At 34.3% G+C, this 144179-nt stretch overlaps 6 protein-coding genes and 11 pseudogenes across 6 annotated transcripts; 7 read left to right on the plus strand and 10 right to left on the minus strand.

Moving 5' to 3' along the window:
* Window positions 1-13806: 13806 nt before the first annotated feature.
* Window positions 13807-16077, minus strand: LOC121391500 (annotated as a pseudogene).
* A 128-nt stretch (window positions 16078-16205) lies between these two features.
* On the plus strand, window positions 16206-19228 carry LOC121391501 (annotated as a pseudogene).
* A 6202-nt stretch (window positions 19229-25430) lies between these two features.
* On the minus strand, window positions 25431-32453 carry LOC121391502 (annotated as a pseudogene).
* Window positions 32454-32844: 391 nt separating this feature from the next.
* Window positions 32845-36784, plus strand: LOC121391503 (chromodomain-helicase-DNA-binding protein 1-like). Its single transcript, XM_041523112.1, is given in 21 exon segments — window positions 32845-32874; window positions 33456-33515; window positions 33648-33690; window positions 33693-33734; window positions 33791-33834; window positions 33836-33862; window positions 33916-34019; window positions 34072-34155; window positions 34202-34257; window positions 34304-34367; window positions 34406-34445; window positions 34447-34480; window positions 34703-34813; window positions 34861-34975; window positions 35027-35233; window positions 35918-36150; window positions 36236-36334; window positions 36383-36453; window positions 36501-36615; window positions 36664-36741; window positions 36744-36784. Coding segments are annotated over 21 exon segments (1698 nt in total).
* A 1856-nt stretch (window positions 36785-38640) lies between these two features.
* On the plus strand, window positions 38641-40049 carry LOC121391504 (eukaryotic translation initiation factor 4H-like). Its single transcript, XM_041523113.1, is given in 7 exon segments — window positions 38641-38714; window positions 39069-39219; window positions 39268-39316; window positions 39372-39436; window positions 39507-39542; window positions 39545-39752; window positions 39931-40049. Coding segments are annotated over 7 exon segments (702 nt in total).
* Window positions 40050-43714: 3665 nt separating this feature from the next.
* Window positions 43715-47053, plus strand: LOC121391505 (annotated as a pseudogene).
* A 9460-nt stretch (window positions 47054-56513) lies between these two features.
* LOC121391506 lies at window positions 56514-60627 on the plus strand (annotated as a pseudogene).
* A 57-nt stretch (window positions 60628-60684) lies between these two features.
* Window positions 60685-61958, minus strand: LOC121391507 (annotated as a pseudogene).
* Window positions 61959-62765: 807 nt separating this feature from the next.
* LOC121391509 (septin-1-like) lies at window positions 62766-65023 on the minus strand. The gene is given in 12 exon segments (XM_041523114.1): window positions 62766-62882; window positions 63072-63080; window positions 63083-63219; window positions 63358-63445; window positions 63498-63587; window positions 63636-63753; window positions 63807-63941; window positions 63998-64055; window positions 64058-64121; window positions 64209-64255; window positions 64258-64293; window positions 64933-65023. Coding segments are annotated over 12 exon segments (990 nt in total).
* An 18792-nt stretch (window positions 65024-83815) lies between these two features.
* On the minus strand, window positions 83816-92597 carry LOC121391510 (annotated as a pseudogene).
* Window positions 92598-96369: 3772 nt separating this feature from the next.
* On the minus strand, window positions 96370-96959 carry LOC121391511 (annotated as a pseudogene).
* A 341-nt stretch (window positions 96960-97300) lies between these two features.
* LOC121391512 (TBC1 domain family member 10A-like) lies at window positions 97301-99275 on the plus strand. Its single transcript, XM_041523115.1, is given in 8 exon segments — window positions 97301-97324; window positions 98019-98093; window positions 98135-98213; window positions 98463-98524; window positions 98577-98586; window positions 98589-98623; window positions 98777-98842; window positions 99045-99275. Coding segments are annotated over 8 exon segments (582 nt in total).
* A 610-nt stretch (window positions 99276-99885) lies between these two features.
* Window positions 99886-100704, plus strand: LOC121391513 (annotated as a pseudogene).
* A 423-nt stretch (window positions 100705-101127) lies between these two features.
* Window positions 101128-102801, minus strand: LOC121391514 (gelsolin-like protein 1). Its single transcript, XM_041523116.1, has 13 exons — window positions 102721-102801; window positions 102580-102669; window positions 102446-102535; window positions 102298-102393; window positions 102157-102251; window positions 102035-102110; window positions 101893-101985; window positions 101774-101839; window positions 101679-101715; window positions 101515-101594; window positions 101428-101462; window positions 101292-101374; window positions 101128-101240 (listed from the first exon to the last, which is right to left on the minus strand). Exons 1-13 carry the CDS (start codon window positions 102799-102801, stop codon window positions 101128-101130), a joined length of 1035 nt encoding a protein of 344 aa, XP_041379050.1.
* A 395-nt stretch (window positions 102802-103196) lies between these two features.
* Window positions 103197-106359, minus strand: LOC121391515 (annotated as a pseudogene).
* Window positions 106360-106640: 281 nt separating this feature from the next.
* Window positions 106641-109276, minus strand: LOC121391517 (gelsolin-like protein 1). The gene is given in 12 exon segments (XM_041523117.1): window positions 106641-106676; window positions 106871-106962; window positions 107258-107420; window positions 107473-107538; window positions 107642-107734; window positions 107784-107856; window positions 108066-108160; window positions 108205-108300; window positions 108879-108968; window positions 109020-109109; window positions 109194-109253; window positions 109256-109276. Coding segments are annotated over 12 exon segments (975 nt in total).
* A 349-nt stretch (window positions 109277-109625) lies between these two features.
* LOC121391518 lies at window positions 109626-111924 on the minus strand (annotated as a pseudogene).
* Between the last annotated feature and the right edge of the window lie 32255 nt (window positions 111925-144179).

The following is a 144179-nucleotide window of genomic DNA, read 5'->3' on the forward strand; positions in this document are numbered from 1 at the left end:
TCCATGTCAACATAGAACCCCTCCTTGAAAAAAATCAAGAGATTGTTCACCCCAAGAGCTGCCATATCCAAGGCTTATGTGTGATAGCAAAATGACTATAAGGTATGAACAATTTAATATAATTATAAACATTATAATCACTGGAAAATTTACACCTAGAAAAGTTCTATTTAAAGCCTCATTAAATCTAATCACTAAATAGGAGAATTGCAAATAGGACCAATGTTACCAAGGACACAGACATATATGAAGAAGAGATCAGGGTGCTGTACCTGCAGTCATGTGCAGCACTAATCATGAACAAAGTTGCAAAGAACCCCCCAACAGACAGCAAGAGAATTCCTAAAATCCAGGATGCATTGAAATCAAAATCTAGAAGTGAAGAGAAAAAATTTCATAACAATTGATATATAACTTACCACACCACACTGACTAAGGACAAATAATGCAAAGAAGTAAAATATCTTAAAAACATCCAATAATCTATTTTAGGGTTCCTGTAAAAATATCAGAACCAGTATCTGTTATTAATATATCTTGAATTTACAATGTTGTTTTTCTTGAAATAGTCATCCACTCTTTGTTTAAGTTGTTTATAAATTCACGTAAAGAGTTCAACATATTCAGCTAAACTATTAAATTCAACTTACCTTCTAGTGGTACAAAGACAGGCAGTTTTCATTATCAACAAGTTCTCCAACCTAGTACTTCTCTAATATCCTACAAACATATTCATTCATTATATATATATATATGTTTTATATACAACACATACTTGACTGTCATATACTTTATGATGGACCTCAAATAATTGGTTATATCTAACCAGCTACCAAAACATTATTTGATCCATACTCCAGGATGTTGCGAGACAAAACTACTCACATCATATACCTGAAAAAAGAGAATATATAATTCAACAAATTCCTTCTCTCCTTGCAATAAAACTGACTGTCTTCTCTATAAGCTACATGGAGCAGTCTCTCTGCAATTAGCGCTACTCAACTCCTCCTTCCAAGTGAATTTTCTGGCCATCGATATCTTAGACAAAAGAAAAAAACTTCAACTGCAAAAGCTTTGCCCTTACAAGTTCAGTTTGAGAAACAATTAACGGAGGCAACGGAATGACGGAAAAATTGCTATAGCTATCCACAGTTAATCTATACTTGTTACAGATACAGAACAACGTAGTTTAATATTAAGTCTGTCTTAGTAATTGTTTTTTTAACCAAAACCGATAAATGGCCCTCTTTTAATGCCCAAAAAAGTGTCTCTTTTCTTTGTTTCCATACCTGTTCTTCTTTATTCCCTATCTCTCGAACTACTTTTCTTGGAACTTCCCACTACATCAAAAACTACTACCTGCCGTGACCTAGGCATCATCTTTTTGAGAGTTTGTCTTGGTCGGAGCACTATAAGCAAATGTTGCAAAGAGCATAACTGTCACCTTAGTCTATTACGGAGGACGTTTTCTGATTCTTCGTAAAAGTCAAAAGATTACTTTACCTATCCCTTGTTAGGTCTCATCTTACCATACGGTTCTCAGATAGGGAGACATGCATATTAAAGACATTGTTATCCTAGAGAGGATTCAGAAGCGTGCTACCAAGTATAGCCTTAATGACAGACTGTCTTCTTGATCCGTTCTGGTTGTTAGCTCTCAACCTTCTACTACTCTCATGTACTACTTAGCAGCTCATGGATATTCTATTTTTTAGTCCAAGTGTCTACAGATTCCAGATCAAGTTTTTGACATTAAAAGCTTTTGTGTCTTTTTCCAACCTCTCAACTCGTTCCGGTTCTAACATGTAAATTAGTTGTACAGACGCTTCGCCACAACAAAATCCCGTCACTTCTATTTTAATAGAGTTGTTAGGTTGTTATGGAACAGTCTTCCCACCGTTGACATCTCTCGTTCTCTCTCCTGTATCAAATCGACCTTACTAGATGTCCTTGGGAGCATTTGTGTTGTCATTTCGATCCAGACGAATCCTTGTTCATTTCACTATTTTGTGCCATTGTTCCACTTGTCACCTTAATTACCCCCAGCCCCCAGTGACTTTAGTCATTCCATTTAATTTTTCTTACTCTCTTTTCAGTTAATTTACAAAAAGATCAATTACAATTCTTTAGTTACGTTTTCATTTTGCTGATCACTTCTATTTACGCATTATACTTTAAATTTCTCGTATTCGTTCCTTCTCTTTCCTGGGTATCATAGATCTTATTGATAAGCCCTATCAAGTATTTGCTTTGTTAATTGTTGCATTGTTTTCATTTACTTCATTTGTATCTCCTTGTAAAACATAAATAATAATAAAATAATAATAATAATAATAAATATTTAACGTATAGTCACAACAAGTTGATGGTCACTTACTAAAAGGTTCCTCAATTATTAAGGAATTTCTGAAATGGAAAAAAGATTATGATAATTTGTTCTTTATCTTCATTCATGTGCACAATCTTCTCCAAAGCAAATGAAGATGGTCTTACTACTATTCTGTAATAGGACTGATAAATACATTTTTCCCGGGAAAAGGAAAAAACAAATTTAAGGTACTTCTAAGTTTAGTTTGGATTATACTGTGTAATGAGAGCAAAGAGGTACATTCAAGAGTTAAGATGTGATTACAACATACACAATGTCTAGTTTACATAACCATTTGTGTCGTTCCAATTCTACAAGACAAATGGTATTTGCCAAAGCTCAATGATGGTGTTAAATATCATCTATACTTGATTCAGTAGAGATAAATGTGAGACGAACAGATTGGTTGTAAGGATCACATGAATGCTGCTTGACAGTTGCAAAGGCTATTAAATGGTAAAGAAAGCACTATAGAGGTTTCCCTAACTCAAAAAAAGACGAGCTCAGTTAAAGACAAATTCAATTAAATTTCAGATATTTTTAACCTTAAATATCATGTATACTTGATTCAGGAAGAGAGAGATAATGTGGATGCACGATGGTTTGTAAGGATCACATGAATGCTGCCTTGACAGTGGATAAAGAAACCAATAGAGTTTCACTACTCAAAAAAGGCGAGCTCAGTTTGTTAAAGACAAATTCAATTTAAGTTTTAATGTCAAACAAAAAAAACGTATATAGAAAAGAAGTTAGTGATTGAAAATGGGTGAAGCTGATACTGAAGAGGTGTGTGGGTGATGATGATGATAAAGGTGATGAAAGGACTTGTAAAGTGATTTGAATGTCTCAATTAGTGGGGTATGTGATGCAGGATCATTTGTTCAAAGTGATATGATAATATTGATTCTTTTATGTAAGTTTTGTAATTTGGGGGGGGGGGTGGGTAGTGCATTTATTGACCACTTCTTAAAATGTCTACTTGTATCATTATTATTGTGTGAAATAACAAAATATTATAACTATTGAGTTTTCTAAGATTTACTCATTTATACTTTACTCATTTATATTTACTCAAGAAGTCTGGAAGATTAAATTTGTACAATTTTATCCTGGTTTCCCCTTGCCATACTTTATCATTTCATAATGTAATGTAGAAATGTGTTATTAAAGAAATCCAAAACAAACAAAAGGTAATGTGATTAAAGTTGTAATATTTTGTGGTATTCTTGGTTAATAATCAAGTATATAATATTGACAAATGCATTTTTATAACCATTGTAATACAGATTAATGGAATGTAGATAATTTTATTATATTCAAAAGGTTTGATTTTTAAATAATTATTAATTTTAAATCTCTTTCTTTTTTTCTGGTTCCTGTTCAAAAGTTTATGTAAATGATTGATGTGACAGGCAAAAGCTCTCCAGCTGTTTCCAACCTAATGGTATTGTATACCAAATTCTTTGCATGTTTTTGTTTGATAATGTGTGTGTGATACATATGATTGAACAAGAATGGGAAAAAAGATGGTGAGCAATTGATGATTGGTGCACCGATAAACATAGTCCAAAACCAACTACCTGAGTAGTATATCTAAAGTAGGGATTTTACTTGTAGCTCAGCCCCTATAGTGCAACAGATCTAATATACTGACTAACCTTGGTATAATAATAGTAACGTGGTGGGTTTAACATTACTAAACTCACCAGTCTCTGGTGATTACTTTATTTTCATCTGGTTTGCGGCCATCTACCTAATTTAGTTATAAACACAGCAGTCGATATTAATATGTTATATAAATTTTACCTTCACTGACAACATGTGATAATTGATCATGTAATAGCAGCCAATAACTCTTGTATTAAATTCAGTATTGTTATTATAAAATATCCAAAAGGAAAGGTCATGCTACTAATAATAGGACTAGGCCATGTTAATATTAATAGACTATTACAAATGTCATGTTATTAAACAATAGATTATTTCTATAACTTACCACTGATGTAAAGACATGAATGATAACGTGTAATATAAAAATGAGTTATACAATAAATGAACATAACCCATAATAACAGATATCAGGTTACTAATAAATAGACTATTCAAATAATCATCATGTTACTAATAATAGACTATTACATAATGTCATATTAAAGATTATTTCTAAAATAATGTTGTTAAAAAAAATTTGTTTCTAATAAATAAGATATGTTAATAAAACTAACTTACCACTGATGTTTAAAGGCATGAATTGATAAGGATAATATAAAAATGAGTGATACAATAAATGAACATAACCCATAACAGATAATGCATGTTACTAATAAATAGACTATTACAAATATCATGTTATAATAATAGACTAGTACAAATGTCATATTAAGAGATTATTTCTAAAATAAGGTTGTAAAAAAATTGTTTCTTAATAATAGATATTGTTTAATGAAAACTAACGTTACCACTGATGTTAAAGGCTTAATGAATGAAAAGGTAGTAGAAAATGAATTATACATAAAAAAGCTTCACTCCAGATGAACATAACCCACAGTCTAAATGTTAGAGGATTGAGGACGAAATGTTGTCTAGAAAATATCAAAATATTACAAATAAAAATTGTAATACTGGTATAATGACCAGTTTTCATCCATAAAATAATATAACAGATTTTGTATTCTGGTGTTTTAACTCCATACTATTAACAGATGTCCAGTAATAAAAAGGATAGGATTAAATAAACCTTACTAAACCAGACAATATAGGGTGTGCAAAAAGTGTGTTGATAATGATATCGAGACATCCACTTTGAGCATATTTTATTCTCCGAAATCAGGCTCTTCCTAAGAAAGAATGATTATTCAAATAAACAAAAATAAAATTAAAAATAAAATATTAACAGGGGGGAGTTACTATTCAGGATCTAATCCCAGCAACATTAGTATAAAGATGAGACCCAATAAATGCTGTATAATACTACTAATAATAGTCATTTAATACATGTCAATTCACGTGATGTTTCCATGTCAACATAGAACCTCCCTTGAAAAAAATCAAGAGGTATGTTTCCCAAGAAGGATGCCCATATCCAAGGTTTGTGGGATAGCAAAATGCTTAAAGGTATGAACAATTTAATATAATATAAAACATTATAATCACTGGAAAATTTACACCTAAAAAAGTTCTATTAAAACCTAAATGTAATCACAAATAGAGAATGGTTGTGGAATAGGAGTCCAGTGTTGCTTAGTGAACCAGAAAAATTTAAGAATTGACACAAGAAGGGAAAGAATGTGGGGAGGACACCATGGATATCGGAGTCAGAACACTTTAGGTCTATATGTGTGTAGTTTATTTAAAGCATCGATCAGTGTCAAAGCCCAAATCCCATTTTGCAAAGCCTGTATATCAGACAGCATGTGAGTCACTTTGTATAACACAGTACATACAGTAACAGTTGTGAGTGTTATATAAATAAAGTAATTCTTTGAAACAAACTTTCTTAATAAGCCATGTAAATATTCTCTCTGGTCACGCTGACTTAATTCCTTTATGTCAATTATGGATAAATGTATAAAGCCAAAATTAAAGAAGAGATGACAGGATCATAAATGTAAACAAATGTTTATGTGCATAATCGATCATGCTAATGGAGTCATCATTCATCAGTGAGGGATTTCAAAGTTATCATCATCTTATTTCTTTAGCTACTGAACTACCAATAACTAATAGCACTCATACTTAAAGACTCAGGGAATACCTATGGTAACAATAATCACTATATTAATAATAATTATAAAAGCATACTTTTTATGGGACGACGACCATGTTTTCTTTTGCCCCTTCTTAGATTGTTTTCCACTCAACAATATACTACTGTTGAGATGGTCAAGCAATGAAGGTAATGGTCCATCTACTGATGACCGCCCCCAGACTGCTGTCTAGGATGGAACTATGAGAAGACCCTTTCCTTCTAGAAACTGTTGATTCAGGATCATCAGTACCTTCACTGGTCTCGCTCATGGGCAGTATCTTTGAGTTTCATAATTTCGGTTCTCTTCACTCATGCTGGGTAAGTATCTGACATCATATCTTCTTTTTTAAGCTTTGAAATTCTTTCTTAAAATGCCTCTATTTTCTAAATTGATAATACTGGGAGCTTTTATTGTATCTGATTTGTCTCCTCATCACTGCTACTTAGATCTGCCTCTTCTAATAAATTGGAACTGATTTAGAAGTATTTGGAAGGTGAGCTACCATTGTTGGTAGATCAATATTTTTCTCTTGAACCTCGTCGACCTCGTGATGTCTTAGCATTAACGTTTCTTTTTATGGTTGAATGATGATCATGTAATTCTAATCTTTAATTGCTGTACGACTAATACGAATACTTTAAACGTGAGACATTTTGTTGTGCTTCTTTCTGCGTTGGAGTTTCTCAAGATATCATCTAACTCCTCTAAATCTTCAAGTACATCATCACGATCATCTTCATGACCGTGGGTAATATCCTTTATGAAAGAGAGATCTCTTTTCTCTCTTTGCTTTTTAATTGCTCCTCTTCCTTTTCTACTTGAAAAAGAACCAGCTGAGGTACCATTAATGTCATCATACTATCATGCCATCTCTGCCTCCAGAAGCAAGCAGTGATCCATCAGAGATACTGTTACTGCCTCGATCTCTTTGCCTGTTTTCATGAGGTGATAGAGAAAGGATGTTAGCTTTATGTCCAGGTCTTGGATCGGAAAGATGGATAGAGTATTTTTTTTTTTTTTTTAGTCACCGCTGAAGCCAATACTGGTAATGAAACATTGACTGTTTAGGATTGAAAAACAAACACTTTTAACAATACTTGTATGCCCATGAATTGTGTTAATTAAGGCTCCTGACCCAGGCTCCATATGCAGACCTATAATAATGTAAACAATATACAATTTACACCTAAAAAAATCTACTTTTATATGTAGCTACATACTTTGTGTCCTCAGAGCCTGAGGCTATCATAGCTCCATCAGTGACCAACGGACACAGTAACAAGCTTCTGAGTGTCCCCCATCGAATGTCCCTCACTGCTTTGTTAGATCTAGAGTCCCATAACTTCAGTATCCATCTTCGCTGCCTGTACAGAGTATTGTAGAAACCTTTGACAGGCTTATAATCTACACTCCACACACCTAGGATTAACAACAATTGAGAATCCATCCATTTATCCTGTCCTACTATTATCCATCCATTTGTCCATATATTTCTGTCCATTTCTACCTTGTTATGTCCAGCTAGTGTATTTAACAAGTGATTGAGTATTTGAGTCCCAGACTCGTACAACCTTGTCCCAAGAAGCAGTTTGCTAACATAGATGTTGTAGTTGCAAATGAAAACTCAAGGACCCAACCATCATGCTCCTTCAAAGTAGCTAAATGGCTACCATTGTGGCTGTCCCCACAAGTCAGCAGTACAATCTGCTGACGATACATATTAACTTTCCTCCTGGTTTGTGCATGATAAGGAAGTCACTGGTATTGTGTGAGTTCCTTTAAAAATTAGTTGAGTCTCAAGATTACTCAAGTCCACATATACGTACTTCTTTGTCCCATGAACCTGATGCTAGAAGAGATCCATCAGGACTAAATTCCAAGCAAGAAATACTGCCATCTGTGACCTGTTTTACCACGTGGATCACTTCTTAAGTGAGCTAAAATTCTTCTGTTAACAGGCATTGTCTTTGTGCAGAAATAAACAAGGCGCGGGGCTCATTATGTTAGAAGGGGTGGAGTGTTATTAATAATACAATCGTCAATAAGCTGATGAATTAGTTATATTAACTAGAATTTATTACTTCAAATTAACTTAATGCTGATGTTATGAGAAGTAGGGCTCAAGTTATTCAATCTTAGTTATTATAGGCAAGTCTACTTAAGCCCTTATACCGGGCTACTTGGTGAGAAAGTTTGTATAGACAAGACTAGCGAAGCACATATTATTTCATTAGTAAAGAAAGTAGGCTTAACTATTAAATCAACTCATATTTATATACACAAGACTAGCCGAACCCATACTTGGTTCAATGATTTCACTAGTCTAGTAGGAAGTAGGGCTCCACTATTGAAAATCAACTCATATTTTATACACAAAGACTAGCGGAACCCTATTTGGTCATATGAAGTTGCACTAGTCTAGTATGAAAGTAGGGCTCAACTATTAAATCAACTCATATTTTATACACAAAAAGACTAGCGGAACCCATATTGGTCATATGATTTCACTAGTCTAGTAGGAAAGTAGGGCTCAACTATTAAATCAACTCATATTTTATACCACAAAGACTAGCGGAAACCCATATTGGTCATATGATTTCACTAGTCTAGTAGAAAGTTAGGGCTCAACTATTAAATCAACTCATATTTTTATACACAAAGACTATCGGACACCCATATTGGTCATATGATTTCACTAGTCTAGTAGGGCTCAACTATTAAATCAACTCAGTATTTATACACAAAGACTTAAAGGAACCCATATGGTTCATATGATTTCACTAGTCTAGTAGGGCTCAACTATTAAACTCAACTCGTATTTTATACACAAAGACTAAAGGAACCCATATTGGGCATATGATTTCACTAGTCTAGTAGGGCTCAACTATTTAAATCAACTCGTATTTTTTATACACAAAGACTAAAGGAACCCATATTGGTCATATGATTCACTAGTCTAGTAGGGCTCAACTATTCAAATCAACTCGTATTTATACACAAAGACTCAAAGGAACCCATATTGGTCATATGATTTCACTAGTCTAGCAGGGAAGTAAGGCTCAACTATTCTTATAGACAACACCACCTGAGCCTTAAGATGGCCATGCCATGTGACTGGATAAATACCAAGTATTATAATATGACTACTTTCCAGCACATACACAATATGATCATTGATATTCTTCGTAAAAATGAGAGAACAATGAGAACAATATTTGCGTTATCACAATTACAATACAGCTAGGGACAATCATGACAATCGGTGTCTCTGATCATTCTATGCTATACTGAAGTAATATTACTGTACAGCTAAACAAGTAGGAGCTATGTAAAGAATTCAAAAACTCAATTTTAAATAGAGAAGATCACCTATAGCAATTGTTACTTAGTTACCATTACAAAGTATCACTGCACAATAATTTTTAAAAGTCATTTAAATGTTTCAAAAATTATAGCAGTTATGACTTTTTAGTGAAAAAAGAAAACTATGTCCTTGTCTTGTTACATTTGTAAACAATATTTTAAAACAACAAATCGCGAGTTCATAAAATTAGTACATCAAGTAAAGTTCAAATACAAAAGAGGAAAAAGGATTGCAAAATATTCTATAAAATAGTATTTTCGACTATGGTTTATAAGGTTCCTGTCCAATCTACCAAATGATTAATATGACAAGCTAAAGCTTCCCATACTGTCTCCTCAATATAATGATATTGTACCCAAATTCACTACATGGTTTGTCTTATAATAGGTTAATATGTGGGATAATGGGACTGTGTATGATACCAGGAAAAGAAGGATATGTGGGTTTTGATGGTTAAGTGCACCAGTGAAAACAGTCCAAAACCAACTGTCTGTAGCGTAATCTTGAGTAGTAGTTACTTGTAGTTCAGCCCTGAAATTGAAGAGAGAGGGGGAGGGAGAGAGAAGAGAGTAAGTACCATATATATAATTGTACCCTACCAGTCCTTATGGGACAAATGTTGTCTTTCTCTGCTTTAGGCCAATCCACTTCACTTACAACATGTGGGACAGCTGAATATTAGCGTCAACCAATAACCAAACATTATGTCTTGTACAGATTATCAAAAAACTATCAGAACAATGACGAATACTATTAAATTGCATAACATAATAAATTAACTTAGTGTAAACTCCTTAATAACATTGTCTAGACTTACCAACAGTTGTCAGGGGCATGCATGAAACGGGTATTGGTATATAAAGTGCGTTATAATATACAAAGTTTCCCTCCAAAAAAGATTCAACCATGGGTGAAGTGGTCATACTTGTTCAGACGATTTTCCGAAGAAAGAAAAAAAAAACACAATAACTTCGTATAAAACTCACTTAACACATAACCATTTTTTTCTTTCAAATACACTCAAAATGTCTTGTAATCTGTTTTAATTCCAAAGCTACCAATAGAAACTATTAATCGCTGATATTTAACATACTAACTCACCGTACAATATAACAAAGTATACTAAACATTGTTGATAAAAGTATTTTGGTAGCCACTTTTGTTTCCATAGTTAATTCGTCGAATATCATCGTCCTAAGGGAAATGGACCCATGCAGCAAAACTATGGATTGATACCCTTATGACGTTAACTATCTCAGGATCTGTCTTCTGCACATGGTATCAGCAGTGATAACCTTGTATGCTCATGCTTAATAAGAACCTTAGCCTAGCACCTGTCATCAATTGAATCTTTCCTGATGCAACCCAACATACCATGACCAGGGACCATGATAGAAAATCATGACTACTTCCTAACACCCTTGCCATACACAGGTTTATGAGTGATACAAAAATACTAGAGATCATAATTGGAGGCGTTGGTAAAGAAGAAAGGAGTAAGGAAATAAAAATAACCACGCTGCATTCATGTGAATACGACATTGTTGACAATAGCAGAGAAGATCCCCATGGAAAGAGCAAAGAAAACATTCCCATAGTCCAATAATGCATGAACTAAAATCTAAAAGAGGGTAAATTTGGCCGATTTATTTACTGACAACAATCTTACCACGCCATAAATACAACATAAAACACCATGGAAATACATATATACAATTATCGTAAAATAACATCCAATAAAGCTATTTTTAGGATCCGTGTAAAATATCAGAACCAGTTATATCTGTTATTATATATCTGACCTTACAATGTTGTTTTTTCTTGAAATAGTCATCCACTCTTGTTTTAATGTTGTTAAAATTCACTTTACTCCAATTAATAAGCTTAATTAGTATTCATGTTGAAAAAAAAACCCTCACCCTCTCTTTGGAAACAGCGCATTTCATATCAACAATCTTTCTCCAACAATAGGTACTTCTCGCATTCGGCACACCCGTACATTCATTTCGTCTTACCTTCTCTATCATAACAACAACACGCTGTACTTGACGGCTATCGGTACTTTATGATAGGACTCAAATAATGTGTGTTTATCTTCTACCAGCTTCCTACCTATATTGTCCATACCTGCTCAGGATGTTGAGAGACAAAAACTACTAACATCATATACCTGAACATAAAAAAAAAAAGCATGATTTCACAGATTCTCATGAGAAGAGAGCAGACTAACGCTTTCCTCTGTAACAACATGCGCATTTCTCTATTTATTGAGCTGACTTAATTCTTTCCAATAATTTACGTGGTGGTTCTGCTCGCTTTTCGATAGAACCGTTCATTGTTCAACGAAACTGCAGATTAAAATGTGCTAGGGCACGACAGGAGGGCAGCAAAACTTATAAATGCATTTCGCATTAATTACTGCCGGAGGCCGAAAATTATTCATTCGATTCACGCAAGCAGCGCTTGAAAAAACTTAGGTGTGGCCCTTAGGTAACCAAGGCGACAAAGGGTCGTACTGAATTAAGCGTCTTCCATTAATGGGCTTCTAACGACATGGATGAATACTTTAGAGCAACCTTTGAAGACAAATTACTTGTGTAAGGCACACCAAGACACCTACCAATGCACGTGTCCTCTACGGTTTTATCCTCAGTAAAATGCCAGATCGGAGACTCGGGAACATCTCACCCCAGCACACGATTATTGAGAAAGAAGAGAAATGGCAGAAGCAGTTGAGCAAGCATTAGTTACCTATAAAGAAGTAAAGAGATAAAGATTCAAGTTTTTACATTTAATAATTTAAATTTCAGGAATTTCAAATGACACTGGAGACACTGCAGCAAAGACGAGATGAGTTAGAAAAAAAAAGAAAATAAATTAAAGAATCTTTGTTTTAAAGTTTGATAAATTTTGTCAAATCAGTCATGGCAACATCTTTTCTATAGCAACTCTAAAAGATAATGTTACTACGTCTGTTGTACAGAGAGTGACTTAAGCGTGCTAGACCATTGTAAGAAAACAAAATGAACATGGTCTTTGTAGACCAAAAAGACAAAGAGATTGAAAAGTAAGTACGTACATCAGTCATTTATATGTCTTCCTTGGGCCTCCTAATAATAATACATAATATAATAATAATAATAATAATTTTATAGGTTATCTCAAGAGATTGACGAGTCTATCTGAAGTGTCGATGTCAACTGTAAAAATACAAGAATATGTTTTCTACTCGAAATTTATGGAACGTGTTCTGGAAGTATCTCCAGAGGTATCAGAACACATAACTATTAACTCTGGTTTAGTGTGTTCTTAAATCTAGTTTGATGGAAGCTCGTGAGATCCTTACACGATATGATGCTCTTAAAAAACAAAAACTAGGGAGGGACGACCTCCTCAAACTAGATTGCCAATCAAGATGCTATTGAGCGCTGAGAGAGCAGATCTTATGACGATTCATAGAAGCAAGTTTACATTTAATACTACTTTAGTATAATACTCGTCTTTTTTATTTAATAGGAAAAGAATAATGAAATATATAAGTTGTAATAACGAGGTAAAATAAAGGAGTGCTCAATTCAATAAGTGTTGTAATTATAGATATGCAAGATGCAAACACGATTGAGAAAAAGGACAGAATGAAGCTATGAAATGGTAGGACTTGTAAAGATGCCTTTGGCATCTCTATCTCTCTCCCTCCCCCTCCTCTCTCTCTCTGTAGGGAATCAGAATGGACTCTTATACAAAATACATCACTAAAAAGACATTGATTTGGGCGGGGGTCCAAATTAAAATGGCAACACATAATTATATGCTCTAGTCTATAAAACATTTGAAGAAGAAAATACCACCAGAAGAAGCAGATCAGACATTATTACAACTAGATAAAGTAAGAAAAAAATGACTACCATTACATGCACGAGTGTGTCATATGTCTCTCCTTAGATTCAAAGTTTTATTAAAGATCTAACAGAAATTACTCATGAAAATAAACGAAACGACACGAGAGTGCAGCTGTTTCCAACATGCCAATTGTTAGCAGTACATTATGACTAACACATAACATTGTATGTTTCTCTGATTATATATAATATATATATTATATGAACAAGAAAAGTACAAAGTACAACTCCACCCACCAATAAAAATGAGATATGTCGTACAATATAAAGTACACATGATGATAGATTTATTAACGTGGTATGGTGGTAGTTGATGTTTATAATTTAAAGTAAATAAGTAAGAATTTGAGGTATCAAATAATTAAAATTGTGTTGTGAAGTAATAATAAATTAAGGTAATGGACTCCTGTGATTACTGGGAGATTATGAACTCGTCATAAGAAAATATTCTGGGATGGGTTTTTTAGTCTGTTCACCTCTTACCTCCTATATAATGTACGATGTCATAAGCATATCTCCATGGCAACTGATATGACTCCACATTAGGTGCAGCTTCAAAGATTTTAAAATCTCTCTTCAGATTTTCATCTAATTCTAAAAATGGCAGCTACGTTACCACATCTATTAGGAGGAGGAGAATGAGTGAATTCAGAGAGGTGTCCATATAAACTACGCAAACAATTTTTGGGGGGATTTAAAACAACCTACATACCACAATGTATACATACACACACAGGAGAGAATCCTTCGTATAATTATTGGGGCTCCACTATAACAATATTTCCTATTGTTTTGTCAGTTTTTTTTTGCAAACAAAAAGTTTAATCAAAAACTTTCTATCTTATTATTTTAGCATCTATAAATGTAATGAAGCTAATCATATTCTGTAAACGAAGAGGGAGAGATTCTGCAAGGTTTTTTTCAACCGAAACCTTTTAGCAGTGATCATAAAGTATTCACTATACTGGATATTGGGGCTGTGTGTATGGTTAACTCTTTACTTACCTATAACAGTAGTTAGGTGCAGACCACACAGTAAGTACTGTCCATTAAAATGCCATTTATAATCCCTTTTGTTCCATTACAAGCTGATGGCACGCCATATTAAATCTATTGTTGTTTGAGCTGTTAAACTAAATATAATTCCACATGAGTATGACTACAACATCATCATTTTATTTACCTCAGATACAACATCATGTCCAAACCAAGTAACCAGCACCACGGGACTTATCCCCCACCCCTCCATATCTAAAAATAAAACAAGATCAATGGAAGTAGGTGGAGTTTTCATTCAAGAACATACCTTCTGGATCAGACCACAAAAGATCACACATTGGACCGTCGTGAGGAACTTCTGCTTACGATCTATTTGGCTCGTATCTACAGCAATGTGATAATGATGTCCACAATGATGACATAGTCTTACCTGATCTATTGAAGTAATAGCATGTGAAAGTCCACCGTGTACTGCAAATATCTAATGAATGGAAAAATTAAAATCATCACAACACAAATATGTCATAAATGATGTAATCAACATAAGTTCAAGTCACATGTTTCTATAATACTAAGACCTCAATAAGACAACACTGAAACCACAACCTTATAATGTATTATGTTATATAATATGATATCTAAAAGGTGGAGTAGTACTGTTACTATTAGTGACTACTATTATACATTATTAAAATATTAATTTCAAATGGTTATAATAATAATCTGTTAATAGTAAACAGTAATGACTCATTCTATTAATAGTACAAGTATAACATGCATTCCACTTACTCTATCATCAATGATGGCAGCTAGACTCAAATAATCAAGATCTCTGTACAATATCTCCACACATTCACAGAACCATACTTACGTTTACATTCATCATAAAACCCATATACCTATAGCAATGATGATGATGTAATGATGATGCAATGATGATTATGGTATTGTACTAAGTCATTATAATACACAAGAGGGGATTAAAAACAAGGTGTCAACAAGATGACGAGGAGAGAGGAAGACTAACCTGTGTTTATTTGACGACTTTCATGATTACCACGTATCAATGTGATTCTATCTGGATATCTGACCTTTTAATAGATAATGGACATATAGTATTAAACACAAAGTAAAAATGGATACATTCTTTACGGGAGGGGGTGTCCCCTATAGGAGCCTATCGCTTCGGATAAGGGGCTCCTGTCTTCATATAGAGATAACAGATTAAAATAGCTTACTTTTAATGCTAATAGAAGTAAAAATGTTTCAACACTGTAAAATCCTCTGTCTACAAAATCACCCAGGAAGAGATAATTGGTTTCTGGAATGTCTCCACCCACCTGTGACAAAGTTATTATCAAATTCTCTATCTATTGTTTATCCTACTTTAAATAGTTCCTTTAAATCGTAATATTGTCCATGAATATCACCACATACAGTAACAGGTGGATCTACTCGCTGTACATTGCTCTCCTCAATAGGATTTCTCTGAATTGGAGGGAAGAATAATATTTAGACCTTACTACCATTATTATACCTGGCTTTTGAGCAGAGATTTTTGACTTCATTTTCCTTTATAATCTCACATCGACGCAGCTGTTCGATTTGTCTGAGGAGTAGAAAAAGAGAGAGGATGCCTTCTTCATGAAAGTAACTACATTATACTTACCTATCTAAATCGGAATGATCAGTCATATCGAGTTGAATTATATTTTGGTAAACTACAACTAGTATTCTAACTATCTCCTGAAATCGAGTACTTTATGTTAAAATTCACCTACCACTGGACTACTACTACTGGATCATGTTCCGTATCCCGCAAAATGCATCCGTTTATTTCTGCATACTTTAACCACGTGGGGAATCTTTACAAGACCCCTATGCAAAGTGAATGTGTTCTCGAAAATTTCGTCGAATTTGCTGACTGTGGAGGAGTCAAGGCACCAATTAGAGTTGTCTGTTACTAAAGTTCCAGTTTTTTTTTTTGGGCTTCCTGTGATCTCCAACCTCACCCATGGAATTAGGTGAATTACACAATACGAGTTGTATCTTGTCGTGCTAGCTCGTATTTCACTAGTCAGTCGGTTGATCAGTTTACAGTCTAGATCGTTGGTTGTTGCTATGCGTTTTCAAGTGTGATTGTTGCCTTGTTTGGTCGTAGTTATGTGTAGAATTGGTTATTATTTATAACAGGAAAATAGATCATCAAGTTGAGCTTTGTACTGACAAAGATACTCTCTCTCTTTTTCTATCACTAAGTGTTATCTCATCACTCTCATTATGATTTATCCTCCAGATGAATGATTAGCTGATCTTCAATCTGTCATCCCTGAAGCCCAAGATGGTCGACAATCAGGGCAATCTGGAGTAAAAGTCCTTACGATTACCTTCCAGAACTTCCTGGTAGTGACGAGAGAAAGTCTGATGAGAGAGAGGTGTTTGAAGTACCCCCAGGATACGATGCCCCTGCCATGACACCTCCAGGAAGTGATGGCGAACAAGTAAGTATATAGTACTGTTGTGTGTACTTTCTATAACTAACAAGGCCATCTGTTCCACAGTGTATTTATTAATACAATTTAAAAATCTAAGAATTATAATCAAACATGCCCAGTCTGTCTGTCTTTTGTTCTATCTCTCTCAGTTTGATGATGATGCTTATAGCACTGTACACCACGGACCTCGGTATGTTCCCAAATATGAGAGAGGGGATTCACCTCCTCCAGCTAAACCTCGACGAACTGACTACGATACTACAGCTGCTTTAGAAAACATGACACAATTATGAAAGTTCTGGCGAAAAACAGGCTCAGAGGTGGACTACAAGAATTAGAAAAAAAAAGCACGGCGGTGTAAAAAAGCAATGCTTAGCAAACATACAAAACAACATCACACTGTTAGCAATGCTTAGCGAACAACAAGGTAACTAATTTTGTAACCCATTATGAAATATGAATGAAATTTAATGAGTAATAAACAAATAAAAACAAACCTATATTTATAATGTTGTATGAAAAAGACACATGCTTGTCCTTGTTGTCATTGTATCATAGTTATAGCATTAGTTGGATTGTCCTTTTAAAGATGAAAATTGTCTAAAGAGACGAAATGGTCTGTAAACATTGAGTTATTAGAAGCCATTGAATGTATGCGCCTTTTTTCTAGTAATTCAGATATGTTTTACCATATAAGGTCAATTAGTGATACATGTGTGTTTGATACATGATAAATGTGTAATATGATAACATTTGTTTACATGTATTTACTGTTTAATGATAATATTGTTATAATTATGTATTTGTTCAAAATATTAATTTCAATTATTTATATATATATAGATATTTTTGTAAATTTATCCATATCAGTTGTTATCATTAACCAGCTCAATTTAATACACATATGTTAGAATCTCCTTGTTTTAATATCATTAAAACAAAGTTATGTACATTACATACTTTAACAAACCCAAGTATGTTAACACACTCACTCCTCTCTCTCTCTCTCTCTCTCTCTCTAGATGATTCTGAGGTGGATTCCATCATGAATCGTCCAACAGTTGCTCAATTTATGAATGAACTCACTGAGGTTGAGCACAAGTCAGTGTCCCCCATCATCTCAGCATTCTAGGAAAGGCCAGCTGATAAACCCATACCTCGTATGACAGGCTTCCACAGCAACGGCAGAATTAGATGAACTAATGGCTAACTTGTCTGACTTTAAAATGCCTCCTCAAAAGGTACCATTATCATTGGGTGGATAAACCATTGTAATTATCTTTATTATAGGAGCAACCTTACGCCAAACCTCAAAAAGAACCTCGAATTAAAAGTCAAACAGTGAGCGATCTAGACTCGATGTTGGGATCCTTACAATCTAACATGAATCGTCAAGGAGTGGGACACCTCTTCAAAGGTAAGGAACACAGATCCCTTCTACCATTTCTTCTTCTTTAGGGTACATATGGTTCTGCTTGTGAGACTAAACCCATATTTGGTAAAGTAATAAATGCAATGAGACGTGCATGGCATCCTGAGCATTTTACGTGTGCTCAACTGTGACCTGGAGTTTAGGAAGTGTTACTTTCTTTGAACACAACAACACACCATATTGTGAAAAAGATTACCACGAACTCTTTGCACCACGTTGTGCCTATTGTAATGGTCCTATATTGGATGTAAGTTTCTCTCTCTAGCATTGTTACTCACTTTTATCTTTTAGCGTTGTATGAAAGCTCTGGACAAGACTTGGCATCCGAGATTTCTTCTGTACTCTCTGTGGCAAACACTTTGGGGTCCTGAAGGATTTCATGAGAAAAGATGGAAGGCATATTGTGTAGAGAATGTTACTATGAGAAATTTGCCCCACGTTGCAAGCGTTGTGATAAAGCCATCATGGAGGGTTTTATTACTGCCTTGGGATCACAATGGCATTCTGACTGTTTCTGTTGCAAGGTATGAATGAGATAAGGTTGCCATGGTAACCTTTATAACCTGTACATGGTAGATTGTGGTGTCACCTTTCCACGAGGTGACTATTATGATTTTGAGGGTGAGCCACATTGCGAGATACATTATCATGCTCAACGTGGTACACTTTGTGCTCAATGTCAAAAAACCCATTACAGGTAAATTAAATAGGTGTGGTTAACAGAACCACACCTACCAAACTAATTTATTATTACTAATTGTTCAATTAAACAGGGCAATGTGTTAGTGCCATGGGAAAGAAATTTCATCCTGATCATTTTACTTGTGCTTTCTGTTTGAAATTGCTTTACCAAGGCACTTTCAAGGAACATCGCAACAATGCTTATTGCCAACCTTGTTTCATCAAACTGTTTGGATAAAAATGACAGCACAAGATATCACCACCTTCTTCAGTCTCTGGTATACTGTAGATGTGTTGTATATATCTATATAGTATAATTTAGTGTAGAATGATTTTTATGGTAATTTTTTGCTATTTCTCTCAATTTTTTCCCTTTTCTTGTATCAAATACTATATTTTGGTTAGTGAGTATTAATATTAGTTATTACTACATGTATAATAACTTTTTATAACCATCATGATTTTTGAGGGTATATCTCTTTCAGATAGGCACTTTCCCTTTATAAAAGACACATTCAAATTTCTATACAGTTAAAATTTATGACTCTGAATGTATGAAGTGGGGTGTGGTTAATTGAGAGTTCCTCGGCATTGTGGAGCACCACAGAGACATTGGTATTTCTCATCTTCTATTGGAAATTTATAGTCATAAGTGATTTCCTCTCCAGACTGGATGTCCCGTTTTTGAATAAATGACATTTTCTTTTGAGTCCCTACACTTATAATTTTAGCATAACAGTTGGGCTATGGGGGAATAATAATAATACAAATGGATGAATGAGATAAATAATGGATGAATGAAGATAACAAATGGATATGATGAAGATAACTAATGATGAATGAATATAAAAATGGATGAATAGACAGATTGTATATGAAGTTGAATAGATTAATAAAAGAGTGACAATTAATGAATACAATATAAACTTACATCACAACAATGGTTAATAAAACGAGCATGGTTTACCACTCTTTGTAGCATCAATAACATAATCATAGTCAACTCGAAATAAATAACTACTTCCAATTCCTTGAGCTTCATAACGTCTCTCTCTCTCATCAGCCACAAATGACGTACAACTTGTCCAATATACTCCACTACCATTCATCAACTGGTATTGCCTCCAAAGCAAACAATCCCAATTATGAATAGTAGATTTAGCAAAACGAAGTTGCTTTTTTACAGCCTATAGAATAAGATTATTCAATTATCAGAAAAATATATCATAGCAACAGTTGTTGCCATAGCAAGTATATAACTTATACCAAGAAACAGCAACAACTTAATCTGTTATAGCCACTACATACATTTTTAGGACCCTACCACAAGAACAACATAAAAAAAGCAAACAATAAAACTAATAATCGAAAAAAAAATTTCAAAAAAAAAAAAAAAAAACCGTTCATGCTATTATTAACATATGATTGCCATATAACATTTACCATAGCAACTATATATATAACAAACATAGCACTATGTTATCAATTATTCATCATTATTATAATAATCATGTCTCTTTCTTACTTTAATTGATTATATTGTTGTAATTCTCGTGATACATCTCCTGATGTGTGAATAAGGGAGGCCACACGACGATGATTTAATCTGTTGCCACGCCCACTACTACCTGGATTAACCTATACCAAAATAAACCAATACTCATTAATTCATTTATTTTTTAAAAATTATTTATTCATTATGGTACCTGTGTCTGTGCCACACTGGTCAGGTTATTAGATTTGTTTCGTCTGAGATGATGTAAATATTTGCTCTATCTGATGCATCAATTTTATAATATCCTTCACTTCGAGCACATCCTGAAGGATGGAAATCCTCTCTTGAAATTTTCTACGTTTTTGAGGAGGAGGAGCTAAGATAGGTGAACATTTAGTCAAGAACAATAATATATTATATTATTATGTATAATATTATATTGTAGGATATCAGAAGGTAATGTGACCACGGGACATCTTGTACAAATTCCACTCCTTCAATTTTTAACCTTGTCAATGCTAGTTTCATCATGATGACATCTTCTTTGTCTTGGACCAAACTTTAAAAGGCTGAACAATATCCTCCTCTTGTTTAGGAATTCTTTTACGATATTCAACTACTTTCACAATGTCTTCCTCCTTCACTGCGGTTCTGGTTCCTCTAAAACAAGGTGTGTGGCTTCTTTGGATACTTGTGTTGTACGTGGTTTTGTTGTACTGGGTTTTCTAGTTCTAGATGTTCGAATACGAACAATTTCATCCTCTCAAAATTGCTACTTGACGATGACGAACCAAAAATTTCATTTAATTGACTCTGTTCACTTTCATCTTCACTTGTTTTCTGATGGAGTATGAGGACCAGATACAATCTCCTTGTACATACAAACAAATAATAGTTTTAAAAAAGAAATCCTCTAGATTCTGGGTCCTCTCCAGATAAGAGTTGGACCCCCTCCAGATAGGAGTTAGACCCACAATTTTAGAACAATTTGTATCTAAAGATGACCTATCAGAGCCTTACTAATAGAACATATTAGGCCACATCCTGTACTCTTAGTGCAACAGAAATGCTATTACAAATGTGTCTCCCTTAATACTAAAACTACATGACTCAACTGATATATATATAATTATACATGTATTATAACTCCTGATATAACATGTATATTAGACACACCCACACACCCTGTATATTAGACACACCTACACACCCTGTATATTAGCAACACTGACATCACACCCACACACCCTGTAATATATATACAACAGACAAAGAATGAAGTGCTAATTACCTTCTTGTTTGATCATCATCGTCGTCATCATCATCTGTCTCTCTTTTCTCATCACTAGAGATGTTCATCACTACTCAAATATCAGATAATACACTAAGATGTGTAACATGATGACGTCTCTTTTCTTTGGTCTAGGTGACTGCGTATGACCTAAAATAAAAATACATACCATTGACACCAAACACACATCACATCACACCACACACACACACACACACACACACACATACATACAATGTACCTGCCCGTCTTTTTCTTTGCCGTCTTTTACGATCATCATGTCTTTATCAGTATCATGTAACACCTTCGACGAGCTATCATTACTGCATTACGTCTATGAGTACCTCGGTTTGTAAGTGGTATTTTAAAGTTCATGAGTCTTTTTCCTCGGAGTAGTGAGTTGGGTGCGTCAACATCTGCATCACCCTCTCTGTGTTGGTGGTCTGAGGTCTGGGAAGTAAACCTGTAGCATACGTCGATATGGTTCTAGTGGCTTTTTGGAGTCTTCTCCTTCTGGTTCTACTTCGTTTGATGATTTAGGGGGGGGTCTTTTGTTTCTGAAATTGACAATATTATTATAATATTCATTCTTCATCCGTCCTCCACCTGTCATTCATCCATCTGTCCGTCCATCCACCTGTCCATTCATCCCATCAATCCATTCATCTTTCTGTACCTCTTTATCTTCTTCTCCCAGAATTCATCTAAAACAGAAATGCAGCACTTTCCCACTAACTTCTTCTCAACATCACGTACTGAATATTAATAATTGCTCAAGAGCATAAAAAAGAACATTCTGACTTCTCCTCTCCTCTTGAGTAAAAGCCGCTGGGACCTTCCATTGTTTAGCAGGAGAGAACTTGGCTTTATTAACACCTGATGAACTAACTAACTAGAGTCTTGTGGGTAGCCATTGTAATAAGCAGTAGGTAGAGATGGAGAGGGGTTTGACAGCAGATGATTTGTGATCCCCTGTGAATGAAACCTTCTGAGAGTTGATACGAGGGTTCAGGGAAAAAATTAGGGGGTGGAGGAGGGGAGGAGGAAAAGAAGGCGGGATAGGTGGTAAAGGAGGCGGAGGAATGGGTGGAGTTGGATAGAATGTTTTTATTAGAAGCTGCAACATTGAACTCAATAAGGTTATCAGGATTGGTGTCTTCATCTGATATTTCCATGTCACTGCCATGACCTTCATCACTGGAAATCTCCTCTACTTCTAACACTGTATTGTAAACCATGACGGGAGATTCGTCACCTGATATTTCCTCATATTCCAACTCAAAATTTGCATTCGAAACTGCATTAAAAGGTGGTGATATCAATGTCACAGCTGGTGATAATGGAACATCTTTTGAAATTAATTTTTTAGATATTGTGTTGATGAATTTGAGTTATGGATATGATTTTTTGTTCTTCATCTGAACTGATATTCTCTATTGCTTCTCTTCTTTTGTGGGAGGGGGAGGTGGTATCTGCTCTTCAGGTGGGGGAGGGAGGTGAACTGAGGAGGGAGAGGGGGTGGGGCATTTTGTCGTTTAGAAGCCAAAGATTGACCGAGTGATGATCGCAATGCTAAGAGAGGATCAAAGTTTAGTTGGTTTTAAAGAGATTCCAGAAATCGATACTGGAAGGAGTAGATAATCCTGAGAGAAACAACTACTCAATGGTGATTCTCCAACAGATGATGTGGAATTATTCTTGAGTGTTAGACTGGAAAAAGGGTAGAATTTTTGATTGTTAAAGATGACATTTTCTCCTCTTCTTTGTCTCTGAATCATGACTATTAAAATTGAGAGTACCTCCATCTTGTTTGATAGTGGGTGTGGTTATCTCTTGAGCTTTGGCACTGTCCTACACTCTCTCTTCGTGGATCTTTTTGTGACAGGTTCCAAGTATTTCTTGAGATGCTCTTCTATTAAAAGTAATCAGATACACATATTATATTTCAATGGTATTATTGCATGTATTACATAATACATGTACATTCATGTAAGACATGTATATTACATGTACCTTTATCATCTAATACAACCTGAAGTATGACTCCGCCCACTATAGATTCATTTAATTTATCAGCTGCAATTAACCCATCGCCACTTTACAATATAGTAGTGATGCTGCTCCTAAAAAGGCTCGTGATTTAGGATGTTTGTGATAACGTATAGTGTGAACGGGACCTATAGTTTCACACGATTCCTTCAACAAAGAACCGTGTTGTGAGATTCAGGCAATCCAGTAACAAGAACCTCCCTCTGGGGAGCATCACCTACCCAGAAACCTATCATACTAGACAATGAAACAATCAAACGGTTATGAAATAATTGTCATTCCACATGTAATTGGTCTTAGATTGTGCATAGAGGTACATACAACAAGGTATATGTATCTCCATGCTATTAGGTAATGCCAATGTGATGTCATTGTGTACATAAGATTATTACATTCAATAGTATAAGTATTTACTTATTTTACTGAAAGTATAAGATGTGTGAAAGTGAGAAAGGGTGCATGTAGGGAGGAGGTAGCCACCTTGAACGTCTGTATCGGTAGCTCCAAGTCACTGCGACCAATCCTAAGACTGTCTTGAGGACTCTAGGATCTTTTGGATCAGGTATTGGTGGTTTCTAACCAATTAAAAGAAAGATTGCATGAAGATGACTGCTAAAACTCCTCCCCAGTGGTTAGGGATCACATGACCAAAATCACATGACCATAATAAAAGTTAATAACCTATTATTCTAAATAATGCGCACCCTTACCCCAGGTATGGCTCCATTCAAACGTAAAGTTTCTTTTTGCCTTTCTGGCAGCTCTGGGTCGACTAGTAACTTATAGTTATTTCTTCTTTGTGTTGGTTGTCCTCAACAGACATGACTAGCATAGCAAAACAATCTATTAGCTCAAACTGTGGTTAATTAATTTTTGAAACAGCTCATATTCAAACTAATAGCTATTATTATCACTATGACACTAATAGTATATAGATACTGACTTGTAGAGTAGCGGTAGGAACAAAGCCAGCTGCAACCAGGCATACACTTTTAAGAAAGAAAGGCGTTTACTATATATATTATTCTAATTAGCGCCCATATTTTGTTGCGCGGTTTGGTTTCCGCGAAAAAAAGCGTTAAAATTTTTAAAATCAATTTTCTTTTAACAGAAGACAATCTAATTATTATAATATAACATAGCAATAATACTAAAGTTGATGGAGCTTTCAAAAGAGCAACAAAAATGGAAGAATTTCGATAAATTTTTTTTATGCCTAAAATCCTCAAAATGTAAGAAAGTGTTTCAATAAAGAGAGCCTAACACACTAACATATACATTTTAACAATACTATTATGAGTAATGGAATATGGTATCAGCAGCTGCATCCCTATTATAAGTATCTAGTTCATAATATTAGCTAGAACGGAGCAAAATAGCCCGTTGCTGAGTAGGCTGGAAAGGTCCACCTTACACCCATTGGAGGCTGACCCGTAGGTGGCATCATCCCTGGAGGAATTCCTGACCCATTCCCACACCAGCAGTGATCATCAGAGTGCTTCTATGAATGGAGAGAAATAAACCATATTGAAAACATCACCTATTTATACATGCAATAGCTGTTACCAAGCAACTTGGTTGCCATGGTAACTGTCTTACCCATCATCATAGGAGGCGTTGCTGCTGTTCTTCAGCTTCTGCTTTCCGGTCAGCATCACTTTGCTGCAGCCTATCAATCTAGAACATATAAGAATAAGTCTCTCTCTCTACCTGTCTCTCTTTCTCTCACTCACTTTAGTAATATACTCTCGTAACACTTGTGCAAAGTATGGCATAGCAAAGTCCATTATGGTTGTGTCTCCAAGCCAACTCAAGATAAACGTCTGCATTTAAGAGGTCATAGCAGTGTAAAGACATGCTGAGAAACATTCTGGTTTTCCAATCTCCAAGAACCAAGCGATGACATTTTCAGCAATTTTAGAACTACGAGACTCACAAGCAAAACTGCATAGCATCCTAAAGAATAAATGTTTAAACATAATAAGAGTATGCCCCTAGTAATTATTGCATAATTACCTTATACAGATGATCTTTCTTGCAGAGGTCAACAGACTGTGCCCAGCGATTGTTTGCTCTTGTACAAGTAGGCGGAGATACGTACGGAACTCAATCAACTCATGTTCTCCAGCTGTTGAGGGCCGAGAGCATTGTATCAAAATTATCAAACAGTCGATAGATTTGCGGAGACTCTCGTAATCCTCTTCCTCGATAAGGACCTATTTAACGCTTTCATTGATCGCTTTGTTATTGTTCTGTTGGACCAGATCGCAAGGTAAGTTTAACAAGATGCATGTGACCAGCTTTCTTAAAGAAAGCCGCAGGCAGCACGAGTGTGATCTAGACGAGGCCGTTAGAATAAACGACAGACCCGATCATAAATAGGAGTGGTTGTGTGTTCGAGATAGAACTGCAAAGCTTTGTAATACAACTCAACATTAGCCACTTTATAATGATGTCTTTAAACAAACTCTCCTTCCAAGCTTCAGTTGGTGGGCCATCATAGTGAGGACAGCATTGTCATATTCCTCATATTTGTCGTACAAAAAGACCAACTCTGCCACAAAGGTGCCTGATCAGCAGCACGAAGACCTGGAAAGACAGGGCATTATATATTTGTATGAAGTTCTTATTATCTATTCAAATTACAGGGTCCATACATCACCAATAATGTCTGTACATGTAAGTACAGGTGTCCTTAGAATATCACACGGACCAGAACAATTCCAAATGTTCTCTCCCATCTTTGATGGCTTGTACTTGGAGTAGAGGATAGCCAACTCTGTGAACATACCCATGTAGCTCTCTCCAAACCTAGAGCTGCTTCCAAGAGTGTGATAAGCTCATTGAAGTGACCTCTGTTCTGGTAGTAATTGATAAGTTCGTCTAACTCATCAGCAGGACAACAATATGAAGACCACACACTTGAGCAAGACGAACTCGCTTGCATCAACACAAGAGAAACAAACCTACAAAAATAACATCAATCTATACGTCTGTCACATCATATTCGTTCTTTTATCTGTTCTCCTATCCATCCATTTGTCCATCTATTCATCCATTTACCTCTTTCCAGGTACGAGTAGAGTTAGCTTTGCGAGCTGAGTCGACAGCATTCTGGAACTCTCCCAAGTGAACAAGAGTAGAGGCCAAACGAGCAAAGTTGCTGATATTATTGAAGAGAAGTTTGGCAGCTTCATACATACCTTGATCATAACAACGCTCACCAACCTGAAAAAAAGATACGAAAAAACGAGAACTAAAAAATGGGAATATTACATTTCTTACCTGTGATATCTGGGTCGTGGTTAGGTCCAGAAATAAACTCCTCCAGATCAGCCAAACGATTAGTCATAGCAAAAGCAAAGACCAGTTCAGTTTCAATAAGGTTTCACACGAGTCTTCTTACGAGCCATTTGAAGATAACGGACCAGAATCCTCAAAGCTGCCTAGTCTATGAATATATAAAGACAAAGTTTTAAGTAAAAACAGTTGTAAGTTCTAACCAGATTGATTGGCTGCCTGGATTACTTCAGTATAACCTGAAGGATCATCGGCTTTGTGTACGAATCAATAGCTTCTTTGACCATCATGGGCTTAAAGTTGAGCTTGGCCAAGAAGACTCCAAACAGGACTTGGTTTACACCCTCTCAGCCAAACTCTAGGCTCTATCCAATTGCCAATATGGGTGATGAAACCTAATTAAAAGGGGTGGAGTCATATTCCACATAATTAATAGCATTAACATACTTCAATGCAGATGTTTTGACATCGAATTCTTAAAATGGCAAAAGCTTCTTCCAACACATTCACTCTTATAGCAATATTAGCAATGTCGGAGCATCATAATTATCAAGGCGTGTTATATACTCCATCACAACGTGACTGGTCGGCTTTAATGGCTGTCAAAATCAACAGATTTTGTAAGTTACGATGTTCAGAGAAGACAGAATTTTCCAGAACAATTTTCTCAAAAGTTCAATAAGTTCATTAGGAAGATCAGCACTCATAAAGGCCTTCACAGTCACGGAGACATCTTCAGGATCTTGGGTTTCATTTAGTGCTGTCTGGACACCCTGATCAATAAGGGAACGACGATATTGATTATCCACGTCTAATACTACAGCCCACAGTTTCGGATTTCGACGACGAACAAGATAACGAGCCTCTGTTTTAAACAACGAATTCCCATTACAAACCCTAAAATAAAACATTTAATAACCACTTATTCATCTATTTAATAACCACTTATTTATTCATTTAATAACCCACTTATTTCATCCACTTAATAACCACTTTTCATCCATTTAATAACCACTCTCTTGCCAATACTAACCTTAATAAGATCTTCATCACATTGTCCTCTCTCATCAAGCCACACATGCTAAATGTGGATCTCTCTTCTCACAATATCGACCGACAACTTGGCTATCATAAAATGGTTCTCTCTAAGGAATCTCTCAGGATTGTTGTTACTATCGATGTATATCTTTGCCAAAGCATTGTGAGTAGCTGGTTCTTCAACACCCTCATGAACACGAGACTCCAAGAGTGGAAGGAGGAGTTTCAAGCGGTTCCTTTTTCAACTTCTTCAACGAGTTCGTCAGTCGAGTAGGATCCACGAACTGATAGTACAAGATTTTTAATGATGTCATCAGTACAGTCCCATCTAGGAGTCCAACCCACGACAATTGGTAGACGAGTGGGGTTGACCTAATGGGGTGTGAGGGTTAATAATAGGCTGGTACTTTGCTCACTTTTTGTACATAAATTTCAATGTACTTTTGAAGATTGTTACGATACAAATAGGAGAACAAGATCGTGAACAAAGTCAAACGATCGCAGACAATGATCAAAGGAGTTGGTCTGTTAGCTTAGCTTCCTACAGTATATAGTGTAGAAATGGTGTGACAAAAGGGTTAAAATACTTTTAAGAATTCTTGACTCTTTCTGCTCATAGCCAAGTTGCTTTCTCTACAAATACGTTCCACTTCTTTCATTTGACCTGGTTTTACAAGCAGCCTAGAGAGAAAGAGAGATAATTCCAGTTGAATATCTAATCTTCAAAAACAACCTGTATGTATTTCAAATGAACATCAGGATCTTGGTTGAAGTTAATGATGGAGCCCAGAAATAAAAGAGACCTGATAAAAGACATCACATGACAACTATCTACAACACGTTCAAACCTTCAAAACTCTTGAATGACTCAAATAATTCATAAGATTAAGTTGTTGACAGCTCTGCTCGTAATATTTTGAAGCAATTTTCACAACAACTTGGAAGATTTCTGTCGGATGTTGGCTTGCAGCAGCATAGCACGGAGACACTCCAGAGAATCTTCGACACTCAAAGAACCAAAATAGTTCACTAACCATTCAGGATTGAGCATGTGAGTATGCACCACAGCACGCTTAATATCATAAATGTCGGTGTAGTGTTCTAAGCACGTTGAAGGACGGCCAGCACTCTCACAAAGTTGTGCAACACTGGCACGGTCATAATGCTGTGAACATCTGGTTGCCCATGATAGCATCAGCTACTTGAGGAGCAGTACGGATGTTCATCTCAAGGAGACGAGTCTGCAGATGACCTTCTGAGGGGACGGTTATTTCTTGAGAGCATCGAGCAAGAATGAGGTGCATTTGTTTGAATCATGTTGGTCTCCAAGAAAATGTCGACTAATCGAGTTGACATCAGCAAGAGGTTCTCCTTCATCTGGACTAGCATTTGGCAAAACTCAACTCCCTTATCTGGTTGACTCTCATGACACTCGTACCAACTAAGATGTAGTCAGTGGTGTAATTGACCTTTTTAGCATAGAGAATAATCTTATTGAATGCCAGCTCTCAGCAAAACTTGGATAAACCTAAGATAGACAAGATGATGTGACATACAATACAAATCACATGACCACCATGACAAAGTCACATGAACATACAAATGTACTACAAGCTCATACGAGTATCATATAACCATATATATCAACTTATGCACTATAACTATAATCACATGACATATAATAAAGATCATTGACACTCCTTTGGCTGGTAAACCTGCTCGGAGGAAAACAGACAAGGCAAGAGTTGGATCAACCTGTTTGACAAGTTCTCCAAGTTCTTCAGAACATTCCACCTACACAACAAATAATTACTAATAACTGACATCATTATATGTTAAAATAAATACCTTATCCTCTTTCAACCATTTCTCAATGAGCTGCTTCTTGCCTGTAACCTGGGCAGCCAAAGGCCTGCACAATTCTAAAGCTTCATATTGTGTCAGCTGACATGTGCTCTCGAGTAAAAATACCAAAGTACTGTAACAGAGGTGACTGTTGTCCAGGAGGTGTGGGAACAGCTTGAAATTTTTGAATGTCTCTGATGTACGTAGAATACCCTAAGATTAAAAGAAGTTGTGATGACAATAACAAAATTGAGCCTGTACTTGGGCTGGTTTTCTGCTACTTTGGCAGCTGCAGAAAACTGTTGTTGAGCAAAAAGCATGTTGAACTTTCGAACAAACAGTCGTTCAGCACCAGCCAAGGTTGTTCCGAGTGGCAAATCTAAGAGCAAGGTCGGGATTTTGCAGCTGGTTTGTAATAGGAAGGAACAATGTTAACTTCATCAACGCTAACAGACAAGACCTAAAAAGGGAGTACTTACTAGCTGAGTATGTCCTTTATCTCTTACCTGTCCTTTCCGGTTGACTCCAATAATACCGTTACTCTCTTCGTGGACTGCTGTGGCAAAGATAGTCTCTCCACTGATACGATTCATATAAATACATGTTCCTGACTCTAAGTCATACAAGATGAATGTAGCCAAACTTAGTGATGACATAGGAAACACCATATTTTTCACTGACCTACATGTAAAAATGAAAGTGAAAAGAGTTGGTTATTAAAGATATTGTTTATTTTCAATTATTCAAATTATATTCATGATCTATAACTATGAAATATTGTTAAAATTTTAGTACACCCACAAAACAGCAAACATTAATGCCACACCCCTCAATAAAACTAACCTTGCAGGCCACTGGAAAGTCTGCTTGGGCCTCAGGAGGGAAAAACATCAATGCCTTCTTCTGAAATGGCTGGTTACCTGTAGCGGTGTCCCCCCACTTCAATTATATGAAGCTACAATTCAAAATAAGATAAGGTACATATAAAGACACTTCTATATAGGACTTACCTTAGCACCAGCTGCTCCTCGTACAGCAAAAGCAAAGTGTTGATTCCTCAGCATTTCCTGCTAGTTTGTGTTGAGCAAAACTAGCAGCATGTCCCTCAATTGGTTGACTGACTTTTACGCTCCACAGAAATAGAGTTGCATATTACCTTTGACACGCATGTTGTTCAGCGGAGATACCTACTAATAATACCATTTGAGAAACTTGTCAAAGGTCCTGTAGTTGATGATCTACAACCAGCTAAACGTGAGGAATGGGACGATCGAACATCTTTTGAGGCTGAGAATCACCTGAAAGAGAGAGAGACATCGAAACTAAAATACTATCGAAAAAGTAACAAGAACTACAAGCAGAAATTCTATTTATTGCCCATACAAGTGTCCTGGCACATCAGGTGATAGCTGTATAGATAACTATATATAGTTAATAGCAGTGTCTTACTATTCAGTCATGATGTAATAGATATTAATACATATTAATATAATAGTACTAAGCCTGCACCCTAGCTACCAATTAGTCCTTAGCAATGTACACGTATATATTTTACTGGAAAGAAACTACTTGTGATAACACAATTTATATATGAGTACATATATTTTTACATTTAATGCTTTAGTCCATCCAGTTTATTCCAGTCCATCCCACCCCCACAACACCACATAGATGATATCCATATAAACTTTCATTATCTAATCTTAGCCAATATTTCATATGTGTGTTTTTAGTAACAGTTTTACTACATTTATGAATTAATCATCCTGGGAGTTGTCAAAACACGATTCAACTATACATATTATATATTGTATTACCAATACTTCTATCTATAATTATATATGTGATAGGTACCTTCCATTGACCAATGATAGACGGAGGTCTCTGTGACCAAAACGAGAGTGTTCAGGTTAATCCACTTCCATAAGATGGACATCATCGGTCATATTGTGCGACTTCATTCGCTCTCATCTCAATATTGAAAATCTGCAAATTCTTGCCTGAAGCTAAAAGCATCACATTTTAACCCTATACAACTCATTTATGTAATATACCTCTCAGAGCTATTACTTTGGAGGCGGGGTTCATGATGGCGGACTCAGCGGTAATTGGTCTTCGTATGGGATTACCGGGGTCACCCAAGTCAATAATGACTACTTGTGAAGTTTCTGCTACTTTTTCCCTCACACAAATATATTTGTCAACTCCATTGTTATAATCTAGAAAAGCCAATTTGTTGAACATTAATGCCTACATTTTGGAGCTGAAAGAGAGAGAAAAATGAAATAAATAATAGCAAGTAATTTGATAAATGCATATAAGGGATTAACAAACACTTTAGTTATTTAAAAAAATCAAATTAGCCATTTTGTATTGTGTCACATTTGACGGGGTAACGCCTACCTGTAAATGCTCTTGGAATCGAATAGGCAAATTTTGCGCCATACTGGCCACTCTTTCAGAAGATCTGCAACCCTCTTAGGTGCTGTTTTTAGCTCAGAAAGAACTATCAAAGACGATTTAAGGCACAAAGAGGAACGGGGACAGCCTTCAAACCACTAGTTTCCGTTGGCTAAGGGTCAACGTCTCCTCCTCTCTAAAAATTGGCTCTACTGCGCATGCTCTAAAATATTAACGTACCAGCCCACCCACATTGTGCAGAAATGGATTTTCTAAATGCAATAAAAATACTTCCAATAGTATCGCCAAAAAAAAATAAGTCAAGAAGATTTCCAAAATGGGGCATGAAAAACATTTACACTCCGTGATCACCAGCTCAAAGGAGCAGGATGGCTAGTTGAGCGATACGAGAGAGGGCACGGATGTATCCTTGGCGATGAAATGGGACTGGGGGAAGACCCTGCAGGTACTTTATCTAATTAGACATATATGATAATCTTTACATTTTTATAAGTCCCATAGCATTGTTGTTATATCTCCATGGAACAAAACAGTTTACTGGTCCCATTTTGATTCTTTGTCCCTTATCAGTAGTAAATGGCTGGGAAATTGAACTAAAGAGGTGTGGCTCCTATCTTCTATATTTATGCCTTCTAATTCACAGAGCCTCACCTCATTTCAATGTCTTAATTATTGTGGTGGAAAGGAGTTTGAGGGCAGAAATTCAACAAAAGATTCCTACCAATGGCCCCCTTCCCTTTTCATGTTTTATTAGCTCATTATGAGGTAATTAAATTAATAATATAATTATTATTCATATATCCAATTTTTCATTAGATTGTTCTGAAAGATATTACATTTCTACAAAGGTAAGTTCTCGTTATCATAGTGGGCGGAGTTTATTGGTGCTAGGTTTTCTTGGCAATGTATTATTGTGGATGAAGGACATCGTCTTAAAACCCATTATCACAACTTCACCAAGCCTTAAAACAGGTTTGTCCAGTTAGTGCTAACTAGTCAAAGGTATAGCTATTTATATTGTTACAGTTTCCAGCTGATTTTCACCTCCTGCTAACTGGTACCCCTATACAAAATAACCTTAATGAGGTAATTAAGTTATTACTAGTTATTATTAATTAATTAAGTTATACTAGTTATTATTAATTAAGTTATACTAGTTATTACTAATTATTATTTATTAATTAATTTATTACTAATTATTATTAATTTATTTCTCAGCTTTACTCTCTTCTCTCATTGTTTGCTCCTAAAACATTTCCTATTGCAAAATTGAGAAATTTGTAGACCATTTCTCATCCATACAAGGTCCACCATGGTGACATATTAGATACACATATATTAATAACTTTACATTATTATAGATGATGATCATAATATCTCAATGATGCATACAATCTTGGAACCATTTTCTCTTACGAAGAACAAAGTCTGAGGTACCAATAGGAACTGTTATGTATACTAGTTAAAGTTACTTTGTTGTCATCAGGTAATTCTTGATCTTCCCTCAAAGAGTGAAATTATTATATATACTGGATTATCCACAATACAGAGACAACTTTATAAAGCTATTTTAACTAAAGATCTTTGTAAGTAATTTAACATCTATTATATCAATTATATCAACTATTTATATCTTTGGAAGCTGCATTGGTGAAGCCGGTAACAAGACACGTCTTTTGAACATTCTCTCTCAGTTACGTAAATGTATTAATCATCCTTACCTGTTTTGATGGTGAGTTCCTTAATAAATAATTAATTTACATGTTAATATATTTAGGGGTGGAGCCTGAACCTTTTGTCCTTGGAGAACATCTTGTTGAAGCTAGTGGTAAATATAATTATTTTAATTAAATTAATTAATTGTTTTTTAACAGGGAAATTATTCATCATCGACCAAATTGTTGCAATTTATAAAACCAAAGTACATATTTATAAGGGGTAATTCCCTCATAATAAGTGGTTATCTCTCCTGATAGTAGTCATAGAGTTCTTATCTTCTCACAAATGACAAGAATGTTTAGATATCATACAAGATTACTTGGAATATAGAGGTGTTTAATGTGTGTGTGTGTGTGTAATCATCTCTGTCTCTCTCTGTCTCTCTGTCTCTCTCTCTCTCTCTGTCTCTCTGTCTCTGTCTCTGTCTCTGTCTCTCTCTGTCTCTCTCTCTCTCTCTTTCTCTGTCTGTCTGTCTGTCTCTCTCTCTCTCTCTCTTTCTCTGTCTGTCTGTCTGTCTGTCTCTCTCTCTCTCTCTCTCTTTTTCTCTCATACAGGGTACTCCTATGAAAGATTAGATGGTTCTGTTAGAGGTGAAGAAAGATTTCTAGCTATTAAAAACTTCACTGATGATAACACATTCATTTTTCTATTAAGTACTAGAGCAGGTATTAATATGACCTTTGACCTTGTACCTATACTACCTTGTACACAGGTGGGCAAGGCCTCAATTTAGTAGGGGCTGACACTGTCTTATTTGTTGATTCTGATTTTAACCCTCAAAATGATTTGCAAGCAGCTGCAAGAGCACATCGAATTGGACAGACAAAGTGAACCACACCCCCATTAAATCATTAATTAACCTTCACTAATCCCATTAGACCAGTTAAGGTGATTCGTCTTGTCACTCGTGACACAGCTGAGGAAATTATTCTTCGTCGAGCTGAAGCAAAACTTGTATTAACTCAAACAGTCATCGAAGGAGGGCAATTCTCTCATGGGATAGTAGATATAATTGCTGACAGTACCCCTCAATTATCAGACATTTTGAAATTTGGTCTTGATAAGATCTTGGAATCTAACGAAAGGTATTATAAAGTTTTTGTTACTTTTTTATATTGTTCAAAATATGTTAGTATTCTTGAATGTCAAGATTTAAAAAGGTAGTGTTGTTAAGTTGATTGTTATATAGTTAACTTTCTCTTAGTATAGTTGGTGAGACAAATGACAATGGACACTGGATTATTGAAACAGCAGTTGAGACTGTTGAAGATGACATTGAAATGAAAGGTGTGTGTGTGTGTGTGTGTGTGTGTGTGTGTGTGTGTGTGTGTGTGTGTGTGTGTGTGTGTGTGTGTGTGTGTGTGTGTGTGTGTGTGGTGACATAGTGTTTGTATATTTACATGTTGTAGGACCTGAAAACATGTACATTTATGAGGGAAGGGACTACTCACGAGCTAACGACAATGATAGAAAGACATTTGATGAATTATTAGCAGGTACACATACATATTGAGGGGGTGTGGTTTATTGATTAATCATAACAATTAGCTCAATTAACTTTAATTGATGAAGACACTAATGAGAGAATATTAAGAAGTGAACATAAAATTCCCCTTTCTGCTGTGGACCTACCGACAAGAAAACGCAAGCCATTAACAGATGAACAGCTAGCAGAACGAAGAAGAAAGGTAACTAATAATCAAGGGTCTTACCCTTGTTACAACTAGGTCTCCTCCCTTGTTAATAGCGGGGAAGAAGCTCGTTTGAAGAAACAAAAAATTGCTTGAGGAAAACGAGAAAAAAAAACATGAAGAGAAAGAAAGGAAGCGACTTGAATGGTGGCAAAAAAATAACTACTCAACATTCAATGTTCAACTAGACAGTGACTCAGAGGAGTCCAGTGATGATGAAGAAAGAGGACTTGATATACAGTATCTTGTAGGAGATGTTACACAACCTCAATGTACAGGAACTAAAGATGCCATTATTGTCCACTGTGTTGGTATGTTCCCATAGTATATTGTAGACTCATACTCAATAATTCGTATCTGTGATCATGAGTTGGAATGAGACTGTTCTCATTTTAGATGATTCTGGAAGATGGGGGCGTGGTGGTCTATTTTCTGCTATATCTTCTCGTTCATTAGAACCTGAAAGTCATTATAGAAAGGCCAGCAAAATGAAGGGTTAATCTGTCTGTTCATTTACCGTCTATCCATCCATCCATTGTATAGATTTATCACTAGGTGATGCACATGTGATATCTGTGGATGATCGTATGAGTCGTGACGAAGGGAGGGACTTGGTACATGTGAGACAGCTGCTAGACAATATTATTATATTGTATTTTAGTTGGCGTTGATAATAGCTCAGTCTCGTGATGATAGTGGGCGTTTAACTGGTATCAAGTTATCAGCTTTGAGTACTGGATTAATGAGAGTGAGTCGCTTAGCTCGACAAAGAGATGGTTTGTCCATTCCTATCCATTCATCCATTTACAATGTTAATTTCACAGCATCAGTCCATCTGCCAAGAATTGGACATGCCACGCCCAACTTTAATTGGTATGGGACAGAGCGACTTATAAGAAAGCATTGGCTAGCAGAGGTGTTCCCACTTACATGTATCCATGGTAACCTATATGTACATGTTTTAAAACCAGCTTGAAGTTTTCTTTAACTGTTAAATGTCTCAAGATATTATTTCCATCGTCATGGAAACACTGCACCATCCTTGATGAATATAGTTCCAGTTAAGTCTCAAACTCATAATCCAAATCTTCCAAGAGAAGGCATGTCTTGTCGTCACCGTTGGATACCAGAAGGGGTGGAGCCATTGCCTGATTTATTTACTGGTGTTATTATTTACTTCCATTGTATTGACGAGACCAAAAGCAAACGCCTATCTCGTTATCTCATTGCATATCCTTATTACTATAATATATTATAATACATGTACATCTTACATGTGTCTACATTACATGTATAGACCTTGACTCCACCCACTTATGACGGTGAGATAGAGGAACAACACAAAGCAAAAATCACTCACATTCTATGTCCTATGCAAGAAGACAAAAGGATGCCTTTACCACCGTTGCTATTGGCAACAGATTGTAAGAAAGAGTTGGTCACAGTGAACTGGTTAGAAGATTGTCTAACACAAGGACAACGTCTGGACATCAAAAAAATACAAATTGTCAGAAGAATAGCTAAAATTATACAATACATGTACATGTACTTGTTTACATGTATTTGTACTTGTTTACATGTATTTGTACTTGTTTACATGTACAATTTAATCCAGACATTATTTTTATCATATTAACCACATATTAGTGTTAAGTTCACTGAAGACAAGAAATGTTAGCCTTAAAATGATACCTCTCATATTATTGTTATCACTGGTTATTATAATATGATCACTTTATCTTCATCATGTTGTTTCTCTCTGAATGGATTAAATTAGTTCATCATCATCTTCAGAATCAAACTCAACATTAGGATCTTTACTCCATGTACCATCACTATTTGGTATCCAGCCTGAACTGGGGTATTATATGAGTGATGTCATCATTACATCATCATTATCTTTACCTGCGTAACTTGACAAATTTGCTATCTGATTTTTGCTGTTCACTTGTTTTCTTGTTTCCATGGCAACCTGACAAAGCATCATTTTTAACTTTTGATTTCCATGGAAACACAAGTTCAGATTTTGATACTGAGGTACTCTCCTCTTCATTAGTCTTAATTATCTTCATATGGCTGTCCAAATTGGATAGTTTTGTTTTTCTTTTTCTTGAGAAAAAAAATTGGTCATCAGTAAATGTAGTCTTCATTGATTTTGACTGAGAAGTTGATGATAAGAGAACACGGTCAACAGCTTCTGCAGTTTGTGACAACAATGGAGGGAGGGGCTTAAATTAGAACAGAACAATGACCAGCCGTTAAAATAATAGTGTACATACATTTTCCATTTCTGATTTTGTTATCTGTTCTTGTCTTTGTAATTCCTTTTTTTCTTAAGCGTCTGTGTGCAGCTAAGGGGTGTGGTATTAATAATGATATCCACCCACTCATTTAAATTAACACTATGTGTACTTACATTGTATATGTCTCCGCCCATTACGATGTATTGTCAATGTTGCTATGGTATCAAATACTGGACGATGACCACAAACTAAACAGGCATATCTGTATGAATGGATCAATGGATGAGAAATGGACAAACAGACACACCTAACGTCCATCTCTCATGTGAAGAGCTTCATTATCAGGAATTTGACCAGCAAGAAGGTGGTTGACTCTTTTCTTCTATAAAAGGATATACCTCTCATCAACCAATATGTGAATCATGGTGACCTTCTACCTTTAACTGTCTTATTTGAGAGAATTGATCTCCAACAAGCTTGAACGCCATGTTGATTGTGGGCGTGGCCACTTACTTACTTTGGCGCCACACCCATTCCACATGGTTGTTGTGTCTGAACATGGCTGACGAAGTATTCGATAGTAGTCCCTCTGAAGGGCCTCCTCGTTCATCTTATGGCTACCACGACAGAGGGTGAGATAAACTGGCTAGATCATTAATTACTAATATTTTAACTTATCATATATATATAATATACCTAATGTAGTAATAATATCCTGTAATTACTAGACAATAAACAATAGTCCTATTTGTAATGATACCATTATGCTGTATTTATTATATGAAGTGTCTAGAGGTCCTAAAAAAATCCGTGATTTGTTGTGTACAGATAAAATTAGATTTAAGCGGTGTGGTCTGTATTGTAATACACACGTCAAGTTAGGGGATTTTCTGCTGGATCCATAGATACTCGTACTATAAATGGATTAAGTCAATGTACATATATAATAGACAATAGAAAAATATAACTGAATGTATCTTATTTAGACCTCCACAAGGTCACCGATATGGTGACTATCAAAATTATGGTCCGTCCCACTTTGATCTTCCTCAGGAAACTCCCTTTACTGCATTCGTAGGTAATTTACCACCTAACACTGTTCAGGGCGATTTAGATGCCATCTTCCAGGCACTCAAAGTTGGCTAATATTGTCATGTGATGATCATATGATAAGCATGTTTTTAGGTCAAGGCAGTTCGTTTAGTTCGTGACAAAGATAATGACAAATTTAAAGGTACTAGAGAATTAATTAACTGTGTGGGCGGGGCTAATGTATTGTCTAATCTCAGGATTCTGTTATGTTGAGTTTGAAGATTTAGAGTCTTTGAAAGAAGCTTTGGAATTTGATGGAGCTGTAAGTTATTATTGATAGTCAAGTTGTTTTATTATAGACTATACAATAATGACATCATTCCTATTAATAGGAATATGATAACAGACAGTTAAAAGTTAATGTTGCGGGAGTAGAGGAGGAAGACGGGGGAGAGGTGGTGGAGGAAGAGGTGGTAGAGGAGGACGAGGTGGAAGTAGCCCTTTTTTTTCAAGTTTCTTTATTCTTTTACCCATGTTAGGAGATTATGGTCAACCTCCTGGACCTGGTGGCCCTCCTCCAGGATACTATCCTCCTGGAGGTCCTCCTTCTTACAGAGGAGGTTATTCTGATCAGGGAGGTTGGCGAGGATATCGTGGTGGACGAGGACCACGTAGAGGAGGAGGAGGAGGGAGAGATAGAGAAGAGGAAGACCACCATATGAAGAATTCAAAGAAGCTGATCCAAGTAAATCATGTGACAATTATGTGATGTCATGACTTCAATCATGTGATAATCATATGATATGTATTATGTAGCTGACTTGGAGGCGCGGCCAAAGTTAAAACTAAAACCAAGAACTATTGATAAAGAAGTTAACGACTTAGCGGACAGTACTTCTCGTTTATCCATATTGGAGAGGGGCGACAAGAGATGAGAAAGAGTACGAAGAAAAAAGAAAAAAGAGAGAATAAGAAAGGAATCACAGTCATCAGATACTGGTGATCCTTAATTAAAAGTAAACAAAGTACTAATTTCTTACTGATAATTAGAGTAGATATGGTATACACACATACGTACAATATTGTGATCTCACATTACATCATTATGACATCATGTTATATTATCAAAAGCTAAATACATGTGGTCGTTATCAATTGATCATTAATTAAATAGTAAATCAATATGTTTTATTATATACTATTATTATAACTAATAAAATAAAATTTATTACCTCAATGAGATTATCACAAATTAATTAATAAATAAATAAAAGAAAAAACTTTTGTTAAATAAAATTAAACATTTAATACAACTCTTTATGCATGTAAATCCTAAATAACCAATACAAGTAATCAATTATAATTGTAATATGACTTACTTTTAATGATCTTCCTTTAGTTTCTATTGGTAGTAATAATGATAATACTGCTAAAATCAATGATGACCCAATATATAATGATAAAGTTGCATAATCACTTTATGGGAAATAGAGCCTAAATGAGCAGGAAATGGAGAGGATTACACTCTGTCTCATTTACATCTTAACTTGCTGACCTGAGCAAAAAAATGGCGTCACTAATGCTCCTATACGAGCAGCTGGATGATGTCATAACTCCCATTGCTATTCCTCGTACTTTGGTAGGAAATACCTCTGGAGTGTATACGTAAACAGCTTGAAACACACCAGTAGCAAACCCTCTAGCACCAAACAAAAATACAGTCAGCCATATTCTAGAGAAATGAAAAAAAAATTAAGTATGACAAATTCATCCTTTGACTTACTCAGGGACACAAATTAGTAATAATCCAAAAAATAATGCCGTTCCCACAAACTCAACAGACATAGTAATCTTACGTCCAATTAACTCAATAATAATTAATGTAATTATAATACCGGGAAACTCTGCAGCTGACGTCCAGACAATATGAGTATAAAAGGAAGTCGTCAAGTTTTGACAACCTGTACTTAGATCAGATCGATTTTTACCTGAATAATAAAATAATCAGGTATTATGTAAAGACAATGCATCTTACCGCAATGAGATCATATCCTGATTCTAATATAGTAGTTGTTAATAGGACAGCACCATAGTACAACCAGGCACATCCCAACCTTATAATAAGCAAATATAACAATGGATAAGTGGATTGACAATATAATTTACCAAATAAACAAACAGAAGAACTGATGTCTTCCACATACCACCAGTAAACAGAACAGTAAGATCACGTCCAACTTTTTTAGCAGCTTGTATAGCATTTGCCTAACAAACAGTCATATGATACAGTAGTAATGGTCACAATACAGTCACATGATCATCACATGATACAGTAGTAATGGTGCACCATACAATCACATGATCATCACATGTACAGAGTAACCATACCTTCAATTTAGTCAAACGTGTACCATTAACTTCAGCTGGATAAACAGAATAAGTTGGAGAATGGTGTTCTCCTCCGTTTAGTAATGGAGCCTCTTCAGGAGACATTCTATTCTCATTATTATCTGGTAAGTTCTCACTCAAAGATGACTCTAATGAACAAAATGATCATATTTGATTACACAACATTCCTTACCTGTAGAATAGTGTACTGAGGGATTGTCTTCGACTGATGTATGTTCCTCTTCCAATCTCTCTTTTCTTCTTGAGAAAACAAGACGACCCTGTAAAGGAAACAGGTTTGACTAGATGACCACACCTACTCCAGAGTAACTTACAATAGGAGGACTTTTAAGTTTAACCGAGCAATATGCTTAATCACCTCTTCTCCTTTTTTTAACTTTACCACGAGACACATAATATCTGGCAGACTCAGGAACAACCTATACTCAAAGAACATTTAAGGACACTGTCTATATCAGGATAATAGTCTTGTACAATTACTTTAGTCTATTGTTGAGGACAAACTCTCTGCTTCCATATAATTAAAATACTTTGTGCATTAATTGTTAGGGTTTAACTCACAAGGAAGAAAAACAAAACTAAAGCTAATGGTAATGCGCTCAATCCGACATATATTCTCCAATTAATGTGGTTATATACAGTAGAGGTTTCTATGGATCTGGGACTAGAGAATGTTGATGTCATATGATAGTCATATGATAGTCATGTGATTTACCATTTGGTATTACAGCAAGGGCTAGCAAAGCAGCAAAGACACTTCCAACAGCCCACCATAACTCCAAGAGAACAATACAGACACCACGGACTTTCTTTGGAAGAAATTCAACATAATAAGTAACCCTGTGTATAAAAAATGTTTCATTAAATGATCTACTATTACTTAATCCATATGTCCATCAATTCATTTGTCCCATTTCTTACGCCTGAGCACTTCCTCCAATACCAAAACCAGCCAGACATCGAAATAATAGTAATGTTCCATAATTAGGAGCAATAGCACTGGCTAGTCCAAATAACAATATAAACAATATCAACTATTAGCAATGTCTAATATGGAATAGGATCACATGATAATCATGTGACATTATTGTACTAACTTTTTTTCTCCCAACAACATCGGCAATTGCTCCCCAAAAAAGACCACCAATAAAGAAACCCAACAAATACAACCTATACAATGGTATAATGGAGTAATGGTACATTGGTATAATGGAGTAATGGTACATTGGTATAATAGAGTAATGACACATTGGTATAATGGAGTAATGGTACATTGGTATAATGGAGTAATGACACATTGGTATAATGGAGTAATGGTACATTGGTATAATGGAGTAATGGTACATTGGTATAATAGAGTAATGACACATTGGTATAATGGAGTAATGGTACATTGGTATAATGGAGTAATGGTACATTGGTATAATGGAGTAATGACACATTGGTATAATGGAGTAATGGTACATTGGTATAATGGAGTAATGGTATATTGGTACACTAATACATTGGTATAATGATATTATTGGTATATATTATGTACTGAAGTGATCAAGGCTTCTTCCCAGTCACTTAAAAACCAGTCACATGTAACAATAGGAGATAATATTGATAACAACATCAATTCCATAGCATCTGATATCTATAAAAAGGGGGAGGAGCCAAAGATGATATCATAACAATATCACACTTACCCATATCATACCAGCAAAAATTGTCACAACTATTTGAAAAGGTCCAAACCCCATATAGTCAATAGCATCCTCTACTGTATACACATGATCTTCTGGTTCCCTGGCAAAGTCCGTACTACATTATTTTCTTCAGATATAGATACATTTTTTGTTTGAACAAGTTCCACACGTTCAGATTCCTCTCTGTCTTTGTCTTCGTTGTCTGTTAGTTTGCCAATATCTTCTGATTCCAAATATCTCAATCCTTCAATATTGTCTTCCTTTTCTAGACCAGCAACTTCCTCTGAAGACAGCAGAGGAGATTCTTCTATATCCATTGTTCTAAATAAATTTCGATATTACTTTTATTGATGCATTACAATTCTTTTAATTAGAACCACCCATATTTGCTGCAGGCAGCCTACACAGTAAAGTAAGTATTGTAGTATAATGCTAATCTATTATTTACTAACTCTCTCTCTCTCTCCCTTTCTCTAGTCATACATTACATATCAGTAAATATGTCGAGCACCAGGTCAGGAAAAGGAGCTAAACAGCGAACAGCTGTCAATACAACAGAAATGGCCGGCATGAGTACTAATGAAAAAATTCTAAAAGAATGCCATGATCTATATATTGATGAAAAAAATGGTAACTAGCTAAATGCAATGATATGGTCTCATCCCCAGCCCTGCACAGTCCCAGAGGCATGTAGGTCTGGGATGAGACTAGCATTGATAATTTCCTATGTCTGCAGGACTGGTTGCTCTGGGTCAGGAGGTAGGTTCTCTCTTTGCTTCCTCCTCGTAAGAAAATAACAGTGCTTTCTCCTTGGTAATCCACTCAGCTGGCAAGAGTTCCTTTATTAACTGGTAATGAGGTCTCATTCCCATAAATTCAATCTACATATGATCTGGGATTGGGGCTATAGAGAATCTACATGGATACTTTCATGTGACATACACATGATTATCACATGATCAAACTAATTACAGGTACGTTGAGGAGCATGTACAGAAGACAGCAGTTGCCATAGAAACTCAAGGATTTGCTCTTATTACTAGCGGAAAGAAGAGAGAATCATTAACAGTTAGTTCTAAAATCTTATACCTTTTAACATCACCATTCTGTGTCTGTTAGGGTAATGCTACTCTCCATTTATTTCCTCAATTCAGACAACTTGAAGACAAGGAAGGTGAGGAGGACATTAGAACTTTAAAGATATCTTTCCTTCTCCTCCCCACATCAGGTGTTGTAGATTATTTTGACTACAGAGGTGTCCACCTCAAAACAAAAGAGAAATTTCCTTTTGTAATTTTTATTGACACACCTGGATTAGTTGATGGAGATATGAAGTATCCATTTGATGTTGACAAACTTTAATATGGTTAGGAGGTATTGCCGACCTTATTTTAGTTTTTCTTTGATCCTCTGGGACAAGCATTATGTAAAAGGACTCTTGATATAGTAGGTGAGTATATATAAAGAAAATATATACTCTTCTACTCTCTCTCTCTCTCTCTCTCTCTCTCTCTCTCTTTCCCTCCTTTTTCCTTTCAGAACGTCTTAATGAAAGGCACCCAGATCGTATTAGATTCTATCTTAGTAAGCAGATACAGCTGGAACACACAAGTGTGACAGACAAAGAGTTCTTATGCAAACTAACTCAAGAACTATGTAAGAGGCCAGGATTAAATAGAGCTGGATTTGATATGCCAACATCTTTATACCTACAATAACAGAAAAAAGGTAGAAGATAGATCTATTCTCTTTGTCCATCTGCTCATCCTATCATCCATTTGTTCAGGCTCAATGTGAGAATCATTTGAAGAAGTTTGTTCTGAAGTGGAGAAGACAATTAACAGAAATATACAAAATAACACTCAATACTTACGAAAAAGATGCACAATCCATCGCCTCAAGATTTCACAAGAAGATGGAAGAGGACAGGTACAACTATATATATTTATATTATGCATACTACATTACCTCATACTTATATACTACACCTTATTTCATTATTACATACTACATTACTTCATTATTACATACTACATTATTTCATTATTACATACTACATTATTTCATTATTGCATACTACATTATTTCATTATTTGCATACTACATTATTTCATTATTGCATACTACATTATTTCATTATTGCATACTACATTACTTCATTATGTGCATACTACATTACTTCATTATTACATACTACATTACTTCATTATTGCATACTACATTACTTCATTATTACATACTACATTATTTCATTATTGCATACTACATTACTTCATTATTGCATACTACATTACTTCATTATTATATATTACATTGTTTCATACTACAACATTACATTCTACATTATTTCATATTTTTATATGCCTTATTACAAGCTACATTGTTTCATTATTACATACTTCATTATTTCATACCTCATTTATTTCATACTATATTATACATACATTATTACATATTTCATTATTAAATACTACACTATTTCATACTACATTATTACAATATTTCATTATTACGTTTATTTCATACTTAGGAACAAGTCTCAGGCTAACAAACAAGTCAGATGGAAAGCCATTATATTCTATTTAATAAGTATATCTCTTCCTTTAATATATTCAGTGTTTCTTGCTGGAGATTGGGTATGTATTCATCCATTTATTAATTATTAATTAATCATTTGTTTATCTATTTTTAATCTATCTTATTTATTAATATTAGACTTCTGGTCGCAAGAAGAAGAATAGTTCTAATCATTCTATTGTTTTAGCTATTGTTTATTAGTAGCTGTTGTTACATTCTTGATCGGCTACAGAATACATAGGTATTACTAACACATTATTAATACAACATTGACACAATACTAATGCAACATTGACACAATACTGATGCAACATTGACACAATACTAATGCAAACATTGACACAATACTAATACAAAACAAATGCAATTGTGATCAGATGCTGATGCAAAGTTAATACATATTAAAATGTTTTTTATTTTAGAATTAAACCCACTCTGAATCGCAAAGACAGAAATTCTATGAAAGAAAAAATAGCTTACATTGATGATCTTGTCAAAAATCGTAAGGTTAGAAATTAAATTATATAATTACTATTTTTACTAGTTTTTTTATTGTTCTCTATCTGTTTTTGTATCAAGAATATCTTAGTCAAAGTGTGGCAGCTTTAGATCTGTTCTAATGAGCAGCTGAAAGTTAGAATAATTTTCAATTTTTGAGATAGGTAATGATTTTTCAATTGAAATTCTTATATAGAAATTGACTTGAACAACAACCCACTTTAAGATTTTGTTTATTAATTGTAAAATAAAATAAAATATTGTTTTATCTTGTTGTGTGTTTGATCCATGCAGTGTGCAATCCATCTATAAAGAGACCATCTTTTTTGACTCATTTCACCTCTCTCTCTAAGGATATAGCTGGAGAATGTAGAGTGTAAAGATGGAATAAATTGATCGCTTTGAACACACACTAACTGTTCATATATACCAGAACATCACGACGAACATTACGTGGAAATTTGGATAAATTTAGAGCATCAGTAAAATTAGATGCAAAATACAATTTGAAACCTGCTTTGATAACAGGTTTAAACCATTTCAAATGAGGCTCATCAGTTGCTACATATACTGGTACAATCAATTGAAAATTTATTAGCTAGCATCTCAGCAATCCAGTCATCAGGAGTTAATTTTTTCGCTATATGTCCAATTCTTCGTACATGTATTGTATTGTAGGTATCTAGTTTAGCTCTAACAGCATTAGCTAACATGTAAATGTGTTTTTTGTATCTGACATAATTTAGGATCCATTGCTGAGCTAACGTTGCTGCATGGAGCGTAGTAAATCGTATTTGTATACCAAACAAGTCCCTTCCTCAAAATAGATGATGTCAGATGTATCATTAATTAAATCCGATACATATCTAATAATAGGGGCATTGTCGTTCTTTTCAGCTTCTTCCTTCTCTTTAATACATTTTTGTCTCCATCCTTTATTGGGTGCAAAGACTTGGTTATTCATGTAGTGTTTCTCTTGGTCGTTGCTAGGGTATCTATCTACCCAGTAACCATAACCCATACTGTGACATACGCGATGCCAAGATAAGTTCTTTGAGTAAATTTGTAGGAATTTACGATGTGTTGTGTTCACCTCTACCACTGGTATTAGTTCTGACATGCGTTCTAAATCTAAAAATGTTGAAAGTGGCAACAAATTTGAGTGGGACATTTTGTTGTATGTTAGGTAGCCATAGCGACTATGCAAAGGTAGAGTCTGCTCCATTTTCTCACCAACAAGATGTGAGGAGAGTGGATGTACAATTAATGTTCTGTTTAATAGTTTAGCGAGTATAACAGCAGCTTCAATGACAATTCTCTGATTATTCCATCCATTACCAGGAGGTTGATATGAAATATAACGATGAGAGTTGAATAATACAGTTTGTTTAGCAGCTCTACCAGATTGGAAACTTTGGTTTGAGACCACATAGTGTCCAGTCCTTCTCCATTCAACATATATTGAGCCTTTGACTAAATAGAAGATATATACAGTAATCAACAGGACACATGAGCTTGTACAATATGTAATATATTTTCTTAGTCCACCCATTTTGATGCACTGTACAATTTGGGGTGTGTCTCTTAATGTAAAATTGCATATATATGTCTCAAGGGTAGTTGTTTTTTTAAATTTTTTTATATAGAACTATACACATTTTTAAACTTTCATTCATTTATTGTGGCTCTCTACTTTTTTAAAAAACATTTTTTCTCACTGGTAGTGGATGATCCATCAACCTGTCATGAAAAATTTTGGTCCAGGTGCAAAATTTGGACCTAGGTCAAAATTTTGCAACGAAAAAAGTAATTTCGTCTTGCAATATTTGAACCCAAGGTTGTCAGACTGTAATAATTTGGCAAAGAGAAGTGGAATTTGACACATACAAATTGTTTTATCATTTCTTAGGTTGTGTGTACTTAAGTGGAGAGCTTTAGCTAGCTGGTGAAGTTTTCAATGTAACAAAAAGCAATGTCACAAACTCACAGAAGAGAGAAGTTGGGAACCTGACTGAGGAAGCAATAAACTCAGGCCCATACCCAGGGCGGGGTGCAAAGAGTGCATGTCCACCCTCTTATCAAGGTTTACTCAGATGAGTAAAAGTCATGCAAAGGTTTTTCAGTTGATTGAGTAATAGGCATGCATCTGATCAGAGAGGTGTAACTGTAATAAATTCACATCTTTCTGTATGCTGCATGTATGCATGTACATGTACACAACCTGACTCATGCCACATGTGCACCCCCCTTTTCAAAAGTCTGCATACAGGCCTGAAACTACATAGAAAATGGAACTTATGCCTCAGATTGTTCTGCTAACAGGAAGAGAAGCATTAGGAAAAAGGCTGGCAAACTAGTATTGAGAGGAGAAGTGTACTATGAGAAGAAGAGTACCAAGAGGAGGAAGACCGAGAAAAGTTACAAAATACACTTGTGTAACAAACTGCCAAAGATCAGGACATTAAGTTGTATTAAAAGTACCTGAATATCTTATACCTACTGAAGAGAGATAAGATGAAGCCCCACCTCTCTCTTCACCTCCCCCTCCAGAAGGAAATTGACCCCTGTCCCTCGTTGTGACTGATAGTATAGTTTTATTACTTCCAAAACCTATCTAACTGGTATTTTTAACTGCACAAAATCTGCAGTACATATAAAAAGAAACTAAAACAGTCATCATTGCCAGTGTGTTGTAGCAAGTTATGACCTATGGACTCTACGAATTAAATGCTGGAGTACAAAGTTGATACTTACCAGTTGACTCCTCCCACAATTACTTTAGACCCTAAATCACTTAGAAGTCACCTCGTTCTTGTCTTACAAACAAATCATATCCAGTGACACAACAATATAATTTACTGTCCTTTTTATCTATCATTCCATTCATCCATTATACCATTATATTCTAATATAGCATACACAATAGATCATGCTGACTCATTGTAAACTTATGCTTGAGTAATATCGGCTCCAAATAACTTACCACCATATTTACTCGCAGTTTATATGTTTCCATAGTTACACACCACACCCATTAAAGTAGCAGCTATAGAAGGCCTTGGTAAATGATAATAAATAAAACATGTATTATTTTACATGTAGAGTTGATGTTACATGTTATCAACATCAACTAATCTCTGATGATATGGACCTAGTACTTGATTTAATCCAATAGTCAGTGCTGGTATATTACAATGACCTACATTTATTTTTATATGATATTGAAGTGTGTCTGTTTTATGTTTAAGAGAGAGACTATTCACTTGTTCAAGATTGTCAGTTACTGGACATCATTTGAAAAGCTACATAATGATATATGTCAAAGTAATATTAGAAGGACAAATTTACATTTATTAATTAATGTAGGCGTGGTCAATTGTCAAGTACAGAAATTGACTTTTTCTAGAGAAGTGAATTATAAAAATTGTTAACTTTGTTAGAAGACAAAGAACTGGAAACTAAAGTATTTAATTAATAATTGACTTATTGGAATTTAAAATAATTTATTTTTATTAAAAAATACAATAACAATAGTACAAAAATTACTAATAATTATCACGGAGCCAATTATCATTAAACACACAAAGTCTTCAAACTATTATTATTAACAACAACATTTTGTAATTGTTGTATACCAAATTTAGTAATATTAGTGCAGTCATCGAAATATAGATATTCTAATGTATTATTATTATTAATTAAATGAGAGAAATGTGGTATATCATTATCAGTAATGGTAGTATCATTATACAAGCGTAATTCCCTGATTGTTGTATTATTAGTTAGAGCTGTTGTTAGTAATTGGTAAGTATTTGGTAAGAGAGGTGAGTAGGAAAGATATAGGTCCTTCATTGTTTTGTTATAAGTTATTACTTGTGATAGTTGACTGATACAGTTACTATCAAAATGAGTGTTCACTATATTAAGTCCCCTCACTTGACATTCATTAATATCAGTTAATAGTGTTAGTAAACTTTGAGGAGATAATGTGTTGAGTTCAATCCACCATGTTGTGTGTTGTCGTCTCTTTAATTGATGTATCACTTCTTTACATTCTACCACAGTAGATGAAGTAAGTGTAACACTATCACTAGTCCACTCAACTCTTCCAGTGTTTACTATAAATAAAACATAGTTACTATATAATATTTTACACACACAACAAATAGTTATACACACACTCTAACATGCTCAAATATGATTGTCAAGGCCATAACTGATATTAGGTTACTATAACAACAATGTACAGAGATGAACGGATTCATTATTACTTTGTCTGATTACTGATTATGTTGTTTCTGGAAAGTTGATTACAATTACGATTACAGGAAAATGTAATTGATTGTAATTGATTATGATTAGAATTGTAATTGGCCCCAACCATAATACATATATAGAGAGTTGAGGTACTGGGATCTCCTCCATTTATATTTTACAAATTGACTTTAAAAAATTATATTAACCCAATCATACAATGTAGTATTGAATTTAATGTCCTAGTTTATTTCCACATCATACTCAAGCTCTGAAGGTATCTTAAAGTAAACAATAACTCTATGTTAATTGGTACATGTGTAGGTATTATTATGACAGAGATCATCATAGAGATTCACTATAGATTACTGAGAAATATTTGATAGTTGTATATATTATTACTGAGCTATCAGTGATGAATACTATTAGTCTATCTTACTTAATGTTGACAACAGATGTGATGATGAAAGCAACTAATGAAATAGACTTGTGTCCATTGAATTAATTTCACATGCAGCTGTTGTTTGTGAATCATCCAAACTTATCATGTGTTATAGTAATGTGCTGTATAACTTTAAGCTAGTACACACTTAACCTTAAACATTACTAAACTTATAATGACAGCTTACTTGGTAGTTCTTCATCATCTAATGATTCTTGTCGGCTTTTTTCCTCATCTGTATCTTTTGATGTTAACTGAGTGATGATTTCATCTTTCTCTGTCAATTGAAGATTTAGTAAACTGATCATCTCCAATAATATTGTAATCTCTTACATTTACAATACATGTATAATAAATTAATGTTATATGATGTATAGATAATGACTATAAAGAATGATACATTTTCTTTGACATTCCATTTCTAAAGCAGCTGAGTACTGTACTCAATGTGTCTTCTAAACAGTCCACTTTGTTATCTTTCCTGACATCTCATTAAATACCTAAATTTGGGGCCACATCAATGTAGTTACTATTGCTAACTACAACATTGTTTTAATAAAAATTAAGTAATTTTGTCTCTGTGAATATAATTAGATATTAAATATAATGCCATCTATCAGATATCTGATGTAATACTACATGTGACTGACAAATCAAATTGCATATAAAATTTCTATATCTTACTTTGACTAGTGATGTCCATCATCATCCACTTTGTCATCTGTTCTTCTTGATTTAGTTTATTATTTGACGATAGCTCTTGTTTGCTAGCTAGTACCTCCTCAAACTTTTGACTCAACTGAGGATCATGACTGCTAATTTGATCACGTAACTGTATTACCTCAGACTGTAGAACTAAACACATTATATGATATAATAGAATATCTAGTAATTGTTTACTTTTCATGTTCTCCATCAACTGACTAATCTTTTCTTCTCTCTCCATTAACTGTAAAGTTAACAATGTTATCTTTTCTTGTAGCATCTCAATCTCTTCTTGTTTCTCTACTAATACTTTATCAGTAGCTATAGAACATAACCATATATAGTATGTACTACTAACAGTATTATAGCTCACTTTCTTTATATCTGGTTAACTTTTCGATCTCTAAGGTCTTTGCCTTACTCATTCTATCCAACAGTTTAATCTTCTCTATTTACATTAGGTACATAGTTATATCTCAATTAATATACATATACCTGATAGAGTGTCAGTTGATGATTGATCTTGTGGTCCTTCTCTCTCCATACTGTGTGCTAGTACTAATAAAATATACACTTATAATACAATGCTAATTATCATTAGCTAACAGTGTTGTTAAAAATAATTGTAACAACACTGTAAAAAAATAATATGTCATTGTAACAACTAATTTGTAGCTTAAATGGAATAGTTACTATGGAATATGAAATTCTTTTGTATTGCTCACTACGTAACTTGTTGGCATGTTGTTCCTTTACATACCAACCAAGTATACAATGAGTAATTCATGTAAATTCTACATTCAGTAGTAATCCACTCATGTATAATTCATATAAATTCTACATTAAATAGTAATCCACTCATGTATAATTCATATAAATTCTACATTCAATAGTAATCCACTCATGTATAATTCATATAAATTCTACATTCAATAGTAATCCACTCATGTATAATTCATATAAATTCTACATTCAATAGTAATCCACTCATGTATAATTCATGTAAATTCTACATTCAATAGTAATCCACTCATGTAAAATACAAACTAATTGTTAAAATGACATATTATTTTTTACAGTGAAAGGTAATATCAAGTTGTCATAGTAATTTTATTAAAAAGTATTTGGTGGGAAATAAATTAGTTTGACAGTTATTAAATAGCAATGAAAATTTTAGAAATTTTATGCAAATACTATTAACTGTAGACATGACAGCTGAAAAAAAATTCCAAATCACTATTAATTTTAACCCTTTACCAACGATACTCACATTATAATAATCAGGTTTCATTTAGGGGGGGGGCAGGAGGGGGCATTCGCCCCCCCTTGCCAGAGTCTGCCCCCCTTGGACATTAGGTTAGCCTTTTTTTTTCAAGGGGTAATTGGATGTAATGAATAAAGAACTGAAACTCAACACAAGGAATATACAGCATAAGATAACCTTAGGCTAAACACAAGAAGAATGTACAGTTTTTAACCTAAATAGCTATTCTTCTACTCTTTCTATTCCATGTCATTTGAAAACCACAAATGGTCTGAAAATGTGCCAGAAGCAATCTCAGAGGGTCTAAAGTACAAAAATTTTCTGGGGCGCATGCCTCCAGCCCCTCTCTAGAGGGCACGCTGTTGCACAGTCCCTTCGCCCCCCTAAATTTTCTCTAAGTATTATTTTGCCCCCCCTTGTCCATTTTTCTAAATGAAACCCTGATAATTATGTATTAAAATATACTCAACTCACTTTCCTTTTCTTGTAGAGCAGAGGGTAACTTATCTGATTGTAACTGTCCTTCAGGAACAGCTAAAATAATATGTAAAGATTATTAACACATGTGTGTACATTATACCTTCATCAATGGCATCTTTTGACCTCACAAGATTACTAGAATAGAGTAACTCCTCTTTGAGTGAAGTGATCTTCTCTTTCAAGAACTCTCACCTCATCCACTAGACCTCTCACCTCCTACATTCATCAACATACATATTATTATCTAGTTCTGTACACAGGTCTTACTTTATCCTTGTTACGTTCATCCCATATAGTATGGAAGGCAATTGTTAACTTGATTACTCCCATCTTTATTAGTACATGAAGATTCTTTTGTGCTTCCATTAATAGAATATTCATTACATTTTTGTGGGAGCATAACATGTCACAATAATGGAGTTCCCTTCATCAATGTGTTTAACTAACACTCTTTTAGCCATCTTTCCAAATGCCTTCCACAAAAGCTCTTTTATTTCATTGAAGGTATGTTTATCTGTCTCCCATTCTAAAACAAACTTGATGGTTTCACATTTGAGAAGAGACGTTGGACCAGTCATGAAATTCTCATTTTGGCAAACACTGAGTTTAATTTCTTCACAGAGTGTATCAACTTCAGATTTGTAGGTAGCAATATGAACTTTAGCTCCTTCAATATTGTAATGATTAATAATGGTTTCCAGGCAACGAATATTAACTACAGTGCATTTCTCTTCAACTACCTCCATGACATCATCAAATGATTCAGCTATAGACAATTGAGGTTTTAGCTCTCTAAAGCACCTTCCAAGATATTTTTTGAGCTTTTCCAGTGGTGAAGGCACTTCCAATGAAGGTGCTTCAAGTGTCAGTGTTTCTAGTGAACTTGAAGGAGGCAATGCCATGACAGCAGATTAATAAGAGGTATTACAGTCTCAACTAGTGTTCCAAATTTTGCTCTTATTTCATCAAAGTTATCTCGATAAGTAGGTGATAGATAGAGCTCTGCTACACGACCTACAATAAAAATACATTATTTCTATGATTGCCTACTTCAGTACATTAACTATACTTACCATAATCTTTAAGTGTGTCTTTTGCAACACGTATTGTCTCCTCTGATTGTAACAAGACACTAGCGAAAGTTTTCAACTGGCTAGGATCTTTAGATACTGTACTAGACAGTGTTCTCAATGGACCATCAGCTAGCGACCCTCCTGATTGTTCAATTTCATGATATGTCTCTTTAGAGACAACTCCCTCTGTTAATAACATCTGGACTACATCCATAGGAAGAACGAGCTTTGACAAACTTTCAGAATGTTTCTGAAATATTTGATCAGTGAGATCATGAACTGAGTAAAGATATAAAGAGAAAAAAATAATTTTAATAATACAGTTACAATAGGTCTTACTTTCTTTTAAAGCTTTATTATAGTCCTCTGCAATTGTCTTCTCACTAATGGTTTTCTGTCCTCAGTGTTTCTATAATCTCTCTTCTCGTAGCAGTGGGATTAGAACTAAGCCACAATTCAAACATTTTAATAGCTTTGAAACCACTGTCTTCATTCATCAATCTGATATCCTCTAGCTTAGAACTATTTAACTTGAGGATTACACCAAACTTATACCACTTTGTTTCAAACTCTAACATGCCTACATAACTCATCCAGAGTTGGTTTTTCGTTCAGAAAAGCCTGAAAATCTGTTAACTCTCCTCCAACTGCCATAGCAAATAGCGTAGCAAAATAGGTAGGAGTGGCTCAGATTGCGCATGCTCAAACACAACTCCCACGACCATGATATATTTCATAGATCGATCTCTGAGGACAATGATATTGTGATGCTGTTTTTGACAATCACTTTTACTGGCAGATCTGCAATAAATTCACTTAATTTAAACTAGTCTGTCATATTATATCTGATCACTAATATAGATTTATTTTTTTAGGAACAATTAATATTTACATTATTTATATTTTAAGTGTCTAGGTAGTCTGTAAAGAAACACCATACTTTAATGTGAAATTAATAACATTGTTTTTTGTGTTACTTTTTATTTATGAAATAAATACATTTACATGTATTTGCTGGTCATTTTTGCTGGTCAAATTTGAAAAAAGATAATAAGAAAAGATTTCATCTCTTAACACTATGATATTACAATGTCATGTACTACAGAAGTGTCACATATCATGAAAATGTGACACTTGTGTAAAAACTCTTAATTAATCATAACATTACCTATATAATATTAACTTATAATTACATAACATATACTGTCTTTATTTAAATGCTAAATGTTATTATAATAAGATCAAAATTGGACTTATATAGGACAATATATTTTGCTGCTTAAGGTGGACCTATCTCTGGGAACAAATTTTGCCGTATAGGTCTAAATTTTGCATGCAAAAAAATGGACCTAGGTCCAATTTTAATGAGGAACAAATTTGCTATGACAAACCCACCAACTCATCTAACTTTTGCATTTTTTGTGAATGTTTTAAACTAGATCTCCTTGGAAATAATTGAACTGATGTTCAGTTTTTGACTGAATTTACTGGATTAATAATTTTATTTACATTCTTAGAAGTACGATGTAATGTTGTGAAATGTTTATAGTTTCCCCGGGACCAGATCTGCGCATGCGTAATCGACCACGTGTGTCATTTTAAACCACACCCACATTGAAATTGTTAAGATGGTATGTTTCAGTCTTTAGCTTTATATTACATTACTGTCCTACAGCTACAGCTACTACGATTTCTCCTGATCTCTCTCAACAAAGACATTTTAATTACAGTGATACTGAGAGTGAAAGTGAAGATGAACCCAGTGGACTACGTAGTGCTGTTACTGTGGTACAGGTTAGTTTTAAGGGGTGTGTGGTTTAAGATTGTGTTATTTATAATAACACTAGAGAGCAGAAGGAAGTCAATCTAAGAAGAAGCGGGCGCGAGATAGGTCACCATCACCACGGTAGTACTAAACAATATATGTACATGTAGTAATTATTGTTTAGATCTTTTCAAAGAAGTCCCTCTCCTGTAAAAAGAAAGGAAAGAGACTCGTCAGTCCAATGCTTGAAGAGCAATGGCTTGAAAAAGAGGAAGCACCTCAGAGACAAAAGAAGAAGAAAGAAGAACTAGATCCTATTTGACGAGAACAGGTGGTGTGGGTAATGGGTGTGTTTTTATAGTCATGAAATTTGTAACTATAGTGGGAGCTTACATTCCTCCTGCCACGTCTTCGTATGTTTGCAGGAACAGATATCAGACAAAACAGTATGAATATTGATCAATTATTTGTACATATCTCCCTCTCTCTATCTCGTACTCTCTCTCTCTCTCTCTTTAGTTTAGCTTATCAAGGATGTCGTGGGAGGCTTTAAAGAAAAGTATTAATGGTCTAATTAATAAGGTGATTAAAATCCTACTTCCACTTATCATGTGATTATCATGTGACAGGTTAATGTATCTAATATAAGTGCTATTGTTCGTGAGTTATTTCAAGAGAATATAGTACGTGGAAGGTAAAGACAAAAATCAAATTTTATATAATTTATTATTATTATAGAGGTCTTCTTGCTCGATCAGTCATTACTGCACAGGGTGCCTCTCCTACTTTTACACATGTCTATGCTTTCTGGTGGCCATTATTAATACAAAGTTTCCACAAACTGGAGAACTCACATTAAACGTTTAGTAATTCATTTAAGAAAGCATTTCGTCGTAATGACAAGAACTTTGCCTCTCGTCTTGTTCGTTTTATAGCACCACCTTGTTAATCAGCAATAAGAAAAAAATGTGTTATATAATAATGTTATTGTCGTGTTAAGGTTATTCATGAGCTTTGGCATTGGAATTATTAACTCTATCTATTAGAGGATCCCACTAGTGACTCTGTTGAAGTGGCTGTTGGATTTTTGAAAGAGTGTGGGTCAAAATTAACGGAATTGTCACCACGTGGAGTTCTTGGTAAGAGGCTGGCATGTTACTAACTTTTACTACTACTACTACTCTCTCTCTCTCTCTCTCTCTCTCTCTCTCTCTCTCTCTCTCTCTCTCTCTCTCTCTCTCTCTCTCTCTCTCTCCAGGTTTTTGAAAGTCTCAAAGGGATACTACATGATGGAATGGTTGACATTAGAGTTCAGTATATGATTGAAGTCATGTTTGCTATCAGAAAAGATAAATTCAAAGAATTTACAGCTGTTGTCGAGGGTCTAGATCTTATACAGGAAGATGACCCAATTACTCACCTTATCTCTTTAGATGATGATGACATTGTAGGAGAAGACATGCTCAGTAAGTTAGGAAGAAAGGATGTGTCTATTTTTAGTAACATTTTAATGAGTTCACTTTTATTTATAGATGTCTTCAAGGTTTGATTCTGAGTTTCAGGAGAACGAGGATCGTTATAAAGCAATTAAAGAAGAGATTTTGGGTGAGGGATCTCTGATGAAGAAGGTGAAGCAAGTGGAAGTGAGACTGACAATAGTGAGGGAGGATGAAGCTGAAGGAGATGGTGAGGATGGGGAGATGAAAATTATTGATGAGACTCAAACGGATTTAATGGGACTACGACGAACCATCTATTTGACAATAATGTCAAGGTAAAGTTACCATCTTCTTCCATTTTATATTTATTATTCATTTTTTTTAGTCTCGATTTTGAAGAATGTGCTCACAAACTTTTAAAAATGACTATAAGACCTGAACAAGAGGTGTGGTTAAATATTTGTAGCCACACCTATTTTAATTATCTAATCCTCTTTAGATGGAGGTTGCTATATGATAATAGAGTGTTGTAGTCAGGAGAGATCATATCAACGTTTTTATGGTCTCTTGGGAGAAAGGTTCTGTCACCTTAATGAAACGTGGTAGAAAAATTTGATGCAGCTTTTCAAGAACAGGTAAATCAGTTACTATAGAAACAATTGGTTAATAATTTAACCACACCCCCTTTCTTATAGTATGCTACTGTTCATCGTTTGGAGGCTAACAAATTACGTAATGTTGCCAAATTTTTTGCTCAATTGTTCTACACTGATGCTATTCCATGGACTTCTCTATCTTGTATACATCTTAATGAAGATGAGACCAATTCCTCTAGGTAAATGTCATGTGACTATCTGTGATAGTCACTTATACACCACTTTCTGTTTTAGTCGTATATTTGTCAAGATTATGTTCCAAGAGTTAGCCGAGTACATGGGTTTACAGAAACTAAATGAGAGACTCAAAGATCCGTACGTCACGTGACTTTCCATGTGACTATCATGTGTTTTGAATTGTTGTAGATTCTTAGCTGTTTCCCTTTGAGGTCTATTGCCAAGAGATAATCCTCGCAATACTCGTTTTGCCATTAATTTCTTCACATCAATTGGTCTTGGAGGACTCACGTAAGTCATGTGATATCATGTGATATCATGTGATTGTATTGTCTTGTAGTGATGATCTTCGAGAGCATTTAAAAAAATGCCCCTAAACTCATTATGGCACAGCAACAAGATATAGATTCAGACACCAGCAGCAGCAGTTTCTGGTTTGTTAGAAATATTGCTACTTGGAGAGAGAAAGACAGCACTTAAATAATAATATAATATTTTTTCTTTGTAGATGAAAGCAGTGATAGTTCTGAATCTTCAAGTGAGGAATCTTCATCGTCTGAAAGTGAGGACTCTGAAAGGAACCAGTAAAGAAGAGGAAGGCCGAAGATGTCAAGAGACGAAGTAGAAATGATAAAGAAAGGGACAGAAAACATTATCATAGGGATCATACTACTGAGTCTCACAAAGATCCTCCGTCTCCATCTCCAAAAATAAAAAGAAACTCTCCTTCTTCAACTCGACAGCAAAGGAAATCTCCAACTCATAAATCTCATCGTCATGGAGACACTTCTTCACCATCTCATCACACTCGGCATCGTAGAGACTCACCCTCCTTGTCTCAACACGAAAAGGAATCCTTCTCATCTCGTGACATTCAATATCAAAGAAATATGCCCATGACTCCCGTCATCAAAAAGATCTTCACCTCCTCAGAATTCTCGTCATCGTAAACATTCTCCCTCCTCCTCTCGTCGTCATAGAGACTCTCCCTCACATTGTCATAAAGACTCTCCCTCACGTCGTAATAAAGACTCTCCCTCACATCGTAATAAAGACTCTCCCTCACGTCGTAATAAAGACTCTCCCTCACGTCATCATAAAGGACTCTCCCTCACGTCGTCATAAAGACTCTCCCTCACGTCGTCATAAAGACTCTCCCTCACGTCGTCATAAAGACTCTCCCTCACGTCGTCATAAAGACTCTCCCTCACGTCGTAATAAAGACTCTCCCTCACGTCGTAATAAAGACTCTCCTCACGTCGTAATAAAGACTCTCCCTCACATCGTAATAAAGACTCTCCCTCACGTCGTCATAGAGACTCTCCCTCACGTCATCATAGAGACCGAAGTAAATCATAAGTTGTTTTAAAAATGTATTTAGTTAAAAATACTTTTAAAAATAGTTATCTCAATGAGATATCTTATTATTACCAATACTACCATTACTATTGATGTCTAAAAATAATACCAAAATTATAAAATCATAATAACATACTAAGTACATGTATTACTGATGTTCAGGAGTGATGTACAGATGACATTAAAAATGTTAACAACATTATCAAGATAACACGTAATTTGAGTATCACAATTAAATTGCTCTTTCATTTAATGATCCTATAATTATTAAAGAGTTATTAAAATACATAGCAGATTATATGAAGGATTAACTTACTAATTATAATTGTTATATTTTTGATTAAGTCTTTGATAATTGAGCCTGAAGACGAGCCATCTGCCTTCGCATTTCTTCTAACTAATGAAATAAACAAATAATTCCATTCCTAGATCCCTAATCTCAAGGTAGTCTACATAGGAATGAGACTCGTAATTAACAATAATTACCTCGTCTGTTTAGCTTGGATTAAATCATCATATATGGTACGACCTGGCAAGGGGACACTAGCAGGAGAAATAAGAGAGAGTCCTTGATTAAAAAGATCATAACTTACTCGGCAAGTTTCTTTTTACGATAATTTTCATAATGAATATCATGTGTACAATCTTTCAGATCTTGCATGTGAGTGTTAAGGAGCATTTTCTGCAAAAGAACAAAGTCGCTGTGTTCCTTGCAGTCAACTGAAAGAGGAAGAAAGGAAATGAAGAGGACGAAACATTATCAATTAGTTCACACCTTCCACTAGACCCAGGGATAGAGACGCCCACGTACTTTTTTGCCCCCAACTTGATGGAAAGTCGTACTGCCAATAACTCCCATAGGAATTGCATCCTAAGAAAATTACCAAGAATAATCTGTAGTGAGAAAACCTAGTCTAGCTAGGATTTAAACCCAAACACATCCTGAATACATTGACTGATATACACACTCTGACCCACCAATCTACTATGTATATTAATACATTACTTCATTTATTTAAAGGGAACTTCACAAAGCAATGCTCGCTCAGGCTTGCCCCCGTAATTACCATTATTTCTTTAATTTCATAAGAGTCTTCAGTTTGATCAATCTCTCCATTATATATGTGTATTTCATTGGCTGCTATTTCTTTTAATATCTACCAATAGAGCTGTTATCATAACCACATCCACTAGATGAGAACTGTACCCGAGATTTTTGTTTCTTCAGTTCAGTTTCTGTCAAAGTATCAGCTTTAGCAATTACCGGTATTATATTTACTATGTGATGTAATTGTTTCATACATTGTATATCCAATAATTTAAGGCTAGAACTAGATGGATAGATGGCTTAAAGATTAATGGACAGAAGAATGGATGGATGGATGGATAGGGTGTTACTTGTGGCTGTTAGGATTGATAAAATAAAGACAACAATGGACTCTATCATCTTTCTATATTAGGACGATTAAAACTGTTCTCGTCATCCAAATATTTGTCATATTTCGAAGTATATATTGTACAATATGTAGCCAACTAAACAAGACAGTTGCTCTTAAAATAACAGTATTTTTCTCTCTTACCAATCTGTGGTTATCTACATCATCTCCGAAGCCATGAGTATCAACCACAGTCAACTTTAACTTAACTCCCTTCTCCTCAAAAGGTTTCGATCTCAACTGTTGTTGTGTGTCAATACGACTTGATGGGCGATCTGATAAAAGAGAGAGTACACATCTTATTTGATATCAGGAGAGTATTGATTAAGTCCCAAGGGATAAAGGACTTGACTGACTTGCAACAATGTTGATGTAACATCTTACTTATTGTTCCTGAAGTGATATCACTACCAAACAATGACTGTATAAGAGTTGATTTGCCTAGTCCAGACTCACCTAGGGAAAATAATGAATGATGCTTTCTATCACGAAACAGACTAACTATAGTATAAAACTCTGTTAACTCACCAACAACCATGACAGAAAATCTGAACCCTTTCTTCATTGATTTCCTATGAACAAGATAAGGCAGATTATGAAAACCAAGTGACTTTGACATTTTGTAGTTTAGCTTCAACAGAGGAATTAGCAGAGGAAAGACCAGCCTCTCTCTCTTTACATTAATGGAATGTTACAATTACAACCCACATACATAGCATAGTGACAAATGAGCCATGTCTATATCAGCATTGTATTACTACTATAAATTCCAAACTTTGTTAGACATTGTTATTGTATTTGTGTCTGGTATGGGATGCTCTAGTGTGTACTGCTACACTTAAAACCTTCAAATAACTTTCATGATTGTACATGGTGGATTCTGCGGCATGTTTTGGTTGTGCAAAATGAAAGCAAAGACACTTGACAGCATCATCACAGCACTTTGTCCAATAAATGTACACTATATAGATGTGTTAGTTATATTTAAAAATCTGGCCATTTGTCATTTCAATATCTGTCCACTTGTTGAACATGTATTTGTAAAAGTTCTAAAATGATCAGGTCTCTATGATCACACAAAGATAGAATTTTGTCATGGATATCACATGTAAACAAACATTTGGATGTTATGCCAAATGACCATATCTAACTAACTCAACTACAGACTTGTTAAAACTTGTTATAATTTTAATAATATCAATTCACCTAGTTAATAACTATTACAATAAATTATTATAATATTAATAATGAGTGAACAGACCTAACAAGAACTTGAGTATACATCAAACACTACATTTGTAAAAAATAATATTTTAAAATGGCTAGAGGAACTTGAATTATTACTACAGTCATTGATGGGATGAGTAGGTAAGCATGTGTGTGCATGCAACAAAACACAATGTAAGGAGAAATAGAAAAACTCTATTTAAAAATTATTGATGATGTCATGAACAGTATGGGTCTGTGCCTCAAACAGTATCAGTTTGAGACCAACACGCAATTGAGCTTGCAACATAGCCATTTGTCGACGCATCTCTTCAAGCTAAAAGTGAGAGACAATATAAGAACTGATTAAAATAATGAGATAAACTTACCTCTTTCTCTTTAGCTTAAGCAAATCATCTTGTACATTACCACCTGCTAATGCTGCAACAGCATCGCCAAAATCCATAGCAGGGACACTAAATAGAATAATAGTTCGCTCAAAGTCATCACACAAGCTATGACTTACCCTCCTCCCATTGGTGAACCTTGAAGGAGTTTCTTCTTACGGAAATTCTCGTAATGTACATCTTGAGTATAATCCTTGAGATCTTGCATATGGGTACGAATGAGCATATTACGTAAGAGAACATAGTCGCAATGTTCTTTGTTCTCGACTGAGAGTAGAAAGAACAATGTTTATATGGAATATTTTGTTTACTCATATTGAAGCATACTGAAATATACTAACATTGTTTACTCATATTGAAGTATACTGAAATATACTAACATTGTTTACACTCACTTTCAACAACTCCCCCAAGGATACAGACGACCACGGACTCTCTTACCACCAACTTCAAGAAGAGTAGTACTACCAACCACAGCCATTGGAATGGCATCCTAAACAAGACCACACCCACTAATTATAATCTCCAGATCCATCCCTTTTTACCCTGAGTTCTTTAATTTCAGGTGAGTCATCCTCTTCATCTATCTCTCCATTATATATCCTGATACCATTGTCCATTATCTCTTGTAAAACCTAGTGATGACCACGCCCATGCCACACCCACAACAAAATTTAACTCACCTTAGTTTTCAATTTTTTCACTTCACTTGGTGTTAGTGTGTCAGCTTTAGCAATTACAGGAATAATGTTCACTAAATTATGTAATTCTTTCATAAATTGAACATCCAATGGTTTCAGACTAAAGAAATGAGAGAAATAAGAGGGATAGACAAACAGACAGACTAATAGTACCCGTGTCCACTAGGGTTAATAAAATAGAGACAACAATGAACTCGATGATCCTCGATATTCCGACGATTCAAACCAGACTCATCTCTGAAATATTGGTCATATTTTTCATTGATAAAATCAATAATTGGTTGCCAACTAGAGAGAAAGGAGACACACACCATATAAACTAGTTTAATAGATTATAATCTTACCATCCTCTATTGTCAACAGCATCCCCAAAACCAGGTGTATCGACCACGGTTAACCTCACTTAACTCCTTTCTCTTCGATATCTACTGTTGTTGCATCAATGCTAGGTGTAGGTTTAATTCGATCTATATTGTCAGACAGAGAGAGTGGATATTTCAAAGGACAACAGCTGCACTTTACTCTAAAAGTAATGAATACAATTAAAACTCACCAGTCCGCTGGTGGACAAGTTTTATTGCCAAACAGGTTAGTCAAAAAAGTGACCGCACTAAAGTTGACTTACCAAGACCAGACTCGCCTAAAATTTAGAATACATAATATCCAACATAGTATACAAAGATACACAGAAATATACAGATATATACTAAGATATACAAGATATACTAAGATATTACTACACACATACTACAGAGTAACATATACACATCCACTCAAGTTAAGATAATTATCTAAACATCAAGAGAATTATTAAACATCGAGAGAACTAGACCAGCTGTACAGAAGAATGCAAGCATATGCTTTCTCTGTTAGTATACAAACTAAATAATACACAAAGTATTTGGCATATTATCAATGAATACAATAAATTGACTTTAATATTATCAAAATTATTAACCCTTTTAATGTGATCTGAGGTTATATATAGTTCTTATATTATACGTGTTGATAATAGTTGATTACTAATTAAATATTAATGTTATCTTTAAAAGGACACTATTTATTAGCAACTCTCTCTTAGTAATGAAGTAACTAGTTTTATAAATGGACTTGTCTATGCATACTACACACTAAAAGAATTATCACTAGAAATTAAAATAGTCCAATATTGCTACACAATTTCTAGCATACACTAAATGGCCTACAATAAACAACCTCTAAAAAACAGTACACACACACACACACACATATATATATGTACTGCTGATAAATATCCTACCTACGACCATTATGGTAAATTCGAAGCCTTTCTTGACCGATTTCCTATGAGCTAGGAAAGGCAAGTTATGGAACCCGAGAGAGTTAGACATTGCTGGTTCGCAATTGAAGAGATTATTCTAAAGATTTTGGAGAGGTGGACGAACACACAGTGTGATGGTAACAAAGGGCTCAGCGTGTACTCCTCTGAACAAAGGAATGCGATTACCCTTACCGTATTAACTCTAATTATACAAAGCGTCATATGAAAAGCAAAATTGAATGCACTCTGCCAACTCAATAAAAGCAAAATAAATGGAGTTTTTCGTGTAATTATCTCTTATAAGATTATTTCTCGTGATATCTATCGTTGAGCAGTGGTTTGAATATTTGATGTCTTCTATTAATCAAATTAACTGACAGTCTTACTATAATGAATCCCAATGGGCAGGGATCACTCTTCATGATGGGTGGAGTCACTATGTCTGTTCCTTCAAGTTCCCATATTCTCATGACACATCACCAATGATGACACAGGCATTAGGAGGAGTCCGCCTACCACAAACTAGCAAATTCCCTATTAAACAAGACCCGATGGAATCGTTGGCCACACCTACCACTAATTTATATCTCTGTAGCACTGGGAATAGTGCGTCTTTAAAAACATCCATCCATTATATGTCATCATCTGTCCATTGTACTGTGTATATCAATTTAGTACTGTCTATTTTGTCCATTATACTATGTATCCATTATGTGTTTCATTTGTCCATTATACTATGTATCCATTATATGTTTCATTTGTCCATTATACTATGTATCCATTATGTGTTTCATTTGTCCATTATACTATGTATCCATTATGTGTTTTTTATATATCCATTTACTTCAGGTATCAATATCAAACAAGAGATAGAGGAAAGACAAGACAAGACATCAGTTGATTTATTAGATCAAGCATATCAATCATTAATACAAAAAAGAAAATTAAAGACTCTCTTTCATCATTTATAGCAAGTGTCCCCCGGTATAGTTCCCAAACTATCCATTCATCCATTATCTATCCATTCATCCCATTCATTGTTATCTATCAATTATTATATATCTATCGATACATTCATCTATCTATTATTATTCATCCATCCATTTCCCTACTCATTCATCCATTTCCCTATTCATCCATCCATTTCCCTACTCATTCATCCATCCATTGTTATCTATCTATTTATCTATCAATACATTTATCCATCCATTTTCCTATTCATCCATCCATTTCCCTACTTATTCATCCATCCATTGTTATCTATCTATTTATCTATCAATACATTCATCCATCCATTTCCCTATTCATTCATCCATTTCCCTATTTATTCATCCATTGTTATTTCTAATTTATAATCTATCATTTTTATAGGTGAGTTTGATAGCAGGGACACTCACGAGAGTATGTTACGAAGTCTCATTGATCGACCACCCATTGAGGACGAGAATTCCTTCCAATATCAGAACAAAATCTCCAAGGTTTTAGACTCCAACCAGGACGACCAGTAAGTCACAACCAACAATTACCAGCAACAATGTATAACACATCAATATACAACATGTTTACCTTACAATACATTATACTACATTAGTAAGTAATTTATTGATTCCTTTAGTTACCAGAACAATATCAATTGGACCCATCCTCTCTGGAAGTAACAAAACATCACAAAAAGAAAAAGAAGCACAAACACAAAAACATACTACTGATAAAAAACGAGGAGTCGTTGCTGGACAATTATTCACCTATCAGATCACGAGAACACAGTCCTCCAACTGACCCGTGTGATTTTATTAAACCCGAACACACTAATACCTTTTTTGTGTCATCATCACATACTACACCTGTCTACCAAACCCCGCCCCTAACTCACCCACTCAGCATCATCCCCCACACTCATTTATTTCCAATGCTATGCCAACTGTAGTTGTCCCTGGAAACATCATTCCAGCTAATTTTAACCCTTCACCACAAAGTGTTATTGTAGGGAGTGCACCCAAATTTTCTACCGGTCACACCCACCCCAAGTATATCAGGTGCATAACATAATGTTTGTTTAATCATGATGTCATCATTACATCGTGTCTTTAGGTTTTTTCAGTAATGTTAGGTCCTGGAATCCACAATAAACCTAAAAAGGTATTTACCTATTGTCTTTTAATCCATTGTTCTGTTTGTTTGTCATCCATTCATTTACTGTTTGATTCCATTTCTTTAGCAGAAACGACATGAAAATGGTGAGGGTGGTCCTCCAAAGAAGAAAAAGAAAAAAGACAAAGAGAAGAGAAAGAAAAAAGAGAAACATCACAGTCTTGATCAAGCACCGCCTCCTCCCCCTCCTGCTCCTCGTCTGGTTCCTCATCTTCTCTTAGTGGACCTCCTACTCTTATTCATCCCTTTATACGCCCACCTTAATTAGCAAGTTAGCGTTGATTGTTTGTTTCTGTTTTTTTTCTATACTTCACAAAATAATTCCAAATTGTTAGAAAATTTTGACTAATTATTATACAATATAAAAAGTTTTTTACTCAAAATTTTACACAGTTTGTCTAATCAAATTTTTATACTGATTTGGAAATTTAAGTCCCAATACATTCACTGTTCTAATGAAATAATCTGGAGGGGGGTGCATTAATTACTAGGTTTTTACCCTTATCACTGGGCACCTGTACTTCATAAGCATGAAGATATAATGGTCCTCTAATAAACCCTTTAGAATCTCCTATCATTTCCATTTTTTTAACAAGAGCTGGGATCTTTCTGTACAAAGGCCCACCAAACTGATAGTCACAAGGATAGGACAAGTGAGCCCATCAGCTAAATGAGCTCGGATTTGGTGTTGAAAACCTGTTATAAGTTGTACGTCAAATAATGCACAGCGTTGACCATAGCTACTAATAGCAGAATATTTAGTAGAGGCCATTCGAATATCACCTGGTAACCTTTTACCCATAGTTTCCTGAGATGAACAGAGATAGAACTCAGTTTTATTATCATAATAAAGATGATATAATGTAGTAATGAAGCTTACTTGTGAGAATAGGTCACATTTATCAGGTCGGAGAACAACCTACATTGTGTTGATAGGATGTTAAAAAAGACATTGAGTACTAATATTATTACCCTGTGCATTTGGCGAGTTTTCCGTTTTGTAGCAATATTTTTTCTTCCAAGGGTATTTCAATAAAACCTTTACAACAAATATACAGGGAATAAATTATGTTATACTAACCTTGTAGTTTATTGGGGACACTAACAGTCACTGCCCTAAATATTATAATCGTTAAAAGAGACAAAAGTAATTGTTCACTGACCAATATTTCTTAATTATTCTTCTCTCTTGAAACAATAGTGTTATTTTTCTTGCAGCCTCGCTGTGTCTTGTCAATAATAAAACTCCTGTAGTGTTTCTATAGTAACAATTACATGAACATCATGTGACTAGCATCACCATGTATACTTGTCATGCGTGTGAGCTAGTGAAGGTGGGGCGTGGTTGATTGTACTGCCAGTAGTCTAGTTGAGAACTAAGATCACGACCCATGTTCAATACCGTAGCCACCTACAATAGAGAAGGAACAGTCTGAGTCCTATACCATCAGTCATGGGAATGAGACCTTGAACTGTGAGTCTGGGGGCTTATTGAGGGCAATGAAATCGTCTGTAATTCAACAAAAGTTAGAAATACTTTTTGTAAAGTTACATACCATCTTTATAGACCACCATCATCTCTGCTTTAACGTTATCTAACAGACTCAAGGACTTTTGGTATGATCTCCATGCACTTCTTGATGCTTTCAGCATAATTCACTCTTACTTACACGTGGGTGGGCGTGTTATTAATAATAAAACATGATTAGAGAAAAGTAATTTGTTGGCAACAAATCCTCATAATTCAAGTGGATAATGAGAAACTTGATTAATACATTACTGAGTATGAACAAATACTGGAATGAGAGGTAATGATACATTCTATTATTACCTTAAAGTATATTATATACTAATTATAGGGTGTTCTTCCACATCATGAGATTTACTCTATCAATTAATATAGATATCAAGAAACTGTTCAAAATAGAAAGTCAATACTAGGTAGTTTTGTATCAATCAATATCCATCATTAGAATATATACATTAATTTTAAATGAAGCAATTAGATTGGTCAAAGACACAGGTAACTAACAATATTTCTTAGTTACTCACTGACTATACATTGTAACATTAAATCATAATATAAGGTGAAACAATTATTTTTCAATTAGTTTTTTCTAATTAATGAATAAATCTTAAACAGAAAATCAGGGTTTACATAGATGTCATAATCCGCTATTGATGTGACTTCAATTTTGTCACCGACTAGTTTTGCAATTCCAAAAGACCAACGAATAGAATTAGTTAGTATGAATGGTAGATCCGAACATCTTTTTTCTTGAAGGTAAATATGTGCCTCTCTTAAAAAACTTGAGCAGTCTCAACAGCTGGTAGTAATATACTTGTAGTTGTACGCATTTTTTTTACTTCAACAAGTAAACATTTATCTCCATTGGAAATTTCAATCAAATAGTCTGAAAATGTAGGATGTCCTTGTATTGTTGGCTGACAATGTACAATGTATCTTTTCGTTTTGATTCTGGTAAATTGAGAAATATTATAAATATAATTATTGATAAACGAAAAGATGAATCTGCTTCCGAATTTTTCGCCACTAACTTATCTACCAAGTTGTAGTATGTTGTTAATTGTTTTTTTTCGTCATGTCTGTGGGCTCAACTATATCATTAAGTATAGTCGTATCCTTAGCTATTTCACCAACTAAAAATATATTTCACGTCATCCCACGTCATATTTGATGGTGATGGAAGTCCTTTCTTTAACTCAATTATACTCACTAGTTTATCAGCCCATCCAAACAAGCCTACTCCTTCACAAATCATTTCTCTATGTGACTCAGTATAAGTTATAAAATCGGCTGGAGCACACGCTTGGGTTAGTTTTTCAATGGCATCATCTTTTACATTATCTTCAATTTCAGGAATACAACCCAAAACATCACTCCATACATAGTCAACTTTTCGTTTTTTAGAAGAGAAGTTCTTACAGAAGACATAAATAACTATACACTCATAGGATCGGTTTAAGATTAGACGGCATGGAGGATACACTTTTGCGCATGCGCATAAAGAATTAATATCTAGTGACTTAATTAAAATGTAGATTTCATTACTACTGAATAATATTAATGATTTGATTTATGTTTAAATTAATAAAATTAATATTATAATAATTGAATAAACACAAAACAAAGTAGTAACAATTATACCACATGAAAATGAATACATATGTAATGTAATGGATACATAAATTTATTACTTTGAACTGTTTTAATAATCACACTAATTTTAACTAGTTTAAAGAAGTCAAACTGCTTTGAACTGTTGTAATGAAATAGTTCGACTACTTCAAACTTGTTAAAATTGATCATATATGTTGACTATATACATTTATTATTAACTTCTAGTGTGGATTAATATGAACAATTTTAACTAGTTCGAAGAAGTCAAACTACTTGGAACTGTTGTAATAACCACACTAAATGTGAATACTCAACATATATATTAATTTTTAACTGGTTCGAAGAAATCGAACTACTTCGATAATAATAACCATACTAATTGTGAATACTCAATTAGCTTCATTTAAGTATACTATAATTTCTATTTTTATCCACCAATCATATTTGACCTTGCCTAGTGTTAACATGGTGTGAAGCACGGAACATTCTATAATTAGAAGCAGCTAAATACAGGATAGGAATGGATATTATATATTCATAGCAACTAAAAAAATATTGGGTGGAGTAACAATTAATAATTACAAAAGTAAAAAGTGAATGATGTCTTGTGTAGTAAATGATATCAAAAGTAGAAACAAACTCAAAAGTAAGTAATTAGATCTAGTGTAGTCATTCTTCTATTTTAATTGACTTTATCTTATCAACTTGAGCAGATCCATGCAGCAGTTGGTGGATTTTCAATATTCACACGTCCTACAAAGTAGATGGTAATATTATATGTTAATCTTAGTCTGTATATTATTGCCAAATCTAGTATATATAATATATCATTTAATATACTTACTAGTGAAACCATATGCAGCAGTCATCACATTCTATCATGTTTCTGTGTGTTGTAGATATGAGAGCAAATCCATTCAAGATGTTTGGTAGTCACTGTGGTTTTGTGTTGATGATAGTATTGTTGAAGTGTAATGCCACCATACCTAGTTGTTGTAATGCTTCCATGTTTCATTTGTCATGTATTCCTGAATGTCAGTGATATCAAAGTCAATTATCTCATCAGGTAAGTTGTCCATTTTCTTTTTCATTTGTACCAGTGTTAACTTGTTTGCTGTTCCATCAATGATATTATCTATTCTATCTTTGGTACATAACAATATTAAGAGTATCTATAAAAGGAAGGTAAATGTTATTTTATTCCTTAATGTTAGATTTAGTCATACCATATATGGCATATACAATCTTGTGTCATTGTTTAATTTATTTCAATTTCTTTTTTTTCAGTGTTCTTTGGCTTTGCTAGTCTAACTGTTTTTTTTGTCTTTTACTAGTGCTGAAGAATGGTCATTTAATTCTTTGTCTGAATTCTTTCCATCATTAGTTGAGTTGTTTTCATTTAGTTGTTCTTGACTGTTGTGTTGTTGAAATTGTAGTGTTAAATGAATGTGTTTGGATGTGTTTCCTATTGTAGTATAGTCTTGACATGTACAGGAGTAGGAATGTACACATATGTTGCAGTCATTACATCTTTAGTCAACAATTCACTGGGCATACCTCATTCTCTATAGTCACTCTAAATTTGTCATTACCACATGATGACGTTACATACCATACTCCATCTTTAACTTGTCCAACTGAATCTATTACTGTCATGTCCTGTCAAAGACATTGAGTACTAATATTATTACCCTGTGCATTTGGTGATTTTTTCCGTTTTGTAGCAATACCGAGAGGTATTTTAATAAAACCTTTACAACAAATATACAGGGAATAAATTATGTTATACTAACCTTGTAGTTTATTGGGGACACTAACAGTCACTGCCCTAAAGATGATAATTGTTAAAAGAGACAAAAGTAATTGTTCACTGACCAATATTTCTTAATTATTCTTCTCTCTTGAAACAATAATGTTATTTTTTCTTGCAGCCTCGCTGTGTCTTGTCAATAATGAAACTCCTGTAGTGTTTCTATAGTAACAATTACATGAATATCATGTGACTAGCATCACCATGTGTACTTGTCAATGCGGTGAGCTAGTGAAGGTGGGCGTGGTCGATTGTACTGCCAGTAGTCTAGCTGAGAACTAAGATCACGACCATGTTCAACACCTACAATAGAGAAAGAACAGTCTGAGTCCTATACCATCAGTCATGGGAATAAGACCTTTACTGTGAGTCCTGGGGGCTTATTGAGGGCAATGAAATCGTCTGTGATTCAACAAAGTTAGAAATACCTTTTGTAAAGTTACATACCATCTTTATAGACCACCATTGTCTCTGCTTTAACGTTATCTAACAGACTCAAGGACTTTGGTATGATCTCCATGCACTTCTTGATGCTTTCAGCATAATTAACACTTACTTACACGTGGGTGGGCGTGTTTTTAATAATAAAAACATGATTAGAGAAAAGTAATTTGTTGGCAACAATCCTCATAATTGAAGTGGATAATGAGAAACTTGATTAATACATTACTGAGTATGAACAAATACTGGAATGAGAGGTAATAGTTTATGATGATAGAATTATATGACAAAGTTCAGATAACAATAGATACCTATTATTACCGTAAGTAACATTAAATCATAATATAAGGTGAAACAATTATTATTCAATTAATTTTCTAATTAACGAATAAATCTTAAACAGAGAATCAGGGTTTGCATAGATGTAATAATCCGCTATTGATGTGACTTCAATTTTGTCACCGACTAGTTTGCAATTCCAAAAGACCAACGAATAGAATTAGTTAGTATGAATGGTAGATTTGAACATCTTTTTTCTTGAAGGTAAATATGTGCCTCTCTTAAAACTTGAGCAGTCTCAACAGCTGGTAGTAATATACTTGTAGTTGTATGCATTTTTTTTACTTCAATGAGTAAACATTTATCTCCATTGGAAATTTCAATCAAATAGTCTGAAAATGTAGGATGTCCTTGTATTGTTGGTTGACAATGTACAATGTATTCTTTCCGTTTTGATTCTGGTAAATTGAGAAATATTATAAATATAATTATTGATAAACGAAAAGATGAATCTGCTTCCGAATTTTTTGCCACTAACTTATCTACCAAGTTGTAGTATGATGTTAATTGTTTTTTTTCATCATCTGTGGGCTCAACCATATCATTAAGTATAGTCGTATCCTTAGCTATTTCACCAACTAAAATATACTTCACATCATCCCACGTCATATTTGATGGTGATGGAAGTCTTTTCTTTAACTCAATTATACTCACTAGCTTATCAGCCCATCCAAACAAGCCTACTCCTTCACAAATCATTTCTCTGAGTGGCTCAGCATAAGTTATAAAATCGGCTGGAGCACACGCTTGGGTTAGTTTTTCAATGGCATCATCTTTTATATTATCTTCAATTTCAGGAATACAACCCAAACATTACTCCATACATAGTCAACTTTTCGTTTTTTAGAAGAAGAAGTTCTTACAGAAGACATAATAATTATACACTCATAGGATCGGTTTAAGATTAGACAGCATGGAGGTAGCCTATTGCGCATGCGCATAAAGAATTAATATCTAGTGATTATGTCACTTAATTAAAATGTAGATTTTATTACTACTGAATAATATTAATGATTTGATTTATGTTTAAATTAATAAAATTAATATTATAATAATTGAATAAACACAAAACAAAGTAGTAACAATTATAGCACATGAAAATGAATACATATGTAATGTAATGGATACATACATTTATTACTTTGAACTGTTTTAATAATCACACTAATTTTAACTAGTTCAAAGAAGTCAAACTGCTTTGAACTATTGTAATGAAATAGTTCGACTACTTCAAACTTGTTAAAATTGATCATATATGTTGACTATATACATTTATTATTAACTTCTAGTGTGGATTAATATGAACAATTTTAACTAGTTCGAAGAAGTCAAACTACTTTGAACTGTTGTAATAACCACACTAAATGTGAATATTCAACATATATAATTAATTTTAACTGGTTCGAAGAAGTTGAACTACTTCGATAATAATAACCACACTAATTGTGAATACTCAATTAGCTTCATTTAAGTATTCTATAATTTCTATTTTTATCCACCAATCATATTTAACCTTGCCTAGTGTTAACATGGTGTGAAGCACGGAACGTTCTATAATTAGAAGCAGCTAAAGACAGTAATTTTTCCATAGGAATGGAATATTATATATTCATAGCAACTAAATAAATAATGGGTGGAGTAACAATTAATAATTACAAAACTCAAAAGTAAAAAGTGAATGATGTCTTGTGTAGTAAATGATATCAAAAGTAGAAACAAACTCAAAAGTAAGTAATTAGATCTAGTGTAGTCATTCTTCTATTTTAATTGACTTTATCTTATCAACTTGAGCAGATCCATGCAGCAGTTGGTGGATTTTCAATATTCACACGTCCTACAAAGTAGATGGTAATATTATATGTTAATCTTAGTCTGTATATTATTGCCAAATCTAGTATATATAATATATCATTTAATATACTTACTAGTGAAACCATATGCAGCAGTCATCACATTCTATCATGTTTCTGTGTGTTGTAGATATGAGAGCAAATCCATTCAAGATGTTTGGTAGTCACTGTGGTTTTGTGTTGATGATAGTATTGTTGAAGTATAATGCCACCTTACCTAGTTGTTGTAATGCTTCCATGTTTCATTTGTCATGTAATCCTGAATGTCAGTGATATCAAAGTCAATTATCTCATCAGGTAAGTTGTCCATTTTCTTTTTCATTTGTACCAGTGTTAACTTGTTTGCTGTTCCATCAATGATATTATCTATTCTATCTTTGGTACATAACAATATTAAGAGTATCTATAAAAGGAAGGTAAATGTTATTTTATTCCTTAATGTTAGATTTAGTCATACCATATATGTCATATACAATCTTGTGTCATTGTTTAATTTATTTTCAATTTCTTTTTTTTCAGTGTTCTTTGGCTTTGCTAGTCTAACTGTTTTTTTTGTCTTTTACTAGTGCTGAAGAATGTCATTTAATTCTTTGTCTGAATTCTTTCCATCATTAGTTTAGTTGTTTTCATTTAGTTGTTCTTGACTGTTGTGTTGTTGAAATTGTACTGTTAAATGAATGTGTTTGGATGTATTTCCTATTGTAGTATAGTCTTGACATGTACAGGAGTAGGAATGTACACATATGTTGCAGTCATTACATCTTTAGTCTACAATTCACTGGGCATACCTCATTCTCTATAGTCACTCTAAATTTGTCATTACCACATGATGACGTTACATACTATATTCCATCTTTAACTTGTCCAACTGAATCTACTACTGTCATGTCCTGTCAAAGACATTGAGTACTAATATTATTACCCTGTGCATTTGGTGAGTTTTCCGTTTTGTAGCAATACCGAGAGGTATTTCAATAAAACCTTTACAACAAATATACAGGGAATAAATTATGTTATACTAACCTTGTAGTTTATTGGGACACTAACAGTCACTGCCCTAAAGATGATAATTGTTAAAAGAGACAAAAGTAATTGTTCACTGACCAATATTTCTTAATTATTCTTCTCTCTTGAAACAATAGTGTTATTTTTCTTGCAGCCTCGCTGTGTCTTGTCAATAATGAAACTCCTGTAGTGTTTCTATAGTAACAATTACATGAATATCATGTGACTAGCATCACCATGTGTACTTGTCAATGCGATGAGCTTGTGAAGGTGGGCGTGGTCGATTGTACTGCCAGTAGTCTAGCGGAGAACTAAGATCACGACCATGTTCAACACCTACAATAGAGAAAGAACAGTCTGAGTCCTATACCATCAGTCATGGGAATAAGACCTTTACTGTGAGTCCTGGGGGCTTATTGAGGGCAATGAAATCGTCTGTGATTCAACAAAGTTAGAAATACTTTTTGTAAAGTTACATACCATCTTTATAGACCACCATTGTCTCTGCTTTAACGTTATCTAACAGACTCAAGGACTTTTGGTATGATCTCCATGCACTTCTTGATGCTTTCATCATAATTAACACTTACTTACACGTGGGTGGGCGTGTTTTTAATAATAAAACATGATTAGAGAAAAGTAATTTGTTGGCAACAAATCCTCATAATTGAAGTGGATAATGAGAAACTTGATTAATACATTACTGAGTATGAACAAAGATTGGAATGAGAGGTAATAGTTTATGATGATAGAATAATATGACAAAGTTCAGATAACAATAGATACCTATTATTACCGTAAGTAACATTAAATCATAATATAAGGTGAAACAATTATTATTCAATTAATTTTCTAATTAATGAATAAATCTTAAACAGAAAATCAGGGTTTACATAGATGTCATAATCCGCTATTGATGTGACTTCAATTTTGTCACCGACTAGTTTTGCAATTCCAAAAGACCATTGAATAGAATTAGTTAGTATGAATGGTAGATTTGAACATCTTTTTTCTTGAAGGTAAATATGTGCCTCTCTTAAAACTTGAGCAGTCTCAACAGCTGGTAGTAATATACTTGTAGTTGTATGCATTTTTTTTACTTCAATGAGTAAACATTTATCTCCATTGGAAATTTCAATCAAATAGTCTGAAAATGTAGGATGTCCTTGTATTGTTGGTTGACAATGTACAATGTATTCGTTCCGTTTTGATTCTGGTAAATTGAGAAATATTATAAATATAATTATTGATAACGAAAAGATGAATCTGCTTCCGAATTTTTTGCCACTAACTTATCTACCAAGTTGTAGTATGATGTTAATTGTTTTTTTTCATCATCTGTGGGCTCAACCATATCATTAAGTATAGTCGTATCCTTAGCTATTTCACCAACTAAAATATACTTCACATCATCCCACGTCATATTTGATGGTGATGGAAGTCTTTTCTTTAACTCAATTATACTCACTAGCTTATCAGCCCATCCAAACAAGCCTACTCCTTCACAAATCATTTCTCTGAGTGGCTCAGCATAAGTTATAAAATCGGCTGGAGCACACGCTTGGGTTAGTTTTTCAATGGCATCATCTTTTATATTATCTTCAATTTCAGGAATACAACCCAAAACATCACTCCATACATAGTCAACTTTTCGTTTTTTAGAAGAAGAATTCTTACAGAAGACATAATAATTATACACTCATAGGATCGGTTTAAGATTAGACGGCATGGAGGATAGCCTATTGCGCATGCGCATAAAGAATTAATATCTAGTGATTATGTCACTTAATTAAAATGTAGATTTTATTACTACTGAATAATATTAATGATTTGATTTATGTTTAAATTAATAAAATTAATATTATAATAATTGAATAAACACAAAACAAAGTAGTAACAATTATAGCACATGAAAATGAACACATATGTAATGTAATGGATACATAAATTTATTACTTTGAACTGTTTTAATAATCACACTAAATGTATATAATCAGTATAAATTAATTTTAACTAGTTCAAAGAAGTCAAACTGCTTTGAACTGTTGTAATGAAATAGTTTGACTACTTCAAACTTGTTAAAATTGATCATATATGTTGACTATATACATTTATTATTAACTTCTAGTGTGGATCAATATGAACAATTTTAACTAGTTCGAAGAAGTCAAACTACTTTGAACTGTTGTAATAACCACACTAAATGTGAATATTCAACATATATAATTAATTTTAACTGGTTCGAAGAAGTTGAACTACTTCGATAATAATAACCATACTAATTGTGAATACTCAATTAGCTTCATTTAAGTATACTATAATTTCTATTTTATCCACCAATCATATTTAACCTTGCCTAGTGTTAACATGGTGTGAAGCACGGAACGTTCTATAATTAGAAGCAGCTAAAGACAGTAATTTTTCCATAGGAATGGAATATTATATATTCATAGCAACTAAATAAATAATGGGTGGAGTAACAATTAATAATTACAAAACTCAAAAGTAAAAAGTGAATGATGTCTTGTGTAGTAAATGATATCAAAAGTAGAAACAAACTCAAAAGTAAGTAATTAGATCTAGTGTAGTCATTCTTCTATTTTAATTGACTTTATCTTATCAACTTGAGCAGATCCATGCAGCAGTTGGTGGATTTTCAATATTCACACGTCCTACAAAGTAGATGGTAATATTATATGTTAATCTTAGTCTGTATATTATTACCAAATCTAGTATATATAATATACCATTTAATATACTTACCAGTGAAACCATATGCAGCAGTCATCACATTCTATCATGTTTCTGTGTGTTGTAGATAGTTGGCAATGAGAGCACATCCATTCAAGACGTTTGGTAGTCACTGTGTTTTGTGTTGATGATAATATGGTTGAAGTGTAATGCCACCTTACCTAGTTGTTGTAATGTTTCCCATGCTTCATTTGTCATGTAATCCTGAATGTCAGTGATATCAAAGTCAATTATCTCATCAGGTAAGTTGTCCATTTTCTTTTTCATTTGTACCAGTGTTACTTGTTTGCTGTTACACCAATGATATTATCTATTCTATCTTTGGTACATAACAATATTAAGAGTATCTATAAAAGGAAGGTAAATGTTATTTTATTCCTTAATGTTAGATTTAGTCATACCATATATGTCATATACAATCTTGTGTCATTGTTTAATTTATTTTCAATTTCTTCTTTTTCAGTGTTCTTTGGCTTTGCTAGTCTAACTGTTTTTTTTTTGTCTTTTACTAGTGCTGAAGAATGGTCATTTAATTCTTTGTCTGAATTCTTTCCATCATTAGTTGAGTTGTTTTCATTTAGTTGTTTCTTGACTGTTGTGTTGTTGAAATTGTACTGTTAAATGAATGTGTTTGGATGTGTTTCCTATTGTAGTATAGTCTTGACATGTACAGGAGTAGGAATGTACACATATGTTGCAGTCATTACATCTTTAGTCTACAATTCACTGGGCATACCTCATTCTCTATAGTCACTCTAAATTTGTCATTACCACATGATGACGTTACATACTATATTCCATCTTTAACTTGTCCAACTGAATCTACTACTGTCATGTCCTGTCAAAGACATTGAGTACTAATATTATTACCCTGTGCATTTGGTGAGTTTTCCGTTTTGTAGCAATACCGAGAGGTATTTCAATAAAACCTTTACAACAAATATACAGGGAATAAATTATGTTATACTAACCTTGTAGTTTATTGGGGACACTAACAGTCACTGCCCTAAAGATGATAATTGTTAAAAGAGACAAAAGTAATTATGATGACGTTACATACCATACTCCATCTTTAACTTGTCCAACTGAATCTACTGTCATGTCCTGTCAAAGACATTGAGTACTAATATTATTATTACCCTGTGAGATTTCCATTTTGTAGCAATATTTTTTCTTCAAGAGGTATTTCAATAAAACCTTTACAACAAATATACAGGGAATAGATTATGTTATACTAACCTTGTAGTTTATTGGGGACACTAACAGTCACTGCCCTAAAGATGATAGTTAAAAGAGACAAAAGTAATTATTCACTGACCAATATTTCTTAATTATTCTTCTCTCTTGAAAACATAATGTTATTTTTCTTGCAGCCTCGCTGTGTCTTGTCAATAATGAAACTCCTGTAGTGTTTCTATAGTAACAATTACATGAATATCATGTGACTAGCATCACCATGTGTACTTGTCAATGCGGTGAGCTAGTGAAGGTGGGCGTGGTCGATTGTACTGCCAGTAGTCTAGCTGAGAACTAAGATCACGACCATGTTCAACACCTACAATAGAGAAAGAACAGTCTGAGTCCTATACCATCAGTCATGGGAATAAGACCTTTACTGTGAGTCCTGGGGGCTTATTGAGGGCAATGAAATCGTCTGTGATTCAACAAAGTTAGAAATACTTTTTGTAAAGTTACATACCATCTTTATAGACCACCATTGTCTCTGCTTTAACATTATCTAACAGACTCAAGGACTTTTGGTATGATCTCCATGCACTTCTTGATGCTTTCATCATAATTAACACTTACTTACACGTGGGTGGGCGTGTTTTAATAATAAAACATGATTAGAGAAAAGTAATTTGTTGGCAACAAATCCTCATAATTGAAGTGGATAATGAGAAAACTTGATTAATACATTACTGAGTATGAACAAATACTGGAATGAGAGGTAATAGTTTATGATGATAGAATAATATGACAAAGTTCAGATAACAATAGATAACTATTATTACCGTAAGTAACATTAAATCATAATATAAGGTGAAACAATTATTATTCAATTAATTTTCTAATTAATGAATAAATCTTAAACAGAGAATCAGGGTTTGCATGGATGTTATAATCCACTATTGATGTGACTTCAATTTTGTCACCAACTAGTTTTGCAATTCCAAAAGACCAATGAATAGAATTAGTTAGTATGAATGGTAGATTTGAACATCTTTTTTTCTTGAAGGTAAATATGTGCCTCTCTTAAACTTGAGCAGTCTCAACAGCTGGTAGTAATATACTTGTAGTTGTATGCATTTTTTTTACTTCAATGAGTAAACATTTATCTTCATTGGAAATTTCAATCAAATAGTCTGAAAATGTAGGATGTCCTTGTATTGTTGGCTGACAATGTACAATGTATTCTTTCCGTTTTGATTCTGGTAAATTGAGAAATATTATAAATATAATTATTGATAAACGAAAAGATGAATCTGCTTCCGAATTTTTCGCCACTAACTTATCTACCAAGTTGTAGTATGTTGTTAATTGTTTTTTTCGTCATCTGTGGGCTCAACTATATCATTAAGTATAGTCGTATCCCTAGCTATTTCACCAACTAAAATATATTTCACGTCATCCACGTCATATTTGATGGTGATGGAAGTCCTTTCTTTAACTCAATTATACTCACTAGCTTATCAGCCCATCCAAACAAGCCTACTAATTCACAAATCCCTTCTCTATGTGACTCAGTATAAGTTATAAAATCGGCTGGAGTACACATTTGGGTTAGTTTTTCAATGGCATCATCTTTTACATTATCTTCAATTTCAGGAATACAACCCAAAACATCACTCCATACATAGTCAACTTTTCGTTTTTTAGAAGAAGACGTTCTTACAGAAGACATAATAACTATACACTCATAGAATCGGATTTCACAGTTTAAGATTAGACAGCATGGAGGATAGCCTGTTGCGCATGCGCATACAGAATTAATATCTAGTGATTATGTCACTTAATTAAAATGTAGATTTTATTACTACTGAATAATATTAATGATTTGATTTATGTTTAAATTAATAAAATTAATATTATAATAATTGAATAATCACAAAACAAAGTAGTAACAATTATAGCACATGAAAATGAATACATATGTAATGTAATGGATACATAAATTTATTACTTTGAACTGTTTTAATAATCACACTAATTTTAACTAGTTTAAAGAAGTCAAACTGCTTTGAACTGTTGTAATGAAATAGTTTTGACTACTTCAAACTTGTTAAAATTGATCATATATGTTGACTATATACATTTATTATTAACTTCTAGTGTGGATTAATATGAACAATTTTAACTAGTTCGAAGAAGTCAAACTACTTGGAACTGTTGTAATAACCACACTAAATGTGAATACTCAACATATATAATTAATTTTAACTGGTTCGAAGAAGTTGAACTACTTCGATAATAATAACCGTACTAATTGTGAATACTCAATTAGCTTCATTTAAGTATTCTATAATTTCTATTTTTATCCACCAATCATATTTAACCTTGCCTAGTGTTAACATGGTGTGAAGCACGGAACGTTCTATAATTAGAAGCAGCTAAAGACAGTAATTTTTCCATAGGAATGGAATATTATATATTCATAGCAACTAATAAATAATGGGTGGAGTAACAATTAATAATTACAAAACTCAAAAGTAAAAAGTGAATGATGTCTTGTGTAGTAAATGATATCAAAAGTAGAACAAACTCAAAAGTAAGTAATTAGATCTAGTGTAGTCATTCTTCTATTTTAATTGACTTTATCTTATCAACTTGAGCAGATCCATGCAGCAGTTGGGGATTTTCAATATTCACACGTCCTACAAAGTAGATGGTAATATTATATGTTAATCTTAGTCTGTATATTATTACCAATCTAGTATATATAATATACCATTTAATATACTTACCATGAAACCATCTGCAGCAGTCATCACATTCTATCATGTTTCTGTGTGTTGTAGATAGTTGGCAATGAGAGCACATCCATTCAAGACGTTTGGTAGTCACTGTGGTTTTGTGTTGATGATAATATGGTTGAAGTGTAATGCCCCCTTACCTAGTTGTTGTAATGTTTCCCATGCTTCATTTGTCATGTAATCCTGAATGTCAGTGATATCAAAGTCAATTATCTCATCAGGTAAGTTGTCCATTTTCTTTTTCATTTGTACCAGTGTTAACTTGTTTGCTGTTCCATCATGATATTATCTATTCTATCTTTGGTACATAACAATATTAAGAGTATCTATAAAAGGAAGGTAAATGTTATTTTATTCCTTAATGTTAGATTAGTCATACCATATATGTCATATACAATCTTGTGTCATTGTTTAATTAATTTCAATTTCTTCTTTTTCAGTGTTCTTTGGCTTTGCTAATCTAACTGATGGTTTTTTTTGTCTTTTACGAGTGCTGAAGAATGGTCATTGTGGAACTATAGTTTTATTTACTGGTTCATGTTGTGTCAGTGGAAGTACTGGTTTGTCTGCTCTAATTACATTTTATAGTCCTATTGTGGTACCAAGCTGTGTGTTTATGATTGTAATGTCTGTTTATCAGTACATTGTTCTACTATGTTGTAATAGTCTGAATTTTGTTAAAAATGTGTTGTCTGGTTCCAGTAATATCCAAATCACACCATCTGACATTATTGCTTTAAGTAAGTCATTTAATTCTTTGTCTGAATTCTTTCCATCATTAGTTGAGTTGTATTCATTTAGTTGTTCTTGACTGTTGTGTTGTTGAAATTGTACTGTTAAATGAATGTGTTTGCATGTGTTTCCTATTGTAGTATTGTCTTGACATGTACAGAGTAGGAATGTACACATATGTTGCAGTCATTACATCTTTATCTACAATTCACTGGGCATACCTCATTCTCTATAGTCACTCTAAATTTGTCATTACCACATGATGATGTTACATACCATACTCCATCTTTAACTTGTCCAACTGAATCTACTACTGTCATGTCCTGTCAAAGACATTGAGTACTAATATTATTACCCTGTGCATTTGGTGAGTTTTCCGTTTGTAGCAATACCAAAGAGTATTTCAATAAAACCTTTACAACAAATATACAGGGAATAAATTATGTTATACTAACCTTGTAGTTTTTTGGGACACTAACAGTCACTGCCCTAAAGATGATAGTTAAAAGAGACAAAAGTAATTATTCACTGACCAATATTTCTTAATTATTCTTCTCTCTTGAACAATAGGTGTTATTTTTTCTTGCAGCCTCGCTGTGTCTTGTCAATAATAAAACTCCTGTAGTGTTTCTATAGTAACAATTACATGAATATCATGTGACTAGCATCACCATGTGTACTTGTCAATGCGGTGAGCTAGTGAAGGTGGGCGTGGTTGATTGTACGGCCAGTAGTCTAGCTGAGAACGAAGATCATGACCATGTTCAATACTATAGCCACCTACAATAGAGAAAGAACAGTCTGAGTCTTATACCATCAGTCTGGGAATGAGACCTTTACTGTGAGTCCTGGGGGCTTATTGAGGGCAATGAAATCGTCTGTGATTCAACAAAGTTAGAAATACTTTTTTGTTAAAGTTACATACCATTTATAGACCACCATTGTCTCTGCTTTAACGTTATCTAACAGACTCAAGGACTTTTGGTATGATCTCCATGCACTCTTTGATGCTTTCAGCATAATTAAGACTTACTACACGTGGGTGGGCGTGTTTTAATAATAAAACATGATTAGGAAAGTAATTTGTTGGCCACAAATCCTCATAATTGAAGGGATAATGAGAAACTTGATTAATACATTACTGAGTATGAACACATACTGGAATGAGAGTAATAGTTTATGATGATAGATTTATATGACAAAGTTCAGATAACAATAGATACCTATTATTACCGTAAGTAACATTAAATCATAATATAAGGTGAAAACATTATTATTCAATTAATTTTCTAATTAATGAATAAATCTTAAACAGAGAATCAGGGTTTGCACGGATGTTATAATCCGCTATTGATTTGGGACTTTAACAACAAATATACAGGGAATAGATTATGTTATACTACCTTGAATTTATTGGGGACACTAACAGTCACTGCCCTAAAGATGATAGTTAAAAAGAGACAAAAGTAATTATTCACTGACCAATATTTCTTAATTATTCTTCTCTCTTGAACAATAATGTTATTTTTCTTGCAGCCTCGCTGTGTCATTGTCAATAATGAAAACTCCTGTAGTGGTTTCTATAGTAACAATTACATGAATATCAGTGTGACTAGCAATCACCATGTGTACTTGTAATGCGGTGAGCTAGTGAAGGTGGGCGTGGTCGATTGTACTGCCAGTAGTCTAGCTGAGAACTAAGATCACGACCATGTTCAACACCTACAATAGAGAAAGAACAGTCTGAGTCCTATACCATCAGTCATGGAATAAGACCTTTACTGTGAGTCCTGGGGCTTATGAGGGCAATGAAATCGTCTGTGATTCAACAAAGTTAGAAATACTTTTTGTAAAGTTACATAACATCTTTATAGACCACCATTGTCTCTGCTTTAACATTATCTAACAGACTAGAAGGACTTTTTGTATGATCTCCATGCACTTCTGATGCTTTCATATAATTAACACTTACTTTACACGTGGGTGGGCGTGTTTTTAATATAAAACATGATTAGAGAAAAGTAATTTGTTGCAACAAATCCTCATAATGAAGTGGATAATGAGAAACTTGATAATACATTACTGAGTATGAACAAATACTGGAATGAGAGGTAATAGTTTATGATGATAGAATAATATGACAAAGTTCAGATAACATAGATAACTATTATTACCGTAAGTAACATTAAATCATAATATAAGGTGAAAACAATTATTATTCCATTATTTTCTAATTAATGAATAAATCTTAAACAGAAATCAGGGTTTGCATGGATTTATAATCCACTATTGATGTGACTTCAATTTTGTCACCACTAATTTTTTGCAATTCCAAAAGACCAATGAATAGAATTATTTAGTATGATGGTAGATTTAACATCTTTTTTTCTTGAAGGTAAAATATTGCCTCTCTTAAACTTGAGCAGTCTCAACAGCTTGGTAGCTATATACTTGTAGTTTGTATGCATTTTTTTTACTTCAATGAGTAAACATTTATCTTCATTGGAAATTTCAATCAAATAGTCTGAAAATGTAGGATGTCCCTTGTATTGTTGGCTGACAATGTACATGTATTCTTCCGTTTTGATTCTGGTAAATTGAGAAATATTATAAATATAATTATTGATAAACGAAAAGATGAATCTGCTTCCGAATTTTTCGCCACTAACTATTACCAAGTTGTAGTATGTTGTTTAAATGTTTTTTTTCGTCATCTGTGGGCTCAACTATATCATTAAGTATAGTCGTATCCCTAGCTATTTCACCAACTAAAATATATTTCACGTCATCCCACGTCATATTTGATGGTGATGGAAGTCCTTTCTTTAACTCAATTATACCTCACTAGCTTATCAGCCCATCCAAACAAGCCTACTAATTCATAAAAATCCCTTCTCTATGTGACCTCAGTATAAGTTATAAAATCGGCTGGAGTACACATTTGGGTAGTTTTTTCAATGGCATCCCATCTTTTACATTATCTTCAATTTCAGAATACAACCCAAAACATCACTCCATGACATAGTCCACTTTTCGTTTTTAGAAGAAGAAACTTCTTACAGAAGACATAATAAACTATACACTCATAGAAATCGGATTTCACAGTTTAAGATTAGACAGCATGGAGGATAGCCTGTTGCGCTATGCGCATACAGAGATTAATATCTAGTGATTATGTCACTTAATTAAAATGTAGAGTTTTATTACTACTGAATAATATATTAATGATTTGATTTATGTTTAAATTAATAAATTAATATTATAATAATTGAATAATCACAAAACAAAGTAGTAACAATTATAGCACATGAAATGAATCCATATGTAATAGTAATGGATACATAAATTTATTACTTTGAACTGTGTTTAATAATCACACTAATTTTAACTAGTTTAAAGAAGTCAAACTGCTTTGAACTGTTGTAATGAAATAGTTTGACTACTTCAAACTTGTTAAATTGATCATATATGTTGACTATATACATTTATTATTAACTTCTAGTGTGGATTAATATGAACAATTTTAACTAGTTCGAAGAAGTCAAACTACTTGAACACTGTTGTAATAACCACACTAAATGTGAATACTCACATATATAATTAATTTTAAACTGGTTCGAAGAAGTTGAACTACTTCGATAATATAACCGTACTAATTGTGAATACTCAATTAGCTTCATTTAAGTATTCTATAATTTCTATTTTTATCCACCAATCATATTTAACCTTGCCTAGTGTTAACATGGTGTGAAGCACGGAACAGTTCTATAATTAGAAGCAGCTAAAGACAGTAATGGTTTTTCCCTAGGAATGGAATATTATATATTTAATAGCAACTAAATAAATAATGGGTGGAGTAACAATTAATAATTACAAAACTCAAAAGTAAAAAGTGAATGATGTCTTGTGTAGAAATGATATCAAAAGTAGAAACAAACTCAAAGTAAGTAATTAGATCTAGTGTAGTCACATTCTTCTATTTTAATTGACTTTATCTTATCAACTTGAGCAGATCCATGCAGCAGTTGGTGATTTTCAATATTCACACGTGCCTACAAAGTAGATGTAATATTATATGTTAATCTTAGTCTGTATATTATTACCAAATCTAGTAATACTAATATACCATTTAATACTTACCAGTGAAACCATCTGCAGCAGTCATCACATTCTATCATGTTTCTGTGTGTTGTAGATAGTTGGCAATGAGAGCACATCCATTCAAGACGTTTGGTAGTCACTGTGGTTTTGTGTTGATGATAATATGGTTTGAAGTGTAATGCCACCTTACCTAGTTGTTGTAATGTTTCCCATGCTTCATTTGTCATGTAATCCTGAATGTCAGTGATATCAAAGTCAATATCTCATCAGGTAAGTTGTCCATTTTCTTTTCATTTGTACCAGTGTTAACTTGTTTGCTGTTCCATCATGATATTATCTATTCTATCTTTGGTACATAACAATATAAGAGTAGCTATAAAAGGAAGGTAAATGTTATTTTATTCCTTAATGTTAGATTTAGTCATACCATATGTCATATACAATCTTGTGTCATTGTTTAATTTAATTTCAATTTCTTCTTTTCAGTGTTCTTTGGCTTGCTAATCTAATTGATGGTTTTTTTTTTTGTCTTTTACGAGTGCTGAATAATGGTCATTGTGGAACTATAGTTTTATTTACGGTTCATATTTTGTGTCAGTGAAGTACTGGTTTTTGTCTGCTCTCAAATTACATTTTATTAGTCCTATTGTGGTACCAAGCTGTGTGTTTATGATTTGTAATGTCTGTTTATCAGTACATTTGTTCTACTAATGTTGTAATAGTCTGAATTTTGTTAAAAATGTGTTGTCTGGTTCCAGTAATATCCAAATCACCACCATCTGACATTATTTGCTTTAAGTAAGTCATTTAATTCTTTGTCTGAATTTTTTCCATCATTAGTTTTGAGTTGTATTCATTTAGTTGTTCTTGACTGATTTGTGTTGTTGAAATTGTACTGTAAATGAATGTGTTTGCATGGTGTTTCCCTATTGTAGTATTGTCTTGACATGTACAGAGTAGGAATGTACACATATGTTGCAGTCATTACATCTTTAGTCTACAATTCACTGGGCATACCTCATTCTCTATAGTCACTCTAAATTTGTCATTACCACATGATGATGTTACATACCATACTCCATCTTTAACTTGTCCAACTGAATCTACTACTGTCCATGTCCTGTCAAAGACATTGAGGTACTAATATTATTACCCTGTGCATTTGGTGAGTTTTCCGTTTTGTAGCAATACCAAGGTATTTCAATAAAACCTTTACAACAAATATACAGGGAATAAATTATTTATACTAACCTTGTAGTTTATTGGGACACTAACAGTCACTGCCCTAAAGATGATAGTTAAAAGAGACAAAAGTAATTATTCACTGACCAATAGGTTTCTTAATTATTCTTCTCTCTTGAAACAATAGTGTTATTTTTCTTGCAGCCTCGCTGTGTCTTGTCAATAATAAACTCCTGTAGTGTTTCTATAGTAACAATTACATGAATATCATGGTGACTAGCATCACCAGTGTGTAGTTTGTCATGCGGTGAGCTAGTGAAGGTGTGGCGTGGTTGATTGTACTGCCATAGTCTAGCTGAGAACTAAGATCATGACCATGTTCAATACTATAGCCACCTACAATAGAGAAAGAACAGTCTGAGTCTTATACCATCAGTCATGGGAATGAGACCTTTACTGTGAGTCCTGGGGGCTTATTGAGGGCAATGAAATCGTCTGTGATTCAACAAAGTTAGAAATACTTTTTGTAAGTTACATACCATCTTTATAGACCACCATTGTCTCTGCTTTAACGTTATCTAACAGACTCAAGGACTTTTGGTATGATCTCCATGCACTTCTTGATGCTTTCAGCATAATTAAGACTTACTTACACGTGGGTGGGCGTGTTTTTAATAATAAAACATGATTAGGAAAAGTAATTTGTTGCCACAAAAAATCCTAAAAAATTGAAGTGGATAATGAGAAACTTGATTAATACATTACTGAGTATAACAAATACTGAATGAGAGTAATAGTTTTATGATGATAGATTTATATGACAAAGTTCAGATAACAATAGATACCTATTATTACCGTAAGTAACATTAAATCATAATATAAGGTGAAACAATTATTATTCATTAATTTTCTAATTAATGAATAAATCTTAAACAGAGAATCAGGTTTTGCACGGATTTATAATCCGCTATTGATGTGACTTCAATTTTGTCACTGACTAGTTTTGCAATTCCAAAAGACCAATGAACAGAATTAGTTAGTACGGTAATGATAGATTTGAACATCTTTTTTCTTGAAGGTAAATATGTGCCTCTCTTAAACTTGAGCAGTCTCAACAGTTGTAAAAAAATATCTGTAGTTATACGCATGTTTTTTACCTTCAACGAGTAAACATTTATCTCCATTGGAAATTTCAATCAAATAGTCTGAAAATGTAGGATGTCCTTGTATTGTTGGTTGCAATGTACACTGTATTCTTTCCGTTTTGATTCTGGTAAATTGAGAAATATTATAAATATAATTATTGATAAACGAAAAGATGAATCTGCTTCCGAATTTTTCGCCACTAACTTTATCTACCAAGTTGTAGTATGATGTTAATTGTTTTTTTTCGTCATCTGTGGGCTCAACCATATCATTAAGTATAGTCGTATCCCTAGCTATTTCACCAACTAAAATATATTTTCACGTCATCCCACGTCATATTTGATGGTGATGGAAGTCCTTTCTTTAACTCAATTAACTCACTAGCTTATCAGCCCATCCAAACAAGCCTGCTAATTCACAAATCCCTTCTCTGAGTCGCTCAGGATGGGTTATATAAATCGGTTGGAGTACCATTTGAGTTAGTTTTTCAATGGCATCATCTTTTACATTATCTTCAATTTCAGGAATACAACCCAAAACATCACTCCATACATAGTCAACTTTTCGTTTCTTAGAAGAAGAAGTTCTTACAGAAGACATAATAACCTATACACTCATAGGATCGTTTAAGATTAGACGGCATGGAGGTAGCCTATTGCGCATGCGCATACAGAATTAATATCTATTGACTTAATTAAAATGTAGATTTCATTACTACTGAATAATATTAATGATTTGATTTATGTTTAAATTAATAAAAATTAATATTATAATAATTGAATAACACAAAACAAAGTAGTAACAATTATAGCACATAAAATGGAATACATATGTAATGTAATGGATACATACATTTATTACTTTGAACTGTTTTAATAATCACACTAAATTTTAACTAGTTCAAAGAAGTCAAACTGCTTTGAACTATTGTAATGAAATAGTTCGACTACTTCAAACTTGTTTAAATTGATCATATATGTTGACTATATACATTTATTATTAACTTCTAGTGTGGATTAATATGAAACAATTTTAACTAGTTCAAAGAAGTCAAACTACTTTGAACTGTTGTAATAACCCACTAAATGTGAATACTCCAACATATATAATTATTTTAACTGGTTCGAAGAAGTCGAACTACTTCGATAATAATAACCACACTAATTGTGAATACTCAATTAGCTTCATTTAAGTATTCTATAATTTCTATTTTTATCCACCAATCATATTTAACCTTGCCTAGTGTTAACATGGTGTGAAGCACGGAACATTCTATAATTAGAAGCAGCTAAAGACAGTAATTTTTCCATAGAATGGAATATTATATATTCATAGCAACTAAATAAATAATGGTGGAGTAACAATTAATAATACAAAACTCAAAAGTAAAAGTGAATGATGTCCTTGTGTAGTAAATATATCAAAAGTAGAAACAAACTCAAAATGTTCTTGACTGCTGAGTTTGTTGAAATTGTACTGTTTAAATGAATGTGTTTGGATGTGTTTTTCCTATTGTAGTATTAGTCTTGACATGTACAGGAGTAGAATGTACACATATGTTGCAGTCATTACATCTTAGTCTACAATTTACTGGGCATACCTCATTCTCTATAGTCACTCTACATTTGTCATTACCACATGATGACGTTACATACCATACTCCATCTGGTAGGATGTAGTTATAGAAGTTATTGAAGGATGTAGTTATAGAAGTTGAAATGTGTCATTGTATTAATTATTGTCTTTAAATTTTGATGTCTGTGCCAGTTTAAAAAGCAAGCAGGTTGCTTCAAGAGAGGATCATCTAAATGTAAATATCTTCATGTGAGTATCTCTCTGGATTAAGCATCCCCTCTCATCACTTGTCTATTTCGGAGTAGTAGTGGTATTATCATGTGAATTAGATAAACCAACTGTCAAACAAGAAGTGAGTCATCTTATTATACACCCATGTAAGATGTATTCATGTAAGAGTAGACAAGCTATTAAGATATGTTAACAAGGTTAAAACACCTAATTAAAAAGGAAGTTTTATATCCAAGTCTAATAACATTATGTCTACAAATGTAATTTTCACTATATTTTTAAAAACATGTCAATTAAAGAAAATTACGATTTTTTCTATAGGTCTTCGGGTTTCACTTTAGGATTTAAAGGATTTCTACCCTCTTTTAATATTTTAAGGGAGAAATTAACTGTCCCATAGCCCTGAGTTGTAGAGCTCATTGATATAACATCAAACAGTTTGAAAGACAAAACTTTGAGAGGCGTTTCTTGACGAATACCTCCACTTGCTTCCACAATCAGGATGGATACAGTGTCTTCAACTGACGTGAGGCTATTGCTAACGCTTCTGGCTCAAGTTATCTAACATGACAATATCAGCACCAGACGATGCAGCTTCTTCAGCCTCTTTAATGGAACGACATTCTACCTCAATCTTTAAACTAAACCCTCCAACTGTTCTTGCCCTTTTGACCGCTTCTTCCACACTACCTGCAGACCATATATGGTTGTCTTTTAAACATGATCATTGACGAGAGGTCGTATCGATGAGTTGAGACTCCACCCACTAATAACGCATATTTTTCTACCATCCGAAATCCAGGTGTGGTTTTTCTTGTTCCAGCAATCTCTCCTCCCCAACCAAGTTGCTTAGCAACATCGGAAAGTTCCCTTGCCTTTGTTGCTATTCCACTGGCTCTTGTAAGTACATTTAGCGCAGTTCTTTCTCCTTGAAGGAGCTTGTTTGCAGGACCTTTACTATTGCCACTTGTGTGCTCGATTGTAATAGATCACCTTCTTTATGTAACCAGTTTACTGAACATCCAAGCTCATTAAAAATCATATTCACAAATGGTTGACCACAAAGAACGCCTGGACTCTTGCAAAGGAGAACAGCTTCTTCCTGTGCATCTCCTACTACAATGCCAGCGTAATCAAATGAAGCATGTCCTCCTTTAGCCAAGACTGGACTAATTCTTTAGAACAGGAGAAAGAATATGCGAAAAGTCAGTCATCTTGACGAACAATAAGTTGTAACTATCAGTCACGCCCACTAGCACTCACCCATGGTGAGCTGGGGGTTGGTTGGTTGTTCGTTCGTTCGCTAGAGATGGTGACGCAGTAACAGCTTGCTAAAGCTTGCAAACAGGAAGGATTTATACATTTTGCCACTTCTGTGACACATACATCATCATTCATCATCATGTACATCTACATGTTACATATCAATGAGAGCATATTAATTATGTGCAATTTCTATTACAATTAATGTTACAGAAGAGTCCTTGAAGGCCAAATAACAATGGAGGGGGGAATAAGCTTCTCAGAATGGAGACTGGTGGAGTCTAACAATTGGGACCAAATTAAACACATCATTGGACCAATTAAGCTATTTCATTCTTATAATTACAACATCACTTCAGTAACTCAACTGTAAAGACAGGGTCATTTAACTAACATGGGCATATTTTAATACGCATGCACAGTACTAACAGGGCTCACGTGACTATACATCAATCTTGTAACATTAAATCATAATATAAAGGTGAAACAATTATTATTCAATTAATTTTCTAATTAATGAATAAATCTTAAACAGAGAATCAGGGTTTGCATGGATGTTATAATCTGCTATTGATGTGACTTCAATTTTTGTCACCGACTAGTTTGGCAATTCCAAAAGACCATTGAATAGAATTAGTTAGTATGAATGGTAGATTCGAACATCTTTTTTCTTGAAGGTAAATATGTGCCTCTCTTAAAACTTGAGCAGTCTCAACAGTTGGTACTAATATACTTGTAGTTATACGAATTTTTTTTACTTTAACAAGTAAAATTTATCTCCACTGACAATTTCAATCAAATAGTCTGAAAATGTAGGATGTCCTTGTATTGTTGGCTGACAATGTACAATGTATTCGTTCCGTTTTGATTCTGGTAAATTGAGAAATATTATAAATATAATTATGATAACGAAAAGATGAATCTGCTTCCGAATTAACTGCCACTAAATTATCTACCAAGTTGTAGTATGATGTTAATTGTTTTTTTTCATCATCTGTGGGCTCAACTATATCATTAAGTATAGTCATATCCTAGCTATTTCACCAACTAAAATATACTTCACATCATCCCACGTCATATTTAATGGTGATGGAAGTCCTTTCTTTAACTCAATTATACTCACTAGCTTATCAGCCCATCCAAACAAGCCTGCTCCTTCACAAATTGTTTCTCTGAGTGGCTCAGAATAGTTTATAAAATCGGCTGGAGTACAAATTTGGTTAGTTTTTCAATGGCATCATCTTTTACATTATCTTCAATTTCAGGAATACAACCCAAAATATCACTCCATACATAGTCAACTTTTTTGTTTTTTTCGAAGGAGGACTTGTTACAGAAGACATAACAGAAGACATAATAACTATACCTCATAGAATCGGTTAAGATTAGACAGCGTGGAAGATAGCCTATTGCGCATGCGCATACAGAATTTCATATCAAGTTATCTAGTGATTATGAAGAAACTCACTTAATTAAATATAGATTTCATTACTACTGAATAATATTAATGATTTGATTTATGTTTAAATTAATAAAATTAATATTATAATAATTGAACAAGCACAAAACAAAGTAGTAACAATTATAGCACATGAAAATGAATACATATGTAATGTAATGGATACATAAATTTATTACTTAGAACTGTTGTAATAACCACACTAAATGTATATAATCGATTTTAACTAGTTCAATGAAGTCAAGCAATTTTCGAACTATTGTAATAACCACACTAAATGTTAATACTCAACATATATAATTAATTTAAATCAGTTCAAAGTAGTCGAACTACTTTGAACAGTTGTAATAATGACACTAATATATATACAGCATACTGTTCAGGAAGGATTTATACATTTTTGTCACTTCTGTATCAATAGCCCTAACTTTGTTAATGTGACACATTCATCATCATGTACATGTCACATATCAATTAGAGCATATTAATTATGTGCAATTTCTATTACAATTAATGTTACAGAAGAGTCCTTGTCTATTATGAAGGCCAAATAACAATGGAGGGGGGAATAAGCTTCACAGAATGGAGACTGGTGGAGTCTAACAATTGGGCCAAATTAAACACACCATTGGGCCAATTAAGCTTATTCGTCCTTATAATTACAACATCACTTCAGTATCAATCATAACTCAACTGGGTCTTTTCACTAATGTGGATGTATTTTAATACACATGCACAGTACTAACAGGGCTAACGTGTTTATCCTGACTATACATTGTAACATTAAATCATAATATAAGGTGAAAAAATTATTTTTCAATAAATTTTCTAATTAACGAATAAATCTTAAACAGAGAATCAGGTTTGCTAGATGTCATAATCCACTATTGATGTGACTTCAATTTTGTCACCGACTAGTTTTGCAATTCCAAAAGACCATGAACAGAATTAGTTAGTATGAATGGTAGATTCGAACATCTTTTTTCTTGAAGGTAAATATGTGCCTCTCTTAAAACTTGAGCAGTCTCAACAGTTGGTACTAATATACATGTAGTTATACGCATTTTTTTTTTACTTTAACAAGTAAACATTTATCTCCATTGATAATTTCAATCAAATAGTCTGAAAATGTAGGATGTCCTTGTACTGTTGGTTGACAACGTACAATGTATTCGTTCCGTTTTGATTCTGGTAAATTGAGAAATATTATAAATATAATTATTGATAAACGAAAAGATGAATCTGCTTCCGAATTAACTGCCACTAAATTATCTACCAAGTTGTAGTATGATGTTAATTGTTTTTTTCGTCATCTGGGCTCAACTATATCATTAAGTATAGTTGTATCCCTAGCTATTTTACCAACTAAAATATATTTCACATCATCCCACGTCATATTTGATGGTGATGGAAGTCCTTTCTTTAACTCAATTATACTCACTAGCTTATCAGCCCATCCAAACAAGCCTGATCTTTCACAAATCATTTCTCTTTGGGGCTCAGAATAGGTTATAAAATCGGCTGGAGCACACATTTGGGTTAGTTTTTTCAATGGCATCATCTTTTACATTATCTTCAATTTCAGGAATACAACCCAAAATATCACTCCATACATAGTCAACTTTTTGTTTTTTCGAAGGAGGACTTGTTACAGAAGATATAACAGAAGACATAATAACTATACACTCATAGAATCGGTTTAAGATTAGACAGCATGGAGGATAGCCTATTGCGCATGCGCATACGGAATTAATATCTAGTGATTATGAAGAAACTCACTTAATTAAATATAGATATCATTACTACTGAATAATATTAATGATTTGATTTATGTTTAAATTAATAAAATTAATATTATAATAATTGAACAAACACAAAACAAAGTAGTAACAATTATAGCACATGAAAATGAATACATATGTAATGTAATGGATACATAAATTTATTACTTTGAACTGTTTTAATAACCACACTAAATGTACATATATGATCAATTTTAACTAGTTTAAAGAAGTCGAACTGCTTTGAACTGTTGTAATAACCACACTACATGTGAATACTTCACTTAATTCAATAGCTTATAACAAACGAACTAGACATCACGCAATTTTCAAAACCTTCATGCAAGTAGAGTAGTGGCAGTAGTACTTATGTACCAAGTTTGATCCAGAACCAATGTTTTTTTCATGCAGAAAATAGTCAAGAAAGATGAATGCACGATCTGATTGGTTAAGGACACAGATATTACAACAGGTCGAAGTAGTTCAAAGTACCTCAATCTTTAAACTAAACCCTCCAACTGTTCTTGCCCTTTTGACCACTTCTTCCACACTACCTGCAGACCATATATGGTTGTCTTTTAACATGATCATTGACGAGAGGTCATTTATCGATGAGTTGAGACTCCACCCACTAATAACGCATATTTTTCTACCATACAAAATCCTGGTGTGGTTTTCTTGTTCCAGCAATCTCTCCTCCCCAACCAAGTTGCTTAGCAACATCGGAAAGTTCCCTTGCCTTTGTTGCTATTCCACTAAGTACATTTAGTGCAGTTCTTTCTCCTTGAAGTAGCTTGTTTGCAGGAATCTTTAACTATTGCCATTTGTTTGCTCGATTGTAATAGATCACCTTCTTTATGTAACCAGTTTACTGAACATCCAAGCTCATTAAAAATCATATTCACAAATGGTTGACCACAAAGAACGCCTGGACTCTTGCAAAGGAGAACAGCTTCTTCCTGTGCATCTCCTACTACAATACCAGCGTAATCAAACGAAGGCATGTCCTCCTTTAGCCAAGACTGGACTAATTCTTTAGAACAAGGAGAAAGAATATGCGAAAAGTCAGTCATCTTGACGAACAAATAGTCTAAGTTAACTATCAGTCACGCCCACTAGCACACACCCAAGAAATCTGGTGAGCTGGTTGGTTGTTCGTTCGCTAGAGATGGTGACGCAGTAACAGCTTGCTAAAGCTTGCAAACACATCGAAGAGAATTATTATAACAATTAAAGAGAGGAGAAGAGGTATGTAGATCTTAGTTAATGCCTTTTGTTGACTTAGCTCGTCTTCTGTAGACAATAATAATGGTGGATGTATCTGACACCAAAGGAGGTGCTGTGTTAATCAGTATTCCACCATGTGGGCAATTACAAACCTCCTGAACCAGGTCTTGAAGAAGAATGGGAGATAATGAACGATCCTGCTCGGGACAATGTAAATACAAAAACTGCTAATCTTTTAAAGTGCTCCTGCCCTTACTGTTTCTCTAGACACCAACAAACTCTCAAGAGGAAGAAGAAGATCGTTATGGATTTATGAAGAGACCAGGAGAAGAACAAGTTCACTAGTAAAAAGATAAATACAACATAGTTTCAACTAGATCTTCTAGTGGATACAGTAATAATTTGATAGATAACAATCTAATGAAAGCTTAACAATATCTTCCTGTACCATAAAGAATGTCTCATGTTACATTATCATTCTTCTTGTGCCTGTCTTCACCAAGAAAGGCCTTCATGCTATGTTTGCAGGTGGTCTAATATGATGTAGAACTTGTAGTGTAGTTTGCCACAAAGCAATGTGACCTTAGTTAGTGTGGGAGAATGTTAGTGGCAATTCTATTAAATGACTTTTATAGTGTTTCTTTAGTTATTTATTTAACTTATTAATTCATTAGTCTGTTTAGATAAAATTGATGTTCACTAAGGCTATATTATTAACCCTATCTATACTAATTGTATTGCTAAATGAACACTCATTTATGTTACTATGTATACTGAAAATACAATCAACTGATGTGAGATAAAGCACCTGCTCAATTTCTATGAGGAACTTCCTTTTTATTACTGATTATTTTATTAACTGTTTTATATACTTTTAGTGAACAGTTAACTGATGCTAAAAAAAGATAAGAGAAAGAGAGCAAAAATGGCTGAAAATGATGGCTAACTGGAAGGAATGGATGGAGCACAAAAGTGCTAGAGTAAGTTCGCTAATAGTTCTTTTTATTTAAACCCTTATTAGCTAAAGGAACGTTGTCGTAAAGGTATCCCTGATTCACTTAGAGGTCGAGCTTGGATGCTATTATCTGGAGCTAATGAACGTTAGAGAGTAACCCTGGAGTTTTTGATGTGAATGTGTATCTCAATAATCAATCCTAATTACAGGAATCATTTGTTTAGGAGATGATAGCTAAACCTGATAATGATGTGGTCATTCATATTATCGACAAAGACCTAGGTAGAACGTTTCCTTCACATGTCTTGTTTGCCAAGAAAGGATCACAAGGGTTAGTTTAGTCTAGTCATTGTTTTATTTCCTTCCTGTCTTCTCTCTCTGTCTCATTAGTCAGAGGATCTCAGACTTGTTTTAAAGGCATATGCTATGTACAATGAGAAGACTGGTTATTGTCAAGTAAGTCAGGAGAGGGGATAAATGGTCATGTGATTTTTGAGTGATCTCTTAGGCTATGGCTCCTTTGCGGCTACACTGTTGATGCATATGCCAGCAGAAGTGAGTTAGTCCCTGTTATTAGTAGCAATTAATTTGTAATCCTCTCTCTCTCTCTCTCTCTCTCTCTCTCGTCTCTCTCTCTCTCTCTCCGTCTCTGTCTCTCTTTGTCTCTGTCTCTGTCTCTGGCTCTCTCTCTCTCTCTTTTCTCTCTAGCATGCTTTCTGGTGTTTAGTGCAAATATGCGAACAATACTTACCAGGATATTACAGCCCTGGACTGGTATATTGATTATTGAAATAACGACAGGGTTTCACTCATCATTCTCTTTATATAGCACGCATTTCAAATTGATGCTCTAATTCTAAAGATCTCCTGTTGAAGTATTTACCAAATGTAACATCATTTTTGGACGTGAGTGTTTCCAATTAACCTTTTAGTGAATTTTAATCATAAAGTATTTACAAAATCCTTTCTACTGCAGTCCAAGCTTCCACCCACTAATCCTAACGAGGTCCACAAAGGTCTTGATCCAGTCCTGTATTGTACAGAGTGGTTCATGAGTATATACTCTCGTTCATTACCTTGGCCAAGTGTCCTAAGAGTTTGGGACATGTTCTTCTTTGAGGGAGTTAAAATATTATTAAAAACAGCACTGGCTTTGTTGAGTTTATGTTTCTCTAAACAAAAGAGCAGAGATGAATGCCCAGGGTAAGAGTTTGTTTTTTTAGGAAGAAAGTAAAACAGTTTCAATTTATAATATTTATATCTATCTATCTATGAAATAGATTTTTTGAAGTGACACAAAGATTACGTAATCTTCCTTTGAGTGTCACACAAGAAGATATACTTATACCAGAAGTAAGTTATGATATTCTAGTAACAGCAATTATTACTATAAAAAATTACTAATTAATAATTACTACAACTATTAATTAATGGAATACATGTGTGAGCTACCACCCCCACAGATAATTAGGTTTCCAATCCACAATCAAGAATATAGGAAAGTTCATTTCCAACAAGCTGATCTTCATTTCTCTGAGGAAAGAGCACGTACAATGGAAATGCAAGCCAGACGTAGCCAAGCTAGGAAAAGTTTTTCCACACTCTCAGAAGCAACATCAGATGGACCAGACTAGTTTAATCTTGTTTTTAAATAAATCTTCTGTATCTTGTGTGTCTCAATCCTTAATTAATAATGTAATAAATAATAATATTATATTATTAGTTTTAATTAAAATTAATTTAAAATAATAATTATAGTTTTATTATTATAGGCGTGGTTGTATAAAAATTTACAAAGGGTTAACAAAATTTCAATGATGCCACTCGTGGTGCTAACCGGATTACCCAGCTCTGGAAAGTCAATTCGAGCTAAAGGAATAGCTGAGCTCCTTCGAAAAAACATTCTCCAAATACTGAAGTCCACGTCATTACAGACGATTTTTCAATTGTATCAAAGAACCAGCTGTACAGTTCATCAAAAGAAGAAAAAACAGCAAGAGTGTCTTTAAAATCTAAGGTGAATTTCAATAGTACTGAACTTAATAAATTCATGTAACTTTATTTAAATTTAAAGATGGATGTAATTTATGTCTGTTACATTCAATGTGCTCTGATCTGTATAGGTTGAACGTTTATTATCACATGATTGTCATGTGATCTTGGACTCATTAAATTACATTAAAGGTTTTCGTTACGAGCTCTATTGTCTTTCAAAACTATAAAAAACAACACAATGTACTATCCTCTGTGACACACCCACAGAAACAGCACGAGAATGGAACTCCAGAAGACCCCTAGAGGAACAATATACAACGGAGAACTTTGATGGATTAGTACTACGATATGAACCTCCTGACTCCAGAAATCGCTGGGATAGTCCCCTCTTTGTCTTATATCCCACAGACTTCTTACCAGAGGAAGCCTTCATTGCTGCTCTCCTCCATCGTAAACCGCCACCACCTAATCAATCTACTCAATCTCAACCTTTGACCTCAGTGAACTTTTTACATGAACTCGATCGTCAAACTCAAGGAATAATTAGTACAGTTTTAGAACTACAGAGACAAGGATTATTAAATAGTAGTGGTATCGTAATAAATGGAACTGATGAGCGTCTTTGTATACGTACGATGTAACAATGGCTGAGCTAAGGCGGTTTAGGCATCAATTTATAACATATACTAAGCTCCACCCATTTGATGAGGTGGAGAAAATTCCCACTTTATTCGTGCAATATCTTAATACATCTGTTTAATGAAGTTATTATTATACTAGTAAATTTCTTTTATTATGCTACAAAAAAATGGTTTTAGATTTTTTATTACTGAAAAAATTAGTTCTGAACACTACAGTTTCAGTCTGCTACCTTAACTACAGTGACAGTCTGCTAGCTTTTTTACTAAATGTAATATTCATGGGGTTTTCAAAGTTTAAGAAAGAATGGCATCAAACTCAGCATTCTTGCTCCTTCCTTCAAACAAGTAATTGGTACTTGGAAATGGCTGGTACTTTGGAGATATGTCTAGAGACAAAACCACAGCAACAAATTTTTCTTTTTGCTAGTGGTGTAGTTGACTTACAGTAGCATAAGACATTGCGTTCTTCTTCTCTTCATTACTGGCTGCGCTACCAATCCAAACAAAACATTGTTTACCAGTATCAGCAATAAATACTATAATATAGAAAACAGTGAATATTCTGTGTAGAGAAGACCTTCACATACCATCTTTGGGATCAAGAGAAGCTTTAGGTATAGAGCCTTCAGAGACAAGATTGAACTTCAAGCTGCCACTTTCATTACTCAGCCTATGGATATTATGTGACACTGGCCTGCTATACAATACAACTTATGAATTTACCTGAATAATGATGGCTTGAAGCTGTCATCAATTTCCTAATAACGTTAATTTGTTAAATAAAGTTATTATTTATGCAATGTCCCTTACATCATCTCCATCAATATCCTCTGGAGGATCAGGAGATAGAAAGGTGAAAAACTTGTGCGTCTCTGGGGTATCCCATTCCTCTGTGAAGATAAAATTGTGCACGTAATTAACAGTGACTTTTTTAAAATTGTTATTGTCTAGTTTGTGTTATCTAGGTTACTTACCAAGTGTATCAATTTCTGGCTTACCACCACGACTTCCCTGTGTACAATATAATAAAATAAATTGATCATTAGTAATCTAAATTATGTGTGCTCACCTTTAGGCTTGAGAGGTAGTGACCAGCTTTAAACTTTTCATCTTTGTTGCATGTTTGACCATTCCACTGTGTATAAGTTGCTTATTAGTAAACAATGCAGACATTTTTTAATTTCAAACCTGATAGATCTCCAGACCTAAATCCAATACAAAGACACTACTGGAGTTCAGGCAATGCTTGCTAAGAGGACGCTCACGTACCACAACATTATGCTAATAGTGATGCATATTAATTGAGTCTGGTGTTATGATTAGTTCTTACTTTGTTATCACGGTGGAAATGGAAAAGACGATGTTTGTATTTAGTGGGTTCAACATGTCGGAATCCTGTATCAGCTCTGTGAAGAAATGAAATAACTATTTGTCTATTAAGTATTAGCTCACCCTCCCTCTAACAGAGTAATAGAAGAGAAATAGGACTTGAAGAGGTCTGATTCATAGCCCATCACCTCACGATGTTGAATTGGTTTGTCGTCCAACTATACAGTAACAATCTTGTCATTATATATATAATTGTTAATTTACCAAAGTATCCAGTTCCACAGTCTTGTATGCTGCGGTACCATACTCATCCTGAGTGGAATACTGACCAATCCCAAAGTGGAGGTTATACTTTAACTCCTGTTGCAAGTACAGATAAAATATTGCATAGTTATTTACTTGCAAGAAATACCTCTGATGGAGGCTCTTTGTAAGTTTTAAGGATGATGTAGGAATCTCCATTGAAGAATTGACCATATTGATCATCAGGCCATACAGTTACCTGGTGGTGGAAGTTAAAACTTTGAGTAAATCACTTTTTCATACCTTAAATTTCACAATACGCCATATCTGAAGTCCAACTTTCTTTCCAGCTCCAATCCAAGCCTTTTCCGTTTGAGCTGCCTCTTTTTTGACCTTTATAGAAACACAATGTGTTTACTTGTTTTATTGCTAAATATTGTTTACCTTTCTCTCTAGATCTGATCCAAAGAGAGCTAGATTGCTATCCTTCCAGTCGTATTTTTTAGCTTTTACAAGACCAGCCATTGGGGTTGTTGCAGAACCAGCTACGCCCTTTTGTTGAGGACGTCTTCATACTGAGCATGCGCAATTGATGAAACCTGGCGATCTATGAATAATCTTAGCACGTAGCTTTTTAGGATGGCGTTGCTATGTTTATTATAATTATTATATATAATATTAATTATTTTAATCATTTTTTTGAAAACAGTAACAAATTCCAAGCTTTCTTTTCCTTCCTTGAAACATGATATTGGTACCAATGGATGTTTCAAATATTCCTACCAAAAAACATTGCTTTAACTTTCATCAAAATTTAATATCCTCTCACATGAGCATATTGTAATGCAAGGTTCTTCTCATCTTGACTTGCCTTATTTCCTATCTTCAAATAATTATTCTCCTCTCTTGAAACAATAGTGTTATTTTTCTTGCAGCCTCGTTGTCTTGTCAATAATAAAACTGTAGTGTTTCTATAGTAACAATTATATGAACATCATGTGATTATACAGCATGTTGCAACAGATTGGAATCTTTTTTCTGTTAAAAACTAAAATATATTTATAAAATGAAAAAAAAAATCCTTGTGTGTTGCCCAAACGATTCCTACTCGCTCACCCACTCAGGCTTCCACTTAGGCTCCAGGATTCCCTGCTATTGCTAGCTGGGACCGCCACCTGGCTTGGTAACCCTCGTCTTCGCGAGGTAATCCTGGCTGGAGCGTCGCCCTAACTTAAAACCAGCCGTACGGGATTCCAGCTCTTAGGGAATTTCGCATTCAGGAACCGGGAACCACAAATACACCAGCCTCATCTCGTTTAAAGGGAGACTACCAGCCCTATCCTAGTCGGCCTTTCGGATACTCCGTAGAGTATGCTGGTAACCATCTCAGAGGTCTGATGCATTGCAGAACGCTGGCCCACAACACACTGGCACTCATGACTGTTTTGGTTTCCTTTTATATGTACTTACGATTTTGTCTTCATGCTCTTGTGGGGCGCGATTGTACCGATCATGAATCTCATTAACGATAGTTAACCATCGGTGAATTAAAAAATAACAATTCAAACTTTAAAGTTTAAGAATGAAACTAGTCCAGTTTAAGCAAACTAGAACAGTACTAATTCTATTAATTCATCATTCTTCTTCTAAGCCATGTACTCATTTTAACCAAACAATTACATTATGTACAAGTATTTGACAATATATTATCAACAGTACATATATCTAATACATTACTGAGTGTGAACAAAGATTGGAATGAGAGAGAACGGTTTATGCAAAGCAGGGATAGTCCCAAAAAAACATGGTCTCAGATAAGAGAATATTCTTACTTATCATTGGAACAGAGATGTCTTGTATAAGAAGAACGAGTGTGATAATTTTTTGAAGGGTGTAGTTATAGAAGTTGAAATATGTCATTCAATATATTATTAATAATAATTATTATTATTATTTTAATCATTTTGTTTTAAAACAGCAACAAATTCCAAGCTTTCTTTTCCTTCCTTGAAACATGATATTGGTACTAATGGATGTTTTTGTCATCTTCAAATAATCCTACAAAAACAATGCTTTAACTTTCATCAAAACTTAATATCCTCTCACATGAGCATATTGTAATGCAACCTTCTTCTCATCTTGACTTGCCTTATTCCCTATCCACACAAAACAAGACTTCCCAGTATCAGCTATAAACACTGCAAATTGCTTAGCATTAATAAGACATGCATAATAAGTTGTTAACTACCATCCATTGTGTCAAGATCTGATCGACGTATAACACCTTCTGATATCAACTTAAACTCCATCACTCCACTTGCATCACTTAGTCTTGCAAAAGCAAATTAAATATATAACCCAGAAATTATCAATAAAAATGCTTTGATACCTGAATAAAGATGGTACAAAGTCTGGATCCTGTTCCTATGGTATAGAAACAATGAATTATAAGCCTGTATAAAACAGTCTATTTTCTACCTCTTCTTTTTCTTCTTGAGATAATGGCTCATCAGACAAAGTTTGATAAAATAAATGATTTTTGGAAACATTGTATTCCTCTGTTTTAATACCATTAATTAACTAACATTTAAATTACTTAATAACTAACCCAGTACTTCCACCTTACATTTACCACGATGAGACTGTATAAATGAAATATAAAAATTTTTGGGAAAAATATAATGGTTTTTTTTGAGAGACTCACTCTTAAATTTGCCAAATATTGTGCAGCCTTAAATCTTTCATCTTTATTAGCTCCTATACCATTCCACTACAATATTGCATTAAAACATATTATTTATAATGTTACTAACATTTCACCTGATAGATAACATCTCCAAGATCCAATATGAAAACGTCTGTAGTATCAAGACAAATCTTCTTCAATGGACGTTCACGAATCTCAATACATTTCTATGCAAAACATAAAAATTAATTTTTATTGTTGTAAAATATATTACCTTTAATCCATGAAAATGAAGTAACCTAGGCTGATAGTTTGTAGGTCTGACGTGACGAAAACCACTCTCTGCTCTAGTATCAATGTGTTAGCTATATTTCATGCTATTTGTTGCTTACCCTCCTTCTAGCAATTCAATGTGTTTGAAATATGACTTAAACAGTTCTGATTCATGTCCCATCACCTCACGATGTTGGACAGGTTTATCATCCAGCTATAATAGTGTGGATACTAACTACCTCAAGTACTTTCCATTACTTACCAAAGTGTCTAACTCTACAGTCTTGTAAGCTGCAGTACCATACTCATCAGCAGTAGAATATTGTCCAATCCAAAAGTGGACATCGTAAAGAAGTTCCTACACGAGGGCAGGACATAACCCCATTACATCAGATCCACAATATTATTTATACCTCTCTATTATCATGTTTATAAGTGTTTAGGATAATGTATGAGTCACCATTGTAAAATTGACCATACTGGTCCTTTGGCCAATGGGTTACCTAAACGATATATTATACAACATAGTAACATTATAAAGTCTAATGTCATCTAATGTATGAGTAATAGATTACAATTTAAACATGTAAACTAAGGATGACTTCACTATGTACCAGCCACTGTCAGGTAGCTAGATAATTTAATTGGTGTTGGGAGGAAAAAACATTGATAACATCTGACACACAGGCTGCAACAAAAGCTTCGAAAACATGATATGTGTGTACATTTTTTACCTCAAACTTTACAATACGCCATATCTGGAGTCCAACTTCAGTCCCAGCTCCAATCCATGCCTTCTCAGTTTTAGCAGATTCTTTTTTTTACCTTTTGATATGTAATCATGAAAGTAAATATTATATTATTAATGACTTGTTTATTTATGGAGCAGTCATTAAAAAAATTTTCAGTTTCAGTATTGACTGTATTTTATCTTTTAGTATAATAGCAAAAAAATAGTTTAATTTTAAGTTAATTAACTCTCACTGCAACTAATATTAACAATGAATTTATATTAGGCCACTTAGTTGTGTTCATAAGCTTACCTGTCTCTCTAGATCAGAGCCAAACAATGCCAGGTTGCTGTCCTTCCAGTCATACTTCTTGGGTTTGGTTAAACCAGCCATTATGCAGTATATTTTAGAGTTGCTACTGTTGAATAAAGTTGAAGTGACTGCAGGACGCATAATTTATAAGGCAGTGAATTTAAGTCACAGGAAGTATCACATTAGATGTCAATGAATCCTTATCTATTATTACTGTTAACTAATGTCTATGATGTCTGTTTTCATTCCTTTTTGTTTTTTTTTGTTTTTTGTTTTTAAAAAAAATCAGCTTCTTTATATCAAAAAAATTGTTATTGTTATAGCTTACTAAAAAAAGGTCAAAATAACAACTACTAAATCAGCTAGAAAGATTTATACTCAAAGTTTATGTCTTTTTGCTACATAACAAATAAAACAAATAAATTATAATTATAATTCTTACCTTAAGAAAAGATAGCATTAAAACCTTTAGTTTCATTGCCATGAGTCACACGTGACACTGGAATAAGCGGGTGTTGGGTTCTCTTCAAATAGTCCTATTATAATAGGAGGAGGACAGTATAATGTATTAATAATGTGAGTAAAAACATACATGAGAATAACTCATAGCCTGACGTCGCTCATTCTGACTGGCTCCTTTGCCCACCCAAACAAAGCACTCTTTACCAGTATCAGCAATGAACACTATTGGACATAATAATGTGTAACACAGTGTAACATGTACAAGGTATGTGTGTGTGTGTGTGTGTGTGTGTGTTTGTACCATCCATGGGATCCAAGGAGGAACGAGAAAAGGTTCCCTCAGAGATCTTAGTGAACACCATCTTACCGCTTTCATCACTCAACCTATTATTGGGTATAACCACACATCCATTTCAACATTTAATGTATCCATTTAAGTACCTGAACAGAGATGGTTGGAAACTGTCATCTTCATCCTGGAACAAACATGATAATGATATTGTGTACCGTAACAAACAACTTACTTCACTATCATCATCAATGGGTACATCTGGAAGATACTTATCAACCAACTTCTCCCATTCATCATCATCACCAGCTACAGATAAATGAATTCTATATCATACAACTGGTAAAGTATGCTTACCGTAAACCTCAGTCTTACATTTGCCACGATCACTCTACAGAAAATAAATGTTTCTTTTAACAGACCAACAGTCCAACACTACTGACCTTGAGTTTAGTGAGATATTGAGAAGCCTTGAATCGTTCATCTTTGTTAGCTTCTTCACCATTCCACTAATAATATAAAGACATCAAAAAAAAGTCTATAAACACTAGTGTTAGTCTCATTTCCAAGCTTCCATTCCAGTTTGAGAACGAGACTAGTAGCTATACTAACTTGGTAAATCTCCTCTCCCAAATCCAATATAAAGACATCTGTATTGTCAAGAGAGTTCTTACTCAATGGACGCTCTCGTACTTCAATACTTTTCTATGTAAGACAGGTATTGTTCCTTGTCATATTGATTAAAACCTCTAACCTTCACTCCATGGAAGTGAAAAAGACGTGGTTGGTATTCTTTTGGTCCAACATGGTAGAAGCCACTGTCAGCACTGGAAGTTGACGAAACATAAAAAAGGATTTCACACACACATGCACACACACACACACACACACACACACACACACACACACACACACACACACACACACATGCACACACACACACACACACACACACACACACACACACACACACACACACACACACACACACACACACACACACACACACACACACACACACACACACTTTTCTTACCCTCCCTCCAGAAGAGTGATCTCAGAGAAGTAACTTCTAAAGAGATCAGATTCATGTCCCATCACCTCACGATGTTGAATAGGTTTATCATCCAACTAATAATATAATATCATTAAGTATTATATATTATGTAACTTACCAAAGTATCTAACTCTACAGTCTTGTAAGCTGCAGTACCATACTCATCAGCAGTAGAATATTGTCCAATCCAAAAATGGACATCATAAAGAAGTTCCTAGAGTAGTACCATAATCATTAGTTATAATATAAACTGTGCACTCGTTTGTGTACAAAAATGTTGCAAAGTTTTGAAAATATCATGTTTTGTTGATCTTTCAGGTATGATATCAAAGTCTGTATGCTTACATATATAGAAAAAAATGAAACTATTATTTAAAAACATTATTTATATTGCATTAAAGACAATTTATTTCAATTAACTATAATATATTATTTTGCCAATTTTAAATTATTAAAAGGTGATGCACATGGATTTATTTTTCACAAATCTATAACATACATGTTATTACAAAGTACATATACTATATTTCTCTCAATAATGTAAGTATCGTATGAGTTCTGTTTACATTCAATATAGGGTACAGACTACAATCACTACGACACCTCAATCCCTAAAGTGACTTTACTAGACATAACAAAAAGTCTAATATGGAATATTAATTGTATATCTAATATTCAGTGGGGCTTTCCTTTAGATAACTGAGAGGAACTATGGTACTATTGACATGTATGCATTGATAGACAAGATATCATGGAACAGATTATAGCTATTAGTCTACACAGGGTATATACATCGTTGCCTTCCTCTTTGTAGGTGTTGAGGATAATGTAGGAATCTCCATTGTAGAACTGACCATATTGATTTTTGGGCCAAGAAGTTACCTGTATTGTTTAGCAACATCACAAACAGATTATTAAAGAATTTAGACTTACATTGAATTTAACAATTCGCCATATTTGCAGACCCACTGCCTTACCAGCTTCTTTCCAAGCTGGTTCAGTTTCAGCAGAAGCTTTCTTTACCTAGTTTCAAAAGAAAACAATAACCAGCACTTTGCTGGTATGCGGGCCCACAACAAAGTGCAGATCTATATATATAGTACTTACATTTTTTTCTAGATCAGATCCAAATAGAGAAAGATTGCTATCTTTCCAGTCGTATTTTTTTTAGCTTTAACAAGACCAGCCATTTAGAACAGTATTGTCTAGAGAGCTACAAATTTCACAAAGATCGCAACGTGCACTTTCCTCCCACTAAATGCACTAATTAATGCGAGTGGGTGATAAAATAGGGTTTAATTATATTTCGAATTAATTAATAACTTTATTATTATTATTATTATTATAGATTTAATTAATTGATTTATTAAAGGTTGCCAAATTTTAATATCACTACAAAATGGAGCACGCTAAAAGATAAATTTTAATAGGACGTTCATAACATATCATATAGCTACCATTTTAATTGAATTAACTAATACTACATGTTTTCAAAAACTGTTTTTCTTTACAGCTGAGTTTTCTTGTTGAAACCTTTATTCAGATCTACAAATAAAAAAAAATAATTTTCTCAACTCTATAGTTAATTTACCTAAGACAAGATCTTTGCGAACCAGCATTAGCACGAGCAACTTCTCCATCTTTTATGACAGTGATACTAATCAATGGATGCAGAGTCGTCTGTAGGTATGCCTAAAGTAAGAAGAAATAGAGTGGAGCCCACAAATATCACATTGTACATGAGCATATGGGATGGCATTCTTATTCTCAGCATCGCTAGCACCACGTCCAATCCACACATAACATTCTTTTCCGTTATCACAAATAAACACTAGATATCAAATGATAACACGTGTTAAAATAATAATCTATATAAAATGTCAGCATACCATCATTAGGGTCCAATTTGGATTCAGGAATACTGCCTTTATGTTCAACAGTTCTTTGCAGTGAACCAGATGCATCACTCAACCTATATTATCAAATATGAACACCAATTCAGCCATCTTAATGGCAGTCCATGATGACCATCCATCCATTTACCTCAACAGAGTAGGTTCAAAATCTTCATCAGGGTTATCCTATTTTAACGAGGAGGCATGTCCCGTCATTATTGATAACATCAAAACTTACCAATTCACTTTCTTCATCTTCCTCATCTGGATTCTCAGGTAACATAGCCATGAATCGTCTATTAGCTTCATCATCACGCTGATCTGAAAGAGTTAATAAAGTAGGCGGGGCAATAACATAACTACATACCAATGTTTTCTGTCTTAACACGCCCACTTCGATTACTCTAAATGAACATTACAACTATATTGATAAATGTAATCAAATTACCTTTATAGTTTGCATGTGTTGAATAGCCTTGAATTTCTCGTCCTTATTACAAGCTTTACCATACCACTATTAACAAAATGACATCAGTAATTCAGTAACAGGTAAATACACACACACACATGCACACACTCACTAAATATAATTCCAATCCCAGGTCCAAAATGAAAACGTCAGTTTCATCAATACTGCGTTTGCAGAAAGGTACTTCCTAATAATAACAACACCTTTCTGTTGAGTTGAAATACAAAACTTGAGTTGTCAAATTAATGTTTTGTCATTTACCTTGTCTCCATGGAAATGTAAAAGACGTTTTGGAAATTCTTTCTTATTGATCTCCACATGTCGGAAACCAGATTCAGCTCTAACAAGAACAAAACAAAATTGGTTACAAGTAATAGGTTGTCATTGGTAACTTACCCTCCCCTTAACAAGGTGATTTCCTTAAAGTAAGATTTGAACATACTTGATTCATACCCTTGTACTTCACGATGTTGTATAGGTTTATCATCCAACTAGTAGAACAATAAAACAACAATAGTTTACATTTAGTTTATTTAACTACGGAACAAAACATTATTAATATCTTAACAATCCATATTAAACAAAAGGGAGCTATTTGGCCACACAGGATGCTACAAAGTGTTAGCTGTTCTGTTATGACCAAATATGGTCATAAACATGCGGTATACAAGTGTACTATACAGTGTACTAAGGAGAGTAACAGATGACTAAGTAGATTTATCTAGATATTTTAACAGTTTTTTAAATAAATCCTTACTAGTGTTACTATACATCACAAACAAGCACTACCTAATGTTTCAGAAGGTTACTGTAACAATTACAACTAATTAAATGCTCCACACAATTTTACCAACAAAGCCTTTTTCATCTTAGCCACAAATTAAACTACCCATACTAATCCAGCTGGACAAAAGTGTTGGAATTTGGGCAAGTATGGTAAACAAAATAAAAAAAAAATTTAAATATTGAATTCCTTACAAAAGTATCCAACTCTACTGTCTTGTATGCTGCGGTCCCATACTCATCCTGGCTGGAATATTGTCCAATCCAAAATGGACGTCGTATTTCAGCTCCTAATGAATGCAAAACAATAGAGTGACACCTGCTAATGTGACCTACCTCTTCCTCTTTGTATGTATTGAGAATAATGTAAGAGTCTCCACTGTAGAACGACCATACTCCTCCTTTGGCCAATGTTCAACCTAATGTCAAAAAGATTAACTTAAAAAACTACACTCATATATTGATTCACCTTAAACTTAACAATCCTCCAGATCTGAACGCCAACCTCTTGACCAGCACCTTCCCAAGCCTTTCTGTCATAGCAGACTCCTTCTTCACCTAATGGAATGAACAGAGTGATACCAATGAATTGCGATGAGACTAAGGTACCTGTTTTCTCAGTATCTGAGCCGAACAGTGCAAGATTACTGTCCTTCCAGTCATATTTCTTGGCTTTGACGAGACCTGCCATTTTTTGCAATCTTTTAGGAGAGAGTGACAGAAGGAAGGATATTGGTAGCAGTGAAGGACAGTTTTAATCCGCAGCCCTGCAGATCGAGACCGCAAGTATTTATACACCGACAAAGGGGCGGAGTTATTTTGACATTATTAACCCCATGTGTAACATGGCTGACAAGAAAACCCTTGTTGAAGTCACTCCTACTTCTTCAGCTGAGATAGATGCAATAGTAGTACGTATAGCAATAGAAGACGAGCAGAAATTGCCTCACTTAGCAAAGAGCTGCAATTCAATTCTTCACAACAGAAAGAATCCATAGAAGGTACAATGTCACATGATTATCACACCATGTCACGTGATGTATCTTCTATACAGGAACTGATCAAAGTGTTTTTACAAACCAGTTTAGGTCAACGTTGTATGCAAGAGATTCGTTTAGAACGCTACACATCTCACGGTATGAAATGGCCAGAGTTTCATTAATAATTGTTGTTCAATTTAATAGGGTCAGTGACTTCATCAATTACATCTGATGACCTACCATTAAAAGAATTACCAGACAAAATTCCTTACTTTTCTGGCATACCATCTGTTGATGTTGTTCATGGCATTATACATCTTTTTAGAGATCGGTAAGGAGACGGTGCATTTCAACCTTATACCTTTTCAAATTTGAACCCGATACCATTTCAAATTTGAAAGTACAACTAGATAACCTTTACTTGCAATGTTGTATTCACTTAAAAGACCAGCCCTCTCTCCATTGCCCTAAACAAGAAAGGGCTGGCTCTATGAGACTACATTGTAATTACATATGAATAGGTCTAAAACCATTGATGGACGAACTAGTGAAGTGCTATGTATACTTGGTATTCCAGCACATCTCTCTCTTTCTGATCTTCTTAATTTTCTCTCTCCTGCTCTGTAAGATAATATTATATGACATCACTATGACATAATTATATAGTTCTGTTATATTGACACTCCAAGTGGTGCGAGACTCCACCCCTAATCAGTACATGGTTTTGCTAAAATTTAAAGATAAAGTAAAAAATTTTGGTTTTAAATCTAAAATTTTTTCATTATTTAGTTATCAGCTAAAGAGTTTTATGCATCATATAATTTACGACGATACAGTTCATTAGAAAGAGGGTGTGTCAGCTAGTCTATGCTAGTCGTATTGAGATTGTTAAAACATCACAAGACTCTTTACCCAACAGTGGACTAACAGAATTACCTAGTTGTCCAGTGTGTTTAGAAAGATTGGTAAGCAATAATTACTATGCATTAACAAAATTGTGTCCATTTACATGTTGCTATGCATCCATTTAAGTGTTGCTATGCATCTCTTAAATGTTGCTATGTATCTATTTTAATGGGACTCTAATTACAGGATGAATCTGTACTGACTATATGTGTAATCACTCTTTTTCATACATATTGTCTTACCAAATGGGAAGATTCCACGTAGGTTATGACTTTGTCACATGATTTGTCACATGACTATCACATGAAGGTGTCCTGTATGTCGATATACACAAATACCAGAACCAACAGGAGAAAACACTTGTAATACATGTGATTCTAAAGAGGTAGTTATTTGTAATTTTAGAGTTAATTTAATTTTAATTTTAATTTAATTTAATTTAATTTAAATTAATAAATTTATTAAATTATTTTTTAGGATTTATGGATTTGTTTGATATGTGGTCATGTAGGGTGTGGTCGTTATCATGGAGGACACGCCCATGAGTTAGTTGGTGCTTTTGTTGTAAATGACCTAATCTTTTTGTAGACATTTTTCTATAACACAACATACATTTTCTATGCATTTAAGTAGTCAAAGAGTATGGGATTATATTGGAGGTAAATATCTCTCTCTCACACACACACACACATCATTGATCTTTCTACTCTTAGATAATTATGTCCCCACAGACTAGTACAGAACAAAGGAGATGGTAAACTTGTAGAAGTATCAGGACTAATAACAGAGGTGTGTCCATGACTCCATGACATGTTGATTTGATTAACTTTCATAGATAAGTGATGATGAAAAAATTGATTCCCTTCAATTAGAGGTTAATATTAATTCAAGAGAATTAACTGTTATTACTCTCTCTCTCTCTCTCTCCCTCGCTCCCTCTCTCTCTCTCTCTCTCTCCTCTCTAGTATACATACTTGCTAACTAGTCAGTTAGAATCACAGAGATTATTTTTTGAGGAAAAGTTAGGGAGAGTTGAAGAAGAATATAGAGATCAGGTACATGTATTGTACAAAGCATTGATGATTCATGATATCACTACTACAAAATTAACTATTATAACATGACATCATTATGACGTATACTAGGTACTACTATTAATAGCCTAGATCACTATAGGTACTAGGGATATATGATGATCTTAGCCGATTCTGAATTCAATGCTTGTAATCTTGATAAGTGGTTATGAAGACTTGCCACTTGTTGTAAGGACAGGCAGAGAGTAAACGAGTGTGATGTAAATAGTGGTGTTCATTTATTGTGAGAGGAATTAAAGGGATTTCCCCTCATAAAGCTACACCCACTTACAATCATTAATATTTTAATATACCAGCTATACTCATCAATTTATTTTGTGATGTGTGTCCTTTGGTAATCTGATGTCCCTAGTACCCTCATTCATCCATCTACTCATTCATCTATCTATCCATCCATCCATCCATCTATCCATTCATCCATTGTTATAGATAGCAGCATTGGAGTCAAGGTGTCGATCTACTGTATCTGAGAAGGAGATGTTAGAAGTGAAACTCATCGAACAAGAGAGAGAAAGAAAAGAGAAAGACAGAAAACTTCAACAAGTATGAAGTAATATTATATTTTATTATAATATGTTATTATACAATACTATTATGATGTTACTTTGATGTATAAAATAATCTTGTGTTTGTAGGTTCAGACTAAACTTTTAAAAGTTCAGAATGAATTACAAGAAGAGAAACAAGTCAGAATTTTATAAGTGTTATGTGAATTTGCCCTCCATGAGCTAAATTTCGTTTTTAGCTTAACAAGTGTATGTCAGAGAATCAACAAGTATTTCGAGAACGCATCACTATTTTAGAGGAAAAAATGGAGTCATCTTTAGAGAAGAAAAACAAAGTATTACTCAATAGCCATAATATAGTGTAGTATACTATAGTATACTAGTCAACACTGTACAACATTGTATACTATTGTATACTAGTCAACACTGTACAAACCGTATACTATTAGTATACTAGTCAACACTGTACAACACAGTATACTATTAGTATACTAGTCCAACACTGTACAACATTGTATACTATTAGTATACTAGTCAACACTGTACAACACAGTATACTATAGTATACTAGTCAATACAATTTACTGTTTTATTATGCTACTTTGATGTAGGAGATTCAAGAGCTACAAGATCAAGTAAAAGATCTTATGTTTTCTCTTGAAATACAACAAAAGATTGCAGAGGCACCAGAAGAAACAAGACAAGTAGTTATCTATTAATGCATCCATGTTATGAATAACATGTATCCATTTCAATATGCTATGCATCATTTATTGAACAATTCATCCATTTGCTATGTGTCCATTTGTCAGGACATTCAAAGTGGTCATCTCGTGGTTACTCAGTCATCTGAGGGAGCCAGTACAAGTGTGAAAAAAAGTGGGCGTAAAAGGGAAAACATTTATAAAGAGTGGTCAGATAGATTATCAGTTTGTTTACTCTTATCAGTTCTAATTGTGTTAAATCTTTATTGACTTTGGATACCATCTTAAAAACATCATGTTTTATATAATACCATATAAGGTAATATTGACACTATACCTGGGTGGTGTCTACTTTAAGTAATAATGTTAGGTCTGACTATCATTAGTGAGATGGTGTGATTGGTGCCTAAGAATGTTATCAAATCTGACATCCAAGTCTACTCTATTATGAACTAAACATATGATCCTGTAGATCTTTTTACCATCTCTCGAGCAACTTACGTTCTCTCTTATATTCCTTCATCTATCAATGCTGGAGGGATACAATTTACTACTTTGCATATTAGAACCAAGCAAAGCAACGTTTATGTCCTTCAATTTCTTAGACTTACAGAGCCCTGCCATATTGGAGTGAGTGAGACATGCAAATAGGCTAGTCAACAAGCATTGTAACAGAGTCTCTTGTACCTCATACTAGGCACGCCCTTTAATTTTATATTACATGTTGTTAACTTATTCATTCATTTGTCCACTGGAATTAACATTATGATATGTTACATAAAATAAAGGGAGAGCTTTAATTTATAATATAATAGTTTATAAGTGAAATAGGATTACTTTTAATGTCGGTTCAAATTACTCAGTATATGATAAACATATCAGTAAACACTATAGAATTTATAGAATCTTTCCAGCTATACATCAGAAAAGTTAACATGACAACTTTAGAAAGACTTAACTTTATCTTAGGAAAATAAGGAACTATGGTTGTGTGGTATTTGCTATAGCTAGTAATGTTTTTTTTTCCCATTTCTTCTTGGTTACCACCAGAACCAAACTCCTGACTCAGTTCTCTTAATGTCATGGCTATTCTTCGAGAGATTATGTGATGTCTGAGAATACTATGTTCCCAAATTTGACGTGCAATTCCTTCTACTAAAATTAGAGATCGTCGTGGCAACGGTACATGGACCACTACATCGTGGTGTGGATGAGAAAAAGTAAGGTATGTTTGATGAAAGGAGATTAAGGTTATCAGACGTTCACCCCATAACCATATATCATCTATATGAGGATCAATGGATGATCCTCGATCTGGTTGATAATCCAAGTTACAAAGTTCGACGGGTTTAAAGGGATTTCGTTGTGACAAAATGGTGTCATTTAGTCTCTCTATATATGGTCTACAATAAGCGGGTAGACCCATAAAGGTGTCATAGCGTAGCTTTTGTTTTTTAAAGTTTACTTTTGGACCATAATCCTATCACAATACAAGATTCATATCACATGATATCACTGTGACATTATAATAGTATCACATGGTGATCACATGCAGATTGTGCATTAGTCATACCTGTTTTCTTCGTCCTGATTGAGACTCCACCCAGGGGAGGAGTCTATTTGGCACATCAGTTCTTCCTCTTCTAATGGACTAATAAAGTCATTTACTAATGTAATGCCACCAAAGTGAACATCCCCGTAAAATCACATGATTAGGAACCTGCAAAAGAAATGATTGGTGACATGGCACATGACAGATGGGTGACAAGGTATCTTTAAAGACAACAGTATCTTTGGAGGTTATTTTCCCACAGATACACATAAATAATACTCATGTAGTGGAGATCGTGGTGACTGTTTTAAAATTCCTTTAGTTCCCTCGCAAAGGAGAACAGGTTCTCACGCCTTTACAGCCACAACTCATTTATAAGACACCGGCGCTTATAATAGAATTCTTGCGGAACGAGAATAAGACTTTCGTTAACCACGTGTAGTCTCGTACCCAAACGTAAACACCTCCCGTTCGCAACTAAACCACGTGAGTACCGCCTACTCTTCAGTGCTGTATTAGGTAGCAATAGGGTAACCGAGTATACTAACTCGCCCTCTCTTGCTCCTCAGGTATGGCAAACCAGGAGCAGGAAGAAAGGGCCCTCCATTTGGGCCAACAGGTAAATATTTTTTAAAAACTGTGGGCCTTATTTTGATTTATTTGAGGGTACAGAGGTCATTATATTCTCCTCATATTATTTTGTACTATATTTTCTGTAGAGGGGATAGAGGAAGTCCTGCTAGTGCTAGGGCTGTATCATCTCGATATAATGTGGTAATGTTGTTACTAAAAATACTCACATTCTATTTTTAGATCTTTTCTTTTCTCCAGACACACATGGAAGGTGTGTACAAAAACAGATGGATGGTTCATCCCTCACTTCACAGATAGTAATATGGTTGCCATAGCAACATGTTATTCAATAAATTAATGAATGGGGCTTTAATGATCGTTGTTTATAGGGTTGTGAAGTTGAGGTAGAAATGCAATCAGGGACTGTGTATGTGGGAATATTACGGACTGTTTCTCCTCAGTAATTCATAAAAGAGGGTGTGGTTTACAAATTAAGTTATTTTGCATTTTTTTAAACAAATACCACTTTTTGTAGATGGAGTTCGCTATTGAGCTAGCATCAGTGAAATCATTAGCTGGACAAGAGGTATATGACTTTGTGATCTAGTCTAGCTTTAATCTCTCTCCCCCTCTCCACATAGTCTCATACTAAAGTTCTATTATTCCAACATTGGTTCTGAAATGGAATGATTTAGTACGAGTGTCTGTAATTATTGGAACCAATCCAGAACAGAAAGGTACTTCATGTTTTATTGTTACTGCATACAATGATCTATGTTATGTGCAAAATATGTTTAAGTGCACTCTTCTCTCTCTCTCTCATCTCTCTCTCTCTCTCTCTCTCTCTCTCTCTCTCTCACACACACACACACACACACCACACACATAGATATATTTAAAGTTGATTCTGAGATTGGTAGTCATGCTAATGGCCATGCTGGCAAAAAAGAGTTACAAGTAAACATACTAGAAATACCAATGTAGTATCATAGTATACTCAATGTAGTATCATAGTATACTCAATGTGTATATCTTAGTATACTCAATGTAGTATCATAGTGTATCTAGAATATATCTAATATAGTAAGTATCATAGTATACTCAATGTAGTATCATAGTATATCTAGAATATACTAATATAATATCATAGTATATCTATTTGTATGTATCTCTAGCCATTTGTATTTGAGGAGGAGGAGTCTGTAACAAGAGGTTTGGAGAAAGGAGAAGACAAAGGATGGTCAGCACAAATATGTTTGATACGAATAAAGAGAAAGTAATTTGAACAAGATGTAGATTGTTTTTAATCTCTCACTCTCTTTCTCTCTCTCTCTCTCAGCTCTCTCTCTCTCTCTCTCTCTCTCTCCACTTTGTAGTTTAATGTAACTTCCACATTTAATCCTGAAATGACAGAATACACGTAGTTAATAATAACTGCATTGATTACATAATAAGGACATGTGACTATATAATAGTATCACATGACTATATAATAATATCACATGACTTAACATTTTTTATCAGTCATTTCTAATGAAATACTTATACTCATAGAACACCACTACTTATCACTGATCAGAGGAAGATAAAGCAAGACTCGAAGAAGCAGAGAAAAAAGCTCGTGAAATAGAGACGTCTGAGAAAGTGTGTTATATCAAGAAACAAATATCTAATGTTTATTGTTTTGTTTTATTTTGTTACAACAGAGTCATCATGTTAACGATGATACTGGTACTGAAGAAGAACTGTGAGTATTAGCCACACCTCCTCATAATTATTTAACTCTTTCCTTCGTAAACAGTTTTAGTTCGGTGGTTCGTCAAGAAACAAAAGAAGAACCAAAGTAAGAACAGGTTTTTGATAACTGGTTTTATTTAACAAATTAATCTGTTAGATCTATGGCACTTCCCACGGAGTCCGCTCAAGAAGAAATAAAAGATTTTAATGCGAGGATAAAGGGCAGGAGAGTGAACAATATAAAAAGTTCTATGAGTCAACTCGATGTAGAAGATACGGACACTTCACAAACAATAAATGGCAAGATAGAACCCGGAACTGAGTCTCCCCAGACTGAGTCTGAGACTGGTGAACCATCATCCCAAGTCAGTTGAAAATGTTGTCATAACATTTTATTATTGTTATTGTGATTTTAGTAATGTCCGTAAATTCAAACTCAACCCAGATGCCAAAGAGTTTAAGCCCTCCTCTAATGTAAGGAAGAGAAGATGGAAAGATGGATCAAATAAATTAATATAATTTCATTTTTATTTTTTAGAGTCCTTCCTCATCCAGTTCTACTTCTACTATTAGTCCTCCTTCAACTAATATTCCAAACATCAATAGTACTAACCACGTCACGGATTACACGTCACAATCACACAAAGGGAGGAGGACCTAGAAACCAACAACGTCCACCTTTATTTAATGTTCATGAACAGGCAGCTGCTATGTATGGATACATACCTGGTAAATGGATGGAAGGATGGACAGGTAGATAAATGGACTAATGGTTGAAGAGACATTTGTCAATGAAATTGATGGATAAATGACTATCTTGTTTCCATAGTGATGCATCCCCAAGGCCCTCAATTAGCAGCTGTTTCTGGTCCGTTAGCATCTCCAACCGGTCTTGTTAGTGTAAGCCACACCCACCGTTACTCTTTTAATTAGATCATTATTATAGGTTATTAGGCCTCCCACTGCCTTTCCTTCTCAGATAATGGTAAGTCATGTGACTATAATGTGATAAATGTATGACTTGTGTTCAAGGTCACCAAGGTGGCCACACCCATTTTTATACAGCTCCTACATCTTTACCTGGCACGTCCACACATGCTTCTCTTAATCAACAGTTAACTCAACCAGCTGCAATTCTAGGGTCACGCTGGCACACCTCACAGTATCGAGCTGCAATTGCACAGGACCATATCTTAGTATATTTACCAACTTTACCACCCTCGGCATTAGGAGGACCTTTTATACCAGCACAGCAATTAGCGCCAAGTTTGTTAATTAGCCTCATTCATCATCTATACACAATTCTTCCATTTCTTTAGTACACAGTGGTCTTCTCTCTTATCCTCACCTCAGGAGGAGGAGGAAGTGAAGTGAAGGTAATAACTATAATAATTTTATTTAATTCAAGAACTCTCTCTCTCTCTCTCTCTCTCGTCCTCTCTCCTCTCTCTCTTCTCTCTCCTCTCTCTCTCCTCTCCTCTCTCTCTCTCTCTCTCTCTCTCTCTTCTCTCTCTCTCCTCCTTCTCTCCTCTCTCTCTCTCTCCTCTCTCTTCTCTCTCTCCTCTCTTCTCCTCCCTCTTCTCTCATTCTCTCCGCCTCTCTCTCTCTCTCTCTAGTCTTTTTATCACAGTGCTCATCCTGTCATTCTTTCATAACAGACTTATATATTTGTACACACTACTTAACTACTCAATCTCATTTTTCTTTGAGAGAGAGTTGTAAGTATCCACCTTAACGAGTCTGTATAAATTATTGTAAATGTTATGTAACTAACATATGTATAATATATTATATTATTATAAATATTGTTATATTAAACATATTTATACTACATTACATAACACTGCATTCCTCAGCAACTAATGGTCCGTGGAGATTTTGATATGATCACATGATCTTTTAGTGCTTATTTAGGTTACATCATGTGACATTTATTATAGTGTCACATGACCATTAAAATTTTACACTTCCATTCAATTGCATTATGTACATTTCAAAAATACAAGCAGGTTGGACAATATTGTTATTTAGAGACTGCAGAAGACTTTAATTCTGATTTTAAACACACATGAAATGTACAGCTAAGAATAATGGGGGTGTGGTCACGAGAAGATAATCATTATAATAAAGAAATAGCAAATGTCAACATGAGACGTGCTGTCATTTGTCTTTGTTCATCTTCTCGTCGAGGTGGTGGTCTACCATGTTGAGGAGTTTCCTAATCAAATTGGTAAACATGACAACATTAGTGTTCCCATAGCACAAACTTACTTCTTGGTAGATTTGGTCTCAAAACTCCTCCGCCTCCTCCAGTTTGAAATGTGAACATAGGCTATATAAAAGTAGTTATATGTACATACAATGATTGGTTGATTGGGTATATGTCTTCTCTTACCCCTAACCCAAATCCAAAAGGAAATGCACCTAACCCAAATGATATATTGACTCCACCCATATTGTCACCAAAAAAGCCCTACATACAATGACAGAATAATTTCCATCACAACTTATTCAATCTCACGTCATTGTCTATTGGTTGTGGGGGTGCTTCCTCTCGTTGACCCTGTGGACGAGGAGGACTTTCTTCTCCCTAGATTAGTTAATGTATTAACCAATTAATACAATTAAAAGGGGTATGTACCTAGGATCAGACTGGTTTGTTGACCTCGTCCATAAAGAGTATTAACTTTTCTTTTATCTATAACTGACTTGCATACTGGACACGTTGGTGTGTCATGAGGGCGTGTCTCCATCCACTGATAAGTTAAATATTAGTTACTATAACATACTGTTTTGTGTATCCATCAGCCCATCTATCCATCATCAGTCTATCTATACATCTATCATTTGTATGCTTACTGTATGGATACATGGCCACTATAAATGGAGATGAACAGGGAGGAAAACACAAGTTATAAGCAAAAAGGGAATACTACTCTCTCTTACCAGAATAAATGTCCACACATGCTTACTACAGCATCCCTCGCAGTATCGAAACAAATATTACATTCGAATTTACCCTCTTCTTTTCTTCACTCTTTTCCTCCTCAGGTTTCGTGGCCACTTTTCTCTTTACAGACACTTTGTTCAATAACTTATTAATAATTATAATAATAATAATAATAATAATAAATAGTCCATTAATCACGTGAAAATCACATGACCCGAACCAACCCCGGGTATTTCTTGCAGATAACTCCTGTGATCGAGACACATTTATACACAAGACATAGCAAGTAATACTAGTTCTATTAATTGTCAGGTTAGTTTTTTATCTGCACGTCATTTAACACAACAATGAAGCTGTGTTTTTAATCCACTAAATCCAGCTGATTGCAATCAAAGGGGCACACCCCCTCATTTCGAAATTTCCTTATAGGCCTTTCTTCACGTTTTTGAGTTAAAGAATATTAGCAGGACCCTCCTGATCCCCCAAAATGGCGGGGGCACCAGGGAAAAGATGGAAATGGATCTCGTTGGCTCTGTGTCACAGAAGAGACGTTACTTCTCCATGATGACCTGTTTTTACACCTGGTTGACCATGTAACCTCTTCCCTCGGGGGTAGGTACTGTGGCAGTGGAAGAAGATTATGGTTTGGCCGGTATTGGAGGGAAACCCCTACTGAGCTTGGCGAGGTGATAGCAAGAGAGTGTGGTTGTTAAGAGCACAACTTATACCTCCTTGATGGAATATAGATTGAATGCATTGAGAGGTTTGTGGTCAGCTTTAAAATTGAAAGAGAAAAAAAAAATGAGAAAAAATCGGATGATTCCAGTGGCTCAACTGGAGTAAAACCCTCATCAAAAGGGGAGGGGTTTGCATCGAGAGTCAGCCTGGTACTGATTATTTCCAATTTTACATTCCTTGAGTAAATTAGATCCAGAACTATCTCAGGAAAACGGCCAAAATATTGTTAGACTCTTTAAGAGGTTGTGAACCACTCTCTCTGAGTAAAGAACCCTAGATTGTTTAATGGGTCTAGAAACCTCCTCTTTCCTGGCTAACGACAGCTAAAGAAGGGACTGAGTCAAACAAAACTCAGGTTGAAATTGCAGTATCAGCATTGGTTGCCCTTGCTGTTGCTGTGTAAGTTGACATAATATATTCTTGTAATTGTTTATTTTAGCAAACTATAATGAGGATACCTTACTAACGTACTTTGGGAATATCCCTTTAATAAATTAATACTGAGCAACCCACACCCTTACATTGTCTACATAAACAATTCACTGTAGTTGAAAAAACCTGACCCTCTACACAGTCTGAGTTCTGAACTAGGACTGAAACCTTTGTATTAATAATGTGTTGCTTCTTGTCTCTAGGGGTACTGGAGTCTCCTTTGCGTACAGTTCATGTCCTTCAATCTTTGGACTCCACCCCTCATGGCATGAATCTTCTTGTTCCATCTGTTCTTTATAAATTACTTAAAGAACACATCAATGATGGAGAACCCATCAGCAATTTTAGTGGAAATCACTTACAATGTTGGGGATATGATAATCAACATGATAATGGAAATAGTGGAGGTGAGTACTTTTTATACATTAAAGGGTATTATGGTACCTTAGTACATTAAGGGTATTATGGTAACATTAGTACATTAAGGGTATTATGGTACATTAGTACATTAAGGGTATTATCGGTACATTGGTACATTAAGGGGTATTATGGTACATTGGTACATTAAGGGTATTATGGTACCTTGGTACATTAAGGGTATTATGTAATTAGTACTTAAGGGTATTATGGTACATTAGTACATTAAGGGTATTATAGTACATTGTTTGCTTATGTTGACTGTTATCTTTGTCTCTTTAGGATCTCGTTCGATTGTATTTGATGGTAGATATGTCTTTGTTACTTCAAATGATGGAAAAAGGATTTTGAAACTTGGAACTGGTATCGGAGGAACTATCAGGTACTAGACATTGATATATAATATATTGGTATGTTGGTACATATTATATTGGTATGTTGGTACATATTATATTGGTATGTTGGTACAAATATATTGGTATGTTGGTCATATTATATTGGTATGTTGGTACAAAATATATTGGTATATAGTATATTGGTACATTGGTACATATTATATTGGTATATTAGTATATTGGTAACTTGTACATATTATATTTGTATAATGGTACATTAGTACATAGTACATTGGTACATTAGTACATAGTACATTGGATAGTTAGTACATAGTAATATTGGTATATTGGTACATAGTATATTGGTATATTGGTATGTTGTTACCTAGTTATGTTGGTGCACAATATATTGGTATATTGGTACATAGTATATTGGTATATTGGTACACGGTAATATTGGTACATAGGTATATTGGTATGTTGGTACATAGTATATTGGTATATTGGTACATAGTATATTGGTATATTAGTATTGGTATATTGAGTACTATAGTATATTGGTATATTGGTATGTTGTTACATAGTATATTGGTGCACCTATATTGTATATTGTTACATAGTATATTGGTATATTGGTACACGGTATATTGGTACATAGTATATTGGTATGTTGGTACATAGTATATTGGTATATTGTACATAGTATATTGGTATAAATTGGTAATATATATATTGGTATATTGGTACTAGTACATTGTATATTTGGTACATAGTATATTGGTATATTGGTAATAGTATATTGGTAATTAGTTGCCATAATTTTTATATTATGGTTAGAGGATATCTATACAAGTATTGAAAGTAGAGAGAGAGGGATGGGATAGTTTATTGTCATGGATCACTTCTTCATCGTAAACAAAGCTCAGATGAAAATAAACAACACACTCTTTGTTCTTTGTTAAATACTACCACTCTCAAAGTAAGATCATTGATATACATGAGATATGTGAGAGATGGGGGGGGGGACATATATGAATGTATTCTTCTATCCCTTAGGAGACTGGGTCTGGTGTCTTGTGATATAGTTTATCCTGAGACCCATAACTACAATACATTTGTTAAGTGATGTAATCTATTATATTGGTTATACGCTTTAAAAAACAACAAGAAAACATCAAACTAATTCTATATCTTGGTGATAAAGTCAAGTATCATAATGTCTATCTACAAGTTTTTAGAAACTAAATGTAAGACCGTCCATCCATCTCTTAATTTATTATCCCATATATCATCCATCCTTTGTTCGTTTACTCTTTTATCTTCCATTTATCCTCTTATTTATCCATTCTTAGGTGACAGATGATGTAGTTTTAAGATATGTTCTAAATCTGATCGTCTTCTACTTCAAAAGGGTATTTCAGATGGACAGTAAAGGATCTGACATGGGTCAAAGCACTATGCGAGCGGTATCATCATAGCTTCCTCTCTTTCTTCCTTTTTCGGAGTAGTAAAGACGAACAAGGTAAAAAGATGATATCATTATGATGTCATCATTATACATGTTTTATTTATAGATACATCTTGTGGTTTGGGATTGAAACAAACTGCAATTTGGAGCAGCTTACGGTATGGTTCAAGTTTAGTTTTTTATCAGCAATCCACCATCAATGTCTGGGGGAAGGTCCCTTTTTGTTTTTTAGACCATCTTCCTCCTCGGGAAATTTAAGATATCAAAGTCTTTTAAGTTAGTTCTTATCTCTCTCTCTCTCTCTCTCAGCCTTGGTCTTAGTTTTGTTATAGTTTTTAGTGTGACAAACTGGTATCCCAGTCTGAACTCTCTCCTTCTCACAGCTACAATGTGGACTTAATAGAGGTGGTACTGGTGTAACATTAGGTATGTAGACATTTGCTGATATGCAGTATATGTGCTTTCACTTTCAATATTTTGATTGTGTATGGACACTTCCTGACTCCTCCTACATATATGAGGCTGCTTTGAGGACATTATGAGGCTCTGATATGTGTTTACATATACATCTTATGTATACATGTTTACATGTATACATGTAAAAAACATATATTTTCTCTTTCTTTTTTAGCTGCTAGTTATGATCATCAGAACCACTGTGTATGGACAGTATGTGATACTTGGATTGATATTTGGACTTGCTTAGGAAGAGTTCGTCAGCAGCTCACTTGTTAGCTGTTCGTATGGGACAGGACTCTCTAGAGAAATTGATTCCCACATCACAAGAGGAACAAGCCTCAGAGACTATACCTATCCAAGAAGCAATAAATGTGTTATTAAGACATAGTGGAATGGAATCCTGTCGACTAACACCAGGACGGACTTTGGTACTCCTGTTGTCCACTCTCTTTCTCTAAGTTTTCTTACACATTGCTGTGACATTTGGAACACTGTATCACTCGGATCAATACGAGAATGCCCTTGCTAATGTTATTACTTTGCAGGTAAGTGTAGCAATGGGTAGAAACCAAGTGTAATGATGATTACATTTATTGATTATTATTGTAGGGCAGTACTTCCAAGTTATTTGACATCAAGTAAGTGTGTCCAAAAGCTGAGATGTCTAAATTAAAAGGAGAGAGTCAGTATGACCGGGTTTTGTAACTGGATAAACCTGTTTTACTGAATTGCAGGACTGCAACATGGAATCTTATGAATAAAGAAAGTGTCCCAACCTGCTTTATTAAATGAGACAAGAAAATTAATCAGTTATATAAAAATATGACATGTACCTGTAATTAATGTTTTTAATTGAAATGGTCGTTATGGTAACAATTGTCTTCTCACAGTCACAATTGTGAAGGATTATTTTTGAAGATCCTGACCATGTTGATGATTTTATTCTACAATTCTAACCACACTCTGACCCCCAAAATTTTAAACTTGTAAAGCAAGAATTTATTGACGAATAGCAAAGAGGCTCCGCCCACTATCATTACTTCGACCTTGCATGATGAGTTACCGGATTATTGCCCACCCAAACATTAATGAAGAATCACTCATCACACTAAAACAATTACAAGAGGGTGTGACTATTGATTTACCATGGTACACAACCTGTAAGTGGATTGATAGCATGAGTTAAGTAAACAATATTGGGTTGTTGTTTCCTCTCTAGGTCTTCACGTCAGCTCATCAATGTGTTGGTGCCAGTTAAATGTGATATTCGTTCAGTATCTCATCTTTCTCAAGATCTCACTAACATGAAGAAGATGAGTAAAGAGAGAGAGACAGCAAGACAACTTCAAGAGTTAGAATGTCAATTACAGGTATGTTGTGTGATGGAACAACAATGTGTACGTGGGGAGGTATCTTGTTTGATTATTTAATCCTTGCAAATAAAAGTAGTTATTAAAATAGTTATTAAAATACACAATAAAAGTAGTATTAAAGTAGTTATTAAAAAATACACAATAAAAGTCTGATTATTAAGTAGTTATTAAAAATACACAATAAAAGTAGTTATTAAAATAGTTATTTAAATACAAAATAAAAGTATTTATTAAAAGTAGTATTATTATAAAAACACATAAAAGTAGTTTATTAAGTATTATTAAAATACACAATAAAAAGTAGTTATTAAAATAGTATTAAAATAACACGTTAATGAGGTTATCGTTTAATATATGTCGAGTTAAGTAAATAAACTATAGCACTTGTATAAAGATTGTAAGTAATATGGTTTAATGTATTATATAATATATCTGTGTTTTTAGACTACTAGAAGTCAATTGGTTGAAATTAGTTGTTGACTTGAAGTTATTTGAGGCTTGTGACAAGGTAATAATTCTTAATAATTAAGATGCAATTTTAATTTTAAGATGGCATCTTTACTTTTCTAGTTCCTTGAAATATATCTGTGATTTAGCTAGCTCATTACCAGCTCCAATAGAAATGGGAAAAGTGAAAGAGGAAAAGGAAGAGAAAGAGGAAAAGAGGAAAAGGAAAAAGAAGGATAGTATAGAGAAAAAGAAGACAAGACTTTATAATTGCATTAGAAAGTGTTAGTAAACGGAAGTGTTTTAGGTTGTCTCCTCCTTCCATTACTGGCTATTATGAGTGATCCCCAGCTGTGTACGTTGCCCCTAGCAACCACCTTTCTGAAACACATCACAACTTTAGGGAAAAAGAATGCAGAGGTAGGAGGTGTGACCTTCATTATTAACTAGTTAAATAAGTGTAGTTGGTACAATTTGAATTTTCTAAAGGAGGTGTGTCTATTGAGGAAGTCAATTAAGTTAATTTGGTTTTCCCTAACCACACCTCCTAATATTGTACTTAGTCGTCAGCCGAGTGATGGAGTGAAGTACCTCCCAAACTTGCGATTACACAGGCACAATCCCATACCAATAACTTAGACACAGCCTCAAAAATTCAAACTATACTGGTAATAAATACATCAATTATATTTTCTATATCTTTTTTTAGTGTTGTTTCAATGTTATATTCTGATCTTAGCAGTATTATATACCATCACCATGGGCTAGTGGACGCACAGTAGAGACAATACATCCTGTTAGAGATAATTATAAATTTAAAGAAACGGTCTCTTTTCCTGGTGCTCGACATCTCTATCTCAAATTTGATCCTCGCTGTTCATCACAATATGATTATGATAAAGTAATTATGACTGTTCTTTATTCATTTATTCTTTAGTCCCTATATATCGTCTATTTATTGTCTATTTATCCATTTCTTCATCTATTTAGGTTTGTATATATGCTGGAAACTCTACCACGTCACCAAAAATTGCAGAATATGGAGGTAATATTCATGGATTTGGTAGTCGAAGTGTTCTTGGTAAGGGATGGCCTAAAGAACTAGTAAAGGTATTATATAGCTATCGTATCCAGTATTTAACTTGTTTCACAGGTTGACAATGATACAGTGACTTTTACTTTCGAGATGAAGAGTGGGCGTGAGCACAGCACCCAGATAAAGCAATGTGGGGATTCTTGTGTACCGTACGACCACAAGAAACTGCTGAGGACAGCACTAGTGGTCTCCCATTTTTATTGGATCTTTATCTCTCTATCTCGTCCATTAGCTGCTCTCTGATTGGTCAATTGTTTAATGGAACTCCGCCTACTTCTGATGAGATCAAATGTGCGCCTCTTATGGAATCATCTCTGTTACAAAAGTAATTATTATTAATTAATTATTAATTAAATTAATGTTTTTTTATTTAGATGTGTTTTTTTGGCCTGAAAGTGATGATTAGTGGGCGGGGCTAGCCCCAGCCATAGAAAACCACTCCTTCCTTCTGTTATTAATAGCTCAGAGAACTAGTTAGTATACCTCAACCAATATTGAGAAAAAGAATAAGGTATTAAATGAATGACAGACTAATGGATGAATGGTCAAATGGAAAATGGACAAATGCATGTGATGCACAAGTTGAGATATAATTCTTTATTTTTAGCGAGCTTCTTCAAATAAACTTATTAGAAGACTTATATTAAGTGCTTCCCTCAAACACAATGATATTGCGTCTCCATTCTCTCTCATTGGTGAAGAACCAACAGAGAAAAATAGGCAACTGCTAGAAGATATCTTTTACTCGAATTATGGTCTAGAGAGAAGATTACAGGCTTTGGCTGAACTAGAAACAAAATGGTGGTCTGATGTTGTAGACATAGCTGCTAAGACTAAAGAGAAATTGAAACTGCTTTCTTTTATGAAAATGCAACAAGAAGTAAATATACTATTAATATACTACAAATATACTATTAATATACTATTAATATACTACAAATATACTATTAATATACTATAAATATACTATTAATATACTATTAATATACTATAATATACTATTAATATACTATTAATATACTACAAAATGTACTATTATATGCTAATAAATTTACTATAAATATATTTCTAATATACTATGTCAAATCACTGGTTGCTTGCTCACATATTCAAGTCACTCACTAATTACTGTTATCATTTACTAAATATTCTATTCTCTATTTTTGTAGTCTTCTGCAAAGAACTTTGAATTATTGTGTTGTCTAATGTCAGTTGAATTAAATCTTGGTGATACATACTCTGCCATCAAGCAATACAGTAAGTGAATTGTAAGAGAAGAGAAAGATGAATAATTTTATTGTTTAGAGAGCTAATGGAGAAAGATGTCCAACGTAAGAAAGATCAAGGAGAAGGAGAAATAGATGTTAATGCTAAGGTTAGTAAATTTGTATCAGATTAAAGTTTTTTTATAAACACTGATTTTCAACTCTGCATCAATATCATTGTGTTAACACTGTGTTATCTCTACATTATATAAAATACATTATTGTGTTAACACTGTGTTATCTCTACATTATATAAAATACATTATTGTGTTAACACTGTGTTATCTCTAGACCCACAGTCTTGTAATGGGTGTGTTAGATCGAGCTCGCCTCTTATTACAAGTTTACATCTCACCTACAATTCAATGTAAGTCACACATTACATTTTTAACTGATAATTAATATCTTACTTAGCCACGCCTCCTCCCACATTTGTGCCACGTTCTATATCAGTCCCTGCTCATCATCTTAAACCATCTACCTCATTACAGTAAGGTTATCCTGCAAATAACTATTATTTAGTATTCTTTCTAGTCGTCAACGCAGTGATGGCAGTATGGCCCTTCTTGTTGATACTAACCCTGATGGAGAACAGTCTCTGTTTGGATGAAATATTTCAATTTATTGGAGCTAAGCCAGAAGAAGCTGTAAGTATAAATCACATGACCATCATGTGATTATCACCTCACTTATATAGGTCTCTTGTGAAAGTTTTTCTCTCAGCTGCTAGCAAGCAACGTCAGAGAAGCATCAATCGAGTATCTGCTCTGGGATTTTTACAAACTATTTTAACCAGTCACCATTTGGGTGCCACTGTAGAACACTTGTTAGCTTGTGTAGGTGGAGTCCTAAGAAATGGACCCTGTGTTAAAGACATTGCTTGTAGTGGTCATGTGACTCGAGTACGAGAGGCTTTTGCTGACATGATGCATGCTGTGGTTGAGTTAGCCAGTCGCAACCAGCTGCTTGTATTAATACAATAGCCCTCCTTTCTATTATACCTTATACAAGAGAAGAAGAGAATTGTCTTGTTCGTAGTGGTTTGGTAAAACTCCTTGATCATCTCTGTAGTATGTCTGACTTACCTCAAGGAGCTGCCGGGGGTGAGGAAGGGGGAACAAGAAGGAGAAGCTGTGCAGAGAGTTACAGCTCTTGCCTGGGCTGCCTTCCAGGTTTTGGCTGATCGTTGTGTCTCATGGGAAACTCGTAGCGTTGGATTTATATCCTCTGGATTAGCTCAACAAGTCTCATTACTTCTCACTAACCATCTTTCACGTGCTATGGAATCATTAGTGACATCGGAATCGGGAACATCAGAGACTTTACAAGAGGCGTTATCAATGTTGTTAGGTCTGGCTCGTAGTTACATGGGTCGTACCATCCTCAGTCAACCAGCTTGCGTATCGAAACTCCTCCTACTTTTAACAGACCACGTCCCTCACCAAAATTGGTCCTCATAGCTCTTCAATTATGTCGTATTGCACTGCCATTAATGACTATAGCAGAATGTTCTCAAGTAATCATTCCTCCCCATCCTACTCTCTCAACATTACCACCTTCAACCAACTTAGCCTCAAAAATTATCACTCTTCTGATGGCAAAATTAGCAGAGTATATTACTCCTAGCACTTCACATATTAGCACCAGACAATCACAGGATCAGGACGCTACTCAAGATGAAGAATCAGTTCTAGTAATTGTTCCCTCAAGACATCTTGAGATCGATGAAAGCAGTCAAGCATCAGTTTATATATATCGTAAAGATAGCGAGAGTGCAGCTGAAATACTTCATGTTTTATTAAATCAAGACCCAAGACAACTCAGTCATCGTATGGAGACAGTTCTACGTTTAGATCAAGCTCTCACAGAAGATGGGAAAGCCGAGATTTTCACCGATTCGTATCGAGCATGCTTTCGACGTTCTATTCGCTGGGCAAATATGGGGTTTACTGTGAGTATTGAACCACCAGCTGGTAGCTTTGGTGAATCTTCCGGCACTGAATCAGATCAGAAAAAAGCTAAAGCTGAGTCAGCGTGTAAGAAAAAGAACATGGAACTTCTCAAAACTGATCCACCCCGCCCCTTTCTCAGTGGAACAGTAGCATACTCACTGGCATCAGAAATAATAGCATTGCTCAATGGATTGTTAGCTGATCCTGACGCAGCACAGGTATGGAAAAATGCCATTCAAGATGTTCTTCAAAGTTCATTAGAAACAGTTCCAAGTTGTTTGCCAAATCTGGAGCGTTACTGTTCTGAAGTACATGCCTGTATTAACCAATGTGAAACTCCCCCTTCTCCTGACGAGCATTTATTATCTTCTAGTTGTCTTGCCAATGCAACATTTGCTGCTTTAGGTGGATTCAAAGATACTCTTCGACCCGGTATGGTGGTCCAATTACTGGGAGAAGGGATTTCTAATTGCCAAGGGACTATATCAAGCATCTCCGAAAGGAGAGGGATAGCTAACGTATCATTTGATGACAAGTATTGTTTCGGTGTGAATCAAACTCTTTGATGTGCCATTGTCTCGACTCCTCCCCCTGAGGTTGGATCCCTTCCATTAAAACAATTAGGACTTGATAGCCATCTCTGTCGTGCACTAATATCAGTTATTTCAACATCTTCTATCACAGTTTCATCACCTCATACTGGTATGGACGCCAGTCTTGAAGGAATGGGTCTCTGCCGGCTGTTTGCAGAACTTAGAACACGGGCCTCCATGTGTCTATCGCATCAAGTGAAGGATCCTGAATTTAGAGATTTAATTTTGAAGAAATCAGACATATCACAACTTCACGCAATGTCTGAGACTATTCAACCAGGTATGTTCTTTGATTGTTGGTAACAGTTAACTTATGGAGTCATCAATTTTGTTTCAGGTCAAAGGTTATCTGTCGTTGAAGCTCATTGTTTTGAGTTTGAGAATGTTATATAGAGATTGTGCTAGACCTCCAGCACCCAAAATTGAGAGACCTCGAGTTGAAGTAAGTCATAACACAATTTTATATCAGCAATGGCTTGTAAGAATACAAGTCAACCTTACATTATTATGATCTCCTGATATCAGTACATGTGTTAGTAGACCATATTGGGTATTCTGGTGTTGCTGCACTGGTTAATTTTATATCTATCTTTTCTCTCTCATAGCGTAAACATTATTACATGGATATCACACGAACTTGGCCAGTTGTCTCTTCATGTAGTTTCTCTCATCATTTGAGTTCATTGGTATATCAAGGAGCAACTACTCCACTGGTATTTGGATCAGATGATGAAGGACAAGATAGACCAAAAGGAGTTTTTTATTTTAACTAATGCTCCTGTGCCTTCTCATGTAATGGATGGAAAGATACAGGATGGATGGCTGGCAGAAAGATGGCTGGATTAATGGATAATTCAAATGTTTAAAATAATAACATTGATTTTTATCTTATCAGGCTCCTTCTTTTTACTGGGAGGTGGAGCTCATCCAGTTGGACTCAGGTAGTACAGCACCTCATTTAACCCTTGGATTCTGTCCAGATCCAATTAAACCAGGTGAAGGAGAAGTATGGACATATCCAGAGGAGACGTGCCTCTTCCGAAGGTGAAATAAAGTACCAGCTCATTTACCTTGTTTGCTTTCAGTTTAATTTTCACCTGATACTCACATGATAATCACATGATTGTCATGTGATTTTATGCATCCATTGCTTGTATATATTTTTCCTTGTGTCCATTTAGTACCGGTCGAGGTTTTTCAGGTTCGCGGAGAGGACAGATGTTGTGGAACAAGATCACGATAGAGACTCCATTGAAAACTGGAGATGTGGTAGGATGTGGTTGGCTTAAAGAGGAAACACCAGAGAACAAAGGTGTGGTCTATTTCACTATAAATGGAACAAGACTTGATCAGACATTCAAGAATTCACCCACTGAGATGTATCCATTTTTACATGTACAAAAGAAGGTAAGTGAGGGTCTCCAAGGGTAAAGGGGATTGTTCTATCTCACTTAATTAGGGGATTAGATTGCGTGCTAATTATGGGGACAAGCCTTTGTTTATGCTGAAGGTCAAGCCCATCGTGATGCTGCCGATCTTAAAGTGGGTGAATCTATTGAAGAAATTATTGCATTGTTCAAATTATTACCATTTGCTGAGAGTGATAGTGATGTAGAAGATGATACAGAGAAAGATTTTACTAAAAAAGATGAGAAACTCATAGACAAGACAATACTAAACCTGAACTGTTAACAATTGGTCCGCCATGTTATACGCTAGAACCTTGTACTCTCTCTGAAGGTAAGCACAGACAAAGTCACATGACAGTCACATGATAGACTTTAGAGGTATTCATTGCATATGATGTACATATATCATAAACCATTTCAGTTTTCATTGTTGTCATATGACATGCACATAACTGTTGCATGTTACTCACATGACTGTCACATGACTTCCTCTAGTTTACAACAGTAAATCATCTCAAGTTTACACAACAAGATCTAGTTTTGATACTATGTTGGAGAATGGACCTCTAGTCCGACCTGGAGGTGGAGGGAACAATCAGGGAAGAGGAAGAGGAAGAAGATGGAGGTGGTGGGGCTCAGCAAGAGGAAGATCTTCATACATTGTTGGTTAAGTCGTGGGAAGCTAAGGTATTTCCTCTGATCCAAAGACGATTTAGGAACGATCAGGAACGAAAGTCTGGACTTGATCAGATAAGAGGAGCATTACAACTTGGTAAAGAAAGCTGATGATTTTAATAATTAATTGTTCATTTTTGTACCATGCATCTATTGCTATAATATTCATCCATTTATACTAACATACATCCATTTATACTAACCATCCATCCATTTATACTAACCATACATCCATTTATTACTAACCATACATCCATTTATACTAACCATACAATCCATTTATTACTAACCATACATCCATTTATACTAACTATCCATCCATTATTACTAACCATACATCCATTTATACTAACCATACATCCATTTATTACTAACCATACATCCATTTATACTAACTATCCATCCATTTATACTAACTATCCATCCATTTATATAAACCATACATCCATTTATTACTAACCATACATCCATTTACTTGTTCATATTAGTATGGAAAGCATTGCACAAGAAACAGTTGAGTTCTTGTATGAAGAAAATGGTGGCTTACCTCGTGATCTTCACTTTCCTACAATGGATGATGTGAAAGCTGATTTAGATAAATTTACTATTAACAGAGTCAAGAAAGGGTCAGCTGTTGTGATACAGAAAGAGCTCCCATACTCTCGTTGTGGTGTACGGGCTATGCAGAAAACGCAAGGATTAACAGGTGGGTGTGGCTTTGTCAGTCATATAATTAAACAGGTGTGCCTTTTTAAAATTATTACTTCATTAGGTATTGTACTAGCTGTCGATGAACACAATGAGCTGGTACAAGTTGAATGTTACTTACCTAGTGATGGAGCTCTGGTCCGATTTTGGTACCCAGTTGTGTACTTAGAGCGCCCTCCAAAGGGTTACCGGAAGCCCTCAGCACTTAGAGGGGCGGAGTCAGTTAATATATTGGTACACAGGTATAACATGTCTCTTTTATTACTTTATTTATTTGTTTATTTAATAGAGAATTATTAAATTGTGAAGCAACTCTAGCAGCCATTTATTGTCGATCTTCTCTTCTTACTCTCTACTCTTCAACTTCTTCTTCTCTTTCCTTTCCAACTTACATCAATTTCTTAGCACAACATACCTTCTCACAACCATCTGTCGAAGGACTCTGTACCACAACTTGTCCTTCTCTCTCACCCTCTCCTCAAATATGTCTTTGCTCTAATTCTCTTTCAGTTCCTTATAATCTTTTCTACTCCAACCAGGTCATTGTAGAGAAAGAATTGGAGTCTTGGCTAGTGGAACATCCTGATAAATGTATGTCATTAGTAGTTAACTTGAATGAGGAGGTAACTCAAGTTGCTGGGGGTATTGGACAGAGTCAATTCCCTATACCTGAGGGACGAGATTCTTCTGATGTTTATTGTCCTCGTGCTGCCTTCATGATTATATCAAGTGTGTTGAACTTAAATCTGGCAGCAGCTCAGGGTAAATGGACGAATAAATAGATAGATAGATGAGTGAATGAATGGTGGATGGATGGATGGATAGATGGATGAAGTTATGCTCTTTTGCATTTAAATTATTTTTCTCTTCTACAGTGCTTCTTACAAGTACCCATGGGCCAAGGTGTTCTCTTATCGAGGAGGTCAAGGTAAAGCTGGAAGGATGCCTCTTCAAGAAGTAGTTCGTTATCCAAATGAGACACCTCAATCCGCTAATCCACAATATTGTGGTGGAATATTTCAAACACTCATGTACCAACAGATCGAGTCCATTTCAAATTAGCCGGCTCTACTCCACCCCCTGGTCGACAACTAAATGTGTATGGTTTACCAAGAGTAATTCCTGTTTTATTAACTGTCACTAATACCCTGTCAATCCAGTCTTACGGTCATTCCAGTGTGACAAAAAGTCCAGTAAGACAGTGCTGCAATATTGCCATGCTCTTTCCACCTGTATAACTCCTCTTTTAAAAGTAATAATTGGATCAACAATGCCCATTGTAATGAAAGAGAGACTTTTTCACTCGTTTGCTAACATTTTAACATCTCTTACTACCATTGATGTTCTTAGACATGACCACTACCCTGTTATTCCTGCTGGATTTATTCAAAGTATATCAGAAGAGCTTGATAACTTGTATACTGTAGAATGTGAACAATTTCTACCAGGAGGTGACAAGAGTAAAAAAAAGTCATCTATTTCCTCCAGCTGGGTCTATCGGTCGTGGAGGATCAGGTCGATTTTCAACTTACTTCCAGTCTCTGTTAGAACTAGTACTTGCTGTTGAACAATACACAAATCATTACCATAAACCCAAAGAAGCCACACCCACCTCTAATGGAAAAAGAGTCAGTAAGAAAGGAAAGCAAGTCAAAGAAAACAACTTGGTTGAGTTATGTGAGACGAGCCTATCATCTTTTATATTCCATTACTCATCACAAACCACTCAATAATGAGTTCTACAGATGTTATTACAAGTCTCTCTCTGTTAGCCCTCAGTCTCGTCTTCTTGTGGTCACTGGAATCAGTCCGGGTCTGGAGGGAAGCATTGCTATGGAAACAATTACTAAAATTTGTAATCATTATGGCGGTTTGAATCAGGCTGGTACTTACCTTCCACTAAGAGAGAGAACACAAGAAGAAAAGGAAGCATTGAGAATGAAACTTGAAGAGGAGAACAAGAAGTTAGAGACAGAGGAGTCTGCTACTAAGAAGGAAGAATCATCTGATGATAAAGATCAGTCAGATACTCAGCCTCAACCACAACCTCAAGATGAATCTCAACAAGAAAAAGATCCAGTCCCGAAAGCTGAAGCCACATCTCCTGTTAATGAACTAGTAGTAGTGGGCGGGGCTGTTATTGAACTATGTAGTGGATCTAAAACATCCAATGTTTGTAGTGCTCTGTTATCATCAGCTGTACTTCAAGGAGAAAAGAAAGTCCTATCAGTATTGTGTGTATCAGATACACTGAAGTGTGGAGAAGATGAGACAGCTAATGAAATATTAGCAAGATATTTGACTAGTAAGATCTTTACAAACAAGAGGTTATCTGAAGAAGCTAGAAGAGTTTTCAAAAGTATTTTTAATTCCTCAAAGACTAACATTCTCAGGAAGAACCTGGAAGATGATAACTCAGATTTATTGTTGAAAGTATTCTTGCATGGTGTAACACGAGACCGTTCCCTGAAGGATATATTAAACCAACTCTGGTGTGGCAAAAAGGACAGTGACCCTCTAACAGAGGACCACTTTTTAGGTTGGGTTGAGAGAGAAGGCTTGAAAAATGTACTACACATATGGACTGGTCTCTTTGCAGCTGGTTACGACTGCCATCTCACAAGTACAAATAATGCACTAAACATTACATCATTACTATATCATTGTAGGTGTGGTTACCTACCATCTGAAGGCATGGCTTGTGCTCCAGACTCTGCCCAAGACCATGCTTTAAAGTTACATGTAGATTCTATGAGTCGTCGTCTTGACATTACATCATCACAGCTACATTGTTGGGAGATTACACTCAGTGAGGCTGAATTAGCTTCGAGTCAACTGGTACCTTTACAAGGTAACTTGTTTGTTGTGTATCTGTCTGTGTCAATTTTATTGGACTGTCTATCTGTCTGTCTGTCGTCATTTGTTGTCTATCTATCTGTCCATTTATATTAGGTCAGTCACTTGCTGATATTCGTATGAGATTTTGGCTGTTAAAAAATGTTAATCGTCAGTTGTCATGGTTGCTACCACTTGTGAACTTGTGCTCTATCCATCCTCTCTCACTTGGTACTCTCCTCTCCTTCACAGCACCATTAATATTCTATGATAACAAGACTTCATTCCTTCATGCTGTCCTCAATGCCGCTACACGACGATCTCTTGATCAGGCCCCTCCTGAAATTAAAATGGACCCCTTGGAGATTGTGGGAGGTATGGATGTTAGAGAATTAAAATTTAGACTGATTACTCTCACTTTTTTAGGACTCCCCTCAACAGTTTTAGCAACACAATTTTTGTCAAGCTGCTCGTCAAATGTTAACTGTTCCCTCTCCACAGTTATGTGTTCCTCTAGCTAGTGGGGGAGACCCTACATATGCTTTTAATGTAAAACTTGCTGGAGAAGAAGTGCATGGAACAAGTATGTCTGTTACATTGACTTTCTTGGGTGCATTAATTCTCTCTCTCCCTTTCTATCTATAGGTGGTTCTTTCCGCCATTTTCTTTGGCAGGTTGTACGGGAGTTACAGTCACCATTACTTCCTATTTTAATTCAATGTCCTAGCAGTGCAGCTGGTGTTAATAAAGGCAAACATATATTAACAACAGGACCTATGAAATATTCTGAAGAGAAACTTTTGGAATTTTTTGGACAAGTGAGAAGTTTAAGCTATTGTGAATGAATGGATAGATGGTTGAATGAATGGATGGATGGATGGTTGGATGGATAGGTTAATTGCTTGGTTAAATCTTGTGCTATATTTTTAGTTGTTGGGTGTGGCTATTAGAGCTGATGTACCAGTTGCATTAGATTTGTTGCCTTGTTTCTGGAAAAGTTTAAAAAATGAAGAACTATCTTTACAAGATCTAAAAGATGCTGATATTATCACCTACTCTTTAACAAAGAATATATTGAGGTAGGAGGAATTATTTATATTGACCACGCCCAGATAATATGAGTCATGAATATTGTTATTTTCCTAGGCTCCTGATGAAACAACTTTCAATAATTTGGTTGGTAATATCTCTCATGACAAAGGAAACAATAGTAATTCAGATACTAAAGAATCTGGTCTCAGATTTACTTACCAAAACTTGAGAGGAGAAGAGGAAGAACTAATGATGGGTGGAGCTGATAAAGTAGTGGGGTAAAGTGTCACCATGACAACACCATGCATCATATATATCAATTTTCTATAGCTTTGACAATCGAAGAGAATATGCTGAATCAATCAGATCATTTAGATTACAAGAATTATTTTCCTCAGAGAGAATGACGGCTGTTAGATGTGGTATATCATCTGTGATACCTCTAGAAGTTTTCTCTGTGTTCACTGATAATGATCTTGACCTCCGAGTGTGTGGATTACCAGATATTGACCTACAATACCTTAAGGTACAACAAGAGTAACTTGTGACACACAACTATTTTAAGATACATTTCATATCCATATTTATGTTAACATATCATGTTATTAATGTAGACTCATACAACATATCATGTTATTAATGTAGACTCATACAACATATCATGTTATTAATGTAGACTCATACAACATATCATGTTATTAATGTAGACTCATACAACATATCATGTTATTAATGTAGACTCATACAACATATCATGTTATTAATGTAGACTCATACAACATATCATGTTATTAATGTAGACTCATACAACATATCATGTTATTAATGTAGACTCATACAACATATCATGTTATTAATGTAGACTCATACAACATATCATGTTATTAATGTAGACTCATACAACATATCATGTTATTAATGTAGACTCATACAACATATCATGTTATTAATGTAGACTCATACAACATATCATGTTATTAATGTAGACTCATACAACATATCATGTTATTAATGTAGACTCATACAACATATCATGTTATTAATGTAGACTCATACAACATATCAATGTTATTAATGTAGACTCATACAACATATCAATGTTATTAATGTAGACTCATACAACATATCATGTTATTAATGTAGACTCATACAACATATCATGTTATTAATGTAGACTCATACAACATATCATGTTATTAATGTAGACTCATACAAACATATCATGTTATTAATGTAGACTCATACAACATATCAATGTTATTAATGTAGACTCATACAACATATCAATGTTATTAATGTAGACTCATACAACATATCATGTTATTAATGTAGACTCATACAACATATCATGTTATTAATGTAGACTCATACAACATATCATGTTATTAATGTAGACTCATACAACATATCATGTTATTAATGTAGACTCATACAACATATCATGTTATTAATGTAGACTCATACAACATATCATGTTATTAATGTAGACTCATACAACATATCATGTTATTAATGTAGACTCATACAACATATCATGTTATTAATGTAGACTCATACAACATATCATGTTATTAATGTAGACTCATACAACATATCATGTTATTAATGTAGACTCATACAACATATCATGTTATTAATGTAGACTCATACACATATCATGTTATTAATGTAGACTCATACAACATATCATGTTATTAATGTAGACTCATACAACATATCATGTTTTAATGTAGACTCATACAACATATCATGTTATTAATGTAGACTCATACAACATATCATGTTATTAATGTAGACTCATACAACATATCATGTTATTAATGTAGACTCATACAACATATCATGTTATTAATGTAGACTCATACAACATATCATGTTATTAATGTAGACTCATACAACATATCATGTTATTAATGTAGACTCATACAACATATCATGTTATTAATGTAGACTCATACAACATATCATGTTATTAATGTAGACTCATACAACATATCATGTTATTAATGTAGACTCATACAACATATCATGTTATTAATGTAGACTCATACAACATATCATGTTATTAATGTAGACTCATACAACATATCATGTTATTAATGTAGACTCATACAACATATCATGTTATTAATGTAGACTCATACAACATATCAATGTTATTAATGTAGACTCATACAACATATCAATGTTATTAATGTAGACTCATACAACATATCATGTTATTAATGTAGACTCATACAACATATCATGTTATTAATGTAGACTCATACAACATATCATGTTATTAATGTAGACTCATACAACATATCATGTTATTAATGTAGACTCATACAACATATCAATGTTATTAATGTAGACTCATACAACATATCAATGTTATTAATGTAGACTCATACAACATATCATGTTATTAATGTAGACTCATACAACATATCATGTTATTAATGTAGACTCATACACATATCATGTTATTAATGTAGACTCATACAACATATCATGTTATTAATGTAGACTCATACAACATATCATGTTATTAATGTAGACTCATACAACATATCATGTTATTAATGTAGACTCATACAACATATCATGTTATTAATGTAGACTCATACAACATATCATGTTATTAATGTAGACTCATACAACATATCATGTTATTAATGTAGACTCATACAACATATCATGTTATTAATGTAGACTCATACAACATATCATGTTATTAATGTAGACTCATACAACATATCATGTTATTAATGTAGACTCATACAACATATCATGTTATTAATGTAGACTCATACAACATATCATGTTATTAATGTAGACTCATACAACATATCATGTTATTAATGTAGACTCATACAACATATCATGTTATTAATGTAGACTCATACAACATATCATGTTATTAATGTAGACTCATACAACATATCATGTTATTAATGTAGACTCATACAACATATCATGTTATTAATGTAGACTCATACAACATATCATGTTATTAATGTAGACTCATACAACATATCATGTTATTAATGTAGACTCATACAACATATCATGTTATTAATGTAGACTCATACAACATATCATGTTATTAATGTAGACTCATACAACATATCATGTTGGTTGATGGAAACAGATCAGCACATACAATTCTTTTGGACGGCACTAGAATTACTTTCACAAGTGAGAGAGGCTCATTTTTCCTCGACTTAATAACAAATGATTTTTTTAATTTAGGAGGAGCTTCGTAAATTTATTAAATTTGCTTGCAATCAAGAACGTATTCCATTTGGCCACACCAGCCGAGGAGGAGGGGAAGATAGAATAATTCATGTTCCTCCTTATCCCATGAAGATAGCACCACCCGATGGACAAGGTATGACACCTGCATATCGCACATTGATTTCGTACAAGGCATCGTATTTATTTATATAGATTCTATTAGTATTGTTAAAATATTCTAAGATATCTTTACATTTGTAAATATCTATGTTTATATAATGTTGCTTTAGGTACACCAGATAGTCGGTATGTTCGTGCTGAGACTTGTATGTTTCTAATAAAGTTGCCGCAATATTCATCACAAGATATTATGAATGAGAGACTCAAATATGCCATTAATTGTCGCGAAGACCCTCTTAGTGGCTGAGGGTGTGCGTGTGTGTGTGTGAGTGTGGTAACTATGGTAACAATATATTTAGCGTTTTGTTTTAATAAATCACAGACAGAGGCTATTATTATTAATATATTATTATTATTATTATTATTATTATTATTATTATTATTATTATTATTATACATGTTTAAATGTATAAAATTAGACTTTACTTACTAATTAATATTAGTAATTTTAATTTTCTGAACGAGCAGTTTGTGGGCGTGGCGGGCGGGGCTCAAACGAGCAAAAAAACAAGGGCGTAGCTGTTGATATATTTAGCAATGGGGAAGGACAAGAAGAAAAAGAAGTCTTCTTTTCGACTTATGAAATTGGTAAGTTTTACCATGTTAATATTTATCATATTGAAGGCTCTATCGTTCATAGTTCGGAGGTGACAGTGAAGACAAAGTCAGACCAGACGTTATTGCACCAGAGTTAACTTATCACAGTAAATGGCAATATTTTTATTATTGGTATTACTCCCTTCATTACAAATAGGTATTGGACGAACTAATCCTAAACATATACGTCAATCTGAATGCTGGGATGTTAAAGTTAGTAAAACTATTTCTCCCTAACTGTTTGTATTACAAATGCTTAATAAACAGTACCTAGGATGTATCCCTAACGTGGTCGATTGGCAGACACCTAGCAACAGGGACAGATTTCATGGAAATGATAGATCGAGCACAAGTACATGGCTCTTTTATTCATCCATATATCTCTATCTATCCATTTGTCTTTCTATTCATCTATTTAGAATAATGGACAAATAATGTGGTGTTCAACTGACGTCAAATCTCTTCACATTTCATCACAATGGTTGATTGTATCAGACAAAAGCAAAAAAGTGTGATTTAAAAATATTTATTGATTACGTTTGATTCAAAAATCATTTTAGATGACTTTTGTTGAAGTTCCCATGGCAACAGTAGGTAGTCTCTCATATGCCGAAGACGACGATCGCCATTACCTGGGAGTAAAAGCAGCTGTGGTATCCAAAGATGGGCGGAGTCAGTTTTGTTGTCACATACTAGAATGTAATAATGAGG

The sequence above is a fragment of the Gigantopelta aegis genome, unplaced genomic scaffold, assembly GCF_016097555.1.
Source record: "Gigantopelta aegis isolate Gae_Host unplaced genomic scaffold, Gae_host_genome ctg2572_pilon_pilon, whole genome shotgun sequence".
NCBI lineage: Eukaryota > Metazoa > Mollusca > Gastropoda > Neomphalida > Peltospiridae > Gigantopelta > Gigantopelta aegis.

Bases quoted from the DNA above. Each gene is read 5' to 3' on its own strand.
- LOC121391514 (XM_041523116.1), bottom strand. From the start codon at position 102,801: ATGGCTGGTCTTGTAAAAGCTAAAAAATACGACTGGAAGGATAGCAAT. The intron at 102,252-102,297 runs GTAAATTAACAA...GTTACTGTATAG, and splicing joins CTGTGGAACTGGATACTTTG to TTGGACGACAAACCAATTCA. The intron at 102,111-102,156 runs GTGAGCTAATAC...ATTTCTTCACAG, and splicing joins ATTACTCTGTTAGAGGGAGG to AGCTGATACAGGATTCCGAC.